General features: G+C 36.4%; 3 protein-coding genes across 10 annotated transcripts in view; 2 read left to right on the top strand and 1 right to left on the bottom strand.

The window, feature by feature from the left end:
* Nucleotides 1–17,853: 17,853 nt before the first annotated feature.
* On the bottom strand, nucleotides 17,854–99,802 carry NUDCD1 (NudC domain containing 1). 3 transcript variants are annotated; one of them, XM_011961085.1, is made up of 11 exons: nucleotides 99,310–99,540; nucleotides 87,217–87,371; nucleotides 80,319–80,410; nucleotides 74,011–74,196; nucleotides 71,084–71,264; nucleotides 67,481–67,663; nucleotides 58,342–58,546; nucleotides 52,459–52,603; nucleotides 47,895–48,020; nucleotides 22,561–22,720; nucleotides 17,854–20,247 (listed from the first exon to the last, which is right to left on the bottom strand). In XM_011961085.1, exons 3-11 carry the CDS (start codon nucleotides 80,328–80,330, stop codon nucleotides 19,955–19,957), a joined length of 1,491 nt encoding a protein of 496 aa, XP_011816475.1. In that variant the 5' UTR covers nucleotides 80,331–80,410; nucleotides 87,217–87,371; nucleotides 99,310–99,540; the 3' UTR covers nucleotides 17,854–19,954. The 3 variants fall into 3 exon arrangements, with proteins under 3 accessions (XP_011816475.1, XP_011816473.1, XP_011816474.1); XM_011961083.1 differs by lacking the exon at nucleotides 80,319–80,410 and having other exon boundaries at nucleotides 99,310–99,802; XM_011961084.1 differs by lacking the exons at nucleotides 80,319–80,410; nucleotides 99,310–99,540 and adding an exon at nucleotides 95,182–95,209 and having other exon boundaries at nucleotides 87,217–87,374.
* ENY2 (enhancer of yellow 2 homolog (Drosophila)) lies at nucleotides 95,403–109,897 on the top strand. 6 transcript variants are annotated; one of them, XR_001003923.1, is made up of 6 exons: nucleotides 99,742–99,819; nucleotides 101,544–101,620; nucleotides 104,808–104,878; nucleotides 106,013–106,087; nucleotides 108,851–109,004; nucleotides 109,056–109,090. XR_001003923.1 is itself a non-coding variant. In XM_011961087.1 (5 exons), exons 1-5 carry the CDS (start codon nucleotides 95,925–95,927, stop codon nucleotides 108,925–108,927), a joined length of 393 nt encoding a protein of 130 aa, XP_011816477.1. In that variant the 5' UTR covers nucleotides 95,403–95,924; the 3' UTR covers nucleotides 108,928–109,897. The 6 variants fall into 6 exon arrangements, 5 of the variants coding, with proteins under 5 accessions (XP_011816477.1, XP_011816478.1, XP_011816479.1 ...); XM_011961087.1 differs by lacking the exon at nucleotides 99,742–99,819 and adding an exon at nucleotides 95,403–96,017 and having other exon boundaries at nucleotides 108,851–109,897; XM_011961088.1 differs by having other exon boundaries at nucleotides 99,740–99,891; nucleotides 108,851–109,128.
* An 18,451-nt stretch (nucleotides 109,898–128,348) lies between these two features.
* The window catches only part of PKHD1L1 (polycystic kidney and hepatic disease 1 (autosomal recessive)-like 1), a 159,097-nt gene continuing 154,464 nt past the window's right edge, over nucleotides 128,349–132,981 (top strand). The window contains exons 1-2 of the mRNA XM_011961082.1: nucleotides 128,349–128,488; nucleotides 130,416–130,505. Of these exons, the coding sequence (XP_011816472.1) occupies nucleotides 128,416–128,488; nucleotides 130,416–130,505 (163 nt within the window). The 5' untranslated portion in view covers nucleotides 128,349–128,415. The remainder of the gene's footprint in view (nucleotides 128,489–130,415; nucleotides 130,506–132,981) is intronic.

Genomic DNA, 132,981 nt, shown 5'->3' with positions numbered 1-132,981 from the left:
AGATCTGACTGCTGTTTCCCCCAAAGCAGCGCCCCCTATCTGCAGGAAGCAGTTACGATTGGTCTTAGTCCTTATTATAATGGCAGTTAGATGTACTTCTTTAGATGGAGGAATGAGACAGCCACATGGGAGGAGGTCCGCACAGAAACTCTGACCAGCCTGTATACTGGAGTAGAGCCTCAGGAAGTTCACAATGTTTGCAGCAGGAAGGAACCTGGTCCCTCTTCTTCCTGTGGAACCTGGGATTCAAACGGCCGGGTGGGAAGTGCTCCAGTTGGGACTCTGGCCTTGTGAGAGTCCCTGTTTTCCCCTTTTCTTCCTTTTTACCCAATAAAATCCTGTTTACTCATTATTCAAATTGTCTGTGAGCCTGAATTTTCATGGCTGTGGGACAAAGAACCCCATCTTTAGCTAACTAAGAGGCCAGGGTTACATGCAGAAGTTGACATCATGGTGCACCTGGCCAGCAGTAACTGGGGCCGCAAAGGAGATAGACTGCTGCAAGATATGCCACCTAAGTTGGAGAAGACTGGGGATTGTGGAGATTTCTTGGCTTATCCTTCCCCTACACCCCTAATCCCCCACCAGTATCATTAATTGATGGAACCCAGCTAGGAGCTGGAAACCTGGGAAATGCAGCCTGCAAGGGGTCTCATTACTTGCAACACAGAACAGAGAAAAATGCATGGATCTGAGGTTGGAGATACTATAGCCTAGCAGAGTGGTTTATTCAGCATCTTACTGAATTTGTGCAACACTCAGTAAAGTCTTATCACCCATTATATACCTGAGGAAACTTAAGCTCATGGAGTTAGTTAAGTGACTTGTGCAAGGTCACAAAGTCCATAAGGGGCAGATCTAGAAGTTTTACCAAGTTCTATCCTGATCTAAAGCCCCTGCTGCTTCATCAGCGGAGGCTTGAACATGACAGCTAGGCTTTCTGTTTTATAAGTTTGGAAAAGCAACTCTAAGCAGGACTAGCATTCTCTTGGGAAACAAAATAGAAAGATGGTCTATGTGACAGAAAGATGCAAGTTTGCAAGAGCTCAGCATCTGGCTGCAGGCTGTGAACCTTTTTATTAAACAAAACAAAGATTCTGGTCTAACTTCTTACATAAATCATTATTGTTCTGCTTAATGGGGCTGCCATAAACCTAATAACCTGAGGATTTGCAAGCATTTTAATGAAAAATACACTGGTATTTCAGAGGAAAGTAATTGGACTCAGGGGGACAGAGTCTGGATATAAAGGAGATTTATCCTTGGTAGTCAACAATGAACTCTGTTACCTGGGAGATGTAACACATTAGCAGAGATGAGTTTATGTGATAAGCTACTGCCAATGAAAAGCAGAGCCTGAAGTCAAGTAGAAGGGCACAGGAGAAAGAGTTTTTATGAAGGCTAATAAGAAGTGGTAGGTAAGGGTAAAGGAAGGAAGGTGAGTTGTCTTGCAAAGAGATAAAGGCTACCTCGAGAATGCTGGATTGACTAAGGAAGTGTATTGGATTTGCTGTTAGAAAACTGTTAATCTGTGACTAATATGTGTGGGTTTAAAAGGTTAAATAACAAAATTCTTATTCTTTGGTGCTTGTAGAATAGGTATCCACACATTCTGATCTCCATAGCCTGATAGGTTAATAATACCTCAGTCCATGGTTTTGGTTATTGTCCCTGGAGCCAAGTGAGAGTTTTTTAAATTCCTGATTTATGATTTTTTTGGTACTCTTTGCATTTGTGTTAGCTTTGGAGTTTGTACCGCTTGTTTGTGTTGTGGAGACAAGCTAGGCTCAGAATTCTCTGATGGGCTTTGTTTGGTCTCCTGTCATCTGGTAACAGGCCTAACCCCCATTCCACAGCTGAGTCATTGGAGAGCCTTGTTCCTTAAGGCAAAAGGACTGCAAAGATGGGCACACAAAGCAAATGCATCTGAGGGCTGTCACTGGGATTTTTCAGATTTAAGCAGATTATGAAGCTGTTACAGAGTAGCACTGTAGGCTGTTGCTAGTCACATTACCAGCAGATAGAGACATCCAGTGAGCAGCAGGAGAGAATAAAGGTGATATACTAAGAAGGAGAGAGGACCCAGTGACAATGGTGCTTAAGTTGTGGTTGAAACGTCGAGGTCCCAGGTGGTCCACAGTTCATGCACCTCTGATCCTTTTAACAAGTGCTTCTGTCACTTATAACCCAACCCCTTAGTTTGTCATGCAGGTGTAACGCTGGTGATTCAAATATAGGGGAAACATCTTTAAACCCTCCTTCTCCAAATCCATTGCCTATAGAAATCAAAGCTGCACTCCTTCTCCTCACTTTCCACCTCTTCTGCCAAAGACATTAGTTAACTCTTGGGAAGTTTGTGTTATCCTTGCCACTCTAGTGACTGGGACACAGCCTCTTTACATATTACCCATATTACATGATGAACAGACCACACAACTGGACAACCTTGTCTGTGGATAGCCTACATAAAATTCACTCATTCAAGCACACAGGGTTTAGCAGGCTACACTCAAGATTTGGTGGAGTCCTACAATACAGCCATGCCACATACCACATGGCCTTTTCATTTTCTCCCATTCCCCCATAGCTTTTTCTCTCTCATATTTATGATTATATTAGCATTTTTTTCATTAAAAACCCAAGTAGTTTGTTGGGATTGCATTTCTTCCTCTGTGAGTACAATAGCTTGACCTAATGCCACTCAAAGGGAAAACTAAGGTTAACATGCTCAACTTCATGCTAGGTGCCCCCAAGCATGTACTGAACCATAGTTCATAGTATTGAACCATGCCTTTCTTCTCCAATAATTTCTTTCAGGGATTCTATCTGAAATTTATTCCTTTGCATTAATTTTATTTAGCATACTCTTGAGTTTTTTATAAGCTCAAATATTGATTTTATTCTATAAAGTCTTCCTCTATCCTAAAGCTCTCCCTCTTAGAGCCCTCTGTACTTCTATTCCTAACTGGACTGGTTGCTCTTTAATCCACTATACCACAATCCGCATGAGACCCTTTTTACTTTTTGTTTGGGCTTACTGTTTTCAGCATTTCATGTGTGTCCCTCTTGGTTCATTTTCTCATTTTGTTGGACTATATCCTTACAATGAAGATATTCAACTTTCTGAAAATTTACATGTAGGAAAATATATGTATTCTGCCCCTACATTAAATTAATCATTTGTTGGAACAGAAATTTCTAGATTGGAAATAACTTTAAGACAGAATTTTGAATTTACTATGCCATTATTTTCCACTCTCCATTTGAAAAAATTTGTCAATATGATTCTTAATTTCTTGTAAATGACTTTTTGTCTTTGAACTTTTTAGAATCAGTATTTAATCTTGATATTGTGAAAGTTTATGACACTATCTAGGTGTGGTCTTGACATAGTTTGGATGTGTGTCCCCTTCAAAGGTGACCTCCAATGTTGGACGTTGGCCTAGTGGGAGGTGTCTGGGCCATAAGGGTGGATCTCTTATGAATGGCTTGGTGCTGTCCCCATGATTATGAGTGAGCCCTTACTCTGGTAATTCACACCAAAGCTGTTTGTTTGAAGAAGGCCAGCACCTCCTCCTTTCTCTTGTTCCCTCTCTTGCCATGTGACAAGCCTGCTCCCCCTTCATCTTCTGTTACGAGTAAAAGCTTCTTCATCAGATGAGCATATGTTGATGCCACGCTTGTACACCCTGCAGAACTGTGAGCCAAATAAACCTCTTTTCTTTATACATTACCCAGTTTCCAGTATTCCTTTACAGCAATGCAAAATGGACTAATATAATCTTTCTGTACTTATTTATGCTGGACTATAGGTGGGTCTTTTTAGCCTGAAGACTCTTCTTCAATTCTGGGAAATTCTTTTCTGTAATTGGTTGGCTAATCCTCACCACCACCTTCACTACCCGAAGTTATTCATTTTTGTTTAAAATAAATGGGAAGCTGCCACTGTTAATTTTCTGTGGTATAGGGTATCCTGGTCTTTCTTCTGACCAGGTCTCCCTCCAGCATAAAAAATTTGACCGGCAACTCCAGTGAGGAAATTCAGGGTATAGCCATTGGTATAATCTCCTTCATTATAAGCCAATAGAGAACCTATTGTGAAGCTACACATCTGCCCAAAATCTGGAACAAGAAATATTTTTCTTGGAAGCATCAAAATCTTTGGAAGCCTTAGTTGTCTCCAGATAGTCTTTTTTTTTTTAAATTAATAATAAAGGCAACACAAGTCATGCCTTGGAGAAATGCCATCTTCTTGTGACCCGTGAATAGGGTAGAGGAAAAAATGGGCACCCATATACAGGTACAGTTGGCTCATATCGAGTTATTTAATCAATCCCTCTGATTTCAGCCTCATTAGCTTTCCCACCTGACTGAATCTGAGCCCAGAGTTTCCCTGAAGTTCCATTTTGGTAAATTGGCTCCTATCTCTTCAGCGGTCCTCTCCTAGTGTATTACAGCTATTTTTTTCTTTACTTGTTTTATCATCAACTGACTTCCAACTTCTGTCTTCCAGAAATTATTTTGAAAGATGCTTAATTTGCTATCTTTCTATTTATTTTGAGGGTGGTCTTTAGGTTTTTACTATCCATTTGTATGGTCATTTCATATTTGACTTTTTGTCATAATTGTAGCAAATATACATTTTTTATACATTGTCTTACTTCAAGCAGAATTTAAGGTAGAGAGCGCTTTTAAGATACATATACTTGGATAACAAAAATAAACAATGAAATTAAGATGTATTTAAAAGCTCCATTCTACAACACTACTTTAGGAATCCATATATTCTAGATAGCAGGCAATCAGACAGCAGTAATAGACAGAATAATGCCTCCAGCAAAGATGTTGACATCCTTATCTCCAGAACTTGTGAATAAGTTATATTACATGACAAAGAAACATTAAGGTTGGAGATGGAATTAAGGTTACTAATCTGGTAACTTTAAGATACAGAGATTATCCTGGATTATCTGTGTGGGCCCAATGTCAGTGTAATCAAAATGGTCCTGAAAAGTAGACGAGGGAGGCAGAAGAAAGATGCAGCATGAGAAAAATCTGACCAGCTAACTTTGAAGATGGAAGAGTGCCATGACCCATATAAGCAACTTCTAGAAGCTGCAAAAGGCAAGGAAACAAATCCTCTTCTAGTTTCCCAAAGGAATGCTATCCTGCCAATGCCTTGATTTTAGCCCAGTGAGGCCGATTTTGGACTTCTGACCTCCAGAATCTAAGATACTAAGTTTGTGTTGTTTAAAGTCATCAAGTTTGTGGTATATTGTTATTTTAGTAATTTGTTACATTCGGAAACTAAGATATCAATAAATATACCAAGTTAAAGAATCTCTCCAGGATTACTACTGAGATTAACATTCTGGAGTCTCGAATGTACAAAACCAGATACGGAGTACAATGCAGACAATGCTGTCTTTTGGCACTGGTGCTATCTTTAGATAGCACTTATTAACTTCGTCTGGGTGAAAACAGAAAAAAATGGCATCAATACATAATAGATTTTATTTTTTAATGTGGTTTTTCAAATACAATTCTTGAAGAAAATTGAGAAGACAATTGCCAGAAGCTTCTCTTCAAGCAACCTTAAATGTGTATGGCAGTGTTGAATTATCTCATTTGTTAAAAGTAACATTTCTAACCCAATCCATGGTATTTGGTGTGTGTCATGGACTACTGGAGTTTCTAATTCCACATAAGTTTGAAAAGCTTGCATCACTTGCCTTTAGACTGCTGCCAGGCCTAGGATCAAAAATTGTTAACACCAAAGTGAGCACATTTGGTAGGAGACAGATGGCTTGCACTATTCCTTTGTCTAACTCTACACTGAGTCAATTCTTATGAATCATGATTCCAAAGTCCTAGCAGAAATGCAATGGAAAACACTGGTTAAACCCCTACTGGAGAAGTTCACTCATGTTTAAAAAAAAAACAAAAAACAAAACAAAAAAAAGTCTTTGCAACTGTCTCCACAGTAGGCAGACTCAGCAAATAGGTCAACAAACTTTCCTGCTTTGTTAATGACTCATGACGGACACCAGGTAGATCAGAGAGCTTAGCCCACTGCTACCTTTGTAAAACAAGGTATTTGGGTAAGTAAACAAGTACTTTTAGCCTGGGATTGAACCAAAGTCAAAATGATACCTTAAGAAAAACACATTAAGGGAGGTTAAAACACACACACACACACACACATTGCACCACTGCATTCCAGAGCCTGGGGGGACAGAATGACACTCTGCCTCAAAAAAAAAAAAAAAAAAAAAAAAACCACCACCAAGATTTGGAGAAAAGAGAGTAAAAAAATGAAAGAAGCATAGTCTAAAGGAAGATTGCTCATGAACAGCTGAATGGTAGTTTTCCTTCTCTTTGTCCCAATGGCAGTTTTCCTTCTCTTTGTACCAAGTTATAATAACCCTTTTAGGCCTAATTAGGAATTATCACACAGCTGGGATGAGTCACTGTCGGTCAGGGGAAATTATTCAAAAGTATTCATTTGGAAGGAATTCAAAAACAGTGCCATGAAAATCACAGTAGAGATTATCTTGACCCACCCCACAAAGCACAGGTGAAAATCACCAGCTTCTAAAATCATACAAAAGTTTTCCCATTGATTTGAATATTTTTACTTATTTTCTTAAAACCTCTGTGTCTGAAGATACTAAATACTGACAATTGCAGAAAAAGTTAACCAAACAGCAAAAGAAAAGCAATAATTGAGAAATACATTTGTGCCCCAAACTCAATTTGCCTAAAATTCTAGAGACTTGGGACACATATTTAAGTCATCACCACTATTACCAAAAAGTATGTAAACAATTTACTACCTGTGTGTGCAAAGCAGATTTTTTTGTTTTTGTTTTTTTTCTTTCGAGATGGGAGTCTTGCTCTGTCTCCCAGGCTGGAGTGCAGTGGCGCGATCTTCTCGGCTCATTTTAAGCTCCACCTCCCAGGTTCACGCCATTCTCCTGCCTCAGCCTCCAGAGTAGCTGGGACTACAGGAGCCTGCCACCACCCGGGGTAATTTTTGTATTTTTAGTAGAGACGGGGTTTCACCATGTTAGCCAGGATGGTCTCGATTTCCTGACCTCGTGATCTACTTGCCTTGGCCTCCCAACAAAGCAGGTTTTAAAAGTGGCTGAGAGTTCAGCTGCCTTGGTTCAAATCCAGGTTCTGCCATTTATTGACTATGTAATTCAGACAGATCACTTAACTTCCCTGTGTCCCAGTTTCCTCTTCTGTAAAATAGGGTTGGTTTGAAAAAATAGTTAATAAGTGCTAGAACAGTGGCTGGTATATAGTAGCTACTATCCATGTATTAGCTGTAATTGTTATTAGGAAATAGAATTTTGAAATATCTGTGGCTCTTTGCACATTAAGGCAAATATTTCAACCTGTCATTTAGATAAACGTGTAAATTTAAGATGGTATTGTCTATTTTATGTTTCAAGATCTCAAGTGTTTTTTGTTTTTGAAAGGAGAACTCTCTGTTCTTACCTTGCAGAAAATTTTCAAAGAAATTTGAAAGGCTGGAACTTTCAACACAAAATGTCCCAAATTAAAGAAAATGTTCCCCTTCTATAACTTGTTCCTAATCCTGAATGTATGATAAAAGATAAATCTGTACTGTATTTTCTTCCTTCTTTTTGCTTATTTGCTACTATTGTCTATTTGTCCTCTTTTTGACTGTAAAGACTATTACCATGTTTCTTTTGTCTGCATACTTTTACAGATGAACACTTTTAAGCACCACTTTAATTTCACTACTCTATAGCCCAAAACTTTCCACAGTTTCCTGTTGTCTTCAAGATAAACTCTGAGATCTTTAGCTTGTTTAAGGCTGTACTCAATACAGCCTCAATCTAATGTTCCAACCTTATTTTGTCCTCCTTTCTCATAAAGCCAATGCTCTATCACAATGGGTTCTCAACTGTGGATGACTTTGCCTCCCAGGGAACATTTGGCAATGTCTGAAGACATTTCCTGGTTACAACTGAGGAAGTATGCTACTGGTATCTTGTAGGTAGAGGCCGGGATGCTGCTAAAGGTCATACAATGCCTAGGACAACCTCTGACAACCAAGAATTATCCAGTCAAAAATGTCAATAGGGCCGAGTGTGAGAAATCCTGCTCGAGCCAAATGTAAAAGCTATTTCATATACCTGCTTAAAATTTCCTGCTTCTGTGCTTTATTTTTCTAATGATACTCCTTCTGTCTGGAATTGATATATTCTTCAACATTACTTTATCATCTGTTCATTTATTGAGCATCTACCACATGACAGTCCCTGTAGATACAACGGTGAACAAGCCATTCCCTATCCTAAAGCTCAGAATCTCAAAGACCCTAAATTACTCTTCTTGTACATGCATGTCTAAGTATTATAAATCTGTTTCAAGATTTATAATAATAATTTGATTAATAAGCTATCATTTGAGTGCTAACTATGTGCCAAACATTGTTCCACATATGAACTCATTTAGTTCTTACAATAATTCTATAGAGCAGGTACAATTATTACCTCCCTTTTACAGATGAGGAAACAAAGAGAAGCTACAAAGTCACCCAATCTTATGGTTAGTAAATGGCAAAGCTGGGACTTGAACCTATGCAGTAGCCTACGCAGTAGCTAGGTGCTCAACTATTGTCAGTTTACTGCTGTCATCACTAACCCTTGATTACCTAGCTGCTTCATCCTGCCCCGCCCCATCCCTGAAACTTTCAGAATTGTGCTTTCTGCCTTTGACAGTTACCTTTGGGAGACTCAGCCACAAAGAGTAGCTTACTCCAATAGGGCAGCAACCTGCAGCTCCCCTCGGATGTAGTGCTTTATTCTTATACACCGTGGTGGCCCTTGGAGAGCCTCTGGCTCTAGTATCATCTACTGTCTTTATCCCCAACACTGGTACCTGTGGGCATGAAGAAAACCATCCCCATACCTCTCAGGCAAAAGGAACTCATTCCAGGTTCCTTACCCCACTTCCTCATTGTTGCCCCACTACCAAACCATCTGTCCACACTGCCCTTTACCCTGCTCCACTGGGTAGGTGGGAAAGCCTGATGGCTAAGCAGACATCCAACTAGGAAATAAATACAGTCAACCCTTCTTAACATCCCCAAACTTTCTAAGAATCTCTCAGCATCTCTTGGCAGAAGAAAAATATTCAGGCACTTCCTCTCACCCTTATCAAATGGCAAATTCATCTCAGTCCTCTAAAATCATCTGGAGGGAGTAGGGGTATGAGTGATGTTACCATCACTGTAGGTTTCACTGAACAATGGCCTCTCAGCAAGCCCTGGTGCCTTCAATATCGGGTGGTTACCCAAGGCCACAGGGTAGGGTGCTTAGCAAACTTCTTTCTGTAAGCTTTAATGGTCAATTACAGGGCAAAAAACTCATTTAACACCCAGTATCATGCTGTTACAATTCATTAATCTAACACTTGTATATTCTTTAAGATATTATAAACCCCTCTGAGGAAACCACCATGTACTAAAAATTGGGCACACTATGTAACATATTACCCTCGTAACAACTATGAGGAATGTAGCATTGTCCCCATTTTACATAGTCAGATTGGGGGAAGTCTGACTCCCTAAATCATGTTCATTTTAGAAAACAAAATGCCTTGAAGATTTGTGTTTACATTTTGATCCTCCTCTGCACTAGCAAAGTTACACAGGAGCATAAAGTTGTTAAGAAGCAGTGATCATGAGCTGGGCATGGTGGCTCATGCCTGTAATCCCAGCACTTTGGGAGGCTGAGGCAGGCAGATCACTTGAGCCCAAGAGTTCAAGACCAGCCTGGGCAACATCACGAAACCTGTCTCTACAAAAAATAAAAAAAAATTAGCCAGGAGTGGTGGCATGTGCCTGTAGTCCTAGATACTCAGGAGGCTGAGGTGGGAGGATAGATTGAGCCCTGGAGGTTGAGACTGCAGTGAGCCATGAAGCTGAGATTGTACCACTACACCACTGCACTCCAGCCTGGGTGACAGCAAGACCCTGTCTCCCCCTCCAGGGCACCCCCACCCCTCAAAAAAAAGAATGAAAGAAAAGAGAGAAAGAAAGAAAGAGTGATCACGGAGAAGGACCAGTTAGTGGAGCAGTCGGAACATACACAGCCTTTATAGCTTAAATTCACTGTCTCATACGGGTGCAGTTCATGGTGTCCCAAAACAATTAGAATAGAAACATCAAAGACTGGGCTGGGCGTGGTGGCTCATGCCTATAATCCCAGCACTTTGCGAGGCCAAGGCGGGTGGATCATCTGAGATCAGGAGTTCAAGACCAGCCTGACCAAAATGGAGAAACTCAGTCTCTACTAAAAACACAAAAGTAGCCAGGTGTGGTGTCGCATGCCTGTAATCCCTGCTACTCGGGAGGCTGAGGCAGGAGAATTGCTTGAACCCAGGAGGCGGAGGTTGCAGTGAGCCAAGATCATGCCATTACACTCCAGCCTGGGCAACAAGAGTGAAACTACGTCTCAAAAAAAAAAAAAAAAAAAAAGAGAAACATCAAAGATCACCAATCACTAGTCACTATAACATATAATGAAGTTTGAAATATCATGAGAATTACCAAAATATGACATAGAGACACAAAGTGAGTACATGCTATTGAAAAAATGGTTCCAAAGGACTTGCTTGACGCAAAGTTGCCACAAACCTTCAATTTGCAAAAACTGCAATACCTGTGAAATGCAATACAAGGAAGCACTGCCTGTATTTTATTATTTTACTTTCTGATGTGTTTTATACAAGGAGCTTAAAACACTTTGAGCTCTCCTCTGACCATGTAACATTCTGCTTTTCCTGTTTACAAAATCTGAAGTCTTTTTTTCTCTTCAAGATGTGTAAAATGTGCATACTGAAATCTAACAAAGCAATTCTTCAGCTAAAAAAAGAAATATGTAATCAAGGAAGGAACAGCCACTGTCTTTGAAGAAATTTTGGTTCTTTTCCCACAAATAATAGCTATAATACTCAACATGACTCAGTTCCAGATTATATATATACATGTGTGTGTATATCTATATATATAGTTATATAGATATATATATAACTACATATAGTTATATAACTATAGTTATATATCTATATAACTCGTACAAGGAGTTATATATCACTCCTTGTATAGTTATATATACAAGGAGCCCAGGAGGTCTGAACTGCAGATTTTTGTTGTGCATAATTATGGATGTATATACACATATGTATGTGCATGTATATATACATCCATAATTATACACAACACGAATAATCTGAATACAGTTTCCTCCCACACATACAGTAATACTGGCAATAAAGCCGACTAGGTAACTATGAGATCTGGCCCTTTGATGCCCAATCTCTTTCAAACTGCTTCCCCATACTCTGCTCACATGTCAAACATCTCTCATTATCTAAGACCTTCACCCTCAGTTACAGGAGTAACTTTTTTACAGTCGTTTGGCCATGTGATGTTGGTAACAAAGAATTCTCCCTGCTAACAATTCTCTATGCTAACACAAGTATGAACAGGTATATTTTGCCCTTTATGTAGTAAGGAGGTGATCTGAAAATATCAGCAGTCAAATGCATTCTCGTTACACTATTTTTCTGTTAGTGATGGTATCTTAGACCTTTCCTGGTAGGTATATGGCAGATGAGTGTCCGGGTTAAGATGGAAAACTCTGCCAAGGCAGTAGCTGCCAGTGAGAAGTGGAGAGAAGAGAGAAAAAGGAGGAGGGGGAGAGATAAGAGTACAAAGGATGAAGGGGAGGAAGACAGAAGCAGCAAAGAAGAGAAAGACAAAGAAAATTATAAGTTCTAGATCATGAGAAACTCGAGTACATGAACATTCTCGCTAATGCTTTCCCCGTTCCAATGCCCTAACAGGCCTCATATCCTTAAGTATAATTTGTGATATTTCTCCCAGGCCCACTGCAATGATTTTCAACTAGACTGTGGACATTTAAGGACTCGTAATTTTTATTATTGGTTTAAATTATTCATTATGGAACATGTATAAATGATAAACTCAGAGATGCTAATTTAAACTATAACATGTTCAGAAAAACTTTAAATATCAAAATGTACTCCAACACTAAAACCCCTTAGATGGCACATGTCTCATAGGGGTCCTGAAGTCAGTAGATACATTTTTCTAGGATCACTGCAATTTTGGTGAATGCACTCCTAAACAAGATATGCAGAGTGTTTTCTGTGGTATTCATAGACTGTGCATGTTATCAAGAACAAAAATGCTGATAGCTTAAAATCATTTCCTACAGACTCACATAGTCTTAAATGACATGTAAATATCAGAATAACAAAAACAAAAATCAAGAAAATGTTTTGTCCAAATAACTCCTCCTAATACTATAGGAAAAGTATTTCCTCTGAGAGTTTTTGGCAAGAGAGGGAATCACCACTTTATCTGGTTTCCCTAATAAAACTGTAGGAATAATTTCCCTACCATAAAATTCAAATTTCTTTAAAAATATGATGTTTCAACAAAGTTGAAGGCAAAAATACTAATACATTTTTAGAAACCCATTCATATTTAGCATGGAAGATGACCTCAGTCTTTTTTTTTTTTAGCTCTTATCTCATGCTTTTGTTGTTTCCACACGGCTTCCTTGAAACAGAATCCACAAGTTAAACAACTTATCTATTGAAGCATATAATCCAAGCGTTTTTAATATAATCAGAGTTGTGCAGTCATCACCACAATCAATTTTTGTCACCCCCAAAATAAGCCCTATATCCATTAGCAGTCACTTTCCATTCCTCCCCCACTGTAGCCCCTAAGCCTTTGGCAAATACTAATCTACTTTGTCTCCACAGGTTTTTTTTTTTTTTTTTTTTTTTAAAGACAGTGTCTCACTTTGATACCCAGGCTGGAGTGCAGTGGTGCAATCACGGTTCACTTCAGCCTCGACCTCCTGGGGTCAGGTGATCCTCCCACCTCAGTTATGTGCCACCATACCTGGCTAATATTTGTTATTTTTGTGGTAGAAGTGGGGTTTTTGCCATGCTGCTCAGGCTGGTCTCTAATGATCTGCCCTCCTCAGCCTACCCAAGTGCTAGGATTATAGGTGTGAGCCACCATGCCCAGCGAGATCTGCCTTTTCATATAAATGGAATCCTACTATCTGTAGCCTATTATGATTGGCTTCTTTCACTTAGCATAATGTTTTCAAGGTTTATCCATGTTGTAGTATGTGTCAGTACTTCATTCATTTATTGCTATATAATATTCCACTGTACAGATATGCCGCATTTTATTTATTCATCGGTCAGTTGATGGCTGTTTGGGTTGTTTATACTTTTTGGTTACTATGAATAATGTTACTATAAACATGTGTGTACAGGTTTTTATTACTCTTAGGTATATACCTAGGTGAGGAATTGCTGGGTTATATTGTTAACTGTTAACCTTTCGAAAAACTGCCAGACTCTTACAAAGCAGCTTTCTATACTGTCTGAAATCTCAGTTATTTTTCCTCACACCTGATTTCAGCTGGGTTCCTGAGGCACCACTAATTAACTTCCTATTATATCAACCTACATAGGGGTATGCTTTATGCTTATATTACCTTCCGCCTCCACTAAGATAATCTTCATCCTTCTCTTTTTCCTCTAAGCGTTTATTTGCAGATAAAAGAAAAACACAGAATGTTTATTTACTACTTAGTAAAGGACTTCAGAATAGTTTTTTGAGAGTTCTTCATTCCATAAATTTCAGCAACTGTACTAATTTTGTAGGTCAAACTACATTTTCCTTGTGAAAAACAGATGGCAGATACAAGAACAATATTCTAATGTCAAGAGTATGTTTAATCTTCTTCAATATTCACCTGATATCATTTTTTCCTGCATTAAGAGATTCATACTGGATATTTTGGCAAGCATTACAAGTGAATCTCAAACACTTAAAAAAAGTCAGTTCAAGAAGTAGAAAAAATTTAAATGGCTTAAAAATGTAATATGTTACAGATTTTTTTTTCCTGTTTGGAGTAAAAAATTTGTAGACTGAGTGCATGGAAAATACTGAAGTCAGAAAACACAGCTTCAGGATTGAAAGATCTCATACATTTACTTTTATCTTCCCTCCCTGGTACCAAAAAAACAGATTCTAAATTTCTTTTCATTAATATACATTTTTGAGGAGTTGCTAAACTATTTTAAAGCGAAAAAGATTCCCCCATTTAAAAATCGTTTGTAACGTATCTACTGAACCCCTATGTGGATTAAAATATCAATAATTCTCATCCATAGACTGATATAAAAATCTAGAATAAAGTCTCAATGTGAAGAGTATAGTCATACATTAAAAGAATTTTCCAGAAAATCTGACCTAAACTGACTCAGGGAAAAAGAAAACTTAATGACTCCCATTATCCAAAATTCTAAGAACAGCTGGTTTTAAGAATTGCTTGGTAGGACTAGATGACATTATCAAGGTCCATTTTCTCAGTCTCTTAGTGCCATCCTTTGCTGGCTCCCTGTTTTGAGAAGTTGTCATCTTATTGCAGTGACAAATGTGGTTTTGTTTATATCCTTTTATTCTTACGTCCAATGGCAAGGCTTTGTCCCAGAAATCACTGCAAATTCTCACTCTGAATCACTGTTTCTAAATGGGTCAAGTGCCCATTTATGAACCAGTCACCGTGACCAGCGATTCTGCATTCTCAGAAGTACTGATTGGTTTAGCCTTAATAATGTTCTCTGTACACAATGCCAAGGACGGAGTCAGTAACACACAAATATATGGGCTTAGAAAGAAATTATAGTACACTTCCAAAATAAGGGGAATGGGTATACTTCCAAGATAAAAGGGAAGGGATGCTGATCCTCATAATATAGGAAACATGCATTAAAATGCCATTGCAATACAAGAAAAAAAATTAAAGAGCAGAAATTAAATCAGTAAGAAAAGTTTGGTAAGATTCAATAATCTTTAAAAAAATTTAAAAAGCATTATTGAGGAGTTGATGTGCAAAACAGAATGCTTAAGGTATACTTTTTAATAAAATTTAACTTGTGTATAAACTCGTGAACTACGACAATTAACATAATGAAGATATCTCTTTACCTAAAATGTTTCTCTGCCCATTTATAATCTTTCAAATCTCTCCCACTCAGGCAATCACTAATCTATTTTCTATGTGTTTGCACTTTCTAGAATTTTGAGTTGAAGCATACTGTATGTACTCTGGCTTCACTCGGCATAATTACTTTGCAATTCATCTATGTTGGTTATATTGATACTTTTTATTGCTGAGAAATAATCCATTGCATGGACATAGCACAATGTATTTAGCCCTTCATCTGTTGACAGATATTTGACTTATTCTGAGGTTTGACTGCTATGAATGCTGTTGCTCTGTTCAAATCTTTGAATAGACATATACTTCCATTTTTCTTAGGTAAAAGAATGGGTAAGTGGAACGGCTGGGTCACATGGAAGATGCATGTTTAACATTTAGAAAACCACTGAACTCTTTTCAAAAGTGATTCTACCATTTTACATTCAAAACAGCAGTGTTTGAGAGCTCCATTTGTTCCATATGTTTGCCAACATCTGGTATGGTCAGTCTTCAATTAAAGGATTTCAACAGCCACGTAGTGATATCGCATTGTGCTTTCAATCTGCACATTCCCAGTGACTAATAACGTTGAGTGCCTTTTCACATGCTTACTTGCCATTCATCTTGTATGATGTATCTGTTCAATATTTTGGCCCAATAAAAAATTTATGTATTTGATTATTTTGAGTTCTGAGGGTTCTTTATACATTCTGGATACTAGTCCTTTATCAAATAGTGATTTGTAAATGTTTTCTCCAAGTCTGTGGCTTTTCATTGTCACAACACTGCCTTTCTAAGAACATAATTTCTTAATTTTGATGAAGTATGATTTATCAGTTTTCTCTTTTGGTGTCACATGCAAGAAATCTTTGCCTAACCCAGCCTTACAAAGTTTTTCCTTTATGTTATCTGCTAGAAGTTTCACAGTTTCAGGTTTTACATTTAGGTCCATGATCCATTTCAAGTGAATTCTGATACAAGGCTGTGTTAGTGTCCTATGGCTGCTGTAATGAAATTACCACAAATTTGGTGGTAATGCATTCTGTCACAGTTCTGAGGCCAGAAGACCAAACTCAAGGTGTCAGCAGGGCCATTCGCCATCCAGAGGCTCTGAGGGAGAACCTATTCCTTGCTTCTTCCAGCTTCTGGTGGCTGCCAGCATGCTCTAGCATTCCTCGGCTTGTGGCCTTTTAAACTCCATCTTCACATAAGCTTCTTCTCCTCTTTGTGCTTGTAACCGCACTCTGCCTCTCTCTTATAAGGGACACAGATTTAGGGTCCACCCCAGATAATTCAGGAAAATTTTTCCATGTAAAGATCCTCATTGTAATCACTTCTGCAAAGACTCTTTGTCTTCATAAGGTTATATTTTTATGTTCCAGGGACTGAAACTGGATATCTTTGGGTGGCCACTATTTAGGCTATCATAAAGGCAAAAATGAACACCCAACTGTTTTTGCTCCACTTGTTGAAAAGATATCTTTTCTCCATCAAATTATCTCTGCATTTTGTATTACCTCTTCATTGAAATATCTCTGACTAAAATTAACTGACCATATGTGTCTGAGTCTCTAACCGGACTCTTTATTCTGATCTATGGATCTATTTGTCAAAATTGGTGCCAATACCACATTGTCTTGATTATTGTAGCTTTTCTGACCATCTTTATTTTCTTTTCTGTGAATTAACTGTTCATATCTTTTGTCTGCTTTCCTTTTGTATAATTTGTTTGCTTTTTTATTAAATGATAATTCTTTGTTCTAGATTTTAATATTCATGTATTATGCATGAGTCACATATCTTTTCTCAGTCTGTTGCTTTATCTTTTACCAAAAGTAGGTCATAAAGAAATTTCACATTTTGTAATGATCAAATTCATCGATCCTTTCTCTTATATTTCTGCCTTCTGGATCTCAAGAAGCCTTCTCAACCTTGAGAATATAGATATTTTCTTCTTGTAAGTATAGGATGATTAAATGTTTGTCTATTTTGTTTACTAATGCAATGATGCCATCTCTTTTTACTGCTTCATGATATATCTTGATATCCGGTTGGGTACCTTTTACCTTGGCTCTTTTTGTGCATTTATTCTTTCTTACCAATTCTAGAAGGCCTTCCTTCTCTTTGTTTTATTACTTCTATACTTCCATCATTAGGCCTATTTTTTTTTTTTTTTTTACCAGCTCAACTATTATTACCTGTTCAGTAAGATACACTTACTACTAAGAAGTAACTAGAATATTCTTCCAGTAATAATAAGTGATGAGTAAAAGTTTTGCCTTCTTATATGACTTGCCATACATAAACTTACCATTTGTTCTTTCCTATAGTTAATAACACAAAATGTTTGAAATTCCTGTGTAATGATAGTTTAACTTGTTCTGTACAGTCATTCCCCTTTTATGTAGAAATGTGATGAATGTACTTTAAGAGTATTTTTTTTTAACACTGTTAACCATTCCTAATTTCTTGACACTGATTCTTTCTTCTAACTCTTCCCATTGGCAACTCCTCTACCTGACTCTTGTGGGTAGTCTCCAAGGTTCCAGCTTTGGTCAGACTTCTTTAGCAGGAAAGCAGCCACATTCTATGCTACCCTCTCCTCTTTTTTTCCCTAAAAAGAAATTTTACCTGAAAATAATTAGAATGTAAATTGTCTCTTTATCCTTAGTAATACATTATCCTTAATACTGAAAAAATCATGCTAAGGTAAATAGTTGATGCTTAAATGTGTTAAAAGAGCAAATATTGTTAAATGACTCTTATATGCAAAACACATAAAATACTACTTTATTACTATCATACACATTTTATAAATTCCTATTTGTAACATGATAAAAATCAACAAAAATACAAGGTACTACATTCTTAGCACTTGTAGTATATACCTCAATGTTCTAAGTATATGTACCTTAGAACATTGTTTAAGCTGAGTTAAATGTTTATGGAATCCCTGAAGCATTTCAAGAAAATAGCTTGAAATCACTGCTCTAGGCCTATTCATCTTTTAAAATACGTCAACATGCAACAATATTTAGGATTAATTATCCTGAGAGCTTTCAATTCAACATTAATCATGCAAAAAAATCATATGCACAAAGAATATTGATTACGAATATTTGCAATATATACATAGTCATGGTTAATTAAGCACCACATTTTTATTATACATTTTTCTTACATTCCCTAAGAAGATATTTATTATCTCTGGGGAAAATTTTAGAGAAAATTTAGATCTACTTTCCCATAATAAATATTTTTAATAATTCACTATTTAAATGGTCTTTTGTTTCATGAAGTTTTACAACAATACTAAAAAGTTCTGGAAATATTACTGTTTGGTTTTTGGTTACTATACAGTTTTCTATGTCTGTGATCTCATGACGTTTGGTACCTAGTCTCTCTTTCCTAATACTAATAGAGTACTATTAGGACTCCAATTGTCAATACCAGTCCTCAGGACCTTTCCTAACTTTTTACCTAGCACCCCAATACTCTCTAGGAAACTGCATTCTGACAAAGGGTTTAGAACATGTATGTAATCCTCATCTCTTTTCCTCCTCTCTGTCTCTCAAACATTCATTCATTAAAATTTAGTTGAGTCAAATACTTGCCCAGACAGGCAAAAGATGTTAGCAACAAATATTTTCTATCTTATATTTCTTATCTTAATCTTCTGCCTCTTAAATTAAGGTCTTAACTTCCTTACTAAAATATAAAATCCAACTTGAGGTTTATATAAGATACATATCTTGAAATGTTATAAAAAGTAATAAAACTTTCCAGGTACATACATACTAAAACAAACCTGGAAAGATAAGTTTGAAAAAACAAAATTTGTGGCAAAAAAGTGTAACATATAAACAGGATTATTTTGTTTAAATTGTTAGAAAAATAAAGAGAGCTACAAGGATAAATTATAATTTGTCCTTGTGTGGTAGATTGGTCCATCAATGGCCCTCAATGAATCATACCACCCGCTATCTGCCAGCTTGTGTAGTCCCCTCATACTGATTCTAGACTTGGCCATATGATTTGCTTTGTCCAAGGGAACATTAGTAAATATGATAGATGTACAGGATCGATAAGCTCTTGCATATTGGAGCTTGCTCTCTTAGGATGTTTTCTCTACTATGGAAAGAACACCCGTCTAGCCTACTGGACGCTGAGAGGCCCTGTAGAGCAGAGACAGCCAACTCACTGAATTGTGAAAAATAATAAATGTCCTTATTTTAAACCACTGAGTTTTGGTGTGGTTTGTTTCACAGTGATGGATAATGTGAAATCTTATCTCTCTCTGTCTATGTCTGTGGCAGAGCAACTGGCTGAAAGTTACATAAAGCTATACTTAATTTGAAAATAATAATTGAGGTCTCTCAGTAAACTTAAAAAATATTAGGCCTGCTGTCCTCTAACATTTCTCCCTCCATGTAGATTCAGTTATTCAATCCATTTAAATACATATGTACAATACTCAACATTTAACTATTATCCTGTACATTTTATAGGTATAGACTGTAGCAACTTATCAATGAACAGAGTACACAATATTTTTATTTTTAAACACTGAATTGTACATCTTTCATATAAAACATGAGATTCTAGCCTATTTTAAAAAGTATACTTGCTAGTACTATCTTTACCTTTTTCTTTTTTACAGAAGCCAATGTTCTCTAAATCTGCAGTTTCATTCCATAGCTTTAGAGAATCATAATCTCTTGAATATATTTCCAATGTTATTTAAAAAATAAAAAATCATACAAGATATATTTAGCACATTAAAACTTAAGAGGTTATAGTATATTGTCCAGACCTCCAGGTACCACTGAAAACTTTTCCAGTACAAAGAAGCCAATATGTTAGAATAATTAATTCTCTGTATTGACTTTTATTAAAAAGAGGTTTCTGGTAGTAAGAACAAATAATCTCTCATTTGTTGCCTGAAATCCTAAAATAGGATCATTGGTTTCCAGGCTTGCTACTTGCTGCTTAGCAACCTGTCCTACTTGCCTGCCTTCCTTTCTGTTGTAAAGTACGGTGGACATGGGAGCGGGCTGACGATAGATGAATACTCGACGAAGGCACTCACAAAGGGCTGCATAGGAGTAATTTGGAGCACAGGCAAAAAATTTTTTGTCTCTCTTTGATGCTTGGACATAGCCTGCCAAGAATATGAGACAAACAAAAGAAAAACTATATATTAAACAGAAGGGGAAAAATCATGATTTAACATTTAATATTTTGCAATGTTTATTACAAATTAAAATGCCCAAGTAAAATAAGGTATATAATCCTGAATCATTAATGATTAGCCACAATCAGTCTCTCCCAACTGGTACAAAAATACAACTTTAATTCTTAAGGAACAAAACAGATACGGCTTTCCCTCTTCAAGAAAAGCATAATATAGTTTCATTTAATTTCCATGAATTCGAACACTAAAATTCTAAAATCTAAAACACTAAATACATGACAAAATATCTTTAAGTGCCAATTTAATATTTAGCTTCATGAATTACGGATATGGCATCACAGAATCATTTTTTTCCTCTTAAACAAATTGGAAAATGTGTATAGGATACCATCATAAAGTTATTTTAGGTTTCTGTTCATAATGTATCCCTGAATGTAGTAGTATTCATAATGCATTCTCTTATTATCCCTAAAATGTCAGTGATATTTTTACATAACAATACCAACACTGTAACCGGATTTTGTTGTACTTTCAGCCCCCAGAAGTAGAATGTTGACCACTATAACCTAAAAAATAATTTCAAGTCTCTAAACTGAAAAAATCCTTAATCTTATCTTAATTCATGTACACATTTAAAAAGTATCTTTTTGGATTAAAATAATATTTATGTTCCGAAATATAAATCATGATTTTCAGATTGTGACACGGTTAGCACGTTAGGTATTTAAGATCATGTAAAATAAAAATATAGGCCGGGCGCGGTGGCTCACGCCTGTAATCCCAGCACTTTGGGAGGCCGAGGCGGGCGGATCATAAGGTCAGGAGATCAAGACCATCCTGGCTAACATGGTGAAACCCCGTCTCTACTAAAAATACAAAAAAAATTAGCTGGGCATGGTGGCGGGCACCTCTAGTCCCAGCTACTCCGGAGGCTGAGGCAGGAGAATGGCGTGAACCCAGAGGCGGAGCTTGCAGTGAGCGGAGATCGCGTCACTGCACTCCAGCCTGGGCGACAGAGCGAGACTCCGTCTCAAAAAATAAAATAAAATAAAATAATAACACTAATTAAAATTGAGATCTCATCAAACAATGAATAAGTAAAGGAACTACTGAGCACATGCAGATCAATACTGTTTTTAATTAAGCAGGGTTTGAAGTGGGAAAAGTGAAGATTTAGATACCTATTTAAATAGTTTAAAGTAGCTATCCAGGCTAACCTTGACAGAATAATGTATATATTTCAAGAGTACATATCTAATGTAACGCTGATTTAACTTAGAATTAAGCATAGACTTCCTCTATAATAGGGGATCTGGGGATACAAATAGAAGATCTGAGCATCTAAAGATAATATGACCGAGCTTTCTTCTGACTGAAGTATAGATAATTTAAAAATAGCATTATAGTAGGGAGGCTAAAAATTATATGGTTAAATGAGTCAATCAAACTTTGTACTTCAGGTCATAAAAATCCATTTGGTGTCTGAACCAGTTTAGCAGCCTATGTTATTAACTATAAGGGATAATTAATAAATTTCTTCTACTATTAGGGTTGTGCATATATAGCCATCAAAATGCATACTTTCACTTCTTGCTGCCAGTTTAAAATAACCTTTCAATAAAGCAATAACTGTGGCTAATTCACATAAAAAATTTCTGTCACACAATACTAATGCATTTTGACAGAAAATCAATGATTGCATACATCTACAATTAAGTAGTTTAAACATTGTCAAGCCCTAATTTTAAAACTGATTTTTTCCTTTTATCCTACCAAATAAATTTAATTTCTGCTTATCACCGCTTTCCATAAGTGTTTTCATTATAATGGCTCTCTTTTGTCTTAATCTTGACAAAAGATGTCTCCTAATGGGCATTACACCTTAGGGGAATTCTATGATGTTTTTGAAGATTACTCTGAAGAAACTTGAATACAAGTTCCATGTAGGGTACTACCAAGCTCCTTGTTCAGACTCCAGTATTATATGGCTTATAGAATTAGAAAAAGCAAATGACTTATTAGAATAATTCAAATGGTTAGATAACCACTTTCATTTCTATTCTGTGTTGATCTTCTGTATAAGCATAAAAACAGATCAGTCTAAATGTTCCAACAGTGCTAACACTCATCCACTAGTACAAGAAAACAAATCATAGCATAAATCAATCTAAATGTAATCAGGACAGCTCAAATTAAAAAGAAAAAAAAATAAACGAACTTTAAATGAATGATGACTGTAGTTTTGATTTCATGGAAAATGTCAAAGAGTTTGCTTTATACCTAAAGCATTGAAAGTTGCTATGTGCTCCCACATATCATCTTGTTTGCTGGAGTGTGGTTGCCAGAGTAGGGCATCAACATCATGGCGTAAACAGAAGCAGGGCATTTCTTTAGGATCCACTATGACAGAGAAAAGGTACTGGTTGCTTCCAAGATTCACCTAAAAAGTGATTTAAAAAAAAATTTTTTTACCCAACAATACATTAATAATACAACAATAACAATGGCAGAAGCTGACAGCCAGCATTAAGTGTCAGCAACTGTTTCATACTTTTTATATACTTTATCTGATTGACTCCTCATAATATCCCTGAGATAAATTTGCTACTGTTATGTTCATTTTAAAGTTGAGGAAAGTGATGCACAAGGCATTTAGGTAACTTGTTGATGGTCAGCCTGGCAATAAGTCATGGAGCTGAAATTTGGATCCAGAGTCTAATATGTTCTTAATCACCATGCGATATACTACCTCTTACCTGTTAGTAAATAGTTTAAAACATGATATAAAGCAGGGGTCCCCAGCCACTGAGCCGCAGACTGGCACCAGTCAGTGGCCTTTTAGGAACTGGGCCACACAGCAGGAGATGAGCAGCAGGCAAGGGAGCATTACAGCCTGAGCCCCACCTCCTGTCAGATCAGCAGCAGAATTAGATTCTCATAGCAGCATGAACACTATTGTGAAATGCACATGCAAGGGATCTAGGCTGTGTGCTCCTTATGGGAATCTAACTAATACCTGATGATCTGAGGTGGAACAGTTTCATCCTGAAACCATCCACCAAGCTCCCACAGGCCCATGGAAAAACTGTCTTCCACAAAACTGGTCCTTGGTGGCAAAAAGGTTGGGGATTGCTGATATAAAGCACCAATTTTATAAGCAGACTATTTTTAAACCATAGAATATACACATGGAGTTTACTAATGCTAACTTGTAATGATCACTAGGAATAATGGTACTACCAGAATTTATGAGCACACTCTACATGCCAGGCATGTTATAAATATTAATCTTCTCAACAACACACAAGGCTATTATTATCTTCATTTAAGGGATGAAAGAACAGGCTTGGAGAGCTTGAGTAACTTGTCCTAGGCTCAAGAGAAATATCACAATGCTGGAATTCACACTCACATCTGTTTATAAATTATTTACTTTAACATATTGCTTAATTAAGGTATCAATGTCAATATGTCAATAATGTCAACATTTGTTATTGTAACATCAATAATTGTTATTGCAATATTGATGCCTACAGAAATTCATTTTAATACAAAATTATCAAATTGAAACTTACGGAATTTCATTTATAGAAATACTTTTTCTAAACGAAGATATGTTGTAAGGATAGTCTTCTTTATGAGAAATGTTATTATCAGAGTTGAAAATATGAAACAGAACACCAACGAAAATCACATCAAATGTAGAAAATATAAAATACGCGCAGTAATTAATAAATACTGAATTGATTCTAGGAGTTTGTAAGCGTACTGGAGAACAGTAAAATGTTGGGTTAAAGTAAGAAGTGGAGACCTGACCTGAATTCAATAGGGAAAGCTGTGAAGTGGCTCTCCAGCAAGACCTATTATTGGTAAAGCTGTGACAACACAAGCTACTGATCACAGGAGAATACAGTGTCAGAGCAACCCACCTTCTGCTCCCCCAGCAATGCCAGGGAAATAGGGCTTTTGAGTACAGCCAGTGCTAGCTCTCTACAAAATAAGGGGAGAAGGCCAGCACACAGAGACCACAGACTATTTCTTTTCTTTCCTTACACCTGATGATCAGTGGATAGATGAGGTTTATTTTCAGAGTCACCACTACCTAACTGGCCTTTTGTTATTATAAGGTTTGATGGACCTTACACTGCTTCAGCTGTCTTCCCTGCACTCCAACTCTGACAGTCTATTTTTTTTTTTAAACCAAGGGCTTTCACAGAAGAAAAATAACAGCTAAAATAAAATATAAGTTGAAATAATATTTTCACAAAAACACATCTACTTTCATGAGCCAAGTGCCTAAAGAATGTACTGAATATTATGAGGATTGATATAATTGAATGATCTCTGGTCCATCCATACTTGAACAGACAGCAGTGAGAAAAGAACAGAGGACCTTGAGCCACCAAGTGAAAGTTGACCACCAAGAGAGATCAATCATGAAAATAAGAGGATGAGAATGAAGGTAGGTGCCTTATTATGAGTCCCTCACTCTGACTTTTTTCTTCACTTCAGCAGCCACTTACTTTACATGTATTTCCATTATGGCGATTGTGTCAAGTGCTGTTAATTATGAAACTAGCAATTTCATACAGTTTGTCTTTGCCATACCTTTGACATGGCATTCTGTTTGGACTCCTTGTATTTTTTAACCTGAGAAGATTCCCACTTATCCTCTAAGACTCAATTCAACCATAAGTTGCTCCCAGAATTCTCCCACTCTCATGGTTATATGAGCCGCTTGAATTCTGAGAACCTCAGCATCATGTATGTGACTCCTATCAAATTATTTATCGTATTAGATTAATATTTTTACATACCACCTGTGGCAGGCTGAATAATGTCCTCCAAAGATGTCCATATATAAACCCCTTGGAACCTGTCAATAAGTTACCTATGGCAAAAGGGACTCTGTAGATGTGATTACGTTCAAGGTCCTGGGATGGAGAGATTATTCTGGAATATGTGGGTGGGCTCAATGTATTAAAAAGCGTTCTTAGGGAGGGAGGAGGGCCACAGACACAGAAGGTGAGATAACAACAAAATCAAGGGGATACACAGAGATTATGAGATGATGTACTGATTTTGAAGATGGAGGATGGGGCCATAAGCCAAGTAATGGAGGCAGCCTCCAGAAGTTAGAAAAGGCAAGGAAATGGATTCTTCCCTAGAGCCTCCAGAATGACTGTAGTCCCTACAAATCATTTTAGGACTTCTGACCTCCCAAACTGTAAGAGAATAAATCTGTGTTGTTTTCAACCACTAAACTTGTAGCAATTTGTTGCAGCAACATCAGCAACCTAACATACCACCCATCTCACAACGCTAATTCTTCTTGAGAACTAGAAGTCTGCCTTTTTTTCTCCATATTGTAGAGAAATTTTTTTTAAATTAATGTTATGTAAAAAGTGATTATTTTTGTAATATATTCACCAAGGCTAATCTATCTTTAGATTTGGGACTTATCTATTTTATAGTTAGAATAACTGGCTGAAGATTCTGTAAGGCAAAAATCTCATAATTAGGTTCTTAATCTAACAGAGGGTAATTAGGGTCAAGAGCTTCTAGACTTAGTATATAGTTCTCTGTGCCTTTTAGTTCTCACTTACAGAAATCTTAGTTTCTCAACAATTTCCCCCTATACCTTTCTAATGTTTGAAAAAAAAAAAAAAAGTCCAAATTGCCTTAAATGGCATTTTGAAAGCTTTTCAACAACTGACCCCAGCATACTTTTCAATATTCACTATTACTTTCCTTAAAACATAACATTTAGGAAAACTGGATCGCAATTTACAAAACTGTCTCCCTTATTTCCCCATTCCTTTATTCATGTTTTTTTTTTAACCCATTGCATATCCTGTCCATTATATACGTTATGCCATATGTGAATGGCATCTTCTCCTCCAAGAAGTTTTCCCTAATGCTAATAAAAAGAAATCATGTATTGCAACTAGTTATTTATACCTTTCCCATAGAGTCTGTCTCTTCATTTCACTTATATGCTCTTTGAGGGTGATAGCTATGACTTTGGGTAGGATATTTAAACCATTTTATTCACCCTATAAATACGGTAGTACTACTACTCACTTCACAATTGTTATGATGAGTAAACAATATATTTCAAAGCTTGGCACTTAGAAAGAACTTAATAAGTGTTCATGTTGATTATTACCTGTCTAGGAAAGCCCTTAATAAGTATTAATGTTAATTATTACCCTTCCAGCATTCTTAAAATATTTTGTCTTGTATATTAATGGCATTTCAAATTTTAAGAATGAGATGAGTAACACTAACAGGAAAGCATAGCAGCTTTCAAGCAATATTCCTGTAGCTCACAGTTCTTACACAATTTTATGTCTCAGAAATGTGTAAACAGCTATAAAAATAACATAGTTATTCTGACTTAATCCCAGCATACTGGAGACAAATTTCTATACTCTTGCACCATTTCAAAAATGAGAAATACAGAATTCTTGTTCTACTTGTCATTTTGTCAAATAAACTCTATTTTTATCAGTGGTTACAAATGTATGCTTATTGCTTTCAATTTTGTAACTTCCTATAATGCATACATTCCTCAGTAAATGGATCTGCCCCTGAAAAGGGACAAAGTCATGGTTCAAATAAGATTTGGATTTTTAACATATACTCAAAACCAAGCACCTTAAAGTTTAAAATCCAAAGTAAACAAACTAGTCAATTTTTTGATGGCGGTAACTACATATAATTTACAATAAGACACAAGAATCCCATTAAAAAATGAGATATGTAAAGAATTGTTTTGGTTTTTTTTTTGTTTTGAGATGGGGTCTCTATCACCCAGGCTGGTGTCCAGTGGCACATTCATGGCTCACAGTAGCCTTGACCTCCTGAGCTCAAGCAATCCTCCACCCCCAGCCTCCTGAGTAGCTGGGACTATAGGCACACACCACCATGCCCAGGTAATTTTTTAATATTTTTTTTTTTTTTTTTTTTTTGTAGAGATGAGAGGTCTTACTATGTTGCCCAGGTTGGTCCTGAACTCAACTCAAGCACTCCTCCTGCCTCAGCCTCCCAAACTGCTGTATTACAGTGTGAGCCACTGGTGCCTGGCAAGAATTGCTGAATTCTTTACTTCTTTCTGTATGTAGTAAGAGACTATGTGATACTCACTTTACTTAATAAATTCTAGCTTCTCTATTTTTTACTTCAAAACTGAGTATTTCATACAGCTAAATAAAATAAAGATTATGCCACTGCCAGATGTTTGCTACTTCTTAAGTTGGACAGATGCCACAAAAGGAAAACAAGCTTACATTTCCGTTCAAAGAGTCCAAGCTAAGAGTGGATAAAGAAACTGAACATGAGCATTATTTTAAGACAATGCCTAAAAGGTATTTGGCTTCATCTTTTTCATGGTGGTATTAGAATCTCTTGATAACTGTTTATGCCTTTCACTACTATTTCCTGCCAATCTCATTGCCTACCTGGGACTCCTAGCATGATGCTTAACAGGAGTGATGCGAGCAGACATCTTGGCCTGTTCCCAGTTGTTGCAGAAGCCTTCTGTCTTTTACCATGAAGTATGGTGTTAACTCCTGGGTTTCTGATGAGGCAGTTTCTTTCAATTCCTAGTTTGCAGAGCATTTTTATCATAAACGAACCATTTTTTTTTTTCATATTCTTTTCCTGCAACTACTGGGATGATCAAATATTTTTCTTCAGTCTGTTGATATGGTGAATTATACTGATTGATATTTGAATAACAAAATCAGCTTTGAGTTCCCAGAATAAACCCTACCTGGGCATAATGTAACTTTCCTTTTTACTTATTGATGGATTTATTAAGAATTTTTGTGTCTGTATTCATGGAGGATATTAGTTTTTTTTTCTTCCTGTTTTCACATCTTTTAATGTCTTTGGTATCAGGGTAATGCTAGCCTCATAAAATAAGTTGGAAAGTGTTCGTTTTTAACTTTCTAGAAGTTTGTAGAGAATTGGTATTGTTTCATCATTTGGTAAAATAAACCAGGGAAGCCATCTGGGGCTGCAGATTTCTTTGTTGAAAGTTTTTAAAAATAAATTTAATCTTCTTCAACAGATATGACTAATAAGGTCTTACCTCTTTTTTTTTTGAGACGGAGTCTTGCTGTGTTGCCCAGGCTGGAGTGCAGTGGCACAATCTCAGCTCACTGCAACCTCCGCCTCCCAGGTTCAAGCAATTCTCTGCCTCAGCCTCCTGAGTAGCTGGGATTACAGGTGCCCACCACTATGCCTGGCTAATTTTTGTGTTTTTAGTAGAGACGGGGTTTCACCATCTTGGCCAGGCTGGTCTTGAATCCCAGATCTCATGATCCACCCACTTCGGCCTCCCCTGGGATTACAGGCATGAGCCACCGCACCCGGCTAGGTCTCAATTATTTCTTAAGTGAACTTCAGTAATTTTGCAGTTTAAAAAATTTGTTGCATATAAATTGTCAAATACATGGAAACGTAGTTGTTCGTAAGACTTCATGGGTTACACTTTAGTGTCTTTAGGATCTCTATTGACATTCTAAGTGCTATTCCTGATATTGATACTTTGTGTTTTCATTTTCCTCAGTCTGGCTAGAGACTTATCAATCTTGATCTTTTCAGAGGACTAGCTTTTAGTTTATTAGTTTTCTCTATTATTTCCTGCTTTCAATTTAACTGGTTCCCACTTTTATCCTTACGGTGCCCTTCCTTCTGCTTGCTTTAGATTTAGTTTGCTCTTCTTTTCCCTAGTTTCTTAATGTGAAAGCTTAAACTACTAAATTGGGGCACTTTTTTTCTTTTCTAATATAATATGTAATGCTGTAAATATCCTCCTAAGCTTCAGCTGTACTCCACGTGTGCCATCACGTTTCATCTTCATTCAATACAAAATATGTTTTAACTTTCTTTTTGAGTTTCACTATAATTCATAGGTTACTCAGTTTTGCTTGAGTACTTTCCTCAATGGTATTGTTCCATCCCAAGCTTAAGGCCTTCACTGTGCATGTTCACCTCAGAGAGAGTCTATGCTCTTACTCCCTCTCTAGTGGTAGGCTGCGGTTACTTGTTGCTTGATGTGCTTCCTAGCCTGATGGTGAGGGGGATGTGGGTTGGGGAGTCAAGGAAAAGCATTCTCTGCTGTCTGGTTCAGCCTCAGTACTCTGTGACCTCAGTTTCAGGGTTTGAGCTTTTTCAGTGATACTGCCTTCCCCTAGTGGTAGGAGACTTCTAATAACCAGGATGATTTTCTGCCCCTCCTCAAGGCATAGAGATGGTGTTTTGAGGTTTTTCTTTATCTTTTCCTCTAGCTGCAATGGGTCTTCTTCTGAACCCTTGGCAAGCTAAGATTTGATGCTCTTCCCTCAGCAGCTTAGGCTGCTGATACTTACAAAAAACAGTGCAGGCAAGACTTCATACTTTTCCCACAGCAGAGAACACTCCCCTCTAATCCAATTGTGAACCAGCAAGATAGCTTTCTCTAATGTCCTTCCCTGTTTCAGTCTTTTTTGGTAGCACCTGGTCAAGGTCCATAAAGCAGATCCTGTAAGTGTGAGCAACATCCCTTATGTATGTGAATGCCAGGTGACTGTTACGGGTCACACCACGTCTCTGGCAACCTGTTACTTGAATCCTTCTTATCCACTTACATGGCAGTCCTCCTGTCTCCCTCCAATGTTCAGGTGAACCAGTGTCCCTATCTCATCCCTCTTTGACGGCACTTACTTTTCCTTAGATTTTAAGCTGTTGGCTGCCCTGTAAGCTCAGCTTTCTGATGATTCTTTAAAAAGTTACGATTTCATAGATAATCCAGCATTATTTTATTACAATGGACATGACAATCTTTCCAACTTTCTACATTCTAGGCAAAAGCAAGAATTTCCTTGATCACTATTTATTAACTTGCCTAAAACGCCTAGGATTTCAACTTACAATCAACAGACTGGTGATAATTCAATGTCTACAAGAGGTTCCAAATATACAAGTAGCCAACCCATGTACTATAGGAACCCACTTCCCTGGTTTCTGCTAACAGAATCAAGGGTTGGCATCTAATCCACAGTTAAACATTTTTAATCCACCAATTTATAAAATGGTTATGATGAAGTATTTTCTCATACTGGATGGTGGTTACCCAAAACAATAAAGTCCTCTTGATCAGGAAGTTTAAATACCAAAAAATAAACAATTCAAGCTAAGAAGACAGGCAGACAACACAGCTAGGGAGTACAGTAAGCAGAAACCATGATAAGATGTAGAAAGGAAGGGAGTGATCAATAAGTAGAAATATGCTCAGCAGAAGCAAATGAAGAAGAAGGCAATGTGATCATAATGGCACAGAACTGACTTAGAGAACAAGTTGATTATCAAGAGGTCATCAGAACTTGTGCTATTTTCTAAACAATGTTTCACATTTCCTTTAGGCCTGACTTGCCAGTGCATTTGTTTCCAAAATGACCTTAGCTATCCATGAGATCTGAAGAGATTGTTTCCACTGTTCCTCATAGGCTCCATACATGCTCACATTGTGACTTGAGATAACCAAAGGCTTTCTCTGTTGCCTGCAACCTCTACAAGTTTAGGTAACAGGAATTCTTCCAAAACAACAGCAAATACAGTTAAGATTAAAAAGTAAAGAGACTAAAATACTACTTTTGCTAAGTGAATTAAGTGAATTAAAAAGAAGTGTGATAAAAAGCACAATTAAAGTATACTTACTGTATAATCCTATAGACAGAAAATACCAATATGAGAAAAAGAAAAAACATATGAAGAACAAAAAGATATCGCATCATAATTTGAAGTGGATAAAACAGGGGAAGTAAAACATTATCCATTATCTAGCATGGGCCATTACCTGGAAGAAAAAAGTACAAGATGTTCAGAAGGTTCCTGAGTCAAGAACAGGTGAAACAGAACTCATTTTTCACTAGAGAACTATATATTCTGACTGTGAACAAAATTCCATCGAGTTTACAACTTGGTAGCCAAGAGCAAAACAGGACAGCAAATAAGAAAGAAAATGACGGTTGCTTTGGGTACATGCACTGCCAGAGGTGAGATGAAGCAGCCAATAGCTTATGAGCAGTGGAAACAAACACAGAAGACATTTTTTTAAATGAAGTAGGCAAAGACTCCCATTTAATTCAAATACCTCTAGTGGTAATTACCTAGAAATACACAGTGTGATAATTAATGTTCATCCTGATGATATGTAACCATCAACAAAATGTTACTTTCTCTTCAGAATGCTTTATGTAAGATGTTGGGCAAATAATACATTTTAGTAAGATTTCAAGGGGAAAAAGAAGGCTTCAAATATTTTTGATATTTGAACGGAAAAAAATAACTTATTTAGGCAATTCACTCATTTGGAAAATTCATTTCTTGTTAATACCAACTAAATATCTTACTGCATGAAAAAGAAAAACAGCTCTGAACTCCATAAATCCTTTGGGCAATAAAATATACTTCCACATTTCTTCTCTTACATTTACTACAGAAAAGGTAATATTTACCTTTGAATTACCTTTGTAGTCTTTGAATGAAGACTACAATTAGAGTAAAATATTCTCTAGGGAAAATCTGACATGTATTTCAAATAGTCAACTCATTGTCTTATTATTCTCTTTGTAGAACACTTAGCAACTAAAGACTTCTGAAGATTAAATGTCAAAGTGAAGACATTTAGATGACTTTTAATCACTTCTAATACCAAATTAAATTAAAAAATAATATTAATAAAAATGTTTTATCGACTCAGAAATAAAGTGTGTATTAGGATACCAGATTGAAACTTTAATTTCAAATTCATATTCTGTACATAGAATAAACTGTTAGAATTATTTACTGTGTTCTTACTATGCATGAAGTATTTAGCTGATCTGTATTTACTACCTTATTTAATCTTCGTTACCAGAGAATTAAGAATATGATCCCATTTAACAGAAGAGGAAACTCAAACTTGAGAGGTTCAGAGATTTAAGTCAAGAAGCTAACAACTGGTAGCTAGAATTTAAATTCAGATGTATTTCCAAACTCATGTTCTTCACCACCACCTGCATGTTCTCACAAAGTCCATTTTAAAGTGACTATTAACCACCAGAGTGTGTGTCCCTGGGAAGGCACTAGTTCAGATGTGGTAACTCACATACTATAAATATGCTTATAGTCTAGTTTCATCAGTTAAGCTGTATAGATAAGTTTTCTGTGCGTTTTGTATATAAAATTGATGTCTAAAAAATATGGAAAAGAAGTCTTATAAAATCCTGGGTTGCATTTTTTTGTTTGAACACCCATTAAATTACCTATATACTTAAGTATCTCTTTACCTTGACTAGAGACTGAAGCACAGGAAGATGTCAGATCTTAGCTAAGTGGTATAAAATACAATTGGTGGAAATGTACTTAAATTTCTACTTTAAAAACCCACAATAACTATTACTTAGAAATATTTTTTAAAACCGGTATTTTTCATTTTTTTTGAAAATTATCAAATTAGGTCTCAACTATGATGTATCATAACATTTTACTGACTACTCCAGTGGAGGATACATATAAATGTTACCAGATAAAAGAAATACACAGATACATATCAGAAAATACAAAGTTCTATACAGAAAAAAAGAGAAAAAAAGCAGGTGAGAAGATAGATGATGTGGTTGTGTTTTAATAGGGGACAGAAGACAATGTGAGCAGAGGTAAATAAAGAGAATAAGAGGAATAAAGGAAACAGTGAGAAAAGGTAGAACATTTCAGGCAGAGATAATAATAAATGCAAAGATTCTAAGGGAAAAGCATGTTTCAGTAGGTTTGAGGAACAGCATAATGGCCAGTGCAGCTAAAGAAAAGTGAACTAGTTGCTGGGTGCTGTGACTCACACCTGTTATCCCAGCACTGGGGAGGTTGAAGTGGAAAGATCACTTGAAAGTTCAGGAGTTTGACACCAGCTTGGGCAACACAGTGAGACCCCATATCTACAAAAAATCCAAAAACGAGCTAGGCATGGTGGGATGTGCCTGTGGTCCCAGCTACTCAGGAGGCTGGAAGTAGGAGGACTGCTTGAGTCTGGGAGGTCTAGGCTGCAGTGAGCATGCACTTCAGCCTTGGTGACACTTGTCTCAAAACACAAAGCAAAACACAATCCAGGAAAGTGAACTAGGAAAAAATGGTGAAAAATAAGATCATTGGGACTGGATAGCAGTGTTCTTTTAAACTATGTCTCCACACTGGTAGCAAAATCAAGTTGGAAGATCAAGAACTGGATTTTCTATTTGATTTCATTAAAATACCACAGAAGAATATTAGAGTACATCTCATACAATAAGGATAGTACTGTTTTGTGAAACTTTTGCATCAGATGTGTGTGTGCATGTGTTGAGTCTCATTTAAACAAATATCACGTACAATGAGTCGCAGAAACTTGGAAGGCTCTTTGTAGACCATGGTAAGGATGCTGAAAATTATCCTAAATGTAACACATAGGAAGCCTACTATAGGGAGAACAAGAATAGAGAAATTACATAATCTACTAAATCCTTTAAAAAGATTACTTTGATCTTCACACAAAGTACTTATTAATTCAAAATGAAAGATAACCTCAGAATACAGAAACCTGGTAGACACCACATTATCACATATTCCACCACAAGAGTAGGAAAAAACTGACACCAAATTCCTCCTAATGTGATACACTAAAAGGGAAACAACTTTTATGTAGTATTCTTGACAAAACAAATGCAACATCTGAACCCGCTGAGGATATATAATCCAATTCAAAGATAATCTATAAAAAAGGTACAAAATAAAGTAAAAAATGTTGGTTAACTTGCTATTCCAAATTACAGGAGATTAAAGACACACCATAACTAAGCACTTAAAAATTCAACACCTCTTCATGACAAAAAAATAAAACTCAGCAAACTAAGACGAAACATGACTCCTACTTAAATAAAAACTCCAGAACTAATGTCATATTTAATAATGGTAAACTACTCAATCTTTCTTCCTAAGATTATGAACAGGACAAGAATTCCTATTCTCACCAATGACATCTGCACTGCATCTAATATCCTAGCTAGTACAATACTGTAAGAAAAATAAATAAAAGGTATGCAGATTGGAAAATAAGAAGTTATACTGTCTTTATTCGCAGATATTACCCTGTACGTTGAAATCTTGGAGTATCTACAAAAAAGTAACTGGAAAAAGATAATTTATTGAAGTTACAATATAAAGTCAAGTAACACTGTTGCTACATAATACACAAAATAAACTGGAAATTTAAAAAATACTCATTATATTAGAATCCCAAAATATAAAATATTGGGATTAAATATCACACTGAAAACTTCAAAAGGCTGCTAGGACACATTAAGGAAAATCTAAATAAATGAAGAGACAATGCTTATGAATCAGAAGATTCAATTATCATTAAAGTATCAATTCTCCTCAAGTGGACCTGCAGATACAACACAATTCCAATTAAAAGCCCCATAGACATTTTTGTGCAAATTAAAAAGCTGATTGTAAAGCTTTTACAAGAATTAAACCGATTTAGGGAAACAAAAATCAAGACTAACACCATCTGAAAGGAAACTCCCTGTAACGCTACAGTAATCAAGCAAGTATAGTACTGTCTACAGAAGGAATCAGCAAACTTAAGGGGTCAGACAGTAAATATTTCAGGCTTAAAGGCCATAGTCTTTGTTAAAATTATTAAACTCTATTGTTGTAGTCTATAAGTAGCTATAGAGAGCATATAAATATATGTCTATGACTGAGTTCTAATAAAACTTTATTTATAAAAACAGGTACCTGGCCCACTGGGTCTTGCAGATACTGAATCATTTGTCAAACATATGTATTACAAATTCATTCCTCTCTCTGTAGCTTCTGTTTTACTCTCATAATGACATATTTTTGAAAAACAGATGTTAAATTTGATCCATTGCTCACTTTGTTTTGGAGTTAGTGTTTTTACATGTCCTAATCAAGTAATCTTTGCCTACTCCAAGGCCACAAAGATGACTTTGTGTTTCCCTCTAAAAGCTTTATTAGTTTATTATTTCATGTTTATTATCATAGTTTATTATTTCATATGTAGCCCATGTGTAACTGATTTTTGCATATGGTGTGATGTAAAAGTCAAAATACTTTTTTTTCCTTACAGATACCTAACAGACACAGTGCCATTTGTTGAAAAGACCATCCTTTTCCCACTGCACTGCTATGTCACTCTTGTCACAAATAAGGTAACTGTATTCATGTGTCAGGTTTACTATTTATATTACTGTCAAATCCACAAAATGTATAGCAAATGATAATAATAATAAACAAACTGCATTTATTATCAACTATCTTTCAATCCCTCCAGCCAGGAACACAGAGACTTCATCTCATCTAGGGTGTGACGGGCAGTCTCCCTAGGAAAAGGCTGGGGAAGAAAGAAAAGTTGTATGTTGATAAAAATTCTTCCAACTGGGATAGTAATTTATGATAGCTGGTAAAAATGGCTTTGCCCTTTAAGATTCTAGAAGGAAAATAATTAAATATCCTAGCTAAAACAACAGCTTCTAGCAAGAGTATATTCCTGGAGAAAGGCTCAGTATGTATGAACACAGATTCTTAGAAAAAAACAAGTATCAGTTAAGCAAGCATTTCATTACTATCCCAAGGAAAGGACTGAATTCTAGTGCACTGAGGGCTTGACACTGTACAGAATTTTAAGAATCAAAAAATACAAGATTTGCAACTAAAATTACATCTTTTCAGAGGAGAATGAAAGGTAAAAAAGGAATTGAAGACTTCTGCAAACAAGTCCATCATAGGTAATAATAACTGGCAACCAATAATTAACAACATTATTCATTATACTCTCACAATCCTGAAAGAGACTAAAATTCTCCAATAAAACTACACTCATTATGAGGTCAGCATTACTGTGATACCTGAACTTTAAGGTGCTGGGAGACAATTATCCTAAACACTCACATTTTCTGCATATCTTTGAAGCAGAGGCATGAAATATAAGTCCTTAATTCTGGACTACTATTTCAAGGATGTCTGTAAAGCAAATAACGTAAATAACCTAGGAAGATATAGTATCACTTTCCATAGTAAAAGGCAGATTTGTTTAAAGTCCAGTAGAATAATGTCTCTTCTAAGCAAAGTACAGGAAGGCTTACTGGTCATCTCCATATTTCCCCGTGGAAATTGAGGGTCAGGGAATTGGTCCAATGCTGATACTCTGGGTTAATGATACTGCTGTCAGTGATAAACTATCCTTTGTGTCTGACACAGGAGTCTCATGTCTTTTTATCAGCATCTATGAAACTGTGATAGGCTAACTTGTTAGCTTGCAAGTAGGCTAAAAATCTCAGACTCACTGTCATTCTGGGGAAGAAGATGGAATGCTGACAGAGAAAGGGCTCTCTGGAGGAGAAAAATGAGAGCCTTATAGGTTGATTAACAACATTAAAGATGTATCTATGGGATTATCTGGTGAATGAGGCAATAAATGTCCTTCACTTCATGGCCTATTAATGAGGAGCTGGAAAGGCAGGTTGAGTACTGGGAAGTTGGCTGACAGCTGCCTGAACAGTGCCCTGGTTGTTGCTAACTCTTTTCCAGAAGAAAGTACCTTCTCACTGATTTGGTGGTAGTACTTTAATTAAAGCATAATGTGCTTTAATTTCTGTTTTGATACAAACTAAGTATCACCATCTTTTTTTTTAAAGATTTTCATAAATTTCACTTTCTCAAAAACAGGGGCAACACAAATTTACCTTATTTAATAAGTTTATTCTGGGCAAATCAAGTACTTGCTAATTCATACTTTTAATAGTTTACTACTCAAAAGATTTTTCCATATACTAAAAGTAAACCTCAAAGAGTCACACAAAAGATTAGGACACAATAAAAGTATCAAAAAACAGTATGAATATTTATCAGATTTTTATGAGGGCAATAATCTAAGTGCAAGAAGGCAAATATATAAACATTACTCAAAGATATAAACACTTAAGGCTGTCATTAAAGTGAGAAAAAGTAAGCAATATTAACCAAAAACAAAGTGAAATGTCCACAACAATTATGACCCAAAATCAAATCATATGCTATTTTTTCTTTTATTCGAGAGAAGGTCTCACTGTTAGAGGTTGCCTAGGCTGGAGTGCAGGCACCATTATAGCTCACTGGAACCTCCAACTCCTGGGCTCAAGAGATCTTCGGGCCTCAGGCCCCCGAGCAGCTGGGACTAAATGTGTGCACCACCACGCCTGGCAAATTTTTTTTTGTAGACAAGAGGTGGGGGTGGAGTCTCGCTATGTTGCCCAGGCTGGTTCTGACCTCCTGACCTCAAGTGATCCTCCAGCCTTGGCCCCCTAAAGTCTGGGATTATTGGCATGAGCCACTGTGCCTGGCCCATATGTTATTCAAACAGCTAAAAAATAGATAATGGGTACAACAGGAGCAAACAGAATTTAAAACAAGCATAGAGAAATCAACTGCAATATGAGTCAAAGAAACTCAATGTATAATTCACATATCTCAGATATCAATTCATAACCATTAAGTTGGAAATAGTATTACGTAGTATTTCTACACATACACACATACACACACACACACACACACACACACACACACACACACACACACACACGCCTCTTTGAGACTCTATACTCCAGCAATGCTAAATTAGTGGGAGATCACATAAACTGCAATATTTGTTTGATACAACTCTCTTTCCTCACTTTCGTACACTATAATTATTGTTATAAATACTTATTTACATGCTTGTTCCCCACTTGACTGTATGTTTTAAAAGTAGAGACTGTCTTGATTACCAATAGTCTCCAAAATTGAATGTAAGCACCGTATACATTTATTTGCTCAATGTTGTCATGGTTACATTAAAAGTGGTGACAGGTAACTTCTGCAATATTTGTAAAGCACTTTAATCCAAGCCCAAGACTCTAAGATAATGAAAAAAATACATGCAGAGGGGTATTCTAAATGATTAAATTTATATTTTTTAAAATCTAGGGGAAACAGAAATTCATTAGATAATTGATTAAATTGTGGTATAAGCCTATATGACAGCATGCAGCATATTAGTATTTCAAAAATATGGACTAATAGGTAAAATGCTTATGGCAATATTAATTTTTAAACAGTAGGCTACAAATTGAACCTACAGTATTGTTATAGACCTAAAAATTACACAAGGACAAGGTGAAAGTTTCAAAAAGGTTAACATCAGCACTGCTAGATCAAGAAAATGAAAAATCCGCACTAGAATGAATAAATTACATATATATACATGATGAAAACTATGTAAGGGTCAAAACAAATGAAACTCAGCTATACATGACAATGTGGTTGACCCTCACAAACTTAAAGAAAAAAAGTCACAAAAGAATACCCAAGAGTATGATTCCATTCATAGAGTTCAAGAACATGAAATTAACCTATTATTGAGAGGTAAATGTGATAAGGGCTTTTAAACATATCAGTAATAAATATTAACAATGAAATATTAGACATTTAGGACAGCTCTCTTGGGCAAGAGGAAAAAGGCATAAGGAGAAGTAGTTAGGAGATGAGATCTAGAAAACATAAAACACAAAAACATGGATTGTTTATTTTGATTTACATTAATGCTATTTAAGCAATATGTATTTTTTATAAAAGACTTCTACTTAAATTTTATTAAAATGATGGCTTCATACCAACATAATTTACATGGTTTATTATTTTTCTAAATGTAAATTTTCTTCAAATAGGACTCACAGGCCCTCAGGACTCATAGGGCCTCACTATGTATGAGTGAGGGCTAGTACATACCATAAAGAAGTATAATATATACCTATACATACAATCTATACTAGTGCACATACACACAGGTATGGAGCACTGCATTACATGGTGTTATGAACAGCAATTACTGTTGCAACAAGTATCTTTACCGTAAAAACTTCTTTCAGTTATCAAAATATAAGGGCAAGAAAATAGACTACTCACTTCCACCACTCTCTATGGGCCAAAGGAATCTACCAAGAAAAAGAAAATTCAAATACCTTTATAAGTGGTTTTACTTCGTATTGTTGTAAGTTAATTCTGCATGTCTCTTTAACTTCTGTATGTTTTGAAAGCAGACATACTGACTGCTCTTTACTCTCTACTACCTTTCCAAATGTTCATGCCCCCAGTTGACAGACAAATGGACTCCCATGGCTGAAGTGCTCAAAGTTAAAACAGAAGCAGGCAGCCATGGCTGGGTGAGGAAGTGGTCACCTATTGTGTTCTCAGAAAGACTTTGTAAAAGTATGACAGGATTTCCTTTTCTACAGCCAAGCCAAATCACTTCCTATTGTTGGTGCCAAAATAAACTGCAGCCAGAATCCCCTCGCCCATCATTCACTATTAGAAAGAAACATTTGACAGAGACTTCTGGTTTTATGCTTGAAAACCAACCAATCAGAGCTCACCTGCCCCAGTCAATCAGGGCTCAGCTGTGGTTATTCAGCTCAAACTATGGTTATTAAGAATTGGGTATTTGGCAAACATTTTTCCAAAGTAAATCAATCAATCATGGCTCAGCTATATTGACCAAGGGGCTCAGCTGTGCTGACGGATCAGAACTAAGCTGCCATTCACTCATTTGCATAAACAGATCTGCTTGGGAACCTGGGCAGGAACTGTTGCTATAAAACCTGAACCCGGCCAGGTGCGGTGGCTCATGCCTGTAATCCCAGGACTTTGGGAGGCCAAGGTGGGTGAATCACGAGGTGAAGAGTTTGGGACCAGCCTGGCTAACATGGTGAAACCTTGTTCCTACTAAAAATACAAAAAATTAGCTGGGCATAGTGGTGGGTGCCTGTAATCCCAGCTACTCGGGAGGCTGAGGCAGGAGAATCGCTTGAACATGGGAGGTAAAGGTTGCAGTGAGCCGAGATCATGCCAATGCACTCTAGCCCGGGGGACAGAGTGAGACTGTCTCAAAGAAAAGAAACCCTGAACCCTCTCTTTGTTCTCTAGAACACATCTTCATTTTACACTGAAAGCTGCCTAAGGCTACATCTCCTTAGTCTGCAAACTGTTCACTGGAATAGTCTCTTTCCTCCAAATTCCTTTTCAAAGAACTTTGTTCACTCACGGATGTTTGCATAATGAATAGCCTTAGAAGATAGAGTGTCTCCCTCCATTACTATGGGCAAAATGTTTATGACAATAAGCAGGTAGACATGCTAACTGATCATTATAGTAGACTCAAGTTCCCTAAGCTCAAGTATTCTCTCCTGTAATACAACCTATTGATGTAGGTGGGAATCCATCTGGACCCATCTGTTCTGTCCAGTGGGAATTTTAGACTTGAGAAATTGGTGTAAATATGCTAACGCTTATGCTGTTTACTGTGCAAAGTAATAAAGTCTCCAATCCAGTAATTTCCTGTCTCCAACCAGAATCCATTAAACTGGCAGGTTAACTTGTTAGCCTGTAAACGGGGTAAAATCTCAGAACCTTCATAGTTTTTTGTTTTTTTTTTTTTTGTTTTTTTATTATACTTTAAGTTCTAGAGTAACTTTCTAAGAATTAGTGCTGTTATTGTGTGAATGGCATATACACACAATCCCTGTTTTAGACAAGCCACTTTCAAAGTATGATATGCAGAACCCTATTGGGTTGGGGAGGGGGGTGCTGGGAGATACCTTCAGGGGGTCTATAGACTTAAAACTATGTTCATAATAATACTAGGATGTAAATTGCTTTCTCCCTATTTTTAAATTTGTATGGATGGTACAAAAGAAAAAGTAGGTAAAATTGCTGGAGTGATAGCATAAATTATTGCAAATAATAGCACCAGATACTAGTAACTACCTGAAGTTGCTACATTCTTCACTGCCATGTACTCACTGTAAAGAAAAGGCCAGTTTCACTTTAAAATATCCTTGAGAGAGAAAAATGATTAATTTTATTACATCTTGACTCTTGAGTACATGTCTTTTTAGTATTCTGCATGATTAAATGGGAAGCACACATAAAGCAGTTCTGCTGCACACTAAAGTACCATGGTTGTCTCAAGGAAAAGCACTTGGGAATCGTTTGAGCTGTAAACACTGAAATGGCCATTTTTTCATGGAAGAGTATTTTTACCTGAAACAACAGTTTGCAAACTATGGTTATTCTGAATTGAGATTCGGTAAACATTTTCCCAAAGGAAATGACTGAAGTCTATCACTTCAAGGAGAACACCCAAAAGTATTTGTTGCCAATGATAAAATTTCAGCTTTTGAACAAAACTTAGAATTTTGAAGAACTCATATTTATCACCATGAGGATGACAGCCTGCCAATCCTTAAAACACTCTTCTGGTGAGATTAGTGGTATATTAACAAACGCTTATGTGTGTATCGGTTTATAACGAATAATGAAATAGATTAGCATTTGGAAAGTCTGAATAACTCACAGAAGCAATATTTTCAAATTGTCGTCATGCATAAAACATCCATTCAAAGTGTCTCAAAAACCAACTGATTTTAAAGTAACAGAGCATGAAAAGTTTACATTGCAACTAATATTTAAGAAATGGGCACGTCAAATTTTGGTGTAATATCAAAGGAAAAAACTCACCATTAACTGCAAATGTTAATTAAATACCCCTCTCTTTCCAATTATATATCTATAGGAATCTGAATATATTTCAACCGCAGTATATTGCAAAAGATTGAATGCAGAAGCAGATATAAGGATTCAACTATATTAATGCAGACATTAGAGAGATCTGCAAAAATGTAAAACAATGACATTTCTTTTTTTTATTATTCTGGAAAATGCTCTAATTTTCATTAGAAAATATTATTTATGTTAACAATAGGTTATTATTTTTAAATGAGTATTTTTAAAATTTCTTAATTTTTAATGATACATTTTGATAAATATAATCCAAATATAAAAACTAAGTACACCAAAAAGCTGAAGGAGGTAAAGGCAGGCAAAGTAAACCCATTGGGTGGTTAAAAGGCTTGCTAAGAATACTAATTAATCAGTCAAACATAACTGCAAGGACAAAGTTTAACCTGATTAAAAAATAAATGTCAAATCCTCTAACATATTAATTTTAATTACAAATGAACTGTTTGTAATTAAACAATTTTGTTTCATAAAAATGCCATTTACATGAAATTACTTGATTATTCATTACTTTGAATGACTTTTTTTGTAATAGATAATTCTGCTTTTTATAATAATTTAAAATTTCCATTTCCAAATAGTTTAATAAAATATGGAGGGAAAAAAAAGAATGTAAAGGGGTCCTGAGACCAAAAACCACTGGTTTAGATACTTTTAAAATGTTTTTTAAACTATTATAACTATTTACACTATTATAAATGCTCTAATAACTTCTGATCCTATCCTTAATATCCTCTTGAAAGGATTAATAATATACAGCACTTGCTTTTCCTACTTCCTTTCATAATGACATTAACTTAAAAGAATTATTTTCTGTTTGTAACTCTTCTTCTTCCTGTCTTGATGAGTTTATTTAAAAGTTACAAATATTCTTTCAGGTGCTTCAATTTTATATCTTAAGCCAGTGGTCCCCAACTTTTTTAGCACCAGGGACTCGTTTCATGAAGACAAGTTTTTCACGGACAAAGGTGGGGGTGTGTGTGGGTTCCAGGTTGAAACCTCAGATCATCGGGCATTAGTCTCATAAGGACTGCATAACCTAGATCCTTTGCATGCACAGTTCACAATAGCACCACTATGAGAATCTAAGGCTGCTGCTGATCTGACAGGATGTGGAGCTCATCCACTGCTCACCTCCTGCTGTGCGACTAGGTTCCTAACAGGCCAGGGACCTGTAAGGTCCGTGGCCTGGGGGATTGGGACCCTTGTCTTAAGCAATAGATGAATATCATCTGATCTAAGAAATTCACCATAATCTAATACTTAAAAATATCCTATCACCTTCTGGTCATTCAAGTCTATATAATTTGATTACTACAGATCAGTGTTGTCCAACAGAAATAAAATGGGAGCCACATACATAATTTTAAATTTTCTAGGAGTCATATTTAAGCATAAAAAGAAACTGGATAAATTAACTTGAATAATGTATTTTATTTAACCAAACATATCCAAATGATTGTCATTTCAACATAAAAATTAATTAGTAATATTTTATGTTTTATGTATTTCATATTTTCAAAATCTGGTAGTGTATTTTACATTTATAGCACATTTCAATTCAGACTACCCACATTTCAATTGCTCAATAGTCACCATATGGCCAGAGGCTAACATTTTGACAGCTCTTAGATAGAAGTAAAAATAATTCATCTTCAATTCTATCTGAACTCTGATTTGCACTTTACACTTTAGTGACCAATTTAATATTTCAGAGAAATATTAAATATTCAGTTCTGATATTTGTTATTTCTTTTATTGTGCTGCTTCATTTATTTATTTAACATTTTATTTTCCAAATGGCAATTCTAACCCTAATGTCCATGTCTTAAAAGGAAACATATTTTGGGATATTTGTCATTTAAAACATAGAGTTCTGATCTTTTTATTATAGCATTATTTTCTAAAACTCTTAGGGAATATACTAATCTTCCCATGTAAAGTAATTTCAAATTTCAAGCATTGTATGAGTATCCATTCTACATATACGTTTATGCATTTTTACTTCAGTGCATTTTTGTCTATATAAAAATTAGTAACATAAAAATCAAAATGCCTATAATTTTTAACTTTTATGTTCGGGGTACATGTGCAAGTTTGCTACATAGGTAAATTGTGTGTCATGGGGGTTTGGTGTACAGATTATTTTGCCAACCAGGTAAAAAGCATAGTTCCCGACAGGTAGTTTTTCAATCCTCATCCTCCTCCCTCCCTCCACCCTCAAGTAGGCTCTCTGGTGTCTGTTGTTTTCATTTGTGTGTCCATATGTATTCAGTGTTTAGGATCTCACATGAGTCAGAATGGCCATTATTAAAAAGTAAAAAAAAAAAAAAACAGATGCTGGTGACATGGAGGAGAAAAGAGAATGCTTATACACTGCTAATGGGAATGTAAATTAGTTAGCTATTGTGGAAAGTAGTTCGGAGATTTCTCAAAGAACTCAGGGCAGAATTATCATTTGACTCAGCAATCCCATTATTGTGTATATACCCAAAGGAATAAAAATTGTTCTACCATAAAGGGCTTATACTTATAAAAAGAAAGTTTGGTTTCAAATCCAACTGAAACAAAGATAAGAATCTTTAGTTTAATTATACACTAATTGAAGTTAAACCAGCAATTAAACTTTGAAATGTGATTAGTTAAAAAGGTATGTACAAAATGCTGGAAATGTCTCATCAAATAAAAGCTATGGTACAATGAAGGATTGTTTGTTTATTTCTTAAGTTTCTGAGAATAGAAACTGCTTACCACAGAAATCTATTGTTCACATTCCTTAGGAACACAGAAGTAAGACTAACTGTATTTATTCAGAAGTAAGGACGAACTGTAGTAGCTTAGGATCTCCAAAGAGAAATTTATGATCCTGTTGGTTTAGGGAAAATTATGGAAAGCATACTGGCAGCCCAAGAGATCTAGTTCCACTACTGACTCTCTCTTTGATCCCATATAAACTCCATCTATCTCAGCTTGTCTTAATAAATCCGTAAAATGAAGAAGATGAAATATGGAATTTCTTTGAAGTTGGAAAGATTGTCCCTGTTTATTATATATTAGACTTCTTCCCCACTCTTGATCTACGACACTGAGAAGATCCACTGCTATAACATTCTAGCTTTTATAAATTCCTGAGGAGTGAAGTCACATTTGATCAGTAAATGTAAGAAAAATCAGTATATTTTTCTCAGTTCTATCACTTTTTCATATAAGGAGCTAGAGGGCTCAGGAAATAAGAGTTTTCCACTACCCCTCTAGGGGCAGCCAGAGCTGATTTAACATTGCCTGTGACTATAGTTACATCTGCTAAATTCTAGGACTTAGTATGTAGATCCACTAAGCTTTTGTACTGTAATGTATCAGTAATAATGCTTTTATTTTGCCATTCCTTGGTTTTAATTAATATGCTCAAACATAAGAAATGAAGAAATGTATCATTAACTGGGGGTATCTCAGTGACCATCATTAAACTACTGATCAACACTATTTAGGAGTACTAAGATGAACCGAAATTTTCAGGGAAGCTAAGTTTAAACCACAGCATTTTATGACACCTAAGATACAGCTGCCTTCCCTGTAAAAGTTTGGCAGAAAACAGTATCTAAGAATTAAAGCACCTAAAAGTGTAACATTAAGAAGAACAACCAGATTCTTCATTAAATCTCCAGTTAGTCAGATTCAAGAGGCTTCTATCAGTCACACCTGAAACTGGTTCTCTGAAATTTAACCCAAGGTAACAAAGAGAAGAGTAGCTATGTGATGGCTCTTATTTATCACAATTCAGGGAATCATCTATAAGATTATGTCAAAACTAAACAACAGCTAGGAAGTAAAACTCCTAAAAACTCGAAACAGCTCTGATAATCTGGGGTTTTGACCAGTAGCCAGCCTGGATATAATAATCTAAGAATACTGCTTTCTCTTCAATTAGAAGATTAATTGAGGAGGAAGGGAGAAAATGAAAGACAGTCATTTCTTGAGATCCAAGATGGACCTAAAACAATTTTTTTTAATTTAATGACTGTCACTAAAAGATAATTCTACAGAAATGTATTAAGCAACTATCATGAATCAGAACATTTGGTAGGTGTTGAGGACACTGGTAAAATGTCATCCATGTGCTTTTTAGAACTTACTAGTGTTAAAGCGTGGTAAAGAAGAGAGCAGTGCAGAGATAGAAATTAATTGTAAAAGCAAATACCTAATTTTGATACAGCTTCAAATGGTACTTCTGCCTAGCCATTGGTCCTATGCCATTCCACCTCATTTATCCACATAGGTATAATCTAGAAATGCTCATTTTACAACTTCTTTGAGTGCTAATTAACATTCAGCCATCAAAGAAAGCTGGTAAGTATCCAAAAAGACCAGGAAGGGACAGCGAGTGAGACGAACAGTTATATTTCTTTTCAGTCAGTAAGATGTTGGGCCAGAACTCAGACCTGGTAAACCAGCTTCCCATGACACTTTTAACTTCGGTTACATGAATTCTGGTAGAATACACTTTCCCCCAAACCTCTACATAACAAAGAAACATCAGGGCAAACTTGGCAGAAATTTTTCAGGGTTTTCTTGAAAACAGAGCCTTTGAAACCTGTATCAAAGACTAACAAGTCTAAAAACAGAAACAAAAGACCAAGTTGTTCTCAATCTCCTCTGTTGCTTTTGCTTGGAATGAGTCTCCCAAATTTCCTTCTGGTTTCAGTAATAACACTAATTTCTATATGCACAGCTCTAAATTAGCCACCAACTGCCTGAGACACCCTGCTCACAGAAACAACTCCATGAAACACACACTTAGTAGTAATAACTAATGGTTAAGGATTCCCCTAAGAAGGAAGGTCTAATAAGGTTCTAAATTAAAAAAAAAAAAAAAAAAAAAATCTACATCTACTGCATCAAGTCACTCCAGGCAGTCTTCTTCAGTATCTTAATACAAATCTGTCAAAGCTTGTAAACACAGTGTAATTTTGGGGGTGGAGGGGGCAGGGTGTGAAATATATATATATATGTGAAATATATATATATATATATATATATATATGGCACACAAGAGAGAAAAGGAAAAACAAATTCCAGATGAATTAATGAGGTGAATACAAATATTCCAAAATAGAAAAAGAAGAAGAAAATTAACTCACTTGATATAGAGGCATTATTCAAATTTAAAACACGTCATACAAATTGGTAAGTAACACTAAGACAAATAAAAACTTCTTCACAAAAGAAATAGTTATTACATGAAACAGTTGACAGTAAAAAAAAAAAAAAGATTGGCACAAGTTTATTCTGCACACCAATTAGTAATGATCAAACAAAAAAGTGAAGGTGAAGATGCAGTGAATCAGGCAATAACTGCAATCATTACTAATAAAAATATAAGTGGTAATCAATTTGTCAGAGGCTTATGATTCATTAATTTGAATTCTGTAACTTGTTATTAGATAAATTTCCCTGGAAATAGAAAAGGCTTCATATAACAGAGATTTTTAAAAATAGCATCATCATAATGTATTTTTAAAAAGCTATTACTTACTGTAATGGGTAGAATCACTACATGCAGACATGACCAACATCATAGTATAATCCAACCATTAAACCAGACATTTAAATAACATGAGGAAACGCTTAAGTGCATAATGTTGAATTAAAAAAAAAAAAAAAGTGAAGTTATTATACATTATAGGGTCACAATTATATATGCAAAACCCGTCCAGAAAAGCGCAAATTGAAAGATGTCAATATACAGTGGTACCAAAACTACACAACACTGTTTTACTGAGCATATGAAAAGATGCTACTTTATGGAGTGATGAGACTTATCAAAGCCAATAACTGCTAATCAAGTATCTTTGAAAAACATATACAGGCCAATCATCATCTGAGTTAACTATTGACAAAATTTTATAAAAATATTAATATCAGTAACTTACCACATGAGTAGTTTTTAATGTATTGCCATCAAATCTGCACAAACTGGAGCTCTCTTCAAAGAAAATATCACATTCTTCTAACTCTTGAGCATTGCAAGGTGGTTTTTCTTTATCTGGATTTGGATTCTTAGTCCAGAAAATAAAATAATAAGTAAAACAAATAAACAAGGGAATGGGTTTCTTCATCTTTAAAAATGTTAAGGTTACAGCAGTAATTAAAAATGAATTGCAAACCCATGACCAATAAAATCATAATCACACAAACAGAAATAACAGAATGACAAAGTCAGCAGAAAAGGATATGAAAACAGGTATTATAAACATGTTCCATATACTCAAAGATGTAAAGGGAAACATAAACATGAGAAAGTGAGAGATGAAAGAAAAGAACCATACTGAACTTCTAGATATAAAAACACAAATCTGAAATGAAAAGCAAAACAGATGTGACAGCTGATTAGACACTGCAGGACAAAAGACCAGTGAGCTTGAAAAATAGCAATAGTGACTACAAAATGAAGCACAAAGACAAAACATAAAAACAGAGAAACTCAGTGATCTGTGGAACAATATCAAGTGGTCTAGCATATGAGTAATTGGAGGAGGGCAAGAAGAATGGGGAAAAAATTGTGAATAAGTAATGGCCAACACTTTAGAATGTCAAAGAACTCCAAGCACAACAAAGATTTTTTTAAAAAAATCAAAAACCACAGTAAGTCATATTATAAGTAAATTTCTGAAAAGCAGTAATAAACAAATTCCTAAAAGCAGACAGGGGAGGAAAAGATACATTATTTACAGAGGAACAAAGATGTAAAAGACAGCTGACTTCTCATCAGAAACTATGTAGGCCAGAATACAGTGGTGTGTATTTGAAAGTGTAAGAGAAAAAAAAAAAAAAACCTGTCAACGCTGAATTATATACATAACAAAAATAACTTTAGAAAAGGGAAGAAAAGAGAAATATTTTTGCAGAAAAAAGCTGAGAGAATTTACCACCAGCAAATCCACACTAGAAAAAAATGCTAAAAAAAGCTCTCCAGCCAGAAAAAAATAACATCAGATGAAAATGTCAATCAACACAAAGGAATATAGAATAGATGAAAAGGCAAATATAAGAGTAAACGAAAAACCTTTTTTTCACATTTTTCATCTTTTAAAAGAGAATTACTGACTATAGCTAAAATAGCAATGTAATATTAATTTTAATACAAAATGTAAGACAATAATAATACAAAGAACAGAAGAGAGGAAAATATAAATTTCTTAAATTATAGATGAAGTGGTAAGTTTTTAAAGACAGTTGGTGATAAGTCAAAGATGTAACCTCTAGAACCACTAAAATACACACACACACACACACACACACACATCTATCCAAACAGAAACACTAAAATATTGTTAAAAAGCCTAAACTAGACATAAATAAATTCATAAAAGCAATTTTTAAATGTTCCCTTGTTTCAATGCAAGGGTCACTGTCTGGTCTTATATACCTCACAGAGTAACAGGATCACAATAATTAAGCAATAAATTATACAATATCCGCATATAGCAGAAATACAATTCTACAACTGACCAAATGTGTAAACATCTAGTTTGCTAAGATACAGAGTTATGTTAATTCTCATGTTATTAAATATTTAATGAAATGAACTGAGAGAATCTGAAACTAAATGGATGGAAGTTCTAGAAGATCTACATACTCAACATGTGTCCATGTCCCAGCTGGAATATGGAACCGCCTAGTTGTGGCTGTTGCCTGTAGTCTAAGTATCAATGGGAACAATCATGGTTGCTGTGACTGGCTGTAACGGCACCACCAGCAATCTCCTGGTTAGTTGATGCCATTCTGCACAGTGTCTCAAGGAGATATCAATGTCCAACAGAATAGAGAAAGTATCCTATAGATTTCTCCTTCCCTTCATCTTCCAATTATCCATACTTTAGAAGCAGAAAAAATTAAAAGTTCAGGACTATCAAGATCACCAGTGCTTCACAAGACAAGATTATAGAGAAAAGGAAATTGCAGAGAAAAGGGTCAAACTTCAACAGAGCAAATGCTATGTTGCTTTCCGAGGACCATTTACTGATTTTTAAACTGACTTGAAAAAGACAAGCAGAAATCAGCAAATAAGGGGCCAAAAAGCTGAGTTTGGGGTGTTAAAGTGCTTGGGAGTCAAAAATTAGACTTCAGAGTCCACACAGTAGGAGAAGCCCTGGTAAACATCCTAGGCTTTCAGTTGAGGTAAAAGAAAAGTTTTGCCTTAGGTGTAAGAATAAACATGGAATAAATCAGCCATGTAAAAGACCAAAGCCCAGCATCGAATCAAATCAATCCCTATGGAATTAAGGCAGGCTAAAAATTTAGAGAATGCAGTTACAGTAGTGCTTAGAAGGGCGTGTACAACATTAAGTGCTCTCATTGGAACAGAAAGTTCAAAAATGAACTAAGCTATCACCTTCAAAAACAGAAAACAAAAAAGCAAAATAAATTCCTAGTAAACAAAAGGAAGAACATAATACATGTAACATGGAAATTAAGAAATGGAAAACTGAAAAACAAAAGCAATGGAAACAGATGCTCACATTAGACCTATATCTGTTAGAAGAAATTAAAAACGGCCGGGCGCGGTGGCTCAAGCCTGTAATCCCAGCACTTTGGGAGGCCGAGATGGGTGGATCACGAGGTCAGGAGATCGAGACCATCCTGGCTAACATGGTGAAACCCCGTCTCTACTAAAAAATACAAAAAACTAGCCGGGCGAGGTGGCGGGCGCCTGTAGTCCCAGCTACTCGGGAGGCTGACGCAGGAGAATGGCATAAACCCGGGAGGCAGAGCTTGCAGTGAGCTGAGATCCGGCCACTGCACTCCAGCCCGGGCAACAGAGCGAGACTCCCTCTCAAAATAAATAAATAAATAAATAAAAATTAAAAAAAAAATTAAAAACATTAAAAACTAAAGCACCATCATTAAGTGCCTTCCAAAAAAGCAAACTCAAGGTCCAGATTGTTTTACTGACAAATTCTACCAAACATTTTAAGACATAACACTAGTTCTATACATTCTCTTCTACAAATAGAACACGTCCCTAATCATTTTACAAAGTTATAACCCAGATATTCAAACTGGAAAAGGATGGTAAAAAACAACACAACACAAAACAAAAAACCTGACCAAAAAGGGCTTATCCCACCAATGCAGAAAATTCTATAATCATTCATGATAAAAACTCTCAGCACACTACAAACAGAAGAAAGTTTTTTCAATGTAATAAAAAGAATGTATCCTTCTTAATGATAAAATAGTCAATTATTTTCCCCAAGATCACAAATAAGGCAAGAATGTCTGCTTTTACCATATGAGAGTTCTATATAGCTGTGGAGAAGACATTCTAACCACTGCAGTAAGACAAGTATGAATATTTGAAAAACAAAACTGCCTTCAGCTGCAGATAAGATTGTATGTTTGTCTTTTCAAAATGTAACAAACACACTGGTGTTCAGGCATAAATAATTTTCTCATAAACACTAATATTCAATTGAAACCATCAAGTTTAAAAAGTAGTTAACTGCAATTATCTACAATCTCAAAACACATCTCCAACACTGTCACTGTTATTATATCCCCAGAGCCTAACACAATAATACTTGCTTAATGAGTGAATATAAGGCAATGCAGCCTGTATGGTTTGTTGTACACAGGGCTATGAAATCAAAGTTTTGAAGTCCTATATATGAGTTTCAGTGATTCCTGAAATTTTCAATTACTACTGGCAAACATGAAACTTGGTTTCTCTATCTGGCCATGTTTCCTTTTGATACAGACATTCACTTTCAATATTCTAATCCTTTTTTTCTATCTTGGGATGCAATTAACATTATAGTATAAACAATACTTTGTACAGTCTTCCTCATCTCTATAATTCAAGATGGCAATAAACCAGACATCTTTCATATGCTGATATCATTGTTAGAAAATGAACATATAATTTAAAATTCTGATGTACTGCTGTATTTGTTCACATTCTTAACATGATCATACACGTCATCAGAGTGGGAACATATTCAACCTCATGATTAAGTATTGTGGTGTCACTGTAATCATCACAATTAATTACATTACAAAGAAAAAATTACTATATATGATACATATATCCTTGCAAAATTCTAAAATCACCTCAAAAATTTTAGTGATAAGTAGATTCTTAGTAAATACATTTTAACATAATTTTTGTCCTACCAGCACTGGTCAGTTGATTCTTCTAAAGAATACATGTAGAGAGAGAAAGAGAGAGAGAACACGCACAATACATACACACACATACACAGATGCAGGCAAACTCTCTATATAGTATGACCACACATATATGTATGCATTTACATAGTGTAAGAAATAAATATTAGAACTTAAGCCATATTCAAACATCACTCAGATCAGTAGTATCTGATAGGTATCTTTTACATTAGGAAAAGCAAAACAATGTTTGAAAAGCATGGCATAATCTCCACATAACATATTTTTGGACCCTTGGAAAGTCACACTAGTATTTCAACTACTTACCAGTTCTTCAGAGGTCAAATGCATCAAACGTTCAGCTATTGCAGCACACTGGGCTGAATCTCTTATAAGTTCCCCTTGTTTATCTCCAACTACTAGCTCTGGCCAGGTCAGTCCTTCATTCTTCTTAATCAAGGAAATCTCCAAGCTAGAAGTTTAAATGAGAAAAGTAAAGTTACATTAAGCAATTATACAAATTATACAATCAGTAACAAACATTGTTTGTTTCTATCTTCTATAGAAAGAACTCTCCAGTGTCCACAGGATGGTTTACCAAAAATCTTGCCCATTTAAATTCTGCATGTGATGGAAAACCTATAATCCAATGGCGAATAGTCCAGATTTAATAAACAAAGAAAGTACCACTGGAAATGGTACATCAAATGGCCTGAAGAGAGAACTGGCTGGAAAGAGTGAGGTCATCCAGAAAGTACTGGTGTGCAGTATGTTCCTGAACTTAATAGAAATACAAGAAGCATGGATCTATAAGACATCTGGGGAATGGTAGGGGATGTGGGCATGTAAGCAAAGAGGAAAAGGCCTGTAACTAAAGGATAATTCTTTGTGTCTGGAACCAACAATTAACTTTATTTTCACAAACTAAGAACCATAATATATGATTATTAACCTAAAGATCAAGCAGATTAAATGAATGCAAATCTTAGTTTTAAAATACAGATGTTAAATAATTGAAAAGTAGAAATAAGGAAAAAAAATAACTTTGGTAATACAGGGAAAAAAGATGTTAATGTGTTCTCTATTAACTTATGTAAAATCTAACTCTGTACATGCAAACAATTAAATAATTCCAAATGTACTAAAAATGGCCTGTCAGGGAACCCTGAGATCAAGGACTGATGCAGCAGGAAAGGGAAAGAGAGTAGAGTCAAGGCAGACTATGGACATAGCAGGAGAAGTAAGTTGGCCCATGTTCCTCTGGAATAGGAAGGAAAACCCAAGTAAGATGCTTTGGGAGCACCCACTGCTGTAACAGAAAAGTGGAGTGGTGACAGCTATTCCACAACAAAGCAACCTTTTCCATGTGCCATCTTTCATACATGTGTACCATATTAGCTCATGCCCTGGAACACAACTGCAAGAATACAATAATAACTATTATAATTATCAAATAGGACATGCAAACTTATCTGCCGTTCTTTTTCAAGACTGTTATAATCACTACCTTATGAATTACAGCATTTAACATTTTTCTGAAACTACCTATTTTAAGAGACTATACAAAATAATAATGAGTACTTATCATTAGCACTGAAAATTACTACCACAATAAAAGCCCAAATTTAGTTACATTTTTTTCTTTTTTTTTGAGACAGAGTCTCACTCTCTTGCCCAGGCTGGAGTGCAGTGGCACAATCTCTCTTACTGCAACCTCCGACTCCCAGGTTCAAGTGACTCTTGTGCCTCAGCCTCTCAGTAGGTAGCTGGGATTACAGGCCACGCAATCATGCCCACCTGGCTAATTTTTGTATTTTTAGTAGAGACAGGGTTTTGCCATGTTGGCTAGGCTGGTCTTGAACTCCTGACCTCAAGTGAGCTGCCTGCCTTGGTCTCCCAAAGTGCTGAGATTACAGGTGTGAGTCACTGTGCCCGGTCCCGAGATTTAGTTACATGTTCTCAGGATAAAGGTAATCTTGATGATAATGATGATGATGATGATGAAGATGATGATAGTAATAGTAATAATGACAATAGCTTATACTTACCTATATGTCAGGTGCTGTCTTAAGCACTTTACATGTTTTAACTCACTGGTTACAACAACCAAATAAAGTACTGGAAATATTTTTATCATCACCATTTTACAAGTAAGAAAAAAAGTACTGAGGTTAAGCAACTTGCCAAGGTCACAAGCTATTTAAGCAGTCTGGCTCTAAGTCCATGTTCTTCACTACTGCACTATTCTGCAGTAGTGAAAAAATATATATAAATAACTATTAAAGAACATTTACCCAGTGAACTAGCTGCTACCTAAAGAGGTCTGAAAGAGTTGATACAATGTTATAATTTCCAAACCATCACTAATTTGCATAGCTAATCAGTGCACCCTTCTTGTAAGACTGCATTTATACGTTTTAAAACTAGTATTGTCTGCTACCATCCAAGCAAAAAAAACCCACACAATGCCAAACATAATTAATTACAGATTAGTTAAAAAGTGAGACAATAACTTTTGAAAATGAGAGGTACGAATAATTTACTCAAGTACAGAAAATCATGTGTTTTTAAACCAACGATACCACCTACACCACATTGTAATTATCTTTTTTAAACACAAAGTAATAATCAAACACCTCAAATTTAATGGAAAAATAATACTGATCTATGTTGATGCACTGAATGCTGAACTACTTACATGAAGTCAAGCTATTCCCCTAGACCTTTGCTGGGTTACTGCGTGATGACTTACATTTAACAATGTTAGTTCTAGTTGGTTTGCCAATTTGTAAATGTGACTCACATACACATAAACATAATTAAATAGAGTATGTGGAGATACAAAATACTTTTAAAAGAACCTTTCAAGCAATTATTTTTGATGTATTAAAAAGTGTAACAAAATCACCAAATGTCTTCATTAATGAAATGTAAGATACTTGCTTTTACAACTCCAAACTTTCTATGAGCTAGATATATTTGTCTTAGACGCTCATGATTGAGACTTGTATCAGACTCACATGGATCATATACTACTAATTAAGAACTATACTTTGTGTAAAAACATCTAAGTTATCCTCTATGTAACATCAACTTAAAGCACAAGATTTAGGTCATATTTTAAATCAACCATTTCTCATTTCTGACCAAATCTGATGATTTAAAAAATTAACTGCCTAACTCTATTCATTAATCCATCACTGAATTTAATAATTACTAAGACTTGATTTAAATTAAAAGAAAATAATTTTATTAATCCAAATAATTAGGGAATAAATTGCCTGGAATAATAGATTTGCAAAATGGCACAGTAGTGGGGGGGCAAAGGATTCTAGTTTTATAAGACACTTAACTTTATCTTTTTTAAAAAGATAGTTTTGCTCCTTTAATTGAGGTATAATTTATAAATAAAATTTACAGATTTTAAGTGTAGAATTTACTGAGTTTGACAAATGCATACACTTTGTAATCCAGGGAGGATACTGAATTATTTCCACCATACGGGCAGTTCCCGTGACCTTTCTCCTGTCAATCTCCCTATACCCTAGAGATAACAAGTGTTTTGATTTGTATCACCATAGATTAGTTTTGCCAGTTCTAGAATTCTGTATGTGGAATCATACAGTACGATTTTTTGTCTTTGGTTTCTTTCACTCAAATGTTTTTAATTCATTCATATTGCTTTTTATTTACTGCTAGCACTTTATGACAGAGTAGTATTTCATTGTATGAATATACCACACGTACTTATCCATTCACCTTTTCAGTAACACTAGAGATGTTTCCAGTTTCTGGCTTTTGAAAGTGTGCCTGCTCTGAATATATGTTTGCAAATTTGTTTTGGCTTTGTTTTGTTTTTTAATATATATTTTCAGCTGGGCATGGTGGCTCACATCTGCAATCCTAGCACTTTGGGAGGTCAAGGCAGGCAGATCCCTTGAGGTCAGGAGTTCGAGACCAGTCTGAGCAACATGGCAAAACCCCATCTCTACAAAACTCAAAAAAATTAGCTGAGTGACTGTGCCACTGCACTCCAACCTGGGCAACAGAGTGACACCCTGTCTCAGAAAAAACAAAAAATTATATACATTCATTTATTTTGGTTAAACATCAAGGAGTAGAATTGTTAGATTAAAAATCAGTATATGTTTAACTTGATAAGAAACTACTAAACAGTCTGCTAAAGTGATTGTATTATTATTTTACACTTGCACCAGATACGAATGAGTTGCTGGTGCCCCACATCCTTGCCAACGTTTGATACTGTCAGTCTTCAAAGTTTTAGTTATGTATTGGTGTCTCACTCTAGTTTTAATTTTCCTAATGTCTAATGATAATTGCCTTTTGATGGGCTTACTAGCTGTTCAAGCTGTTCACATATCTTCTATTGTAACAGGTCTATTCAAATAATTTAACCATTTTAAAAAATTGGCTTCTTTTTTTTATGAATTTGTAAGGCTTCCTTATACACTAAGAATGAAAACCCTTTGTTTAAGATGAATACTGTGAATATTTTTTTCCCAGTCCATGGCTTACCTTTTAGTTAGTTTTTTTTTTTTTTTTTTCGCCCAGGCTGGAGTGCAGTGGCCGGATCTCAGCTCACTGCAAGCTCTGCCTCCCGGGTTCCCGCCATTCTCCTGCGTCAGCCTCCCGAGTAGCTGGGACTACAGGCGCCCGCCACGTCGCCTGGCTAGTTTTTTGTATTTTTTAGTAGAGACGGGGTTTCACCATGTTAGCCAGGATGGTCTCGATCTCCTGACCTTGTGATCCACCCGACTCGGCCTCCCAAAGTGCTGGGATTACAGGCTTGAGCCACCGCGCCCGGCCCCTTTTAGTTTTCTTACTGGTATCTTTAGAAGAACAAAAATTTTTAATTTTGCTATGCAGAAAATGCCTGTTTTGATGAAGTTTAACTTATGTATTTCTTTTTTTTTTGAGATGGAGTTTCTCTCTTATTGCCCAGGATGGAGAGCAATGGCCCGGTCTCGGCAACCTCCGCCTCCCAAGTTCAAGCAATTCTCCTGTCTCAGCCTCTGAAGTAGTTGGGATTATAGGCCTGTGCCACCACGCCCAGCTAATTTTTGTGTTTTTAGTAGAGACGGGGTTTCACCATGTTGGTCAGGCTGGTCTCGAATTCCTGACCTCAGGCAATCCACCTGTCTCAGCCTCCTAAAGTCCACTGTGCCTGACCACTTACGTATTTCTTTTATGGCTTTGTGTACTGAACACACAATTCACAAAAGAAATGTAAATGGAGAATTTACATAAGAAAAAATTACAACTTACAAAGAAATATTAATTATTCCGCTTTTAGAAATTTATCCTTCATATATACTTCTACACATGTGAAATAATATGTATATACACAGACATTATTGAAAACAACCTAAATTAACACAATAGAGGATTCATTGTCTAAAATGATGGTGCAGTTGACAGAATAAAATACCATATCATAAAAGAGAATTTAATAATTTTTATATATTCATTATGGAAAGATCCCTAAGATTTATCATTGCAAATGAACAAAACCAAGATGTTTAATTGTGTAAAATATGTGTTAAAAACTTTTTTGCTGTTGTTAGAGACAGGATTTTCTCTTTTTGCCTACGCTAGTCACAAACTCCTGGCCTCAAGCAATCCTCCTACCTCAGCATCCCAAATGTTGGGATTACAGGCATGAGCCACTGCAGCTAGCCGCCAAAAGTAGTTTTCCTTAAAGAAAAGAAAAATGTATGTGTGGTGCTTGAACGTATGCAAAAATGTAACAACACTGATTGTGAGTGGGAGGATAGGTGACCCATAGGCTTGTGTTGGAGGCAGACTTCTCACTCTATATCCTTTTGTATATTTTAAATTTTAAAGAATGGAAATATATTATCAGGCCAGCAAATTAAAGTTAAAAAAATTATTTCTATTAAAAAGTCTGGAAAAGTGCAATTTAAAATAAATAGCCATTTTTACCTATGATTATTATTGTATCCAAAGCTGGTAAAACAAAGCACTACCATATTCTCTAAGTGATAATTATGCTATTATCTTTAATTTCAACTAGAAACATGCTCTTTGACACAGTAATTATATTTTTATTATATCTTAAGAAAAGTAACCAGTAATACAGACAGAACTATTGTACTAATCTCTGATGTATCCAACTGTGGAAAGAGTAAAAAGAAAAAAGATAATAGAATATTAAAATTATAAAAATACCTATTACTCTCTTTAATTATCCATGTACTGCTTTCATGATCAATGGATGAATAAAGTTTTCCTTCTAAAAACTGGTGATCCTTCAGTACAATGTTGATGTGATCAGGCAAAAACTGTACTTGAATGTCCTCCTTAGTACTGTCTTCTGGAAGCCTTATCGTTACTGTCAAATCATCCTCAGTCTGTTGCCAGTAATACAGAGGTTCTATTGGGAAAAGAAAAATGCATCATGTAATAAGAAATTAGAGAAAACATACGCACACACAAAACCTATCTAAAAGAATTTTAGTATATTTACTAGTGATTATCTCACAAAATGTAATTATAAACAAATATGCACAGATCTCTTTGAGGAATTTTCACTCACAGATTTGTAGTAATTAACATGAAAATTTCCCCTTCCAGACTTACCTAATGCTTGAGGAGATAAAGCACTCATAAAATACTAATGATAGCAATCCTTTATCCTCATTTCTTCCCTCTCTCCCTCCCTTCATCCCTCTTTCACTCCTTCCCTTAAACACACACACACATACACACACACACACACACACACACAGAGTGATTCCTTAGTTCAAAATAACACAAAATATGTTACCCAGAAAAGCTAGCAAAGCAGTTACATAATAATATCTCAATGGATAGCTTCTGCCAGATCATGGGAATGGAAGGATGTGCAAATCCCATGCACTTTTAGTATAAATTAAAGGCCATACTACCCCAACCCTTCCTGTGCATACATCACAGTGCAGCAGGGCCCTCTCCACTCCACATCTAAGCAGACCTCCAGACATTCAAAGCACCTCCTTGCCCAGATGGGCAGCCTGAACTGCCCCACATTTCCTATGCATGGATCTGGTGTAGGGGGGCCCTCTCTGCTTCACACTCAGGCAGACTTTCAGGCATTCAAAGCACCTGTTTGCCTGTTTCAACAGCCTGAGTTAACCTACATTTCCTGTGCAAAGATTTTCATACAGAGGGGCCCTCTCTGCTCCCTGCCCAGGCAGAGCTCCAGGCACCTGTAGCTCTTCTAGATTAGGAGTTCATGCCATCTCCCAAATCCTGTCCAGAGAACGTGGTGCTGGGGGTGTTTCTCAGCTCCACACTTAGGCATGCCTGTAGGCATTTAGTGGCTGCCAGGTAGATTCTCCCTCAGCGCTGGTGCCCACACCTGCCACAGGGGGATCCTGTAGGCAGATCTGCCCAGTCTCATCCCGCCCATCTTGGCACCCAATCCCCAGGGCTGAGCAGGGAGCTCAGACAACTGTGCAATCCAAGAATCAGCCCATTGCCTGAGGCAACAGACAGTTCTCCCAGTAAACAAGGATTAAGTATATACCAGCTGCACTGGCTGCAATTGGCTGTTACTAATAAGACCATCTACCGGTTTGTAGGTTAAACTGCATAGCCCAATATACAACCTGCCAACAGAAGTGCATAGGGCGGTGGAAGCAAAGCCCAAAGACCCTACTCAGCACTCTCTACAGTCACACCCCCAAGAGAAGGAAAGAGAAAGAAAATATATATACATATATTATAAGCAAAGAAAGAAAAAAGAATCCTACCTGCACAAAAATATTATAAAAATTAGAAGTGCCAGGATCTCTAGATAAGAAACCAGAAAACCAAGTACCACATGTTCTCACTCATAAGTGGGAGTTGAACAATGAGAACACATGGACACAGGGAGGGGAACATCACACACTGGTGTTGTCGGCGTGTGGGGGGCTAGGGGAGGGATAGCATTATAAGAAATACCTAATGTAGATGACGGGTTGATGAGTGCAGCAAATTACCATGGCAGGTGTATACCTATATAACAAACCTGCACGTTCTGCACATGTATCCCGGAACTTAAAGTATAATAAAAAAAAATTCAAAAAAAAAAAGAAACCTGTTCAAGAATTGTGGCACCATAAAAAATTCTGAATGTAGTGACAGAACACAAAATATCACTAGCTCTCTAGAAATGGTCCTTAACCAAAATAGAAACTCAGAAATAAGAGACAAAGAATTCAAAGCATGGATTGCAAGGAAGCTCAACAAAATCTAAGACAAGGTTGAAAATCAATACAAAGAAACTTCTAAAGCAATCCAAGAAATGAAGGAAGAGATAAACATCTTTAAAATAAATCAATATAAACTTCTGGAATTGAAAAACTCACTTACGGAATTTCCAAATACAATTGAAAGCTTTATCAACAGATTGGACCAAGCAGAAGAAAGAATTTCAGAACTTGAAGGCCAGTCTTTCAAACTAGCCTAGCTAGACAAAAATAAAGAAAAAAATAATTTTAAAAAATGAACAAAGTCTCTTAGAAATATGAAATTATGTAAAGTAACAAAACCTATGAACTACTGGCATTCCAGAGAATAAACACTAAACAAACTGAAAAACATATTTGAGGGGATAATTCAGAAAATTTCCCTAATCCTGCTAGAGAGGGAGACATCCAGGTATAAGAAATCAAGAGAACACCTGAGAAATACTATACAAAATGAAGATCACCAAGGCATATAGCACGAGACTGTACAAGGTCAACACTAAAGAAAAAACCTTAAAGTCACCTAGAGAAAAGAGATTACAAACAAGGGAACCCCATTAGGCTAACAGCAGACTTCTCAGCAGAAACCTCACAAGAAAGGAGAGATTGAGGGCCTATTTGCAGAATTTTTAAAGAAATTCCAACCAAGAATTTCATACCCACTAAACTAAGCTTCGTGAGTGAAAGAGAAACAAAATCTTTTCCAGGCAAGAAGCACTAAGAGAATTAGTTACCACTACACCAGCCTTAACAAGAGATCTTTAAGGAAGTTCTAAACAGGGAAACAGAAGAACAATATCTGCTACCACAACAACACAAGGACAGAGTCACAGTCCCTGTAAAGCAACTGCATGATAGAAACTACGAAGTAACCAGTCACAACTTCATGATAGAATCAAAACTTCATATAAGAATATTAACCTTAAATGTAAATGATCAAAACATCCTGCTTGAAAGGCACAGAGTAGAAAGTTGGATTTAAAAAAAAAAAACAAAACAAAAAACAAGGCCAACAAGGCCCATCTGCATTCTACAAGAACTTATCAGACACATAATGACATTCACAGGTTCAAAGTAAAGGGCTGGAAAACAAAAAGGGCAGGGGGTTTTTTTTTTTTTTTTTTTTTTTTTTTTTTTGAGACGGAGTCTCGCTCTGTCACCCAGGCAGGCTGGAGTGCAGTGGTGCAATCTTGGCTCACTGCAAGCTCCACCTCCAGGGTTCACGCCATTCTCCTGCCTCAGCCTCCCAAGTAGCTGGGACTACAGACGCCCGCCGCCACGCCCGGCTAATTTTTTGCATTTTTAGCAGAGACGGGGTTTTACCGCGTTAGCCAGGATGGTCTGGATCTCCTGACCTCGTGATCCACCTGCCTTGGCCTCCCAAAGTGCTGAGATTACAGGCGTGAGTCACTGCGCCCGGCCGCAATTCTTACATCAGATAAAACATACTTTAAACCAACAAAGGTAAAAAAAGAAAAGGACAAAGGGCATTACATAATAATAAAGGGTTTATTTCAATGAGAAGACTGAACTATCCCAAATATCTGGGTGCTCAACATTGGAGCACCCAGATACATAAAACAAGTACTTCTAGACCGATGGAAAGACTTAGCCACAAGACAATAGTGGGGAACTTCAACATAACCACTCACAGCATCCCACAGATCATCAAGGTAGAAAACTAAAGAAAAATTATGGACTTAAATTTGACACTTGATCTAACAGACATCTACAGAAGACCCCACCCATCAACCACAGAATATAAATCCTACTCATCTGTAGATTTGTAAATCATACTCCATACTGAGTATGTAAATCATACACACTGAGATGTAAATCATACTCCAAGATCACTCACACGCTCAGCCATAAAGCAAGTCTCAACAAATTATAAAAAATGAAATCATACCAATCATACTCTAAGATCACAGTGGAATAAAAATAGAAATCAATACCAAGAAGATCTCTCTAAAATCACACAATATCATGGAAATTATCTGGGATGCAGCAAAAGCAGTGTTAAGAGGAAAGTGCTATATATCTACCTCAAAAAGTTAGAAAAATCTCAAATTAATGATCTAATATCACACCCAGAATAAGAAAAAAACCAAATTAATACCAAAACTAGCAAAAGAAATAACTAAAATCAAAGCAGAACAGAATGAAATTGAGACCCAAATATCCAAACAAAGAATCCATGAAACCAAAAGTTGTTTTTTTTTTTTGACAGGATAAACAAGATCAATAGGCTATTAGCTAGATTAACAAAGAGAAGATGCAAATAAACGCAGTCAGAAATGAAAAGGTAATTACAACCAATTCCACAGAAATACAAAAAAAACCCAGAGACTATTATGAACCCCTGTATTACCCAAACTAGAAAATTCAGAGAAAATGGATAAATTCCTGGAAAACAATCTCCCAAGATTGAATCAGAAAGAAACTGAAACCTTGAACAGACCAATATCAAGTTCCAAAATTCAATCAGTCATAAAAAATCTATCAACCAAAGAAAGCCCTGGGCAGATAGATTCACATCTAAATTCTACTAGACATACAAGGAAAAGCTGGTACCAATTCTACTGAAACTATTCCAAAAAAAATCGAGGAGGAGGAACTCCTCCCTAACTCACTCTATGAAGGCAGCATCACCTTGATACCAAAACCAGGCAAAGACACACACACAAATAAAAATTACAGGTCGATATCCCTGATGAACATAGATGCAAAAATGTTCATCAAAATACTAGCAAGCTGAATCCAACAGCACATCAAAAACTTAATTGACTATGATCAAGTAGGCTTCCTTCCTGGGGATGCAAGGTTAGTTTAACATACGCAAATCAATAAATGTGATTCACTACATAAACAGAATTAAAAACGAAAATCATAGGAACACCTCAATAGATGAAGAACAAGTGTTCAATAAAATCCAATATCCCTTCATTTTACAAATCCTCAAGAAACTAGGCATCAAAGGAACATACTTCAAAATAACAAGAGCCATCTACGACAAACTCACAGCCAACATCATACTGAAGAGGCGAAAACGAAGTTCTCAAAAGTTCCTCTTCAGAACTGAAACAAAATAAGGACGCCTACTCTCAACAGCTCTTATTCAACATAGTCCTGGAAGTACTAACCAGAGCAATCAGACAAAAGAAATAAATAAAAGGTATCCAATTAGGAAAAGTCAAACTTTGCCGATGATATAATTCTATACCTAGAAAATCCGAAAGATTCCACCAAAAGCCTCCTGGAACTGACAAATGGCTTCAGTAAAGTTTCAGAATACAAAATCAATGTATGAAAACCAGTAGCATTTCTATAAACCAATAATGTTCAAGCTGAGAGCCAAATCAAGAACACAATCCCATTTACTGTAGCTGCCAATAATAATAATAATAATAAAATACCTAGGAATTCATCTAACAAGGAGGTGAAAGATCTCTACAAGGAGAATTACAAAGCACTGCTGAAAGAAATAACAGATGACACAGATAACTGGAAAAACATTCCAAGTTAATGGGTTGGAAGAATCAATATCGTTAAAATGTCCATACTGCTCAAAACAGTCTACAGATTAAATGCTATTCCTATCAAACTACCAATATTATTTCACAGAACTAGAAAAAACTATTCTGAAATTCATATGGATCCAAAAAAGAGTCCAAATAGCCAAAGCCATCCTACGCAAAAAGAACAAATCCAGAGGCATCACACTAACTGACCTCGGAGTATACTACAGGGCTACAATAACCAAAAAGGGTACAAAAACAGATACACAGACCAGTGGACCGAGAAATAAAGCCACACACCTATACCCATCTGATAATCTTTGATAAAGGCAGCAAAAACAAGCAATAGGGAAAGGAGTCCCTATTCAATAAGGGTGCTGGGATAGCTGGCTAGCCATATGCAGAAAAATGAAACTGGTTCCCTACCTCTCACCATATACAAAAATTAACTCAAGATGAACTGAAGATGTAAATGTAAGACCTCAGACTGTAAGAATCTTAGAAGAAAACCTAGGAAACACCATTGTGGACACTGGCCTTCAAAATAAATTATGACTAAGTACTCAAAAGTAATTTCAACAGCAAAAAAACAGACAAATGGTACCTCATTAAATGAAAGACTTCCTCCACAGCAAAAGAAACTATGAGTAAACAAACTATAGAATCAGAGAAAATATTTGCAACTATGCACCCAACAAAAGTCTCATATCAAGGCTCTATAAGGAACTTAAAAAACTGAACAAGCAAAAAACAAATAACTCCATTAAAAAATGGGCATAAGACATGAACAGCACTTCACAAAACAAGACATACAAATGGCCAACATGCAAAAATACTCATCACTAATCATCAGCACTAATCAAAACTACAAGGATAATATCATCTCACACCAGTCAGAATGGTTATTAATAAAAAGTCAAAAAACAACACATGCTGATAAGGCTGTGGAGAAAAGGGAATGCTGATACACTATTGGGGGGAATGTCAATTAATTCAGCCCCTGTGGAAAGCAGTTTGAAGATCTCTCAAAGAACTTAAAACAGAACTACAATTCAACCCAGTAATCTCAACACTGGGTGTGTGTATATATATATATATATATATATAAATAAATAATTTTTTTGCCAAAAAGATACATGGGCTAGTATGTTCATCACAGCACTATTCACTACAGTAAAGACATGGAATCAACATAGGTGGCCATCAACAGTGGACTGAAAAAAACAATGTGGCACATATACACCACGGAATACTACACAGCCAGGTAAAAGAACAAAATTATGTCCTTTGCAGAAACATGAATATAGCAAGTTGCCGTAATCCTATGCAGATTAGTGCAGGAACAGAAAGCCAAATACCACATGATCTCACTTATAAGTGTGAGCTAAACACTGGGTACCCATGGACATAAAGATGGCAACAACACACACTATGGACTACCAGAGAGAGTAGAAAGGGTTGAAAAAATAACTGTTGGGTACTATGCTCAGTACCTGGGCAGGATCAACTGTACCCCAAGTCTCAGCACCATGCAAATACACCCAGGTAAAACAACATTCACATGTACTCCCTGAATCTAAAATAAAAGTTGGAATTTTAAAAATGTATTAATTAATTAAAGGCCATGGATGTAGGCTAAAGGGAAAGTCACAATTTTTTAATCACCTCCCCATTGTATACATTGTTGAATGTATAAAAACACCAAAATAATTTTCTCAATTATTGGTTTCTTTGAGTACCTTTCTATGCCTTTAGAGATTGTGTTTTAGGTCTTTAAAAACATATTATTAAAATGCCAAACAGCCAATAGATAATACCAGTCTTCCTGAAGTTAACAGAAAGGAAACCAGTATATATATTAATATTCAGAAAGTATTACACATGCCAATCAATGACCAAACTACCCATAATTTTTAAAAATTACAACACTTCTCCTTTATTACTGTGAAAATCCTATGACAAAATGAACAATGAATTTGGGGGGAAGTCAAGATATAGCATGAGATGTCATCAAGAAAAACAGTATCTGTGGTAGTAATTTAAAGACATGATGTGTCCCACTTAGACTTCAATCTCTCTTGGAACTACATGGTTCCAAGTTATCTGGGCAGAATGGCTCCAAAGATTAAGGCATTCATTCCACTCCCTCACAATTGCTTACCAAAGGAATTCTAAAGACACATGATTTAGTGAAATAAATAGCTATCTGGCTAAGCTTTAGATGAGGTTAGCATCCTAATTAGACAGAATAGTAACATTTATTCAGGAAAGGATCTTAGAGATAATCTAACAAAAAACGAATCCCATATGAGGAAACCAAGGTGTTAAAAGTCTAAAGGCCTACTAAGTTCAAGATTTGTATTCAAAGGTGCATATATTTATAAACTCTGTGGAAAATATTTTTCAATTATACACTACATTAATATTTTCAAATATTTTTCAAATAATTCATTTTTTAAGGCATCCAAAAATAGTAAATCTAGGTTGCTCTGCTTATGGAGTAGCCATTCTTTTATTTCCTTACTTTCTTAATCAACATGCTTTCACTTAAAAATAAAAAGGTAAAACTAATTTTTTAAAATAATTAACTTGTTTAACAAAAAAGGTAGATTCAAAGAAAAATATGTATAATTATTAAATATTGTAAAAATCTCTGTTAAGTAAAATATACTATTCTCTGGCTATGAACATCAGAAATATGAACAGTAATTATTACAGAGGAATGTTCTCTTGAATAGTTTTAAAAGAATGTCTGTTCTTTATTTACAAATATAAATTTCTTCTGAAATTTCTTGTTAGTCTTATCTTTTTTTTTTTTTTGAGACAGAGTCTCACTGTTGCCCAAGCTGGAGTGCAGTGGCACAATCTCAGCTCACGGCAACCTCTGCCTCCTGGGTTCAAGCGATTCTCCTGCCTCAGCCTCCCAAGTAGCTGGCACTACAGTTGCCTGGGACCATGCCTGAATTTTTTTTTGTGTAGTTTTAGTAGAGATGGGGTTTCATCGTATTAGCCAGAATAGTCTCGATCTCCCAACCTTGTGATCCGCCCGCCTAGGCCTCCCAAAGTGCTGGGATTACAGGCGTGAGCCACTGTGTATGGCCAGTCTTTTCATGCTAAAACATAACCTTCACTCATTCATTCAACATTGATAAAATTATGTGATTCTGCCCTCATGGAACTTACTTTCAGTTTAGTATAAAAGGTAAGAACAGGTAGGTTAGCTTAATTTATTTTTAAAAATTAGTATCTTCAATATTACACTATTAATACCATCAATACTAATAGCAAATAGACATTATTTATTTATTTGATAACTATTTATTAAGCATCTAATCAAGGAAGCTAATAAATGATTTTTTAAAAAAACATTTTGGTAATAACAAAATGATCAAATTAAACCAGTTCATTCACACTATTAGGGTGGTATACCTCATAAAAGACTTCTGGAAAATATATGAGAAAATAAAGAAAAAATTATGCATTTATCTTGCCCGTGTAGAACTATTAACTGGGAAAACAAAAGACAAATATATGTTTACGCAAATACAAACAAGCTCTTTTAAGAATAAAAATTACCTTTGATTTTCTCTGACATGTCTTCATCCATGTTTTCTTCAAGATCTTGACCAGCCTGAACAAATGTGAAAGACTTGTAGGATACAATCATTAGACCATTTCCATCGGGCTCAATAGCAGCATAATGTGGCACTGACTTTCCACGGAGAATATCACGCTTAATAATTTCATATTTTTTCTTATCTGTAAGAAAAAGTATTTTAGAACAAAACATTACAAATAAAAACTATCAAAATATTCTGATACTTAAATATTGATTTTAATTATAATTAAATACTTTTAATGTACTATTAAAAGGTATACTATTAAGAGTCTTTTCATAAGGATAAACAATTTACAACCTAATTTTCTGTAAATAAATCCCTATTTTAAAATGCTGGGTCTGGTGAAATTTCTTCATGATTGTCCTGTCCAATGTGGTAGTCACTGACCACAAGTGGCTACTTAAAATTAAGTAAAATTTAAATTCCTCAGTCACACTAGCCACATTTTAATTGCTCAGTAGCTACATATGGCTAGTAGTTACTGCAGTGAATGGTACACATATAAGACATGTCCATCTTGGAGAAATCTCTATTAGACAGCAGTGCCCCAGAACTCCAACATGACTGGCTTACTTGGAATAACAGCTTCTGTATGACCTACCTCTCCTTGACTAAAGCCTGTCTGCCTTCTCAGCAGGTATGTGATAAGCATCTTCTGAAAAGTCACAAATTGAGGACAAGGGGAAACATGCAGTGTGGACTATTTTTCTGCCTGCTCTAACTCCTGATAAGGGGCATTTTAACAATGAAATAAATTTATAGCAGAAATAATTTTTTTTACTCACTCAAGACATTTATCTATATGCTTATAATTAAACATAAATTAGTGCTACTTTTAAGATATAAACAATTAACTGTATTCCAAAAGTTTCTGACAAATTAATTTTCCTATAAAGATAGTAATTTTTTGCTTTAAAAAGTACTCAAATATTTTAGCTGACTCCATACTGTTACCTATACTGTTACTCTTCAAAGTGGGTTGTATTTGTAGGCTTCATACTGAGTAGCCAAAAATCAAAACTCAATGTCATATTTTTATGAGTTTTTACATAATAATACCATCTGTTCTAAAATATCTCATTGTTTTTACTCAAAATCCTCACCTACATTCACACATTCAATTCACACATATTTAAGGATAGGCTTGTAATTTAATGAATGAACAAAACTCCTACACTTCCCCTATAGATACATGCAGGGCCAAAAGTCCTACTTGACTTTAAAGATCCAAACACAGACATTACATATTTCTAGGGTGGCCTTTCCCAACATGCATGGGACAGAAAGGAACAGGAAGTCTAAAAAACTGGATTCCATGGTTAAATATGTGGAGAAATGCTAGGTTAAAATTAAGTGTAAATTTTTTTGTTTGTTTGAGATAGGGCCTTGCTCTGTTGCCCAAGCTAAAATGCAGTGGCACGATCACAGCTCACTGTAGCCTCAAACTCCCAGGCTCAAGCAATCCTCCCACCTCAGCATCCAGAGTAGCTGGGACTATAGGTGCACACTACTATGCCGAGCTAATGTTTTTGTAATTTTTGTACAGACAGAGCCTCACTATGTTGCCCAGACTGGTCTCAAACTCCTGGGCTCAAGTGATCCTCCTGCTTTGACCTCCCAAAGTGCTGAGATTACGGGTATGACCCACTGCATCTAGCCTAAATTTTTTTTACTCACAATTTTTAGAAACTTTAATATGCTTAATGTGTAATGGAGTTATTTTATGCCCACATTTTCAAACTTATGTGACCATAAATGTAATTTATGAAATGTTTCATTCAAAATAGTTTACAAAAACACAGTTCTGTTAATTAAAAAGAAAAAAATCATATTAGTAATAGTCTGGGAGAGAAGGAACAAGATATAAAAGAAAGATCAAGGGAACAATAAAGAGAATTAATGATTCTACAACTACAATCTTGGGAGAAAAAAGGTTAGTCTCAATGTATCTGTCCAGTTGAGGCAAAGAAATGAAGACAAAGGGGATGGAGAAGATAGAGCTGGAGCAGAGTACTGCTATGTTCTGAGGCAATTTGATGAGTTACCACAGATTGAGAAAAAGATGTTACAGAAGCAAGTGTCTTGGAGAAAGGAGGAGGAATATGCATGACAGTGTCTCCTGTAAGATTTTGAATTATGTACCTTAAAAAAATGAAGGTTTCCATTATCTAAAGCAGGGGTTCTGCAAACTAGGACCCTTGAGTCAAAGCTGAATCTAGGTCTATTTTTGTATGGCCTGTGAGCTAAGCATGAATTTTATATTTTTAAATTGTTAAAATGGTAATATTTAAAGAATATGTAAATATATGTCAAAAAAACATAAAATTCAAATTTCAATGTCCGTAAAGTATGACTGGAACACAGCTATACTCATTCATTTATATATTGTCTATGGCTGCTTTGGCACTGTGTCAGCATATTCAGATAGCTGTGACATAGATCTTATGGTTACCAACTGGGACTTCAAAAAAGTTTTCTAATATCTAATTTAAAGTTTAAAGTTACTGTGTTCCTCCAGAGATAAAACTACAACACCAAAAAGAACTAATAAATTATATTGAATATTTCAAAGAACAAATCTAGGAGACTTATTCAGTTTATTTATATATTATTTTGAGATATCTATTAGATAGATAGATAGATAGATAGATAGACAGACAGACATACAGTTGTTTGTTTTAGAATAAAAGGCAAAACCCTCTTAGGAAACAACTGCTAATGTCTTTATTGAATTACAAACTAGTAGCTGTGGTAAAGAAATATTTGCCTATAGTGATGAGTGATAATTTATATTAACTTACTCATAAATGATTCAGCTAATAAAAACTACTGAGAAAAAGAGCATAGAGTCATTATGGAAACAAGCACTCTCAGTACTCAACTACAATTAAAAAGAAAACACTCGATGAGTCAGTAGGAACTAAGCAAAGGCAAAGAGCTTTCTTAATACCACTAAAGAAATCCTAATTAATTCATGAGATTGTAATTTTTAATGTCAAGTTAGAAGCTTGACAGACAGCTTCAAACAGACCAAGGTTCAGGACTATTCTAAACATGGGAGCACAGTAACAGTTTTCTTAAATGTAGAAACAAATAATGAAGTTCAATTAGATTTAAAAGAAATCATACTTGTAATTTAACGAAATAAAGACATTCATTTCCAAGTAAGTATTTATATTTATTTACATTTAAATTATACTATAATTTATTAACTTACATTTAGTTTTAGGTATAAATTTTTGTGTATCACACATATATATGCATATATTTTTGTATATATTAAAAATATACCTGTTAAATTATTCAAACCTTATATAACAATGTCTTCTTTTATATAAAAGGCATAATTGGCTGTGGAAGCACACTGCATTTTTTTTTTCTATAAAATATACCTGAGGAAAACACTACCTATACATATTCATTCCACCAGTGGTGGCAGGTGCCAGAATTGTAACACAATGCCCAAGAAAAAGCAAACAGCATTTACAGGGAGAGTTTTGCGTTTCAAAATCTACTAAATAATGGCAACCAGTAGAGAGAGATTCAGATTTTGTTTTACCTTTATTTTTCTTACTGATAGTGACCCACTCCAGAGAAACATAGAAACCACTTCCTTTCATATCCAATTCCTCTTTCTCTATTCGAAGAAGTAGGGTAGCTATAGAATGTTCTTCAGCATTTAGCAATGAGATACTGTGAATTATGATAAAAGGATCCCCAAGTTCTTCATTAAACATAATCTACAAAACAAAATTAGACACACAAAAATGTGTACATAATTACATGAACACAGCATAGAGGGAATACATAAGATTCTGGTGATTCAATAGTTACTTTGGATACTATTTATTACAAGAAATTTAAAAACAGAAAGGCCTTTACATAAAGACTACGAGTTTAGATAATGTTCCCTGAGGACAGAACTTTTAAGAAAATATTTATTTGTGTAAGAAAAAAACTGATCATTTGTCTTGGCTACCTTGCTTCCTCTCAGTTTCCAGATACTGTATATGAGTGTGCCTGTTTGTTTATTCTCTAGAAGTTTACAAAGGCAAGAGTCAAAAACATTGAAGAATAAATCACCAAAACATGTTTTTTCTCAAAAAAAAAAAAAAAAAGCCTATTAGCATTTAAGAATAAGCTAATAAACTCTATTTAAAATATAATCCTAAAGTGTTTTTTGAAAAGCAAAAAAGCATCATATAAAAACACACAAAATCTTATCAAATTCTTTCTTATACCACAAACAGAAGATCTCAACTACTATTATATTTTTAAGGGTAAATACAAAATAAAGAACATTTTAAGGCTGCCTCCTAAACAAGATTTCCAAATAAAATATGGACAGATGAGAAAAAGCCTAACTGAAAAAAAGGTTGCTTTAAAAAACAAAAACAAAAACAAAAAACCCTGTACCTGGAATCCCCACATATCTACTCCTACTTGAAAACTTACAAAGAAAAGTGTGCTTTAATGTCATCAACTTCCCTATGTATTTGAACATCTGCCAAAATCATTCAAGTAGTGGGCCTTCAGAATCCGTTCTTAAGATTTCCATAAACTGAAAAAGCAAAAACTTAAAAAAAAAAATCCTTAAATACTCAAAACAGAGATGACAGATGAAGGCAGGTTTTTATTGGTTGATTGGATTTTGCTTTTGTTTGGGGAACAGTGGAACAAGTAGCTAGTTTATTGTTTCTTTTTTTCTTTCTAGTATGAGTGAAAGGAACTGGAATGAAACCAAAAGAGTAGATGGCATACTTTTAAAAATTGTTAGGCTGATGTTTCTAGTTTTCTGAACAAGCCCAGCATCTACATTGTGATACCGCAGATACACAGCGCTTCCATAGTATTAGAGGCAACACATTTGGAAAGCAAGCTGTCTCCTTTAATTTCTCTTTTTAAACTTCAGTAATCGCCACCACCACCCTTGGCCCCCTTACCCTTTACCATGCTCCATAATCACTTCCACTTTTAGCTTCTTCTCTTTTACACTAATTACCCTAAAGTTCTAAAACCCTCCTAAATTGTTTCTTAAAAGTGACCAATATAACACAGTATCCCTCCCACCTCCACTAATGCCCAAGTCTCCTCCCTCTCCTACCAGTACTTAGTCAAAATTATTATCAGCTGAAAACATCTCCTAAGGGAGCTTATTTCATTAGGGCAGTATACAGTAAAGAAGCCACAGGTATATTTAAGTTTTTAATTTATTTAAAAGATATTATTGAAGGCCTAATATATGCCAAGGGGATATACAAAACAAAACCAAAAGTATAAGTTCATATGAAATAATGTGTGGTATTATTTTTAAGATGAAAGTGAGCCAAGTAGGTTTGTCTTATTCAAAATCTACAGAATCCATACAGCTCAATACCATATAAATTCCCACTCTATCTCTCCTGTCCATTATTCTCAAAATACCTTCCAACTGTTTCAGGTAGCTGTGCTACATACCACATTATTTCTGTTTCTCAGAAAAATTAAAGTTGTTACTAAAGGCCAAAACAGAAATTGTCACAGTATCCAATGAATATTTGAAACTGTGAATGCAACAGGCTCTTGTAAATAGGCTACTGCTGTTCTGGTTATTTACTGTGTATTTTGAACATACTATAATTTGGTAGTATAACCTTTAGTATAACTTAGTAAGGTAGGTAAACTATTTGGTTCTAAGACCTCCCTGTTTTTTTTCAAGTAATTAAAGCCTGGTCTTTGCAGGCATCTATTGGTCAGATGAAATTATTTTGTAAGATATAAATATATTAAGCTGCATCTCTTTACCCAGAACTAAAGGCTACCTGCTGAGATTCAGACAGCAGCAATATTACAATACATTTATTAGCATAACTCAAAGGAGCTGAAGCAGTAAACTAAATCTTCTGATTATCTGCTTGGCATCATTTTCTTCTACTTTCAAAAACTGTAGTTCTAGAGAAATTAATTCCTTATTTATTACTATTAAAACCCCAACCTACCCTTTAGATTTATATCTAACTTTTTAAATTAAAGTAAAAATGTTGTCTTGGAAATTGGCATGTAACTATGTATTTATATCATGTATTTTTCTAAATAGAGAATATTCTGGTAATTTGACCACTATTTGACCAATGTAAACATCCCAGCAAATCTAACATAATGGTAGAGGAGAAAAACATCCTAACATAAGCTTTTGGTCAGCTCTTCTTCAAAAAGGAAGAGGCAATGTCAACGCTTAGTGAAGTACTCTACGCATATAAAATATCTGCTGAAAAATGAATGCAATTCTTGACAACTGCACTGACTCCAGATCAAAACAGGAATGGTTAATGTAACAGCTTGTGAAAAATATACATTTTATAATTTAGTTAAAAAGAGATCCAAAACATTATATATCAAACAACAGATCACATGTAAACCATCCTTGAAAAGTGTCATTTTAAAATAAGTCGGGTGTAATTTACATACACTTTCTGGACTTTGCATAAGTCTCAAACAAACCCTCACCTCCCATTTTTCAGAAGCGCTATTTCCACGTTCACCTGTTCCAATGACATACAATCTTCCAGTTCCATCTGACAAGGTAACCCAGGTAGAAGATGTGAAATGGATAGATGCACAAAGACGGTTGTCACATGCTGTCAAATCTGTAGGAAGTCGAAACACCTCTCGTGGTTTGCCTAAGGCAGTGTCCTAAAAAGAAGACCAAACATTATACATTAATCTCTTCCTCTTCACTGATCCACACACACACAAATAAATACCTGCAGTGTGGTGGTTTCTCTCCTTTTTAAGAGTTGGAGTCTAATTCCTTTTCCTTTCAGTGTGAGCTGTCCTACTGATTCACTTTTAACAAAAATACATAGATGTGACAGATGGTATGTGACTTCAAGAACTAGGTCATAAAAGACTACATTTTCTACCTCCCTCTCTCTCTTGGATCACACATTCTGAGGGAGGCTAGCTACCATGCTATGAATACGCTTAAGGTAGCCCCACAGACAGGCCCATATGGGGAGGAAATGACGGCTCTTGCCAACAATCAGCATTCCACGAGTTAATCATTTCGAAAATGTATGTTTTAGCCCTAGTCAAGGCTTCGGATGACTGCAGCCCTGACTATCATTTTGGCTATAAACTCATGAAAAAATCATGAGCCAGACCACCCACCTGAACTGTTACTCCCTGATTTCTGACCATAGAAACTGATATGATAAGTGGTTATTGTTTCAAGTCACTAAGTTTTGAAGTTGTCGTATAATGACAGAAAACTAATACAATGCAGTAATCTAGTTTTCATTCTCTTTATTTTAGAGTTAAAGATCAGTATTTTTAACTTACTAGTTAGAAATACCACATCATGTTCAAAAGAGACAACAGTCTGCAGTATGAAAACACTACATTTAGCCTACTACGAATCTAGGTTTTTGTTAACAAATTTTAATTGGGTCTATGTACTTATAATGTAAAGCTATGATTGCTGCTAGGGTTTGAATGTTGTATCCTCCCCAAAAGCTGAGTTAAAACCTAATCACCAAAGTGATGTTACTAGAACTTAGGGCCTCTAGTCATTAGGGCTCCACACTGGTGACTGGGAATAAGTAACCTTAGAGAAGGGACCGAAAGAGGGAGTTTGTCTCTTTTTCCCCCTCTGCCTTCTGTCATGTGAGGGCATATTATGCCTCCTTTCTGGAGAATGCAATGTTCAAGGCAACATCTTGGAAGCAGAGACTGAACCCTTACCAGATACCAAACCTGCCAGTACCTGGATCTTGGAATTCTCAGCTTCCAGAACTCAGAGAAATAAATTTCTGTTCTTTATAAATTACCAATTCTCAGGTATTTTGTTACAGCAGCACAAATGGACTACAACAGTTACATCATTAAAATGTTTCACAAGAGAATACATTTTTAAAGGTCTATAATTCAGAAAATAAACTTCCTCTCATATACCAAACTGCACTCAAATTCAACCATTTGTTTTTGTTGCTGAACTCTACAAGTTTTTCTATAGGAGAAAAGTAATCCTTTATATCCATATTTCATTCCCTGCTCCTAGAACTTAGACCTATATATAATATTTAAATAAACTGTATACAATGTCCTTACTAGCCACAAAATTTTTGGTGACTCATTTTTTCTTTCTAAAGCACCTAATTTAGCTTTCTCCAAAACACCACCTTTCCTTCCTTTCATATTTTACTGCTTTACATAAATTAAATTAATACACAATGGCAAGCAGAGTTCACAATAAGTTTGTAGAATGATCAAATCTGAGTATCAGTGATCTAAAACCACAAGCAAGAAACAGAATCATACCAGTATAGTACTAAGTAGCCTATTAGTAGTAAACATTAAGCTTACTGTGGTCTTCCATCAGTATGTTTTAGAGAGAGAATAGAGACTATCAATTAACCCATTCAGTATGTTAAGTGGAGGTCAATTAAGATAAATTTTACTGTAGGTCACACCATTTAGAGGATGATGTGGTATTTCCAGTTAGTGGAAAAAAAAAAGAAAAGAGACTAGTCCACAAATGCTACCGGGACACCAGAGAACTTCTGGGAAAAATTAAACTTATTCTCTCCCTCATACCATAAACGAAAATACTCCATATTCCAGTAGATCAAGTGTCTAAATGTGGTAAAGGAAAAGGAAAATAATACTGTTTTTATAATCTCAGGATGGAAAAAGTCTTTCTACACGTAAATAAAAGGCATGTAGAAGAAAGGGAGATAAATATAACTCAGGGCTAATACGTATAACACAAAAAGAGCCCTTAAAACTTAACAAGAAACGTATGATTATTTAAAATGTTCAGGGGGATGGGCAGATCATGACAGACAGGAGGCAGGACTAGATTACAGCTCCAACTCTGATGGACAGAGCAGCCTGTGGAGCCTCGCATCATCATGTTTTACTCCAGAATGACTGCAGGAATAAATCAGGAAAGCCGAGAGAACCCACAGACCCTCTGAAGGAAGTGGATTGCTCCTGCAGGACCCAGGAGACACCCCAAATACTGTTAGTACCCAAACTGTGGAAGTGGGAAACAGAGATCCCTCAAACACACACCCCCACTATGGAACCTGAAGGTCTAGGTTACGGGAGAAAATTCTGACCCTACCTGGAACTGAGTCAACTGAGAGAGCCGAGCAAAATACAGGAGTAGAGAAAGCAGCAGGGAAAGCCCTGTAAGCTTGCTGGGTTCCCTAATAAACCATTTCTGCCTGTCCTCACAGGGGTCCTTCGGGAGGGCGGCCAGAGGCACTGGGGAAAGGCCACAGGGAAAAGGAATCGCCAGCTGAATTTTGTAACATTTTGAACTGATGGAGAAGTCTCCTGGAAAAGTCTGCTTCCCAGAATTCAGGGAAGGGTGTGAATCTGGTGGGCAGACTCCACAGGCGGGTGAAGAAGGAAAGCCGTATTTGCTTTAGCAGCTGGGAAACGGGTAGCCTGGAGCAAGTTCTCAGCCCTGCTTGCCCACTGCCTGGAAACAGACTTGGTATTGTTGGCAGGGGCATGGTGGGAGTGAGGCCCCTCGGATTGCATGGGAGTTTGGTGAGGCCTGTGACGGCCTGCTTTCCCCCACTTCCCTGACAATCTGCATGATTCAGCAGAGGCAGCCATAATCTTCCTAGGAGCATAACTCCAATGACCTGGAAACCTCACCCCCTTTCCCCACTGGACACGCCCAAGAAGAGCCTGAGCTTAGACACACCTAGCCCTGCCCCCACCCAATGGTCCTTCCCTACCTTGGGAACTCTAGACAAAAGGCATATACTCTTGGGAGTTCTACAGTCCCCATCCACTGTTTGTTCCTCCCCATACTACCACAGCTGATGCTCTCTGGAAAGTACCACCTCCTGACAGGGAGTCAACCAGCAAAAATAGTGCATTAAATAACCAAACCTAAGAACTCTCCGAGTCCATTTCACCCTGCTGACACCTCCAGGTGCTGGTATCCATGGCTGAGAGACCCACAAATGGTACACAAAACAGGACTACGTGCAGACAACCCCAGTACCAGCCTGGAGCGTGGTAGACTTGCTGGGTGGCTAGAGCCATAAGAGAGATAACCATCACTCCAGCTCAGCTCTCAGGAGGACACATCCATAGGAAAAGGGGGCGACTACTACATCAAGGGAACACCCCATGGGACAAAAGAATCTGACAACAGCCTTGAGCCCTTGACTTTCCTTCTGATAGAGGCTACCAAAAGGAGAAGGAACCAGAAAATCAAGTCTGGTAATATGACAAAACAAGGTTCTTTAACACCCTCCGAAAATCACAGTAGGTCACCAGCAATGAATCCAAACCCAGAAGAAATCCCTGATTTACCTGAAAAAGAATTCAGGAGGTCAGTTATTAAGCTAATCAGGGAGGCACCAGAGAAAGGCAAAGCCCAGCGTAAGGAAATAAAAAAAAAGATACAGGAAGTGAAAGGGGAAATATTGGATGAAATAGCATAAATAAAAAACAACCAAAACTTTAGGAAACAATGGACACACTTATAGAAATCCAAAATGCTCTAGAAAGTCTCAGCTATAGAATCAAACAAGTAGAAGAAATTAATTCAGAGCTCAAAGACAAGCTCTTTGAATTAACCCAATCCAACAAGGACAAAGGAAAAATAATAAGAAAATATGAACAACGCCTCCAAGAAGTCTAGGATTATGTTAAATGACCAAACCTAAGAATAATCGGCATTCCTGTGAAAGAAGAGAAATCTGAAAGTCAGGTAAACATATTTGGGGGAATAATCAAGAAAAACTTCCCCGGCCTTGCTAGATACCTAGACATCCAAAAACAAGAAGCACAAAGAATATTTGGGAAATTCACTGCAAAAAGATCATTGCCTAGGCACATTGTCTTCAAGCTATCTAAAGCTAAGATGAAGGAAAGAATCTTAAGAGCTGTGAGACAAAAGAACCAAGTAACCTATAAAGAACAACCTGTCAGATTAACAGATTTGTCAGCAGAAGCCCTACAAGCTAGAAAGCATTAGCGCATTATCTTCAGTCTTCTCAAACAAAACAATTAACAGGCAAGAATTGTGTATCCAGCGAAACAAAGCTTCGTATGTGAAGGAAAGATACAGTCTTTTTCAGACAAACAAATGCTGAGAGAATTCACCACTACCAAGCCACTGTCAGGCCTCTGAGCCCAAGCTAAGCCATCATATCCCCTATGACCTGCACGTATACATCCAGATGGCCTGAAGCAACTGAAGATCCACAAAAGAAGTGAAAACAGTCTTAACTGATGACATTCCACCATTGTTATTTGTTCCTGCCCCACCCTAACTGATATTCTCCCTGGCCCTTAAGAAGGTACTTTGTAATATTCTCCCCCGCCCTTAAGAAGGTACTTTGTAATATTCTCTCTGCCCTTAAGAATGTACTTCCTATGCCTATCCCAAACCTGTAAGAACTAATGATAATCCCACCACCCTTTGCTGACTCCTTTTTCGGACTCAGCCCGCCTGCACCCAGGTGAAATAAACAGCTTTGTTGCTCACACAAAGCCTGTTTGGTGGTCTTTTTACAGAGATGCGCGTGACATTTGGTGCCGAAGACCCAGGACAGGAGGACTCCTTTGGGAGACCAGTCCCCTGTCCTCGCCCTCACTCTGTGAGGAGATCCACCTACGACCTCGGGTTCCCAGACCAATCAGCCCAAGGAGTATCTCACCAATTTCAAATCGGGTAAGCGGTCTTTTCACTCTCTTCTCCAGTCTCTCTTGCTACCCGTCAATGTCCCTCTTTTGCTACCCTTCAATCTCCCTGTCCTTCCAATTCCAGCTCTTTTTCCTCTCTAGTAGAGAAAAAGGAGACACATTTTATCCATGGACCCAAAACTCTGGCGCCGGTCACAGACTCAGGAAGACAGCCTTCCCTTGGCGTTTAATCACTGCGGGACGCCTGCCTAATTACTCACCCACACTCCATTGGTGTCTGATCACTGTGGGGACACCTGCCTTGGTCTTGGTGGCAATTAAGACTTATTAAGATACCCATTACATAAACAACCAGTTTCCTGACAGTATTCAATCCAGAATAAAGCCTCACTTTCTTTAACCCTTCCTCCAAAATCACCCAACAGAGAAGACCAACCTTATAAAAGCATCCTGTTTCTAAATCCTTTTACTGAACAGTCTGTGGTTCCCATGGTATGTGTTCTCCCTTACTGCAAAAGTAACAAATCCAACTCATTCAACCACAGATGCTTGCCTGGTATCTTTGTCTGGAGAGCATTGGCAGGAATGGTTAACTATGGAACAGCCACCCTACAGAATACCAAGTAACTGTTAAACATACTGAGGCGGATTAATAATACTGACATAAAAAGATCTCCTAGATACCGATTTTTTTTTTTAAGATGCAGAATACATACAATATGAATCCATATATGCCAAAACAAACATTATGATACGACAGCACAAAATATAGACAGACACATGCTGACCCATTAAGAACGTTTACCATTAGGAAAATAAGACTGAAGTGTAGTGGTTGGGGAGATCAGGAGTATGAGAAAATTTTCCCTTTCTGCTTCAAATACATTACTTTTTTAAGACCAAGCAACTCGTGGGCAATAGACATAATTTTAAAGGTATTAGTAACATAAAATGGGATGCTTTCCTCAAAACAGTTATTTCAAAGTAAAGGTTTCTAGTTGTCTCTACCACATGCCCCACATTGCATTTAATCTAATAAACCATTACTGGGAAGAATGTTGAGATAAACTTGTTAAATTACTATTCTTCATTTCATACATAATTATGAGCATTTTAAGCCATTTTCTTTAAAATACGTGGTTATACATGACGGAGGTTGCTAGAAGTCTAATTATCAACCAGATAAATGGGTACAATATCCAACAGAATGATTAAGATACTTGAGTATCTAAATGTGAAAATTAAATTAAAACACAAAAGGAAACACATAGTGGCTCTCTTACCTGCATTAATGACAGTTAAAGTAAAAGCAACCTAAATGTTTGATTGTTTAGATCTAATTTTTCAAAGTACAGTTTAATTTTAACTGGACTATAAGCAATAAAATACCTTTTTCTGTAAATCCTAAAATACAGCATTTACTTATATCTGAATAACCTCTATTGACAATTTCACTACATGCCCTCATAACAACACTTTATAGGCTTACATCTATAATGTCCAGGTCTCACATAATCATTTTCTTTTTCCTCACAAAAAGTTAATGTAACTACGTTCAAGGGCTAACACTGAAAATCATTCTAAGGCAACATTTCACAGCTGATGCAGGATTAAAATTTCACTGATGAACGGAATACTTACTGAATCACTATAATATACAAGAATTGTATTAAATAAGTGCTTCGACTTTTTAACATGTCATGTATTTATCACCAAACTCTATGAAGTTAAAATTATTAACCACACTTAGAAGAGAGGCTCAAAAAGAATAAATAATTTGTCTGGAGCTCCACTGCTAGAAAATGACAGGGCCAAGATTAAAATCCTGATAAACCCTACTCCAAAAGTTGGTTTTCTTTCCCCTACTCCACATTTGCTTGAGAATAAACCACTTCTCAAGATTTTCTAAATAAATTAATACTTCAGCTCTCAATGCAATTTCTAGTATACCCATCCACAACCCCCCAAACCAACCTTGAATGTAACTACTATATTCAGTTTTTCTTCAGGCCTCTACACAGCATTTTTAATGCAGATCCCTGAGTCAATATAGATGTAAAATAAAAATTATAATGCCCATATATTATACATATTATATATTATATATTATATATGGGCATTACAATTTTTACAAATTATAATATATGGGCATTTTATATATTATATATAATTATATTTATTATATAATGCCTATATATAATTATATTTATTATATAATGCCTATATATAATATATATATAATATATGGGCATTATAATTTTTTACTGTTTACAGTAAACATGTAATACATTAACTATATTTATTTAAAAAATCTTTAAACAGATTTTGGGGCCCTCTTAGTTGCAGCTACAAGTAGAGAATCTTTGAACTAACAAAGTATTTTTCTAATAAATATAGATTCATAGAAAGGGCTACTCAAGTTTAAAGAAAGCAAGTGGGGATACCATTTACTAGTATTATTAGATACCATTTACTAGTATTATGAGACAATGACATTTAAAACTTTCCCCTTTTAAAAGGAAGTGATCTTTTTCTGGAGAAAGTCTTTTCATTATTAATAACCATTAACTTTATTTGGAAGAAAGAATATAAAAAGTTCCTTTTTCCTTTTCTCTTTTTTTGTATTAAATGCACAATTCTAAGAATTGACCCCACTCTTTATTATTATTTCTTCTTTAATCAGGTATTGCAGCTCAGAAAATGTTACTCCGAAATAATGGCACTTCAACATGAAGCAGCCTCAAGGTCTTTCTGGCCTCCCCTCCCCTCCTGTCTCTCCCAAGCACAGGATGAAGTTATTCTCTGAAGTTCTTTCATTTACCTATAAACTGGACCTGCCAAAGAGAAACACAATTGCTTTCCCTGAAATTTCATTAACCAGAGAAGATTAAAACTTCTATCACAGAGGAAGAGGCTGAAAATTAAACACCCCACCTACAGCTCAGATGAACTTAGTCACAAACCACTGTCTGCTCTCCATCCCATTCAATTTCCAAAGAAAAGTATTAACTAATCATCGTCTGATCATTAGGCCCATTCATTCATTTCTTCCTAAAAATCATTTGCTATCCCGCATTTCCCCCATGTCCCCTACTGATCAAGCACAAGAAGGGTATGAATAATGGTATATAAGCATCTGTACCCCACTGGGTTACAGGGTAGTCATTTTCCTGGATTCTGCCATGTATACATGTTAAAATATATTTATGTATCTTTTTCTCATATTAATCTGCCTTTTGTCAAGAGATTTTCAGCAAACCTTCTAAGAATAAAGGGGACACTTTGCCTTTGTCTCTACACAGGTAAGTAAGCGGTCCCCTAATAATTAACTCAACTGTGAAAACAAGCTGACATTTAGGACTAGAGATGAACATACTGACATACAACTGCGTTCCTCTAACAAATGGTTGTAACCTGTCACTCCAAGATGCAGCCTCACACGTCTATTCTTACAAATGAAATCCAGTAACTGCCCCTTAGACCTTTAAGTACAAATTAAAGAGGCAATATAAGATGACACTCTTTTAGTAGCAGAAACAAATTAGCTTTTCAGGTAAATAGAAAACGAATTATGACATAATTTCCTAAATATTAAGAAGCGTAACACATTACTTTAAAATGAGCCATAATATCATATAAAATAATGATACATTAAAAAACCAAATTTTAAACACTTTTTTGCTTTCCCAAGGCATTTTCTACGTTCTTAGCACACTTCCTCCCAAGGGACATTTCTCTAAAATTAACGACTGTAAACCTACAAGTTAAATTTTCTTGTAAGTAGTGTATTGTCTTTATAAACCAGTATGTAGACCTGCTGCCACCTGCTGGCTCCAGACAGTCTGAAGACCAAGCAACCCATGGTTTTCAAGTCTTGGGTCCCACAGCATTCACTTTGACTACAACAGTTCAGGTTTAACAAAGGTGGTCATTTGTACATCAGTCACAGAAAAGGAGCCTGTCTAGGATTTGTGCATGTGTGCCTTTGATGAAAACAAAAAAAAAACAAAACAATGTATTAAACAATAAAATGGATATTGGAAGAGCTGTTTTCTGCTATAAGACAATAGTCTAGTCAGTGGTCAACATTCTCTACAGGCCCGCACCTGACAGAAACTCAGAGTAGGTTGATTTCATTTGTGCTGATGAGAAAAATAGTAAGAAATAAGTGCAGTATTCTGTATCCCAGGTACAGAATTTCTTAATACCTGGTCATCCCTGGACCACAAGCAAAACCATCTGAGGTGCTTGATAAAATAATAAATTATAAAATACATACTACAAAATTACCCTAGAAACACACTTTGAATAAACCCATTACTGCACAAAAAAACTGAATAGGTGATTAAAGAACTAGCACTGAAAATGATAACAGAGGCCAGGAGCTGTTGCTCATGTCTGTAATCCTCCAGCACTTTGGGAGACCGAGGCAGGCGGATCTCTAGAGCCTAGGGGTTCAAAACTAGCCTGGGCAACATGGTGAAACTCTGTGTCTATTAACACATAATATCTGTCTCTATTAACAAGAAATAAGGAGAACTGGTAGAGCACTGTGGCATTCTAGAATAAATCAGTTTAAATCCAGACTCTTAGAAATATCCCTATGCCTCAGTTTCCTCAACTACAAGATAATAATAGTATCTTGTATATCAGGATAATATCAGGATATTATTCTATGAGATAGGATCCACAGGATCCACGGTTCTGTTGATTAAACAGTATGTGTAAAGTGTTTAGAACTGTTCCTGATAGGTAATAATCTCTACTCAATAAAAGTTACCTGACATTATGATTTATTCTTATCATACAGTTCTACTGCTCTCAAAGAAGGAATATGTGCAAAAAACCCAGACAGTGTTTGTCTCCCATAAAGTGATACCCCAAGGCATATGCCAGTAATATCTCTTCATATTTGCATAATGCCTTCTACTTTTCAAAGCATTTTCACACATCTTGCTTTAATGTCTAAAAAGCCTTATCATTATTCTTATTTTCTACTAGAAAACTGAAGCCAAGGATATATGGAGACTGCTGTACCCTTTTTGTCAGCTATATATTACCATGTAATAGTTACCTGTACACTCATATTAGCACCCAAAAAGTAAAACATGTAAGTTACCTGAACTTATATGTACAACTATACATATAAGTACTTGAACATATTAAAAGTAATGGCAAAACTATTATTTTTGCACCAACCTATACATTAGTGTCCTACACGGAGCAGGTTTTCAATAAACATGTTAAAATGAACTCATTTGGTAAGTCTGTCTTAAGTGTCTACTTCCTTTTCAACTAACTACCCTACCTCCCTAACAACAAGTATTAGAGCTACATCACATGTGCCACAAGATACCTATGGAAAAGTAAAATAAATTATGAATATGGATGGTACTACAAAAATTAACACTTTCGGATCTACCATAATGTCATCCGACTTCCTGAGTCAGAAAATTGGTAGAATAAATGTTATTGGCAAACTTTATGGTACACCAAATGCTATGAACAAATGCCCTATTTATTAACACAAAAAGGATTAAGGAAAAACTTTCATACACATACACACAGAACTCTACATCAAAATCTATTTGATCATTAAAATCTATTTGATCAGAGAGATCAGAGCATAGCCACTCATAAAAATGCATGTCCTATCACTTTAGTTGGCTTATACACATTGGGCCTAGATAGTAATTCTTGGTAGAACATGGGGCTAGCAAGAAAAAGCAACTAATACCTATACTGCATTTCCTCTGATCCAACAAGAAACAATCAGAATTTTATACTATCTGTTTTAGGAATCACCTGGAGGAAAATATCATTACCAGGAAATGTCTAACTCCTTTCTGAACATTTTGAGATAAACACTACATTGCCAATACAGAACTCATACAAATACTTGGATTAGAAGTCACAGGAGGAAGGTCCTATTCAGAATGCAAAGCCAACTCCCAACAGTAATAACGAACTTTACACAGCTATTATCCATTCAACAAATATATTGATCAAGTCTTCTGCTGGGTGCTAGAACCCATGGCCTCGTCCAGGGGTTGGTAAACTACAGTCCACAAGCCAATTCTTGTCCATTTGGTTTTGTAAATAAAAGTTAGTTAATTGGAACATGGCCACACTCATTTGTGTATAAACATCTATGGCTGATTTCACACTACAACAGCAAAAGTGAGCAACAAGAGACTGTCTGGCCCACAAAGCCTAAATTAGCTGGCCTTGTGCAAAAAAGCGTATCAACCTCTAGACTAGATGAAATTCATAGCATATGTAGATTTGAGAGCAAATGGTGTGAATATTCCTAGGGGAATAGAGGTAAGCTGTCAGGGCAAGCATGCTAGATGACAAAATGGTTACAACCTGGGACTTAAGTAAAGATTGCAAAGTAGACTGACACTGAATTAAAAGTATGCTCCAGGTAGTTTATCGATGAGAAAAGGACCAGAAGAAATAGGATACAGCGCATGTCTCAGGAATTGCAAGAGTTAGTATGGCTAGAATGCAGTATACAAAGTGCTGTAAGGCAAGGTTGGAGAAAACTTGGCATATAAACGTATATGCAAAGATGAAAAGTTTATTTTAAGCATCTATATCATTTTGTGTTTATACTTGCAAAAAACAACAACAAACAACCTACCACCTCTGGAAAGACACACAAAACCAGTAAAGAAATTGCAGGGGATATAATGGACACTGGAGATAGGATAGATAAAAGATGGGATCAAGGAGGCTTCACTAAATACCTTTTAAAACTTTTTTGTTTTTTAAATTACATGAATATATTGTCTATTTTTAAATTACATATTAAAAAAAGGGATTTTTGCCATGAAGGAAATATTAAAAGAATTTCAGCAAGTGATAGTATTAAACACGCAAATTAGACAGACTACTCTGTAGATGCAACGTACAGGAAGGCTAGACGGAACAGAGTACTTAGGAAGCTATTAACAGACTATTGGCTGTTTAAAGCAAATATATTAACAATGTACTGTGGAGTTTCCAACATATGAAGGTGTAAAACATACAATAAAATTAGCTCAAACAGTGAGAGGGTAAGTGAAAGGAATTATATTGTTGTAAGTTTTTCACATTGTTTTTAAAGTACAAGAATACTAATTAGAGGTAGACTGTGGTAAGTCAAGGAAAACACTATAATCTCTGTATCAACCATTTAAAAAATAATAATACAAACAGGTTTAAATAAAAAGCCAAAGGAGGAAATTAAATCGAGTTCTAAAGACATTTTTTAAAAAAGAAAAACTGTGATTAATTCCTCCCGCAAAAAAGTAGAAACAGAGACACCAAGGAACAAAGAACAAACAGGGCATAATGAGAAGAGCAAGATGGTAATATCAACCCAAGAATATCAGGAACTAGATTAAATTAAGTATAAATGTAAGCCCTCCAATTAAGAGAGATTGTTATATGGAAAAAACAAGAGCCAACCAAATGCTCTTTATGATACATACTTTAAAAACAAGAGCACTAATAGAAAAAGGATAGAAGAAAAATACTAATTTACAAAAAGCCAGAAATAACTGTATTAATACCAAAGAAGATTTCAAGACAAAAATTATTCACAGAACCTAGAGATAAACAGAGACACTTTATAATGCTAAAAGAATCAATTCAGTATAAACAAAACAATCCTAAATGTTTGTACAAATTAAGATAGTTAAAAATACACAAAGTAAAAACTAAAACAAAAGCAAATTCACCATTATAGTTGGGGACAATACCTCACATAGGAAAAGGAGACATGAACAGTTATATCAGTATTAATAATATATAAAATACATGACAATCGTTGCCCAATGGTGAGAGTGGAGGTAAGTGTAAATAACAGGATCAAAGAGAAAAATTAAAATTGAAATAAGAAATGGAGTATTACATAGATAGGACTCCATATACTACAAGCATGTGCACCTCACTTCTCTGGATATTAGATTCAAAAGGGAAACTTAATTATCAAATTTGCTTGATATTACATACATATATTTATTATTACATACATGTTTCTCTTACCAGCATTACTGTTAAATTCATAATTCTTCCAAGGGTATCAATATAGTAGACACTGTCTTGATACCATGAATCACAGTGCAGGTAATTATACATTCCAAAAGCATGCATGTGTTCCAGTGTATATTGATCATCTCGAAGTTTTACCTCTGCCACAGCTGAAATACAAGGAAAGCAAACATAAACATCAAGAGTTTTGCCTCACATAGTTTCTTTCTGTAGAATGCCTACAAGGCAAAGAAACCACAGAATGCCAGTCACAAAGGCCTTCAGAACAATTCAGTATATGATTCTTTCAAAGATAATTTCTGGGTACTGTGTACAGAGGATAAACAGTAAGTAAAACTGATACGGTCCCACGTCCTTACAAGATTTACAATACAGTGGCCACAGGAAGTAGGGCATTTTATGTCATGACCCTCCTTTAGCACCTCTAATAATTATGAATAAAAAGAATAGAAATTCTAAAATGAAGAATCTCCCATTTCCAGGAAAATGTTAAGCCCAATTTATGAAATGTTTATATACTTCAAAAATGTTTTTATATACTATTATCTCATTCATTTTGATACACCTTAAGAAATTAACTTTTAAAATCTCATTTTACACTTATACAAATAAATGTAAACACAAATAATGACTTCTCCAACGTTATACTACATCTTTTCCAAGGGTAAAGAGCAAAACAGTATCACAGTTGGACTAGAAACAAGATCTGTTTAGAGAACAGGGATTTCTTTACTTAAGCATTAGCTGCTTCCCTAAGTTTAAATCTAGCAAATGTGATCTCTTCCTCCCACTCCTCCTGCCCTTTCATGAAGATGGAAACTTTTATGGCTCAGAACTGCTCCTGATCGGGATTTAATTTCTGCCTCAACAGGAAACATACAAATGGATTATGCTGGGCCAATATCCTACCCTAATATAAAACTCATTTTACTGTATTCTGATTGCAACTGTTTTCTTCTTTCCCCAAATGCTCACCTGTTCCTACTTCCAATACCACTTTGAGTCCTGCCTGACTTATATTCATTTATACAGCAACTTATAAAAATTTAAAAATAAATAAATTTCAATAGACATTGATGATACAGTGATGAGCCAAGAATGGAATCTTGCCAATTAGCACTTATGATACAGTGAGGAAATGGGCATTAGTCAAATAATCATATAAACTGTATATATTTTTTATGAAATATATTTTATATAATTAAATTGTGATAAAGAATAATCACTGGGTAACATGAGAACACATAATGTAAGAGTTCTACTTGGGGAGATTAATGAAAGCTTTTCAAGGTTTGAGCCAAGATATAAAAGATAACAAAGAATTAACTTAAGGAAAAGTATTTTAACCAAGAAAGTGAAAGACTTCTATAAGAAAACTATAAAACATTGATGAAAGAAATTGAAAAGGACACAAATAGACATGTCATGCTCATTGATGAGAAAAATTAGTATTGTTAAAATGACCATACTACTCGAAGCAATCTATACATTCAATGCAATCCCTATCAAAATACCAATAACATTCTTCACAGGAAGGAAAAAAGCAATCCTAAAATTTGTATGGAACCACAAAAGACCCCAAATAGCCAAGGTAATACTGAGCAAAAAGAACAAATTTGGAGGCATCATACTAACTGATTTCAAAATATAATACAAAGCAATAATAACCAAAACAGCATAGTGCTGGTATAAAAACAAACATACGGGTCACTAGAACAGAATAGAGAATTCAGAAATAAATCCATGTACTTATAGCTAACTGATTTTTCCAAAGGTGCAAAGAACACACACTGGGAAAAGGATACCTTCTTCAATAAATGGTGTGAAAACTGGATATCCATAGCAGAAGAATAAAATGAGACTCTTATCTCTCACCATATGCAAAAATCAACTCAAAAACTGTAAAAATACCAAAAGAAAACAGAGAAGAAATGCTTCAGGATATAGGTCTATGCAGAGATTTTATGGTTAAGACCTCAAAAGCATAGGCAAGAAAAACAAAAAGACAAATGGGATTATACTTAACCAAAAAATAAAACAAAACAAAAACCTTCGCACAGCAAAACAAACAAACAACCTAGTGAAGAGACAACCTATAGAATGGGAGAAAAGATTTGCAAACTATTCAATCATAAGGAATGAAAAACTTTTTTTGCTGTTGAAGCAAAAAAAAAAAAAAAAAAACCATCCCAGTATAAAGAGGGCAAAGATCTTAATAGACATTCTCAAAAGAATATATGTGTGTGTGTATGCATATATATTATATATATATATATATATAGCCAACAGGTATACGCAAAAATGCTCAACATCACTAATTATTGAGGAAATGCAAATCGAAATCACAAAGATATCATCTTCCTCTAGTTAGAATGGCTATTTTCAAAAAAATACAAAAAAAAAGTAACAAATGCTGGCAAGGACACAGAGAAAAGGGAATGCATAATCTGTCAGTGGGAATGTAAATTAGTACAGCAATTATGGAAAACAGTAAAGAGGTTTCTCAAAAAACTAAAACTATAACTACTATACCACAATTGGCACTCCCACAAATGAATATTTATCAAAACAAAAGATAGTGTATCAAAGGAATACCCGCACTTCCATGATTACTTCAGCACTATTTACAAAAGCCAAGACATGGAGAAAACCTAAGTGGCCATCAAAGGATGAAGAGAGAAAGAAAATAGTATATACACACACTGAAATACCATTCAGCCATAAAAAAGAACGAAATTCTGTCATTTGCAGCAACACAGATGGAACTGGAAGTCATTAAGTTAAATGAAATAAACCAGGCACAGGGCCAGGTGCCGTGGCTCAGGCCTGTAATCCCAGCACTTTGGGAGGTCAAGGCAGGTGGATCACGAGGTCAGGAGATCGAGACTATCCTGGCCAACATGGTGAAACCCCGTCTCTACTAAAATATGAAAAACATATTAGCTGGGTGTGACAGTGCATGCCTGTAATTCCAACTACTGGGGAGGCTGACGCACGAGAATCGCTTGAACCTGGGAGGCGGAGATTCCAGTGAGCCAAGATCATGCCACTGCACTCCAGCCTGGGACACAGCGAGACTTCATCAAATAAATAAATAAATAAATAAATAAATAAATAAATAAATAAATTAAATAAACCAGGTACAGAAAGGCATCATATACGCAGCTAAAAAAGTGGATTTCATGGACGGGGAGAGTAGAAAGTTACCAGAGATTGGGAAAGATAGGGGTGGGGGGATGAAGGGAGGTTGCTTAATGGGTAGGAACATACAATTAAAAGGATTAAGTTCTCACATTTGACAGCTCAGTTGGGTGACTACAGTTAACAGCAATATATTGTATATTTCAAAACAGCGAGTACCAAAATAGCTAGAAGATTTCAAATGTTCCCAACACAAAGAAATGGTAAATACTGAAGGTGATGAACACCCTAAACACTGATTTGATCATTACACACTGTATGCATGTATCAATATATAACACAAAATCCCATAATTATGTATCAATTTAACATATTTTTAAAATAAAAAATACGTGTATATACATGCACACCCACTACTCTACTTATTCCAGACAGAAAGAAAATCTGTAAAAAGTAGGAAGAAAAACTTGTGTTCAAAGAAAACAAAGAAGTCCACACTGTTCAAAGAAGGCCACACTGGCTGAAATGCAGAGCAACAAGGGCACCTGTACAGGAAAGGTTGCAATAAACGAAAACTCAGCAAGAACTGGATTATGAACGGCCTGTATTTATTTTTGTTGACAAATTCAATTTAAAAGAATTCATTAATGGTTTTTAAGCAGGAGAGTAAAGTTCAGATTTGAGTTTATAAAGAAGTACTTATAACTATAATATGGAAAACAAATTGGAATAAAGCAGGGTAAATCCAGGAAGATCCACTAGAAAGCTACTGCAATCATCTGGTTGAGAGACGATGGAAACGTTTCACAGGTAAAAATCCTAATTATGATAGATTTGATAGAGGCTGAGGAAACATATAACACAACTCATTTACAAGGAACAGTTAGAAATATGTGTTCTACTGATTAGGAGGAAAATAATGCTCATTTCTTGGTTTTCTAGCACCACTGTGTGGATGAAACTAGATACTGCAGGAAATGTGCATGGTAACAAAAGGGCCTGAAGCAATAATATTAGACAATGATACAACAAATATATTTTCTTCATATCTGTGCAAAGACCTCTAGGCAATCCTGAACCACCTGGAGGCTTCTTAAACATCTGCCTTATTACACCACTTCATGATTGTTTCATTCCAACAAGATAATTTATATAAGTTATTAAGACACAGGTATGAGTCTAGGCCACATTACATGCTATTTTGTAAAAGCCCTGTAGGGTACAGAAAAAGGGCACCTCTCTGGCCCCAAATGAGAAAGGAAAAGTTATCATATGATGACCATGTCAATTATCTTGTTTATAAAAGTTGGAGGCAGAGCAACTGAAAGTAGAAAAGCAGTCTCCAGAATGTGACAGTTCTTAGCTACTGGCAGAGCTCTTTTGCAGAGTTCTCCCAAAAAAAAAGAAGTAGCGCGCAGCGAGGCTTTAATCTCTGCATAGATCTTTGTAAGGGTTGAAGAAGAGGAACTTTTTACAGAGAAGCCAGTGTAGTAAATATTTTATTATTTAATGATATCTTGCATTGAAAATAAAAGAGCTGTGCTGAAAAATCCAATATGGATTAGTCTTCTAAAAAGAACTGAGGGCCTCACAAGAAGAGAGTCTCCCTTAACATGTGCCCAAATCCTTACCGAACCTCAAAATCTAGTTTTTCACATGAAAACCACTAAGTCTCATGGGACCCCAAAGACCTATAGTTTTTCATTCATAAATTATTTATTGAATATCTACTACATGTATCAGGCATTGTGGCTGGCATTGGGCACACACAAGTGAATAAAATAGATCTGTCTCCTGAATAAAACAGACTTGTCTCCTGCACTAATGGTGCTAACAATGATATTCATTACTGTTTCTTGGCTTCTCAAAATACTCTATTACTTGAACCACATGATATTGCTAATATTTAACTCTTTGATACCAATTAAATATGATGCAGTCTAATATTTACATAGGCAAAGTACAATAATTTTTAAAAAGGGAGAAGAGAGAGGCAAAGAACATTAACTTACAAAGGTCACTTCGTGGACCACCTATCTTCTAGAATCAATTCAATAAGTCTTCTTTCCACCTAGTTACTGAGCTTGCTATTTGTTTATGAAGGTGTAAAAAAGTAAAAGTACAAGTCCACAAATTCTAAAGCGAGACTTAAAGAACACAGGAGGACCAGAGTTAACAGCACTGCTCCCATAAAATTATTTTATGCAATACTTCTCTGATAACACATTCATGTGGCTCTCTTCCCCATCTTTTCCTCCATAAGGGTAGAGATGAGTTTTATGGTCAACTCTACATAAATACAATGGTTACGTGGCTTTTCCCTCCCTTTACTCTAACTGTAATGCAAATCTTCACCAGCTTTTCTTCCCCCTGCTCTGAAGAAAGAAAAAGGCCAGAATGACCACAAAGATCATTAGAAAAAGCATGAGCTTTAGGGTCGCTTTGCCACTGATGAACAGCTTGGTTAAGTTAGCTCATCTTATTGCCCATTTCCTCATCTATAATAAAGGTTAGTAATACTAATTGTACAAGAGCATTGACAAGCTTCAGTTGAAATATGCAAGGTATTTACTATCAATGCATGGCACATAAGATTAAGCATTGATTTCCCTGTTCCTTTTCTCCCACCCAAGGCTAATTCCCACAAAGGTGTTTATGATTCAATTTCCTCCTGCCAGAAGTTTATGCTATTTGTTTATGAAGGTGTAAACACCTTTTTTACACCTTCATAAACAAATAACAAAAACACCTCTCCACTGGTGTTTCCCTTCCACTTACATATGCTGAAACTTCCCCACTCACAAAATAAACGAATAAAAAAGGCTTCCTTTTCTCTGCCTGGCCACTAAAGCAGAGCTCTCCCCTACCCTGTTCTTTCAAAGTTCTTTAAAAAGCCGTCTATACATTCATTTTCTCACTATCCTCATTAGCCCTTTTCAATTGTTTCTAGCTCTATCATTCTACAGAAATCCTTTTTTCACTTAAAAATATACATTGAACAACTTTTGTTCGCAGCCAAGATGGAAGAATAGGAACCAGATTTATCTTTCCACCAGAAACATCCAATAAGATGAAATAAACCAGAGAAAGTTAAATGAAACAACAGTTTTCAAGACATAAGACATCAAGCAACAACAGAGACTTAGGAGGTTAGCCCTACCACCAACCTAGTTCACTGCCTTGAGGAGTTTCCAGACCACAGCACAAAGAAGGGAAAGTGACGTATAGTCAACCTTACATAAATACAATGGTTACATGGCTGTCCTTCCCTTTAACTGTAGTGTAAATCTTCACTAGCTTTTCCTCCCATTTCTCTGAAGAAAGAAAAAGGACAGAGTACTTGTATGTAGAGCTGACTTCAACCTCCCTGAGTTGAAGAAACTGGGCTGCCTAGGGAGATCAAGGCAGCTATAGTTCATGAGACAGTGTAGCAGAGAAAAGACAGACGCAGAGAGAAGCCCAGAGATCTGAGAGTCTGCCTCAAGTACTCAAGAGTACTAATGGCACGTGTTTGAGGCGACTACCCCAGGCTAGAGAAAGAACCATCTGAAAGGGTTGATGAGAAATCCTGGGCACTCACACAAGGCTAGGAACCATAACTGCTCCCAATAAGCAGAATGGAGAAAACCCTTAATTTCTGTACACAGGAAAGTCTTGCCTCAGTAATGGGAAATAACCCTAGACTGAGCACTGCTCCTGACCAGACTAACAAATCCTAAAGGCAAGAGCCAATGGAATTAATCTGTTTCCAAGTAACTCAACTACATTCCAGAAAAAAAAATCTCAAGAACATTATAAAAATACAAAAATAATCTGCATCTAACAAGGTAAAATTCACAATGTCTGGCATCCAATCAAACGTTACCAGGTATGCAAAGAGGAAAGAAAACAAAATCCGTAATGAAGAGAATTACCAACCAATAGAAGCCAATATAAAACTGACATGGAAGCTACAATTCACAGAACAAGACGTAAAAATAATTACTGCCAAGTGTACTCCATGTATGTTCAAAATAAATAAGTAGAAGCAAAAAAGATGCAGAAGATTTAAGTCAAACTTCTAGATGTGAATACTGCAATGTCCACAATGAAAAATATACCAGATGGGATTAACAAGAGATTAATATTGCAAAAAAAAAAAAAAAGATAAACTAAACTAAAGGCATGAAAATGGAAACTACTGGCAATAAAACAGAAAAAAAGTATAAATAAAAAATGAAACGGGCATTTGTGAGCTGAGGCCAACTTCTGTGATCTAAAAATGTGTAACTGGAGTCTTCAAAGGAGAGAACAGGGGGAAAAAAATTGGAAGAAATAATGGCCAAAATATTGCCATTGATCTTGATAAAAACTATATGTTCACGGTTTATAGCCCAATAAACCCCAAACGTAAGAATCATAAAGAAAACCACAGCTGGGAACAATATTATCAAACTGCTAAAAACCAATGTAAAAGAGAAAAATCTTAAAACAGAAGAAAACAGGCATGTTATGTATAGAGCAACAAAGATAGGGTAATGTGAGATTTCTCATCAGAAACAATACAAGCAAGAAGACAGAGGCTATTAACTTTAAAGCACTGAAAGAAAAAACTGTCAACCTAGAATGCAGAAGGAGCAGAGAGATGTTTACAGAAGGGTATGAGGAAACTTTGGGGATGACAACTAAATTTAGTATCTTTATTGTGGTGATGACTTCACGGGTGTATACATATATCACAACTTGTTAAGTTGTACACTTTACATTTGTAGTTTATTGCCAGTTATGTCTTCATAAAGCTGTTTAATCTGTGAGACAAATTTATCTCCTACTAATCAGGTATACTCCAACCCTGGAGATAAAGCATTGAAAATGATGGGCACAGGACCCTTCAATACAAAATCAATAATCTTAGCAAAGAAAACATACTGGATGCTACAAAGTAGATAAAGTCTATGAAGTACTAGTTACTATGGCAACATATAGTACAGATTCCATAGTGTAGATTCTAACTAGTCAAGAAAGGAATCCCTGAGGAAGTAATATGCTTGAATCCCTGAGGAAGTAATATGTAAGCCAACATGAAAGAATGAAATACGAATTAGCTAGAAATATAGGTGGGAAACATATAAAAAGATATAAAAAGACATGCACTAAATGAAGGTTCTAGGAAAAGGATACTTATAAATGCCTAGGAAGGGACTTGCCAGATCAAAAGGCAATTACAATTTGATTAAAAATAAGTTTTTTGTTTAGTTCTTTGGAACAGAAAGACAGTGACATTTACTGCTTAGGTAGCAAAGGAAATTTTGCTACAACTTAATAACATCATTTAAGACAAGAGAATAAGCTTCATTGCATCAAGTTCTTGACACCAGAGACCATGTTATCTTTACATCTTAAATGCAGTGTTTGTTGTAGCCAAGGTGCCCATCAAAGGTTTGCGGAACTAAAGTGAACTCCTTCAGTTAGAATAAAATAAATCAAATTATCAGGAGCTCCTCAATTATGCTTCACTATCTCTGGAATTGACAGTTTTTAAAAAAAATAATCTCTTTTTCATCATCCTCAAGTAATTCTTAATGAAAAACTCCCCATGTGAACTATTGCAAAAGCCTGCTATTTGCTGTCTGCAGTACTCTCATCTTCCAAACTCAATCTCCACAGAGTCTGAGGTAAGCTTCTCAACTCCCAAATCTTAAGTAAAAGGCCCTTTTACTCTAAATATGGTACACGTATACCATGGAATACTATGCAGCCATAAAAAGGAAAACAATCATATCCTACACAGGGACATAGATGGAGCTGGAAGCCACTGTCCTCAGCAAACTAATGAAAGAACAGAAAACAGAACACCACATGTTCTCACTTGTAAGTGAGAGCCAAACAATCAGATCACATGGACGCAGGGAGGGGAACAACATACACTGGGGCCTGTCAGAGGATGTGGTAGGGGGAGGGAGAGCATTAGGAAAAATAGCTAATGCATGCTGGGCTTAATACCCAGGTGATGGTATTAGGTGCAGCACACCACTTACCTATGTACCAAACCTGCACATCCTGCACATGTACCGCGGAACTTCAAAGAGAAAAAAAAAAATCAGTCAGGAGCAGTGGCTCAGGCCTGTAATCCCAGCACTTTGGGAGGCCAAGGTAGGTGGATCACGAGGTCTGGAGTTCAAGACCAGCTTGGCCAAGGTGGTAAAAGTCTGTCTCTACTAAAAATACAAAAATTAGCTGGGCTAATTAGCACTTGTAATCCCAGCTAATTAGCACTTGTAATCCCAGCTACTCCAGAAGCTGAGGCAAAGGATTGCTTGAACCCGGAGAGCAGAGTTTACAGTGAGCTGAGATCACGCCACTGCATTCCAGCCTGGGCAACAGAGTGAGACTCCATCTCAAAAAACAAAACAAAACAAAACAAAAACAAACAAAAAAATTAGCTGGGCATGGTGGCAGGAGCCTGTAATCCCAACTACTCGGGAGGGTGAGGCAGGAGAATCGCCTGAACCTGGGAGGCAGAGGTTGCAGTGAGCCGAGATCACACCACTGCAGTCCAGCCTGGGCAACAGAGCAAGACTCAGCCTCAAAAAAAAAAAAAAAAAATCTTCAAATGGCACCTGATATCCTCCAGTTGTACATCCCAAACACAGAATCTAAGATTAACGCTGATTAAATGAGTACAGAATAAGGACAACTTTGTGAGTTTTTTCTAAAGTTAAAGTACTCAATGGATTGTTTATTGTGAGATTTTGCTTCCTGCTTTTTTGGTGTTAAAGTATCCTTTTGTTTATGAAAAGATGGGTGAGTACATGAGAGTTTTTAAGAAACATCTCCACCTAGTAAACAGAAAAGTTGACAGAATTATGGCAGCTGAGTTTTATATTATAATGGCTCAATACAAAGATGTCAGGGAAACACTGAATGACCGGAAATAAAAAGGCAAACAGTGCTGTCACTGATCTATCTCCTCTCACTTTCCCAGACGTTTTGCTCCAGCAATATAAGAGTGCAAGGATATTCAGCATACAACCTATTATTTCCCTTTCCTCATACTTTCCCATGAATGGAATGCCCTCAACAATTTCTTCTCTTCTTCATATACTCAATTTATTGAGTACCTACTATGTGCCAAGCACTAGATATAGGGTAGTGAGCAAAAGGAAAACATCACTGTTTTCAAGGAACTCATAGTCTAGCGGAGGAAACAGACAACAAATCAAGATAGAATTTAAAAGGCCAATAAATACTGTCTTATGGAGAATGCAATGACGAAACCCAAAAGTGAAGGCAGGAAGGCTAGTCAGGAGGCTACTACAGTTCAGCTAAGAGATAACTCTGATTTGGACTAGGGTGGACGCCTGGAGATATCAAAATGTGGAGTTGACCAGGCTTGCTACCAAGTAGACAGTGGCTAAAAGAGAGAAACCCCAAATGACTCCAGCACAAGTATCTCTTGGAACCAAGCTGGGCTAGTCGGCTACAGGATAAGAGACCACAAGGAGAAGAGTCAAGAAGAGACCATTGGAAAGAATCTTAAACCAGTCTATAGTCTGAGACCCTACCCCCACCCTCCAAACATATGAGGAAATCCAGCCAAATGAGCAGAGCTTCCTAGCAGATCCATTACTGAACAAAGATGCATCAATGAGCCCAACTGGGACTAGAAGAACCACTCAGCTGACAGACCCGTAGACTTCTGAGCAATAATATCGGCTTCTTGTTTTGAGACACTGAGTTTTGGCTTCACTTTCCAATGCACTAGCTAACTAAACATGGTGATACCATCTACTGACACATGGGGTGACTGGAAGAAACACGGTGGCAAAGAGGAAAAGGAAGCAAATAAAAAGAAAAATCAAGCTTCTCCTCTCTCATCCTACTCAACTCTTACCTACCCTTCAAAGCTCAACTTAGATATTAACTCCTCCAAGTAAGCCTTCCCAGATCCCCAGGCTAGTTTAAGAAAGATATTCAAGTACTACCATTGTATTTTGTACATATCCCTATCACTGCCTTCCCATATTGTTTTATTATCTGTTTACAATTTTCTTCCTAACGAGTTAATAGTCCTCTTATGCAAGATGTCTTGCTCATGTTGATATCATCAGCACGTAACACAAAACATGCACTCAGTAAATATTTCCGAATTTAATAAATCAATTAGCAAAAACTTGTTTTACACTTAAATGTTTGTTATTATAATTAACTCTAGATCACTATTTCTCAAAGCGTGACCTCTGAAAACATGCATCAGAATCAGCAGGGGTGTGTATTTTAAAATGCAAATCTCTGGGTTCTATCATAACGAAAACACCGTTAAGTTGTAAAAACAAGAGTAAGGATATTCTACCCCACTACAGATAAAACAAGGAGTAGCAGCGTGGGAGTAAATCGACTTTTCCTCACTATCTTCTAGAGATGTTCTCTACCACAGAGTTCTTAATGCGCCAGGAACTGAGTAATTTAAAATGCTATGACTGGAATGTAGTTTCTCTCCTAAGAAACGGCTCTCGGTCAGAGGAAACAGGAGCTGTGGGTCCTCCAAGGAGGTGTGGTTTCTCAAAGCACACGTTCACAAGGGAAGCTCCAGGAGGAAGGAATGTTCTCAGCGTCGCCCGAAACAGGAGCCAGGCTGTGAACACACAGCGGCCAAGGCCCCAGGCAGCACCCGCACGCCAGCCCTCAGCCCTCAGCCCTCAGTCCTCAGAGCCTGGGCTGCTGAGCGGAGGGGGCCCAGGGTCCCGTTACCGAAGTGCGCGCAAAGGCGGCTCCCACCAGGTTCTGGGATGGGCATCATTCTCCAGAAGCAGCGGCCTCCGTGAGTCCACCCAAGCCGGACCGGCCGTGAGGAAGGCCACGGTGGCTTCGCTTGCTCGTCAGAAAGAAAAAATTGCGGGAAGGGTCGGGCCGGAGGCAGCCGAAAGGGGAAAGGAACTGAGTACTAAAGGCTCCGCCGCTTCCCACCTGCGTCAAGCTCCAGCTGGTAACAAGGCAGCGGCTCAAGAGAGAGCTTGTAACCCTCGAAGCGGGGATCCAACAGAGGTCTCTTCACTCGTAGGGAGCAATTAGCCGCCACCTCCATCGCTTTCCAGGGTCGCAGCGTGAAAATTAATAAAGCCCTTGTTGAAAGGTCCGCGCTTCACGCCTCGCACAGAGACTGGGAAGCAGCGTGGTTCCCATCCCAGAAAACACTGCGGTGCGAACTGCCTTCTGGGAAATGTAGTGTCCGTGAAAAAGTTGAGGTTGTTGCATGCTGGGCTATGTAGTTCTCCTAGTACTTACCGCCCGCGCGACGGCAAGGTCTGAACTATCTTACCCAGAGGCCCTAGCGACCAGGAGGCGGCCCGCGCTGGTTAAATTCTCACATTATAGGCAGGGTGGCGAGACCCCGCCCCGGAAATGCGTGTTCTAGCTTTCTGTGTGCTTAGGTGCCCGAGCTACTGAGGGTCTAAGTCCGGGCAGCCGAAGAGTGTGGTAGGTAACGGTCGTCAGCGCAAGGGTCATTTCGTCGCTGGGAAGGGACGGCCCTCGCCCGCGGTGATGGTGGTGAGCTATGCCTGTGGTCCTCAGGGCCGGGATCCGGGCCCAGCCCAGGCTCCTTTCGATGTACTGTCTTTCGTTAGCGTCCCCGACCCGCGCTCGCGGGCCTGTAGGGCTCTCCGACAGGGCGTGCTACCGGAGTTGGCCTGAAGCCAGTCCTCGCTTTGTTTTCTGGCTCCTCCCCTCCCGCCTCTCCCGCTGTCTCCGCCCTGTTCTATTTTCCCTAAGAATGTCTGGACTGGGAGGGATACCCTAGCGCCCTTGTTTTACCAGTGAGAAAACTGAGGCCTTTAAGAATTAAGTGACTTGTCCAAGGTCACTATCCGTATTTTAGGGGCCAAGAGGAGATCAAGTTCAATATTCCAGGAATGGTACTGACTAGACCTTGTAGTTATTTTGAAAATGTTAACCTCCAATTACAAAAGCAAACATTTCCTAGTTCTTACTCAACTTCTCCTTTTCCCTGTTCCTCTCAAAAAAGAAAAACAAATCAACTCTGAAAACTCATTGCCAGTCTGAATTTTCAACAGGCCAGATGGAAGACAACAAAAGTAATCTCAAGTTAGTGACAGATTAGGTGGGAAAACGTTAGTTTACGCCAAGTTTTATTTAATTTAAACTTTTAAGTGGCTTGAATGCTTTCAAAACCTAACTTTCCTCTCCTTTTAACATCATTTTGGTTTGGGTTGTCTCTTTTTACTGAAAATTGAGGACTTTGTAAGTTAAGAATTAGTTTGAGATTTGTTTTCTCCTTATCCCACCAGCAATGTGTGTGTAAACAAACACATCCACACACTTACGTTTACCACTTGTAATTGTGGGTTCATCCTAGTGAAGAGTAAAGCAAAGCACTTAGAGCCTTATCTAGTAATTTTATTTTTTTAATTAATTAATTTTTTTTTTTTTTTTTGAGATGGAGCCTTGCCCTGTCACCCAGGCTAGAGTGCAGCGGCGCAATCTCGGCTCACTGCAACCTCTGCCTCCCGAGTTCAAGCGATTCTCCTGCCTCGGCCGCCTGAGTAGCTGGGATTACAGACGCCTGCCACCAAGCCCGGCTAATTTTTCTGTTTTTAGTAGAGACGGGGTTTCACCCTCTTGGTCAGGCTGGTCTTGAACTCCTGACCTCATGATCCACCCGCCTGGGCCTCCCAAAGTGCTGGGATTACAGGCGTGAGCCACCGCGCCCAGCCTGGTAATTTTATTTTTTTTTACTAATAGTGTTTAATCTTCTTTGGTATTTAGTTTATATGACTTCTCCCAATTTTTGGATGCAGTCTTTGCAGAAGTGTTCGGCAGTTATGTTCCGTTTTGGAGCTCCTAGGGTCAAAGTACTTGAGTTCAAAATCTGCCTTTCCACTTTCTATCTCTGTGCCTCAGTTTCCTCATCAGTAAAATACAGATTATGTTATTAATATAAATATGTAACAATACGTTCTGGGAATTAAATGTGATGTTTAAAAAAAAGCAAACCCCCACAGCATTAGCCCAGTGCCAAGCACATAAGTGTTTAATGAAGAGTAATGATATTGTTCACACACTTGAAATGTATCACCCCTTCAGTTGATAGAATGGTAAACATGTTAGGATGCCTGCCTAGAGGATTTAGAAGAAAATGCTTTGTAAATGTTCTATATCTGAAAATACATGTTGATGTCCAGGTTAGCAAGATGAACAAAGATGCGCAGATGAGAGCAGCAATTAACCAAAAGTTGATAGAAACTGGAGAAAGAGAACGGTAAGTAATAGATTGTGTTAGTAAATTACATTTTACCATCTTTAATAGTTACGTTATAAGAATCTAAACAAGAAATGAAACATGTCACTGGAAAGAATTACAATTGACAACATTATAAAAAGTTTCTATTCCGAATATCTGGAAAAAATAATTTAGGTGTATTAAGTATTGCAGGACTTGGAGGGAAATGTTTATGTAGAAAGATGAGCAAGAAATGGCTCTTAATTTGACAGAGAAGAAAAAGTACCTGAATTACAATTGGAGACATAATGTTACCTGGGTTTTAACAGGGAGACAACGTTGTGGAACCAGCTTCATTTACCAGGCTCTCAACCTTGGAGCAGCAAGGGCTGTTTCCACTCTCTAAAACACTCTTCCTTCTCTTCCTTTTGAGCTAATTCTAGCTCATCTATCAGGTCTCATTTATATATTGTGTCTTCAAGGAATGTTTTTAAGTCCCAAATACCTTGTTCCATGATAGCATTTAATCAACATTGTATTCTAACAATCTACTTGGCTTGTTTATATCCTCCAGTATAATCTAAGTTAACACCAAAAACATTGTATACCTGCCTGAGTAGCTGGGATTACAGACGCCTGCCACCAAGCCCGGCTAAATAAAGTATCTAATTTTTTGTGTGGTTCATAATTGGCCAAGTAAATATTTGCAGAATGAACAGGTTTAGAAGTACAAAGAAGGGGCTGAGGAATCAAGAAAGGCTCCCAGAGCCAGGGTTATAAAGTGAGTAAGACAAATATGTATAAGGAAGAGTGGGAATCTTTCAACTCGACCTGGGCATTAAGGTGATCAGGTAAGAGCTCACACAATAAGAAGAAGTACATCTGTTGCTGACTTTATTTTTGGATCATGGGAGTCATTAAAAGGTTCTAAGAAAGGGAATAACTAGATCACGTTTACTCTTTAGGAATCTTACTCTGTTGGTATGGAACTTGGACTTGAAGGGGACAAGATAGATGGCAGAAAAATAAGGTAGAAGATTATATAGGGTTGAAAATGGAGAACTCCAAAAATGGGAAGGAGATCTTAGAATTTTAATAAAATGTAGAAACAGCAACCCTCAAAATGAGGAAAGAGGCATCTATAACTGCCTTGGGTAGCTTTAGAGGATAGTACTGCTTTTAAGGAGTACGGATTGTGTGTTTTTTTGTTTGTTTGTTTTTTCATTCATGCAGCTTCAAGTCACTGAGTTTCTATCATATGCCTTGTCCTGTTAAGGTGTTAGAGGTAACAGTAGTGGACAGAAATGGAGTCTGTGTTTTCATGGAGCTTGCATTCTAATGGGAGGAGACAGATAAAAATATGTAGTATGTCAGATGGTGATGAGCACTAGAGGAACAATAAAGCAGAAAATAAAGAGGTGTAATATTTTAGATAGAAAGAAGGAGGCCGGGTGCGGTGGTTCACGCCTATAATCCCAGCACTTTGGGAAGCCAAGGCTGGTGAATCACGAGGTCAGGAGATTGAGACCATCCTGGCTAACGTGGTGAAACCCCATCTCTACTAAAAATACAAAAATTAGCCTTGCATGATGGTAGGCTACTCGGGAGGCTGGGGCAGACGAATCGCTTGAACTTGGAGGCAGAGGTTGCAGTGAGCTGAGATCGTGCCACTTCACTCCAGCCTGGGCCACAAGAGTGAAACTCTTGTCTCAAAAAAAAAAAAAAGAAGAAATCAGAAGGATATGAGGGAGAGCAGGGACTCTTAAGTTCCTGAGATAAGAATTTGCCTTTCATTTTTGAGGAGCACAGGGATGCTAGGGAGACTGAGTAAATTGGGTGAGGGAGAGTGGAGATAAAGTCAGTGGCATAGCTGAGGAGAAGGCACATGATGAAGGATCATGTAGGCTGTAATAAAGTCTCAGAGTTTTATTCTGAGTATGTTGGGAAGGCACTGAAGGTTTTTGAGCAGCAGGAGAAGAACTAAGTGTACAAGGGAAGAAGCAGGGAGACAACCTAGAATGCTATGGTAATATTCTAGAGAAGAGATGATGGCTTGAACTAGAGTAGTAATGGCAGAGATAGTGAGAAAGGTGAATTCTAGTTGTATGTTTTAGATTGAACCCAATAAGATTTGCTTATAGATAGGATGTGTAGTGTCAACAAGGAAGCTGAGCAGAAGGATACTACAGAGATTCCTAGTCTGAGAAACCAGAAGAATGGAATTGCCATTCTCAGAAGAAGAACGAACAGGATGAAGTGGTAGAGAATCAAAAGTTGAATTTTGGCCCTATTAGGTTGAGAGACCTAATTAAATATGAAGATGAGAATGTCACATAGTGGATGTCCAGGGATAGTGAAAGTGGTTTGCAGGGAAAGAGAATTTGTTTGGGATGTGACATTCTTTTTTTTTTTTTTTTTTTTTATTATTATACTTTAAGTTCTAGCGTACATGTGCATAACGTGCAGGTTTGTGACATTCTTAAGCTGAGAAGTTAAATGATTTAGGTTGAGGATTGAAGATTTGTAAAAGTGGGTATGGCAAAAGAATAAGAAAATATTTTATTGCACCTGTGATGCCATTAGTTGCATATACACTGCCACTTTTTTGCCATTGAGAAAAAAAAACACTGCCAATTAAATTATGAGGGGCATGCCAATTACTGAATCATTAAAATGTGGGGGGAACAACAGTCTTACAGTCAATGAAATACCATTGTCATTTTGTAGTTTAGAAGGGCCTGATAGGGATCAAAGAAGGGGGTAGCCTGTGAAGTTAAAGGTAATGGGGGAAATAGGAGAGCTAAAGGATAAGAAGTTGAGGTTAAAGAATGGATTTTGGAATTTGAAGATTTCAGAGGTGCAGCTGCTCCAAGTTCAGTTAATACTCTCTAGATGTTGTACAAGACCCATGATATTCCTGTTGGTAGAGTACAGTAGAAAGTATGTAACGTGGCCAAAGAATAGAGCTTCTTGAAAAGTATTTTAGCCCCTCCACTTCATTTAATTTTACTCATTAAATGAGACCCAGATGAAATGAAAGGCCCAGAATTTAAGTACTTGCATAAGATCAAAGAACTATTTAGCAGTAGACCCAAGATTAGGCCACAGTTAAAGTTTTGTAACTGGAAGGCAGGGAATTTTTAGTTGAACACTGAACCTTTGTTTTATGCATTGTTGTCTAAGATGTTATACATTGTTCAATTTGAAAACATTTCTTTTTCAACAGCCTCAAAGAGTTGCTGAGAGCTAAATTAATTGAATGTGGCTGGAAGGATCAGTTGAAGGCACACTGTAAAGGTAATCAGTTTCATTTGGAAGATAAACTAATCCCATTTTTTCTGATCAGGATTGGTTTGGGGGTTGCTTATTTTAAGGTATATTGAGTACTCAAGCATGATTTTAAACAAATACAAAATTTAATCCTGTAATGGTTTCCTCTTCTCGGTGGCATATGTAGACCTAATTCCCAATTTTTAGAAATTTTTTCTGTTTCTGTTAAAACAAGTGAAGCATGAGCACTTAAGATTTTCTCTAGTATCAGAATATGGAATCTCATGTGTTTCAGCAACTTTATTGTTTCTTATGTTTTAACTTAACAAATGGAACACTTTAGGGTTGGCAGACTTATAGAAATTATCTCTCTCCTGTCTTTAACAGTGAAAATTTGAAAAATTCATCTATGAAACCTCTTAGAATGCACTTAAAAAAAAGTAGAAGGGAAGCTTATTAAATTACTGGGTATTGTTGATGATACCATTTGATAGATTACACATGTCACTAAGGGGAGCCTCCTTTCTGTCTCAGCTTTTGATATAATGGAATTGGATATTTTTAATGAATCCCCATTGTATTGTAATAGTTTCTACAAATAAGAATAATAAACTATTTATATGTTAACTGTAAGAAGGCAATGCGACAAATTGGTAAAAGCATAGACCTTAAGGTCATACAGATTTTCATCACTGGAAGAATAGAGCTGGATTTCAACTCAGGGCTGGATGACTTATTTAATCTTTAAGCCTCAGTTGCCTCACCTGTGAAGTGGGAAAATACCTAGCCCATTAGATCATTGTGAATATTAAATGTTGTAAAGCACCTAGTAGAGATCTAGTAAATATTAATTATAACACCTACAAGTTTTCAGCATTTTACAGATGTTAGATTTGAATATTACAGTTTACATTTATTTTAAGTGTCACAATTACTTATTAAGTTGCAGGTTATTTAGCCCAGACTTATGAACAGACTTTTATCTTTTAGATCTAAAGAATACTTGATATGTTTGTAAGGTTGAACTAAATTTTCAGTGTCCTTTTTTTTAAAAGAACCAGTCTACACTCTAAAAACATGATCTTAACCCTTCCTCTATGAAAATCTTTCTTGCAGATAATGATTTTAAATGATATGATTTGTTTTTTGCTTTTGCATAAGAGGTAATTAAAGAAAAAGGACTAGAACACGTTACTGTTGATGACTTGGTGGCTGAAATCACTCCAAAAGGCAGAGGTAAGGAATACAGAGTGTTTTAAAGGAAACATGCTACAGACGTGATTTTTTTAAATCTCTTGCTGATTCAGATTTCTTTCTGTTTGTAAGGAAAAGCACTACCTACATTGCCTCTTGTAAAGAGTTAAAATTGCCTACCTGCCTGCTAGCATAGTCTGGGAGTAACAAGTGAGATACTAGATTTCAGTGTTCTTGCACTCTAGAATGGTGCACCAATGCAAGTTGATACAGTTGTTCAAACAAATAATTTTTAAAATATGGGATTCTGTAGCATCAAGTATTACATGAAGCTAGGATTTATAAACTTTATCAGATGTGGCATGACTCCACTTAAATATTTAATAATTCAAAGTCTTATTCCAACCCCTGAGTCACTGCTCCTCTATCTCCTTATTAAAAATTAACGAAGGTCTGTCTTCTTAAGTTCAACCTTTAATGCCTTGTTTACGGAAGGCAAAGTTAAGATAGGAAATATTATATTAAAAATGATGATGTGTAGTAAATGTCAGGAGCTACATCATTGTTATCTTAGATATAACTACATTATTTTCATTTACTTTGATAAAGTTGGAGTTGTAACTGGAAGGTAAATTAGATGGTCCAAGTTGTTTTGTCACACAGAAATTGTGAAAAGAATTTAAGTGTAAAAAGTAAATAAGTTTGAAAATTATTATTACAGAACGTGAATTTTTGAACTCTTCTCTGCTGAGAATAAGCTACAGAATCCCATGGTCCTTTTCAGCCATCTCTTTAGGCCTGTTTACAACTGGAAAACATGACTTTTTCTTCAAGTATGTCTCAGGGAAAGGAAAAAATAATTATTGTTCCCCTTGTGAATTTATATTTTTAAATTTCTGAATTCTTTTTTTTTGTTTGTTTTCTTCTGTGACTTACACTTAGTGTGTTAACATTATTTAGGAAACAGCTATACAAGTTAGAAACTACCCTTTGCTTCTCCTTTAATACTTAAACCTTGGCTATTTCAATGTCTTGTAGCTCCCCTGCTAGATAATGAGCAAATAAAGAAAAGAGAAGTAAAAATAGATGTTTTAATTTATGTTCTTAGTCTTCTTACTATTAAAAGGAGACATATTTTTTAATACAGTAAAATTGCCGTTTTTATAGTGCACAGTTCTGTGAACTTTATACATATGTATAGGTTCATGTAGCTACCAGTCAGGATACAGAACAAATAGTTCCCTCACCACCAAAACCTCCCTCATGGTATTCCTTTATAGTCCCATCTTATTTCAAGGCAACTAACTGATCCTGTTCTCAATCACCGTAATTTTTATTAAAATTATTTTTAGTATACATATTGATTACATTTCCAGTGGACTTGAATTAATTATGTAGTCTTGATTTGTGGGTTGGCTTAAACTAAACAGTTTATAAAGAAGAATATCTGCCTTATTTGATTTGTGTAATTTTTTTATGGAGATACTGAACTGTATCTGAAGTTTTCCATTTCTCCAGAACACAAGTAAATACATTAGAAGTTGTAGTTAACTCTCCCCCCCCTTTTTTTTTTGCATTTATGGTTTAATATTCTGAATAGATAATAGTCAAATGGGTCAAAAGTATAGCATATAATAGTTGTAATTTTTTGGATTTTTACTAGCTTGGAGTGTATATAAATGTATGATTTCAGTAAAATACAGATTACCTTCTAAAACATATACCAGTTTATACTCCAGCTAATATAAGAGCATTCCCTTAGTCTTGCCAACACAGTATTGCCAACACAGTGTGTATGTATACATATATATATTTTTACTTATATATATATACTTACGTTTGTATATTTTATGTATATATATATGTAAATATATGTATGTTTTTATATATGTATAAATATATATACCTTTTTTTTTTTTTTTTTTGAGATAGGATCTTGCTCTGTCACCCAGGATGGAGTGCAGTGGCATGATCATGGCTTACTATCCCCGACCTCCCAGGCTTAAGTGATCCTTCTGCCTCAGCCTCCCAAGTAGCTGAGACCACAGACACACACCACCATGCTCCACTAATTTTATTTTTTGTGGAGACAGGTTTTGTCATGTTGCCCAGGCTGGTCTTGAACTCCTGTACTCAGGCAGTCCTCCTGCCTCAACCTTCCAGACTGCTGGGATTACAGGCATAAGCCATCGTACCCAACCAACACAGTATATTATTGACCTTTGTGTTTTTTCCTGTGATTGGTAAAATATGCTATATGAATGTGGTTTTAATTTCATTTCTTTTCTGAGATTCAGACACTTGTGTTCAAGAACTCTCCTTTTCTGCATCTCTTTTGCTCGTGTTTCTATTAGCCTTTTGAACTTTTCCTTGTTGGTGTGAAACAACTGTATAGTAGAAAGATCAGCCCTTTTCTGTAAGAACATTTCCTCAGTTTTTATCTTTTGGCCTTGCTTACGGTGATTTTTCATTAAGCATAAGTTGTTACTGTGTTTTAATCAAATTCATCCATCTGTTATAGCTTCTGTATTTAAAAATGGTCTTCTTTACTCCTAGTTTAAAGAATTTTCTCCTGTTTTCTTTCATCAACATGCAGTACATTTAGGCATTGGATAGTTCATTTAAAATAATGAATTGCAAGAAGACACTTTTCTTTGTCAGACAACTTTACCTACTTTTTTAATTGACCATGAGGGTTATTTATGAAATTCTTATGTTGTTTACTCTGAGCAAAATGTCAGATCTTAAAGTGACATGTATTAATTGGAACCTTCTTACTCTTATTTTTTTATTTTTGTTTTTCAGCCCTGGTACCTGACAGTGTAAAGAAGGAGCTCCTACAAAGAATAAGAACATTCCTTGCTCAGCATGCCAGCCTTTAAGATTGAATTAGATTGTGTTGTTGTGGTTTTATTTCTGAAAGTAAAACTTGCCATAAATTAGAAAACAATTTCCCAAAATAAAATCCTTTTTTGTATGATGGTATACAGTTTTCAGTAATGATGTATACATTGTATTGATTTTTTTCCCTAAATGTGTTATTTTAATAAATATCTCATGAATGAGTTTGAAGTTTGCTTGGATTTTGAAATGAATGGGACTTTGTCTTTATTACTAATTCACCAAATTTGTTGAGAGCAAGAGCAATTAATGTAGTTTAAGTATTTAGTATGTACAGTTCTCTATGTTAACAGCTGAGAAGTAAGCAAACCTTTTCTGACTGCATATGGTGTATTCCTCTTTTGAGTCCCCATAATATTTTATAAATTGTAATGCCCCATCTTGTACTACAGTTGTCTTATTCGTATTGTTTATAAACTCTGAGGGTTAGGACTGGGTTGTACTCATCTTTTTGTGCCTTCCTTATGCTTCAAAGAATTTACCATCTAATGGAAGAGAACATTTGCAAGTTGACTCCATATCAAGCTCCTTCCACATACTCTACTCATCCGAACTTTGAATGCAGAATCTTTAAATTGCATCCCCACATACTAAGGTCAAGAAAGAACTTAATGGGAAGTAATCTCCACCCATTAGCTTTACCCTGACATCAGGATTGCCAAATCCAATGGACTCTTGTCTGTTCTTATGTGACTTCTGCTGGAAAATGTGAATGTTGACCATCCTGCCACTTGGAACTCTCTTCCCACTCCTCACATTGCTTTTTCTACCACTGGAAGTTCCTTCTGTTTCTTGTGGAGTACCTTTTGCTGTCTGGAACTTGTAGATAATGGTGTTTCCTAGGGCTCCCTCCAGGGCCCTCTGCCTCACTAACTGGATATACTTTTCCTGGGCAAATCCCAGGAAACTTGCGTCAGACCGTGACTTCAAATACAGGCTGATAAATGCTAAGTTGTGTCTCCAAACCAAACTTCATCCTAGACTCCAGACCCAGAGACCCAACTGCTATGGACCAGCTTTTTAGGATATCCTCACTTCAAACCGACCTTACCTAAAATAATGACTTTTTCCCGCAATAACTGCCCCTGCTGTATTCCGTATTTCTGAATGGTACCTCCTCCCTATATAGATTATCTGAGGAGCTTACCGAAATGCTGATTCTGAAGATGAGGGGCATGACTTAAGATTCTGTATTTCTGCCTAGTACCCAACTGGTGCTCATGCTGCTGATTGAGAACCACTTTTGAGTATAGCAAGGCTCTAAATTACCCACAGCATGCCCTCCTAATTGTCTTAATTCAAGTCCAGATTATTGCGGTAGACTTAGTATTTCTTTGCCTTAGTTGATTTGTGCCACCTCCAGTGTCTGTTCCACTCTGTTGCCCAAGTGGCCTTAGTAAAATTCAAGTCTGGTTATTTTATTCCCCTGCTCGGAATTTCTCAATGTAGAATGAAAACTCATTCAGCATTAACACCTAGGCCCTTCTTGATCTGACATCTTGTTTCTCAGTTTCATCCCTAAGTACCTTTGAAAATCCGTCAACCTAGAAGCCTCTTTTCTCATTTGTTTCTCATTCCTGTTTGTCCTTCAAAGTTCAGCTTTAGTTGCTAAAACATTCAGACATTCCTCTATCTGACCTAGACGCTCAGCCGCACACACCCTCCCCACTTTTTTTTTTTTTTTTTTTTAATAGGAAGCAGCTATGCGTAATTCCTCTTCAACAGAGTAGTTCTTGAACTTCTGCAGGTCTCTTCTGGGGAGGAGGAAATGGCTTCTCTGACTTTGTATGATGCTTATTTGTGGATGAATGGGCAAGGGAACAAATGAACAAACAAGTGAATGAACAGTACGGGAGTATGAGAAAAGGTATAAATTGGGTATAACTCAGAAAAGGATTCAAATTGATCTTTGGTTCACTGTTCCAAACACAATTTCATCTTTCTGATGAATTTAAAGTGTAGTCTTTGAACCAACTGGGTTTAATTATGTAAAGTTGTGAGCCTGAGACAAGCACACAATCACAAAACCTACCCAAATGAGTTTTTTGTTTCACTTCATCTCTTGTAAAACAATGTTCTAAAGTAAGTGATAGGGATGCTCATCATTCTGCTACCTGTCATCACAATGAAAACAATCAAATAGTACACAGGAAAGGTGAGAAATAGAGGATAGTTCTTATTTCGTAGTACTGTAAATGGAAATAAACCAAATTTGCTCAGAGATGCTATTTTATTACCTCAAAAATATATAAAAATGAAAACATTATGAAAATATTTTAAAATGAGATTTAAAAATAACTGAATTGAGAACATCACAGCAATTTAGAATACTAAAGAGCATAGCTTTAAAATGAGAGTGCTGAGAACTCCCCACCGCTACCCCACCACCTATAGACTTCTTTGACATCTTACAAATGTTCTCTAGTTTGTATCTAGAATCACTTATATCTTTCAAATAAACCAACTTTGTGAACATCTTGACTCACATGATTGATTTCTGCAAGCTAGGAATATATTCTTTAAATTCTTGCACACTTTCATGCTCAGTATTGGAAATTCAATAGGATTACTGTTAAATAACTGTACCAGGTGAGTAAAATACTAATTAGGATTACTGTAAGCTTCTCGTATAGGAGTAAAGAAGACCCAACTAAATTATTTATGTAATCACTTTGCTTTGGCATTATAAGTGTACCATTTGGTTGAGCAGTGCCAAACCAGGAAATGGGTGATACTGGGGATTGGTAATTGGATATGGGACTTTTCACAACTTGATCAAAAGCTCCATCCAGCTGAAGAGAGCTATGACAGCTGTTCAGTAGCTGATGTTGGAAATGATCCTGTGTGTGTGTGTGTGTGTGTGTGTATGTGTGTAAAACCCATCTTGTAAATGACTCATGTTAATGACTTCATAAAACCCCTCATATTTACCATTAGAAATCACACGAAAGTCATTGGATGAATCTGCCAAGGAAACTAATGGGTGCAATTAATGCAGGTTCTAGTCTCATCTCTGGTATTGAATTACCAGGTAAGACTGATCCTTCTGCCTCAGTTTCCTTATCTGCATAATACGTCTGATAGTGCTTACCTGAAAGGAATGCAAATAATGAAACAAATATTATTAATAGAAAAAGTAATACGGATTTAAGTTATTTTATAAATAATTTAAAAATATAAGATTATTTACAATGTGTTTTCTAGTTGTACAGAGATACAGTACGTGAATTACACTTGTGTGGAAAATAGCTACTTTTATTTTTTAGGAATGTCAAATATTAATTAACGTAAGAATATCTACAAAAATGAAGATGAACAATAACTTGAATGAAATAGAATAAATATCACTATAGTAGAGCACCTAGTCATCTTTGCCTTTGGTCTGTTATGAAGTTCTCTATGACATGGACTGTATCTTATTTATCTTTGAATTTGCAATGCCTAATAAATTACTGATAAGTAAGTGTGCAAAAGAGAAAAATTTGGCATGTTCCAGTTTATTCCAGGCTTCAAATTATATTTGATTATACTATCATCAGCCACAAGAGGGCACTAGAAGCCAGTATTTTGGTCCTCCCTGGGGCTCTAACTGAATTGTGTATTCTTTCAAACAGATCCACTTCCAATTCAGTCCAGCCAGCCAGCCAGCCAGCTTTTTCAAGATGAAAGTGTTACTGAATTACAACTTAATGTGAGGACTTCAGAAAGTGCTTCTTGTATAAATTAAGATGAAGCTGCTGTGTGATGTAGATGTTGTTTAGCTGGGACCGTTTTCTGAAGTCAATTCAGCAATTCAAGCAAGATGATTTAAATAGCATACACTGCTACTGAAATAGTCTATTTCACTTACTTTATCAATAATAATAAAAAGCACAGTAAATTCTTAATAAAAATGAAAGAAAAATAATTTTCAGTGTTTATTTTCCTTGCTGTACCTTTCTCATAGCCTTTTTTAAAGGTAATAATATTCATATTTTCCTTTTTAAATCTGTATCACTTTATTAAAACACACACACACACACACACACAATGAATAGAGCCTTATATTATGCCAAAACCCTGTGGCCACTGAATGAATGTTGACTTTTAATTACAATGGTAAAAAACGTCAATAAAGGCATGTAGAACCTGCAGTCCCGGTGCTGCGTTGTTCATTACGTAATTTTCAGTACAGGAGTTGGTGTCAGTGCTTGTCACATCCATTAATGCCTTGCCTTTGTGCCTGGGATCACTAGAATTAAATGATAAAAAATGGCTTTCAGTTGCCATATAACTTTTTACCTTAAAATATTGTGTTGAGGGCACACCCTTGATAATTTATCCCTCCTAGACAGCTACATATATCAAAGTTGGGCTTTTGCTGAGCTAAGAGCCACAGAGTAGAATAACGGAAATAGAAATGTTTATTAAACCATACCTGCCTGATATGCAGGTAATTTAAGTAATGATATATATTGTCTGATTTGAGGAGCATTCAGTTGGGCTGAGTTACTGACAGTATGTGAGTAAGTGCTCTGGTTCTCTTCTCAGTTCTACCATTAAGGTGGTTAATAATTTCATTACTCATTTGGGAGTTCATGTGACAATTGCCTTTCAACAATGTATCTCAGATTTGCTAGGGATGCTGGCAATATAATCAAGTAAAAGAATTATGGGTGCTTCTTTCAAAGGTGTGACCTAAAGTCAAAGTTATAGTAAAGAACTTTACAAATCCGTGTGTATGTACACACATACGCACACACGTGGATTTGTGTATATGCTGTACTATTCTTCTAGTAATGGTACTCATAAAATAATTTTGTGTGTGGAGTCTATCACCCATATTTCACCTCCTACATAAAAATTGGACTTCCAGGTAGACAAATTTAGTAAAATAGAACAGACATATTTGCTGATTAGTTGCATTTCCTGTGTTTTTGATCTAATTATTTCATTTTATAAAGACTTTTTGAGACCTCCATTGAACTCCCCCTTTATCATTATCATTGCTCCCTGCATGCTCTCACTTCCCTCCTTACCAGCTTAAATTTGGTCATTATTAAGCTTAAAATTGATCGGTTTATCGTTAGAACCTCCTCACTATTAACCTTAACTTCTCTCTGTTTTCTAACCACACACAATCCTGTCTAAACCTCGCTACTCTGAAAGCTTAGTCCATGCATACACATGTTTATCTGAACTTTGTTGAAGAAAATTACACAACCCTTCTGATAAGTCTCATTTTAAGATAAAAATCACTACATTGTGAAAAAACAATTGGCATGGATTTCTCAAAATTAAGTCAATGTCATGAAGGAATGAAACACTAAAAAAAGAAAGAGAGAAAAGTAAAAGCAAAGGCAGGGTCTGTGCTAGATTAAAAGAAAGATATATTAAAGTTTAAAACAATGTGTCATCCTTGATAAATAAACAAAATGCAACTATCTAAAATGTTATTTGGACATTTGGAAAACTGTAAGCATGGACTGTAGTTTCAGCGTTAAATTTCTTGAGTCTTACGCTTGTATTTGTGAAGAATGACCCTGTTCCATCTTGAAGTATTTAAGGATGAAGTGCCACATTGTAACTAACTCTCAAATGTTGTAATAGCAAAAACTGATACTACATGAATAGACTATGAATAGAAAAATGAACAGAAAATAATTATATATATGGAGATAAAGATTTAAAATGTGAATTCAATAGAAGTTTATATACCTACTTATTGTAAATAAGTTTAAAATTTTTCAAAATACAAGTGTGATTTTTTGCTTCATTTTAAAAATGAATAAAATATTACGTAAAAATATTTTCTGGTTTGGGTACGTTTAATATGTATGGAACAATAACACTATATGTCAGCATTCCTTTTATATCTTTGGATAAATGTTTTTTATTATATATGTAACTTGCCTTTATTTTCTATGTTTTCAAAAACCACTTTATTGAGGTATGATTGACATGTAAAAAGCTATACTTATTTAATGCATATGTCTTAATGAGTTTGGGGATAAGTATATACCTGTGAAACCATCACTACGATCAAGGTCATAGACATATGCAGCACCTCCCAGCCTTTCCTCCCCCCACCCTTCGTTATTGTTTGTGTGTGTGTGTTTGCGTGTGTGTGTGTGTGCTTGTATGTAGTAAGAACACTTAACATAAGATCTATCCGCTTAGAAAATTTTCAGTATACAATACGGTATCATTAGCTACAGGCACTGTGCTGCATAATAGATCTCTAGAATTTACATAACTGAAACTTTGTATGCTTTAACCATCATCTTCTTGTTCCCCATCACGTCAGCCCCTGACAATCATTCTAATGTCTGCTTCTATCAGTTTGACTATTTTAGATTCCACATATAGGTGAGATCATACAGTATTTGTCTTTCTGTGTTTGGCTTTTTTCCACTTAAACATTGTATCCTTTAGGTCCATTCATGTTTTCACAAATGGCATGATTTCCCTCGTTTCTCATACTGAATAATTCTCATGTGGAGGAGGGTGGATAGATGAATGTGGAGGTGTGTATTACATTTTCTTTATTCATTTATCCATCGATGGACACTTAGGGTAATTCTATATCCTGGCTACAGTGAATGATGCTTTAATGGACAGGAAGGGCAGACACATATTGGAGATCCTGGCCAGGTACAGTGGCTCATGCCTGTAATCTCAGCACTTTGGGAGGCGAAGGTGGGCAGAACGCTTGAGCCCAGGAGTTCTAGACTAGCCTAGGCAATATAACAAAATCCCATCTCTACAAGAAATTCAAAAACTAGCTGGGTGTGGTGGCACACGCCTATAGTCCCAACTACTTGGGAGGCTGAGGTGGGAGAATTGCTTGAGCTCATGAGGTCAAGACTGCAGTGAGCCATGATTGCATCACTACGCTCAAGCATGGGTGACAGATGAGACCTTGTCTCAAAAAAATAAAATTCTGATTTCAATTCCTTTGGATATATACCCAAGGTGGAATTGCTGGATTATATGATGGTTCTATTTTTTAACATTTTGAAGAATCTTCATACAGTTTTTCATCATGGCTGTCCTAATTTACATATAAACCAACAATGTATCAGGGTTTCCTTTTCTCCACATTCTGCCAACACTTATCTTTTGACTGTTTGATAATAGTCATTCTAAAAGTTGTGAGGTGAAATGCTGATTTTGATTTGCATATCCCTGATTGGTGATGTTGAGCACCTCATCACATAGCTTTTAGCCACTCGTATGTCTTCTTCTTTAGAGAAATATTTATTGAGTCCTTTGTCTATTTTTTAATTGGATTCGTTTGTTGTTTGTTTTTTGCTATTGAGTTGTAGGAGTTCCTAATATTGTGGATATTAATCTCTTATCAAATACATGGTTTAAAAACTATTTTTTTTTTGAGACATAGTCTTGCTCTGTCGCCCAGGCTGAGTGCAGTGGACTGCAAGCTCCACCTCCCGGGTTCACGCCACTCTCCAGCCTCAGTCTCCTGAGTAGCTAGGACTACAGGCCCCCGCCACCACACCCGGCTACTTTTTTGTGTTTTTAGTAAAGACGGGGTTTCAGTGTGTTAGCCAGGATGTTCTTGATCTCTTGACCTCATGATCTGCCTGCCTCAGCCTCCCAAAGGGCTTGTATTACAGGCGTGAGCCACTGCGCCTGGCAAAAACATATTCTTTCATTCTATAGATTGCCATTTCACTCGGGATTGCTTTCTTTGCTGCAAGAAAGTTTTTTACTTTGATGTAATCTTGCTTGTTTATTTTTGTCTGTGTTTTGGCATAATATCCAAAAATTCATTGCCAAGACCAATGTCAAGGAGCCTTTTCCCTGTTATCTTCTAGTTTTACTGTTTCATATCTTTGAGTGTTTAATCAATTTTTGAGTTCATTTCCTCGTACTTATGATATATAGATTAAACAGTTTTTTTCTTTTTTCATGTGCACATCTAGTTTGCCTAACATAATTTATTGAAAAGACTGTTATTTCCCATTTTATATACTTGGCATTTTTGTCAAAAATTAGTTGACTGTACATGCACGGGTTTATTTTGGGGTCTCTATTCTGTTCCATTGGCTCACGTCTTTTTATGCCAGAATGACACTTTTTTTTTTTTTTTTTGAGACAGGATCTACCTCTGTCACCCAGGCTGGAGTGCAGTGACATGATCATCGTTTACTGTAGCCTCAATCTCTCAGGCTCAAGCGATCCTCCCACCTCAGCCTCACAAGTAGCTGGGACTATAGGCATGTGGCACTACACCTGGCTAATTTACAAAAAAACTTTTTTTGTAGAGTTGGGATCTCAGGTCTCAATATGTTGCTCAGGCTGATCTCAAACTCCTGGGTACTAGTGTTCCTTCCACCTTAGCCTCCCGAAGTATGATGCTTTTTTGATTACTCTATTTGTTATAGCTTTACAAAATTATTTGAAACCAGGAAAAGTTATGACTTCTGCTTTGTTCTTTTTGGTCAAGATTGCTTTGGCTTCTCAGGTCTTCTGTGGTACCTTTTGAATTTAAGTATTGCTTTTTCTGTTTCTGTGAAAAATATTATTGACATTTAGTGGGATTGCATGGAATATGTATATTCCTTTGAGTAGTATGGACAGTTTAACAGCATTAGGTAGTCTAAGCCATGAACATGGTTTGAAAAGAAATAATGGTTACAAACAAACGAACACTTTTTTTCTACCCAAGAATTCCAGTACACTTTCCTAGGGTATACACTTTCCAACTCACCAAAATGCCTGTTTCGCACTTCTCCCCAGCCTCATGCTTATCAAGGAAACAGCAGCAATCAGACAAGAACCTGGCATCATCCCATCACCAAATTTACCAGCCTTCCTGAATCTGGACCCATACATTTAACCTTGCCTCCACTTGTCCCCTGGATTCCAGCACCTCTCTTCTTCTCAATGATCTCTCTCTTACAGTTGTCCCTCCTCTTCCATTGGTATTTTACCCCTCTGCCACATCAGCCATAGCAGCATAGTCACTTGGCCTGGTAACTACATTCTTTTGTAAAAACCATGTCTTGATCACATATCTCCCTCTAGGAACAGCCCTATTCCTCTGCTCCCATTATAAGCAAAACTTTTTAATTGGATTGTCTCTACTTCTTCACCTCCCTCTCAACTCACTCAATTTGGGCTTATGGAAATCACCATTTCACTGAATCTATGTCCAGAGAGATTACCACCCTCTTCAACCTCCCAAAAGCAATCATAACAAGTGATGATTCTACATCTTCAGATGTGTTCTCCTCTTAATTTCTGTACTGCAACAGTGTTCTACCTTCCCTCTCACTCATGGCTGTTGTCTCTCAGTCTTATTTGCTAACCTCTCTTCTGCTAGACCTCTGACTGTCGGAGTTTCCAAAATCCTAATCTTGTGACCCATTTTCTTTTGTATCTTTACCCTTTGCCTAAATCAGGTGTTCCTAACCTTTTCTGAGTCCCTTTGGAAGTCAAGTGAAGGCTATGAACTCTTTCTCAGAATATTAAGTTTAAGTACACAAAATAAAATTTGTAGAATTATATAGGAAACAAATTATATTAAAATTATAGTTATCAAATATTTCAAAATAAATGCATGATATCCATTTTTATCAACACAAAAATAAGACAATATATTTTATATACAAGTAACTTTAAAATTTTACCTTATTTTTAAAAATCAGGGTAAAGTTGTTTCTTAACTTGGATAAGAACATTACACTGCGGGGTTGTGATTGACAGGACAACATGCTTGTTACTGTTATGCAGGATATGTTGTCAATTTCAAATTTTTGTTTTAAGGTTTATAAGTATTGAAACTCTTGATTAGTTAAGATGTGTGTGTGTGTGTAGCAAAAAGGATGTCTTAGTTCATTTGGGCTGCTATAACAAAATAGCACAGGCTGGGTGGTTTATAAACAACAGAAATTTATTGCTTACAAACAGGAATTTGTTTCTTACAGTTCTGAAGGCTGGGAAGTTGGTGATCAAGGTGCCAGCGATTTAGTGTCTGATGAATGCCATCTTCTGGTTCATAGAGAGAGTCTTTCCACTGCATCCTCACATGGTAGCAGGCGTGAATGAGTTCCTTTGGGCCTATTTCATAAGGACACTAATCCCATTCATGAGGGCTTTCCATGACCTAATCACCTTTCAAGAGCCCCCACCTCCTAACAGCATAACTTTGGTATACCATCACTTTCAACACACAAATTTTGGGAGGATACAAACATTTAGATCATAGCATTAAATTAAAGTTTTTTAAGCTTATTTTACAAGGCCAAGATAAGCTTGCCTCAAAAGATGTGAGAATCCTCAAAGATTTTTTGAGTTAAATCCTACCTATAATGTTTTTGAGCCTAAGAGCAAAGATTATAGACTAGGACAATGCTTTCAATGCAGTTTATATCAGAAAGGAAAGGATTCTGGATCCATGGTTCAACTTTAATACAATTAAGATAGAAGTAACTTCCAAAAGGGTACTAAACAGTTTCCAGATATTTATAGATGTCTCTTTTCAAAGAAATGGATAGTTAGCTAGGGGTAAAACATTTCAAAGTTTGGCAAGGATGTCAGTTTCTATTTTGATCTTCCAAATCAGCTACATATTCTGGAAAGATTGTAATATTATTTAAAGTAGAAAGCCTAATGAACTTGAAAATTTTAGCCCATCCATGTGGCTAAAAATAATTGCCAGATAAGCCAACCTATGCATCAATAGTTTTTTTTTTTTTTGAAGTATTCTGAATGCAGAATTTCTTTTCTTTAAGAAAAATTAAGTAGTTGCCCTTAAACAAGCTCTTAAATCTTACCCCTCACCCCCAAAATGAATTCACATATTTATGGTCAATAGATTTTCAACAAAAATGCCAAGAACACATGATGAGAAAGGGCAGTGTCTTCCAAAAATAGGGCTGGGAAAACTGGATATCCACAAGCAGGAGAATCCAATTAGGCCTTCATCTCATACCATAAACCAAAATCGACTAAAATAAAGATTTAAATGTAAGACCTGAAACCATAAAACCACTAGAAAAATAATATTGGGGAAAAGCTTCATGACATTGGTGTGGGCAATACTTTTTTTTTTTTTTTTTAGATATAATACTAAAAGCACAGGTAACAGAAAAAAAGATAGACAAATGGGCTAACATCGAGCTGAAAAGCTTCTTCACAGCAAAGGAAACACCAACAGAGTGGAGAGACTGTCTATTAAGTCGAAGAATATATTTGCAAACCATATATCTGATAAGGGGTTAATATCCAATATATATATGCAACTCTTATAACTCCACAGTAAGAAAACAAATAACCAGATTAAAAATAACAAAGGACTTAAGTGGACATTTCCACAAAGAAGACATACAAATGGCCAACAGGTATACAGCAAGGTGGTCAACATTGAGCCAGTATAGGAAAGAAACTCGGTCCTGGCAGTTAAGAGACATAGTAACCGGCCGGGCGCGGTGGCTCAAGCCTGTAATCCCAGCACTTTGGGAGGCCGAGACGGGCGGATCACGAGGTCGGGAGATCGAGACCATCCTGGCTAACACGGTGAAACCCCGTCTCTACTAAAAAATACAAAAAACTAGCCGGGCGAGGTGGCGGGCATCTGTGGTCCCAGCTACTCGGGAGGCTGAGGCAGGAGAATGGCGTAAACCCGGGAGGTGGAGCTTGCAGTGAGCTGAGATCCGGCCACTGCACTCCAGCCTGGGTGACAGAGCGAGACTCCATCTCACAAAAAAAAAAAAAAAAAGAGAGACATAGTAACCAAGAACCCCTCACCGCCACTCCATAGACCTCAAATGTCCAGGCATTTCCCTGCCCTACCTTCTTGCCTCCCTTAACAAGCTGACCCAAGTCAGGGAGTAGAAAGCTGCCTCCTCCTAACTTAGCTGTCCTGGCTGAATCCCTAACTATAAAAAGAAGAAACTGACCATTTATAGCTTTGAGCGATGTCTTCCAAGGTTACTGAAGTGAGACTCTGGCATTCCCAATAATAAACAGACCAGATTCAGCCAACCGAAGACAAGATGAATGAATTCCAGCATTGACCTTTCATGAAGCTTTTCCTTGTTATAATCTCATTATAATACTGAAAATCACACCCAGGGGTGGGGATTTGACATGCTAATGAGACATACGACACATGAAGAAATACGTTATCAAACTGTGCAGGTGCTAAAAGTTTCCTGCCTCTATATGCCTACACATAGCTCCTTTTCTCACCTTAGCTCCCTTAAAATGACAAGAGCCAAGCCCTTTGGGGAGCTGGCACTGAGATCCGTTTTCTGTACATTTCTCCCTTGCTTTGTGTGAGCTGGAAGCCTATTAAAACCTCGCCTAAGAAAAATTTCTGTTTGGCCCGGTGTTCATTTCTACTTACTTGAGAGCCAAGAACTCAGAGTCTGAGCTGCAGTAAAAACATCACTAATCATCAGGGAAATGTAAATAAAACCACAGTCACATATTACTTCACACTTGTGAGAATGGCTATTATAAAAAAGACAAAAGATAACAACTGTTAACAAGAATCTGGAGTAAAAGGAATCCTGGTGCACTGTTAGTAGCGATGTAATTCAGTACAGCCATTAAGGAAAATGGTATGGAAGTTCCTCAAAAAATTAAAAACGGAACTATCATATGATCCAGAAATCCTAGTTCTGAGTAAGTATTCAAAGGAATTGAAATAAGGATTTCTAAGATACATCTGAACTCCCATGTACATTGCAGCATTATTCACAATAGCCAAGATATGGAATTAATGTAAGTGTACATCAGTAAATGAATGAAGAATATATGGTATGTATACACAAGGGAATACTATTCAGCCATTAAAAATAGTAAAAAAAAAAAACCGTGATTTGCAACAACAGGGATGAACGTGGAGGATATTATGTTAAGTGAAATAAACCAGGCACAGAAAGAGAAATACTGCATGATCTCACTTATATGTGGAACGCCAAAAAGTCAAACTCATGGAAACAGAGAGTAGAATGTTGGTTACCAGAAGTTGGAGGTGAGGGGCTTTGAGACATGTTGGTCAATAGATACGACATTTCAGTTAGACCAGAGGAATAATTTCAAGAGATCTATTGTACAACATGGTGACTACAGTTCATAACAACATATTGTATACTTGGAAATCGATAAGAAAGAAGATTTCAAGTGTTCTCACCACACACACACACACACACACACACATAATAAATACATAACTCCTGCCTCCTTGGAAATCAGTGAACTTCTATTTGATGAAATGTACTTTATATTTTGGTTGCCCTATTTCTTGATCATTTTTTAAAACATGCAATAATTCAGAGGGTACTTTAAATAATGTCAATGACTTTTATGTTTGGTGACAAAGCTTCTCTCAAGATTGTAAAAACAGCCTTTATTCCTATTGCATGTCTCTGTAAAAAACAAGTAATGACAGCATGAGGTGCTTTCATTATTACTAAGGTAACAATACCAGATGTATTGAAAAGCATTGTTAGAACTAATTAAGTAAAGAGTATATAATGCTTTAATTTTTCCAATCAATGTTTTATTTGGAAAAAGAACATAAAACAAAGCAGAACAATAAAAGAATTGTTTACCTTTCCCAAAATGTCACCAGCCTTGTTAGTCTCCAAAAGAGACTCACAAAATCAGAATTTTGCCAGATGCAATACTGAAGGGCAATGGTGAGAGCATCAATCCTTTGATAGCTCATTTTAATGTTAAGGTATTTCAATAATTCTAGAATGTATCAACACACTGTATCAAGCACCTCTTCTAGATTTCTCTTCTATTCCTGGGCAAAAACCAGCTTGAGCATCTCCAGTGCACATGACTGAACCGAAGTCTCTGCAACTTTATAGGATCTTAAGTAAAAGAATTTTACTAAATGGAGAATTCATGTTTTCAAAGTGTCCTAGCTTTTACACCTTGAGATTGTTCTTGCATAACAAAAATCTACTATTGGCAAGACATTTTATAAATAAAGACATTGTGGCCTTGGTGTCCCACCACATTTATGCAAGACTGTAATCTAGTCTTCATCATCACTCTTCTCTTCAATGTAAACTGAAATAGGTTCTGTAAAAAGTATAAGAAATAATGATAAAATAAAACATTTGATTCAAGTGACATTTTGAAAATCGATATTACAAGCCTTAAGGCTTTTAAGTAATTTGATAAATATCATAGAAACAAGTAATTTGGCTGTCAATTAAGCAAATTATAGGATATTCAAGAAATTTGGAATACAAGTGAAATAAGACAAGTTTTTTTTCGATTTGTTCATTTCTTTTTAGCACTTTTTATTACTTTAACCCTCAGGTAGATACAAGGTTTCAGCAGGAGTTCAGAAGCCATGCCCTTCTAGGAGTTTTGAGCATGGATTTCATGACTTTTTGTGTCTGTGCCTTAGTACAGATTATCATTCTCATTTCTGATATTCACAATTTTCTCACAGTTTTTTAAAAATACACACTATATTCATGAAGGAGTAATCACAAATACCCATTTTACGACACACCAAATACAAAAAGGAATTTGAAGGAAATGAAAAAGTAAATGAAAGAAATATTGACACTCACAGAAGGTACCAAACTTTGTAAAACCTTTGTTACTGCACAACGTGTTAGCAGTAATGAATGACTTTAACACACTTCAGTAATTGTCTCAAAAGTCAAATATGTTCGACATTACCTGGGCCATGTAGCTCCATACAAATTTGTCAATGGAGAGTTAATGATTTTTATTTGAACTGTCCCGCATTTGCACACTTAAGCAATTAAAAACCTTCCATCTCCTTCCAGGCATTAAGCAACAAGGTTACATTGTTTGTTGTCTTTCTTGCGTTAGTATTTTCTGTCTAGCATCTATTAGTTTTGAACATGTTATATATTTCACTAATTTTTGTGTTTATTGTCTATCTCCACCAAGAATGTAAGCTCCACGAGGACAGGGAGTTTTCTTAATCACTGCTATTTTCTTAATGCCTAGAATTCTGAATATATGTTAAAGGCAAACTGTTGTTTTCCAAGTACCTCATTTTGTTCACCATCTTTCACTAATAGGTCTAGTTTTGAAATTAGGCCCTGAATTGAGTGATACATTCACAATTAAATTCCTTATTCCCTTTAGTTCTGCAAGAGTTTCTATCAATCCCTTATCATTTTCTTATTGTTTTTAAGTCAAGGGACCAATACGTTTAAAAACAGTCTCTTTTTTCACCATATGAGCCAGTAGAACAGGCTACATAATTTGTGAGGTCTCATGCAAAATGATAAGGGGAAGTCCCTTGTTCAAAAAATATAAAGGATCTCAAGATGACAGCAAAGTATTAAACTGAGTATGGGCCCTATGAGATGGCACAGGTCACACCCACTATCCTAGCCCTTTAGGCAGGGTTTTGTTAGAGCTAGATTTTTGAAAACTTACAAAAGAAACACGGGGTTTAATGATTAGATTCTACTTTCATGTTTTCTCATGTCCATGATGAGTCTGTGTTGCAAGACAGGTTTGAAGATTGTAAAAATGAACACTATTTAAATCATAAATTACATCAACTCCATAACTGCTTTTTCTGGTTCCAAGTTGACCTTTTGGTTATATAAATTTCCATCTAGTTACAATTATTTATTGGGACACTATCCCATCCAATTATTTTAATAATTCGAGACCAAAATTCTCACTGGTGTGATCTTTTTAGAACATTTATTTATCATATAAATAAGCACTACTTAAAGGGAAAAATCAATTAAAGATATTCATTCATTCAACAAAAGTTTATTAAAAATTTATATATGGAAATTATGGGGCTTTTTTTTAAAGACATTATAAACAAGAAAGAAGGCTAATTTACCAGAAATCAACTTTCCTGAAGCTAATTAGTCCAATGATCATTTTGCTGAATGAATAATTTGCTAAATTTGCCAACTTGGATGACTGTGGTTTAATAGCAGTATTTATCAGCTTTAATATGATTGTTTAATAAGAGTGACTAATGGTAATACATATAGAAAAAATTACATATTAATATAATGTTGAATACATATGTATGCATATAATATGTATACCTAATACATATTTTATATATACTTAACTTATTCTAAGAAGACTAAGTGTGAAAGAAAGTGAAACTATCTGAAAGAAACTAGTATAATGAACCATGCAATTAGTATGTGTTAAGTCAAAAAATAAAATAGGACACAATAGAAGTAGCCATATTATATTTTGAATGTTGCATGCCATTTGCTGGTTGATACACTATCTAAAAATTTGGTGAAAAAAATCTTTTAAAAGTTTGGCAAAACGGAAGTCAACATAAAAAATCTGAAGCGCTTTATTGGTACACTCAATATTTAGACAAGTTTTCCTCTTTGTTATAAATTATATGAATTCTATCTACAGGAAAGTCTGTCTAATTTAATGGTTTCTCATTAAAAATTACAAACAACTCCAGTATATAATATGGTAAGGATTCCCGACTCCCAGGCCATGGACTGGTACTGTGGTGAAGTATATACTGTTACATACTTTACCTTTATAGGCACAATTTTCAGTAGCTGATGATATGGAGAGAGATTCCAAAACTTTATGAGATGAATGTAATTAGATAACAAAATTAATTACTTTTATTTTTCGGCTCTTTTCTTCTTTCTTTCTTTTTTTTTTTGGACACAAAGTCAGTCTTTGTCTCCCAAGCTGAAGTGCAATGGCGCTACCATGGCTCAGTGCAACCTCGACCTCTCAGACTCAAGTGATCTGCTCACCTCAGCCTCTTGAGTTTCTGGGACTACAGGCATGCACCACCATGCATGACTAATTTTTAAAAATCATTTATTTATTTTTAATAATTTTAGAGATGGGGGTCTCACCTTGTTGCCCAGGCTGAAAATTATTTTCTTAACCCCACTAGACAGATATAAACTCCTCAAGAATAAGAGCCTAACTTTACTTATTTTAGGATTCTTTCTTCTATTTCTTCTCTCTTCCTTCCCAATTAGAGTTGTCAGATTTAGTAAACAAAAACATGGAAAGCTGAGTTAAATTTGGATTTCAGATAAACTCTGAACAATTTTTAGTGTACGTATGTCCTAAATCTTGCTTGGACATACTTAAAACTGGAAAGAAATAATGTGTAACTTATCTTAAATTCAAATTTACCTGGGTGGCCTGTATTTTATCTGTCAACCTTACTCCCAATTTCTACCTTTCCTCCATCCCCCAGCAAGTACTTAGAACAGACCCTGGAACACAGATGTCCTTGTACAATAGATGAATGAGTAGGTGGACAATGACCTTGAACAAGGAGTTTACTAAAATAGGCAGCTCTTTCAAGAAGTTTAATAACAAGTAAACTAGAGAGTTTGCCTCAAGAAGAGAAGAAAGGATTTTTGATTTGTGTTTAGTTTTTTAGTAATAAATACTGTATATCTTTCTAGGAAAAGAGGAGAACGGGGAGAGTGAATTAATTAGAAGTGAGATAAGGGGGATATTGTTAGAATAATAATCAGTAAGAAGGGAAGAGAAGAGTTTTCGCCAAGAGTTCAAGGAGGTGATTGACCATGTCATAGAAGAAAAATACTTCTTCCCGAAAAGGGAGGAACAAAAAGAAAGGAAGAAGGGAAGGAAGGGAGGGAGGGAGGGAGGGAGGGAAAGAAAGAATAAATGAAAGCAGGAAGAAAGGAAAGAAAGAGAAAGAGAGAAAATTTAAAATTTTCTACTTATAAAAATTTTTAAACTAATAAAAAAGTGCAAAGGATCATACCTACACTTAAATTCAAACATTGTTTAAAATTTGCCAGCTTTTTTTCCAGCAAAACTATTTTGAAGTACATTCCAGACATAAAGACACTACAACCTTAAATACCTCATCATGCGATTCCATCACTTAAAACCACTCTTTGACTAAAGTATGATCCCGCTATTATACCTAATGAAATGAATACTTCTATAATATCTTTCAATACTTGTTACTTAATCCATATTCACTTTCCCTAATTTGTTCTGCAAATGTCCTTCATAGTTTTATCATTATCATTATTATTACAAACCAGGATCCAATAGAAGCTTATGCATTGCTATTTGGGTAATAATCTTTTAATATCTTTAAAAACACATAACATTTTTAAATGTAGAAACTGCAAACTAGGTGGGTGGAACTTCTCACCTTTTTTTGTTGTTTGTTTTTGAGGCAGAGTCTCACTATGTTGCCCAGGCTGGAGTTCAGGGCTGCGATTTCAGCTCACTGCAACCTCTGCCTCCTGGGTTCAAGCAATTCTCCTACCTCAGCCTCCCAAGTAGCTGGGATTACAAGGCATGTGCCACACCATCTGGCTAATTTTTGTATTTTTAATAGAGATGGGGTTTCACCATGTCAGCCAGTCTGGTCTCGAACTCTTGACCTCAAGTGATCCTCCCACCTCGGTCTCCCAAAGTGGTGGTATTACAGGCGTGAGCCACTGTGCCCAGCCCCTTCTCACCTTTTAAAGAGTAGGGAGAAGTGGGCAATCAAGAGATCCTGAGGCTAGGATATTAACAACAGTGAGAGGATTTGGAATGAGCCCCCGGGGAGCATTTAGTGGGGAATAATAAACTGCCTTCTCCAGGGAGGTCAGAGACACCTGCGTTTCATTCGTCTGCTATCTGGCATTCCAGAAACAGGTCAGCAGTGCTGGACCTCCCTCCATGCCAACAGTAAGCCCTGGCCCTCAGTCTACAGAACTGAGGGCAGTGGAGGGGATAAGAGAACCGGCTCTGGAGTCTCTCTGCTTGAGTCCTCACTCTGCACTTAGCTGTATGTCCCTGGGCAAGTCACCTAACATTTCTGTGCCTCAGTCTACTGCTTAGAAAAAATGGGCGTGATGGTAACAGTCCGCTATTGAAACTACTGTCTATAAAGCAGTAGGCGCCGTGTTTGGGATATGCTGAGAAATCAACAATTATTATGATTGTCAATTAAAGAGATAGCACAATCTCATATGAATGTGAAGGGGTAAAATTCGTGGGTTTGTGTATTAAGTGGATTTATAGGCCCATCTGGAGAGGATTAATGACTAAGGCAGACAGGCAGATGAAAGTATGCAGGGAAAGAAAGAAAAAAGATAAAAACAAAAAGAAAATAGAGAAGGAGATCTAGGAAGACCTCAAGGACCTTTGATTCCTTTAGCCAAAAAGGAGTAAGGCCCTTCCACCTATGGGGACAGCCTTGGGAAGGCAGCACCCGGGTTTGAGTGTGGAGGTTTGATTATCACGGACTGGCTCGGGGCCGGATTAGTTCTCCTGCGAAGGTTCTAGGGTGTGCGTGTGTGTGTGTCCGCGCGCGCGTCAATCCCAGAGGCGCAGCCCAACAGCAGGGGCGGGGCGGGCCACGGGAGGGCGGCCCAGTTCCCCAGCGCTCCCGGGGCAAAGCGGACGCGCCAGCGAGTCGCAGTCCCCAGAGTCGAGCTTCAGCACTAGCGCCAGCTGCGAGTGGAGGGCACCAGCTCCGCGGAACTGGCTTTTCAATGGGACACCTGTGGCTCCTGGGGATTTGGGGCCTCTGGGGACTGCTCCTGTGTGCCGCGGATCCCAGCACAGGTAACCCTTTGGGCAAGCTAGGGAGGCAAGCAGGAGAGGCCCGCGTAGACACTACCCGTGCTCCCGGGGTCCTGGGAGAGGCTGGACCACCTGGCACCTGGCTGAGGCTGTGTGTGCGGTTGCATGACGATCCTGGGGACCAGGGGAGCTGGATGGCAGGCCTAGCAAACACAGACACACGCAGAGAGAGAGAGAGACAGAGACGAGGACACAGAGAAAGAGATTGCGAGAGATTGCCTTTAACTCATCAATGCTGCCTTTAACTCATCAATGCTCATCATTTCATAATGATGAAATGTCCCACCTGCACCCCCAAAGTGACACACGTGAAAGGAGACTGAAATTTGGCGGGGGAGTGGGGACTGGGAAGAGGCAACCTGAGTCCCTTTTTCTCCATTCTTCTTGGGTCGCTTTCCTCACAAAAGAAAGGGCAACAACCCCCAGTAGGACGGGGATGGGCCTTCGTGGCAGGTGTCAGTCATTTCTAGGGGCAGCTGCCCCGTGTCTTCAAAGTAATACCCAGAAGAGCTCTGGGAAGAGACTGATAAGATAAGAAATTGGAGTTGTCTGTGGAGATAACAGGAGGATGAACCTGAGCTAGGCGAGCAGCAGCACTGTCTGGAGATAGGATCCAGCTTCCCCGCTGGAGTTTCCTACTCTTGGCTGTGGGCTGCCCTGAGATATGAATGTGTGGGAACAAGAACACCTTGGAGCTCTTGGCAAAGACAGACCCGAAGTACAGAGGCACTGGGTCTGGGGCCTTGAAACTGATCTCCTTTATGTTGGAGAGCTTTTGCTACTATAGGTGAAGTCCACTCTAAACCTTTTTAAGACAGAACGGAACAAGTCAATCATAATTCCCTTAGCCTTTTTGTATACATCCATTTCGAGAAATTAATAATTTCTGTGGCCTTTCTTTGTGTCATCACTTAAATTTTTCTACCTACTGTGAACATTTCTTTTAGGATTCCAGTAATTACTAGATCTGTACAGTGTAAGCAGAAAATAAACACCTCTATCCACTATGTAGCTTTGAGTTGTTTTAAAGAATTATTTGCAGTACTCCAAAGAAGCAGCTCACATAACCCTGTTTGCCAGGCAGTTCCCTCTATCTAGAACTATCTTTATCTTTCTGACGATGGGCCCAGTCTAATTCATATTTGCCCTAAAAAATGTGGAAGGGGCATGTCTTCTTTATAGAAGCCAGTGCGACACAAGCAGTGTGGGTGAAATGCTCCTTGAGTCACCCATAGCCTCTATGCTCTCTTCTGTCTCTTGGTACTGTCTAACCTAAACCTTTGGAAAGTTAGGACTGTTACACATTTCCGTATTTCCAGGAAGCTAACACAGTTTGTTGAATGAATTAGTGACCTTTATATTAAGAACTCACTATCATCAGGAGACTAGAAGGATCCCAGAAATTATCTTTCCTGAAGCCACACTCCCTCATGTAAAACAATTTCTTCTCAAAACCAACATTTCTCTTTGTACCTGGTCTAGTCTTTTAACCTACCTAGCACTGCATTTCTTCTGTGCTCTTATAATGACCTATATCTTCTTGGTGTCTGCTGTTATGTGAGCTGTTAAGCATAGTTATAGATCTGCAGTTAGCAGAACACTACATGAAATTAAGGATTTAATACGTGTTTTATAATATGATAGGTAAGTGATGAAAATGATCACGTGTTAGTTTTGCTCTTGGTAGCACCTAAGATAGTGCTTTGCACAAAGCCAGTGGGTGTTAACTAAGTTAATGACTCTGTCAAGTCATTGACAGAGCCAAAAATAAAACCTGGGTGAATTTTACTTTCAGTCCTGTAAACTTCACGATGTTTTCCTTGCAACTTTGTGGTATGTGTTACAAATGTTGATGACTGAAATGAAGAACTTGGTGATTTTACCTCTACTATATTTTAATATTTTTCAGATGGCTCTCAAATAATCCCCAAAGTCACAGAAATAATACCTAAATATGGCAGCATAAATGGAGCAACAAGGCTGACTATAAGAGGAGAAGGTATGGTTGCTTTTTTTTTTTTTGCTAAGGTTGAGGTATTTTCAAGACTATTTAATATTTACAGTTTTATGGTTAAACAAACAAACAAACAAACACCATTGGAGTTGTTTCTTCACCTGGCCAGAGTGGTAAAATTCTATCCTCTTTGATAGCTAGTGAAATCCCCAAGAGTCTTTATCAACTTGATCATCTGAATTCTTATTATACTGGCTTGCTTAACATCAGGATCTGGATTAATGACTGAACTAAAAGGAATGCAATTAACCCAAGTCAGCAATTATTTGCTTTATTCTTCATGGGTCTAATGACATTTAATTTATTTTAAGATTAAACAAAACATTTGTGGGTGTTGGGTAGAATATTGATAAGAGAGTACAATAGAGAAATAGTATGTTAATGAAAGAGGAAAGGCAATAGAAAACAAAACTTTAGATTCCTTCTCCTGCCACCCAACCTCAGGCTTCATAAAGGTTTGAGTACCATATGTCATTCCCCTTCTTCTTGCCTGGTCTTAGGATAAAACATAGAAGGCAATCAGTAAATATATTTAATGCAGAGCTTTTCCAAGGGTTAAATAGAAATATGTGTTTCTTTCAGCCATAAGACCTTTGCAATATAAATGATACCAGTATTCAGATACTTAGGAATTTTTTAACAATAAGAAACATTTAAAAATATTAGCAAAATCTATTATTTGGTCTTCAAGAAATGAAAAGTTTTTATAGTTAACAAAGATATTTAATTATTTTGTCATATAATGTAATGCCTTTTAATGTTTCTGATTTTTGCAGAATTCAGTCTCTCAATGATATGCTTAAAATGGTTTATGCTTCCACATTATAAACAATATAGTTTGGATTAAAATGTTACTTTTTAGAGTTAAGACCCATGAACAATATAATTGTTAAAGATTATTTTAGAGATGGCTTTAACCATATGTTTCTTATATTGTAAATTGCTGATAAGATGGTATGCTTGAAAGTTATTGGGTTTTAAACAGAAATTCAAATGCCACAAGAGAAATGCTCAGATTAAGAAAGAAGAAGGGCTGGAGTGGTGGCTCACACCTGTAATTGCAGCACTTTCGGAGGCCGAGTTGGGTGGATCATGAGGTCAGGAGACCGAGACCATTGTGGCCAACATGGTGAAACCCAGTCTCTACTAAAAATACAAAAATTACCTAGGTGTGGTGGTGCACCCCTGTAGTCGCAGCTACCCAGGAGGCTGAGGCAGGAGAATCGCTTGAACCCAGGAGGCAGAGGTTTCGCACTCCAGCCTGGTGACAGAGTGAGACTCCATCTCAAAGAAGGAGAAGAAGAAAAAAGAAAACACCCAGCCATTTTCTTCTGTTTCCAGACCTGAACATTTTCTGATCTAGGAACTATGGCTTGAATTTAAGCCCATAGACCCAGATCATCCCTAGTCTGACATAAAAAAACCCCAAAACATTCTATTCTTTAGAAAGGTATCCTTTTAAATCTAGCTAAAATGTAATCTTTTCTCTTGTGTGGACATTCTGAGGCAACTAGGCTGAGGACTCTTAATTGTAAAGCCCAGAGTGTCATTTGGTAAATTTCTGCTTTTCTCATTAGTACCAGTTTCTGAATGTGTTTGGTATTGCAGATACTTATACCTCCCGATTTGTCTTACAGTCCCCTGCCTTAACTACATATTATAGATGACTAAAAATGTATTCTCATATTTCTTTCTCAGAGGCTCAGTCTAAATACTGCCTTATAGAGGCAAAGAATAGAATAGTGGTCATTGGGAACTGGGAGAAGAGGAAGTGGAGGAGGGGTATTGGTCAAAGGGTACAAAATTTCAGTTATGCAAAATGAATAAATCCTAGAGATCTACTGTACAGCATAGAGCGTATAGTTAACAACACTGCATTGTATACCTAAATGTTTGCTAGGAGGGGAAATCTTGTAACATATTCTTATCAAAAAAAAAATTTAAAATAAATAGGGCAGGAGGAAACTTTTGGAGGCAAGCGGTCTGTTTATGACCTTGCCTGTTGTTATGACTTTTTTTTTTTTGAGATGGAGTTTCACTCTTGTCACCCAGGCTGGAGTGCAGTGGCATGATCTTGGCTCACCACAACCTCCGCCTCCTGAGTTCAAGCAATTCTCCTGCCTCAGCCTCCTGAGTAGCTGGAATTACAGGTGCCTGCCACCACATCCGGCTAATTTTTTGTATTTTTAGTAGAGATGGGGTTTCACAATGTTGGTCAGGCTGGTCTCAAACTCCTGACTTCATGATCCACCCACCTCAGCCTCCCAAAGTGCTGGGATTACAGGCGTGAGCCACTGCACTCAGTGTGGTTATGATTTTATGGGTATATACTTATATCCAAACTCAGAAAGTTGTATACATTAAATATATATAGCTTTTATATGTCAATCATAGCTCAATAAAGTGGTTTAAAATAAATTAATAAATGCTATTTAATATAGGCTTTTGTGTGCCCATAATA

This window comes from Colobus angolensis, unplaced genomic scaffold (assembly GCF_000951035.1).
Source record: "Colobus angolensis palliatus isolate OR3802 unplaced genomic scaffold, Cang.pa_1.0 Scaffold535, whole genome shotgun sequence".
Taxonomy (NCBI): Eukaryota; Metazoa; Chordata; class Mammalia; order Primates; family Cercopithecidae; genus Colobus; species Colobus angolensis.
The sequence above is the reverse complement of the archived record's forward strand: the minus strand, read 5'-3'. Positions and strand labels throughout refer to the sequence as shown.

What these genes read in the sequence shown, in the direction of transcription:
- ENY2 (XM_011961087.1), top strand. Translation starts at nt 95,925, where the DNA reads ATGAAAAACTCCCCATGTGAACTATTGCAAAAGCCTGCTATTTGCTGT. An exon ending in CAATCTCCACAGAGTCTGAG is followed by an intron (nt 96,018 to 101,543) that starts GTAAGCTTCTCA and finishes GTTGATGTCCAG; the next exon opens with GTTAGCAAGATGAACAAAGA. An exon ending in GAAACTGGAGAAAGAGAACG is followed by an intron (nt 101,621 to 104,807) that starts GTAAGTAATAGA and finishes CTTTTTCAACAG; the next exon opens with CCTCAAAGAGTTGCTGAGAG.
- NUDCD1 (XM_011961083.1), bottom strand. Translation starts at nt 99,427, where the DNA reads ATGGAGGTGGCGGCTAATTGCTCCCTACGAGTGAAGAGACCTCTGTTG. An exon ending in CCAGCTGGAGCTTGACGCAG is followed by an intron (nt 87,372 to 99,309) that starts GTGGGAAGCGGC and finishes CTTGTATTTCAG; the next exon opens with CTGTGGCAGAGGTAAAACTT. An exon ending in ATAATTAAAGAGAGTAATAG is followed by an intron (nt 52,604 to 58,341) that starts GTATTTTTATAA and finishes TTAAACTTCTAG; the next exon opens with CTTGGAGATTTCCTTGATTA.